Here is a 144,179-nt window from a genome sequence, read left to right as displayed (position 1 = left end):
AAGGGGGCACCGGACTATCCGGTGCGCCAACCGACGCCGAGGTGCAACGGTCGTCTGCGCCAGAAAAGGAAGGAGATCCGCACCGGACCGTTTACAGTGACTGTCCGGTGGCGCACCGGACTGTCCGGTGCTCCACTCGACAGAAGGCAAGATTAGCCTTCCAAGATTGTCTCCACGGCTCCTAGCTGCCTTGGGGCTATAAAAGGGTCCCCTAGGCGCATGGAGGAGTCACCCAAGCTCTCAAGAAAGATCCTAAGACTCCAAGACTCCACTCTCACGCATTTGATTCTTTGAGATAGTGACTTGAGCTCCATTTGAGTTGAGAACTCCTTGAGTTGTGTTTTGAGCTCGAGTTGTGACTTGTGTGCGTGATTGTGCTCCCGTTTTGAGTCTTGTGTGTGTTGCTCTCCCCTCCCTTACTTCCATGCTTCTTTGTGATCATCAATTGTAAGGGCGAGAGGCTCCAAGTTGTGGAGATTCCTCGCATACGGGAGAAAGTCTAATAAAGAAGAACACCGTGGTATTCAAGTTGATCATTGGATCACTTGAAAGGGGTTGAGTGCAACCCTCGTCCACTGGGACGCCACAACGTGGAAGTAGGCAAGTATTACTTGGCCGAACCACGGGATAAACTCGCGTGTCTCTTGTGATTGCTTTTCTATGATTACTTGTGTGTTCGCAAGAGCTCGCTCCATAGCCACTTAATTCTATTGCACTAACATTTTTATAACCAAGCTTGTGGCTATTAGTTGTTGAATTTTTACAGGATCACCTATTCACCCTCCCTCTAGGTGCTCTCACTTATGGTCAAAGACTCTAAACACATTGTCAACTTTGAGCAAGGTGCCGCCTCCACACCCAAGGTGTAACCCATTGCATTCAAGGCAACAGAAGAAAAGAAGGAAGAGCCTACACCAACCAAAAGGCTCCCAATTGATGCCTCCAAGCTTGACAACGAGGAGATGACTCTTATCATTAAGAGCTTTCGGCAAATCCTCAAGCAAAGGAAGGGGAAGGAATACAAACCCCGCTCCAAGTGGGTTTGCTACCGATGTGGTAAATCCGGTCACTATATTGCTAAATGTCCATATGCAAGTGACAGTGATAAGGACGACGACAAGAAAGGGAAAAAGAAGATGGAGAATAAGAAGTACTACAACAAGAAGAAGGGTGGCGAGGCGCACATAGGAAGCGAGTGGGACTTCGATGAGAGCTCCACCAACTCCTCCTCCGATGAGGACGCCGCCAACATTGCCATCAACAAAGGTCTTCTCTTCCTCAACGTCGACCACAAGTGTCTCATGGCCAAGGAGGGCAAAAATAAGAAGGTATACTCTAGAGACACCCCAAATATACTACTTCTGATGATGAGGGTAGCTCTAGTGAAAAGAATAATGATTTGTTTTCTCTTTTTGCAAACCTTACCATATTACAAATGGAGAAATTCATTGAATTAATAAAAACCATTAATGAGAAGTATGAAATCTTGGAATGCCAAGAAGATCTACTTGTTAAGGAAAACAAAAAAATGTTAAGCTAAAAGATGCTTTTGCTCTTGAAATTGAAAAATGCAAAAAACTTGACCAAAGAGCTAAATACAAGCAATGATTCAATTTCTTGTCTCAAAATTGAAAAATACTAGTTTAATTGCTAAGATTGAGGAATTGAATGGTTGCCATGTACCTACATCTACTGTTGAGCATGTTACTATTTGCACTAGATGTAGATATATTGATGTTAATACTGTGAATGATCACCTTGCTATGATTAAAGAACAAAATGATCACATAGCTAAGTTGAATGCCCAAATTGCCGAGCATGAGCTTGAAAATGAAAAATTTAAGTTTGCTCATAATATGCTCTACAATGGGAGACGCCCTGCATTAAGGATGGGATTGGCTTCCAACCTGGGAGCCAAAACAACATCAAACTTAATGCCCATAGAAACAAGATTTCCATCTATGTTAAGGGCAAGGCTCCCATGGTTCAAGATAGAGAAGGTTACATTTTATATCCTGAAAACTATCCTAAGCATAAGATTAGAAAAATTCATGCTAAGAAATCTCATCATGTTACTCATCATGCTTATATTTATAGAAATGAGGCTTCTAGTTCTAGGCATACAACTCATATTAAGATGCCTAAGAAAAAGATTGTTGATGCATCAAATGAACATAGCATTTCATTTAAGACATTTGATGTATCCTTTGTTCTTACTAACAAATCTGGCAAAGTAGTTGTCAAATATGTTGGGGGCATGCACAAGAGTCCAAAGACTTGTGTTTGGGTACCCAAGTGCTTGTTTCTAATGTGAAACCCAAGACCGTTTGGGTACCTAAGGACAAGGCCTAAGTTTGTATTGTAGGTTTATGCATCCGGTGAGACAAGTTGGATAATCGAAAGCGGGTGCACAAACCACGTGACAGGGGAGAAAAGAATGTTCTCTTCATATGAGAAAAATGATGATCCCCAAAGAGCAATCACATTCGAGGATGGAAATCAAGGTTTGGTCAAAGGATCGGGTAAAATTGCTATATCCCCTGACCTTTCCATTTCTAATGTATTTCTTGTAGAATCTCTAGGTTACAACTTGCTTTGTGTGTCTCAATTATGCAAAATAGGCTACAACTGTTTATTTACTGATGTTGATGTTACTGTCTTTAGAAGAAATGATGATTCGCTAACTTTTAAGGTTGTGTTAGATGGTCAGCTACATTTAGTTGATTTCACTGAGAACAATGCTGAACTAGACACTTGCCTAATTGTTAAGACTAATATGGGCTGGCTCTGGCATTGCCGACTTGCTCATGTTGGGATGAAGAATCTTCACAAGCTTCTAAAGGGGAACACATTTTAGGACTAACCAATGTTCATTTTGAGAAAGACAGGATTTGTAGTATATGTCAAGCAGGGAAGCAAGTTGGAGTTCATCATCCACACATGAACATCATGACCATCGAGAGGCCGCTTGAGCTACTCCACATGGATCTATTCGGTCCGATTGCTTACATAAACATCGGCGGGAGTAAGTATTGTCTTGTAACTGTGGATGACTATATATTCTCGCTTCACTTGGGTATTCTTTTTGAAGGAAAAATCATAAACCTAAGAAACCTTAAAGAAATTCTAGAGACGAGCTCAAAATGAGTTTGAATTGAGGATTAAAAAGGTTAGAAGCGACAATGGAGCGGAGTTCAAGAACTCTCAAATTAAAGGATTTCTTGAGGAGGAGGGCATCAAGCATGAGTTCTCTTCTCCCTACACACCTCAACAAAATGGTGTTGTGGAGAGAAAGAATAGAACTCTTATGGATATGGCGAGGACCATGCTTGAGGAATACAAGACATCAAATCAATTTTGGGCAGAGGCGATTAACACTGCTTGCTACTCCATCAACCGACTCTACCTTCACCGAATCCTCAAGAAAACATCATATGAACTCATCACCGGTAAAAAGCCCAATGTTTATTATTTTAGAGTTTTTGGGAGCAAGTGCTTTATTCTTGTTAAGAGAGGTAGAAATTCAAAATTTGCTCCTAAAGCAGTAGAAGGCTTTTTACTTGGTTATGACTCAAACACAAGGGCATATATAGTCTTCAACAAATCCACTGGATTAGTTGAAGTTTCTTGTGACATTGTGTTTGATGAGACTAATGGTTCTCAAGTAGAGCAAGTTGATCTTGATGAGTTAGATGATGAAGAGGCTCCATGCATCACACTAAAGAACATGTCCATTGGAGATATGTGTCCACAAGAACCCGAAGAGCCTTCACAAGCACAAGATCAACCATCATCCTCCATATAAGCATCTCCACCAACTCAAGAAGATGAGGAACTGGCTCAAGAAGAAGAAGATCAAGTTCAAGACAATGAGCCACCTCAAGAAGAAGGCATTGATCAAGGGGGAGATGAGGTTGATCAAGAAAAGGAGGATGAACAATAGATCCAAGATCAAAGACCACCTCACCCAAGAGTCCACCAAGAAATTCAACGAGATCACCCCGTCAACTCCATACTTGGTGACATTCAAAAGGGGGCAACCGCTCGCTCTTGAGTTGCTCATTTTTGTGAACATTACTCTTTTGTGTCTTCTATTGAGCCATACATGATAGAGGATGCACTTAGAGATCCAGACTGGGTGGTGGCAGTACAAGAGGAGCTCAACAACTTCACGAGAAATGAGGTCTGGCATTTAGTTCCACGTCCTAACCAAAATGTTGTAGGTACCAAGTGGGTATTCCGCAACAAACAAGATGACCATGGTGTGGTGACTATGAACAAACCCCGACTTGTTGCAAAGGGGTATTCACAAGTCGAAGGTTTGGATTTCGATGAGACCTATGCACCTGTAGCTAGGCTTGAGTCAATTCGAATATTACTTGCCTACGCTACTTACCATGGCTTTAAGTTATATCAAATGGATGTGAAAAGTGCCTTCCTCAATGGTCCTATCAAGGAAGAGGTGTATGTTGAGCAACCTCCCGGCTTTGAAGATAGTGAGTATCCTTCACATGTTTATAAACTCTCAAAAGCGCTTTATGGACTCAAACAAGCCCTAAGAGCATGGTATGAATGCCTAAGAGACTTTCTTATTACTAATAGTTTTAAAGTCGGAAAAGATGACCCTACTCTCTTCACTAAAACAATTGACAAAGACTTGTTTATATGCCAAATTTATGTTGATGATATTATCTTTGGGTCTACTAACAAGTCATCCTGTGAAGAGTTTAGTAGAATAATGATACAGAAATTTGAGATGTCCATGATGGGGAGTTGAAGTATTTCCTTGGATTCCAAATCAAGCAACTCCAAGAGGGCACCTTCATTAGCCAAACAAAGTACACTCAAGACATTCTCAAGAAGTTTGGAATGAAGAATGTCAAGCCCATCAAGACTCCTATGGGAACAAATGGGCATCTCGACCTCGACACAATAAGTAAATCTGTAGATCAAAAGGTATACCGGTTGATGACATGATTTTTACTCTATTTATGTGCTTCACGACCAGATATTATGCTTTCAGTATGCATGTGTGCACGATTCCAAGCCGACCCTAAGGAAATCCACCTAAGGGATGTGAAAAGAATCATGAGATATTTAGTTTACACTCCTAAGTTTGGGATGTAGTACCCAAAGGGATCTACCTTTGATCTAATCGGGTATTCTGATGTTGATTATGCCTGATGTAAGATTGATAGAAAGAATACATCAGGGACTTGTCAGTTTCTAGGAAGATCCCTGGTGTCTTGGGCTTCAAAGAAACAAAATTCAGTACATCTATCCACCGCCGAAGCTGAGTATATTGTTGTAGGACATTGTTGTGCACAATTACTCTGGATGAGGCAAACTCTTAGGGACTATGGCTACAAATTGAGCAAAGTTCATCTCCTATGTGACAATGAGAGTGCAATCCGCATGGCGGACAATCCTGTTGAACGCAGCCACACAAAGCACATAGACATCCGATATCACTTCCTGAGAGATCAACAAAGGGGAGGTATCACAATTGCTTATGTTAGCACCCACAACCGGTTAGCCGATATCTTCACCAAGCCTTTAGATGAAAATACTTTTAGCAAGCTTAGGAATGAATTAAATGTCTTAGATTCTTGGAACTTTGATTGAAATCTTGCACACATTGCTTATTTTATACCTTTGATCATGGCATGTCTCTTTCATTTGGTACAAATGCATATTTCTTATTCTTCTTGTGCCAAAGCTAAGACTAATGTGCCTTCAAGTATATTTCTATACTTAGTCTTAGATTGAAAGGGAAATGGAGTTGTAGGCAAAGGCAAGGCTTCCAATATATCTTCGTCAGTATCGTATACCCTTTGTCCTACTCATGTATTTACATTCATATCTTTCTTGTTATAGACCTCTAGATTTCTTCGGTTTTGGTGCTTAATGCCAAAGGGGGAGAAATTAATAGGTCAAAGCAAAAGGATCGCACCACCACCCTGTTTTCTGAAAACTCCTTTCTTTCAAATTGGAACTATTGCACTTTCAAAAGCCCTCTTGACAACTAAGGGGAGAACTTTTTCAGGGGGAGCTTTTATTTAGCCAAAGGAAAAGCAGTTGAAAAAGGGGGAGAATCCTTCATAACTTGAAAATGCCCCTAGAAATTATATTCTTATACCATTGGCAAATTGCAAAAGAATTTAAAAAGACATTTCCAAAAGATTTGCAAAAACAAACTAAGTGGTGCAAATGTGGTCCAAAATCTTAACTATATCAAAACATTCATATATACTTAGAAATGTTTTCACTTCAAAGTAACTTATGCACATCGGTCTAAATGCAAACTAGCTACATTTCTACACTTTATATTTGCTTTGATTTGTGTTGGCATCAATCACCAAAAAGGGAAAGATTGAAACGGAAATGGCTTTAACCATTTCCTATAATCAATTTTGGTGCTTGACGACCATCAAAAATCTTATGGACTAACTAGTTTGCCTAGTTGTTCATTTCTCATGTGCATAAGTTCATCTACATCAATTCTAAGTCGACTGTTCGGAATACCGTAGATTATTCTGGACAGGAGAAGCTTTTTGAAAATTCACCTGTGCGGACCGCCCGAGCTCCTCCGACGGACCATCCACGACACCAGGGTGAGCCTGAGACAGGAACACTACAAAAACAAGAGTTAACACTGCGGACTGTCCAAAGGAAAAGCGAACACTGTTCGGGATCTAGCTCGGACCGTGCGGCCTCAGGCGCGGACGTCCAGTCGTTGAAAAAACAGAAAAACCCGAAGGTGATGGGTTCGGTAAAATGCATTTTTAGCGTCCTCGCGGCTGTTCGGGGTGCACGACTAGACTGTTTGCGTCTGCTTTATCTGACATCTAACAAAGCATTAAATGCACTTGTAGCCGTTGATATAGCCGTTACTGCTGACCGTTGCGATTTCAGCCGTTGATGTGCAGGGGCGGACCGTCCGGACCAGGGGCGTGGACCGTCCGCGGTTGGCAGAACAAGGGCAATGGCTTGAAAGTGGTTCGTGGCTATAAATACAACCCCAACCACCTCCATTAAATACACCCAAACGTTCTACTCATACACATTCAATAAGAGAGCTAGCAATCCATTCCAAGACACATTCAAAGCTTCTAATCTCTTCAAGTGCCACAATTAAGACAAGTGATCATTAGTGATTAGTGACTTGAGAGAGTGTGATTCGTGTTTCATTTGTTGCTCTTGTTGCTTGGCTTTTAATCGTGCTTTCTTCATCTCCTTCTAAACTCTCTAGTGACTTGTAAAGCTAACAAGAGACATCAAAGTGTGTGGTGGTCCTTGCAGGGTCTTAGTGATCCTTGAGATTAAGAAGCACTCAACCGGTCTAAGTGATCGATTGAGAGAGGGAAAGGGTGGAAAAGACCCGACTTTCGTGGCCTCCTCAACGGGGAGTAGGTTCATTGGAACTGAACCTCAGGAAACAAATCATTGTGTTCATTTGTGTTGATCATCACCTTACGATTTGATTCTTCCTCTCCCCTCTCTCTAAGTTCTCTTGCTCACAATCTTTTGAGTTAGCTTCCAAAGTCATACGCATTGATTGAACAACTGATAGCAAGATGAACTATCTTCCGCACTCTGTATTCATTATTATTTGTTTCTAATCCTAACCCCAGGTGAATTTCGTGTTCAAAGTTTATAATTTACAGGTTTTGCCTATTCACCCCCCTCTAGGCGACTTTCACTATGTCTTTATTGTGGTGAGTCTAAACTAGGTGATTCACATGCTAATTTAGCATAATTAGCCAAGCCCACAAAGTGTGCCATTAGAATCGTGCTAGGAAGCCACTCCAACGAGCCGCTATTCCACTATAGTTGCCCTTTCATAGATCTCTCATGGGGGTGAACACAAGAGCCCCTCACAAGAACAATCAGAGCCACCAACAATCACCAATAGCCACTCAACAATCCCACAATCATCTATCTATCTAGGTGATGACAATCACCAAGAGTAACATATGTAGAACCAAACAACTCACTCCACTAGTACCACAAGATGCATGAACACTACCTAATGCACTAATAGCACTCCATTCTGACATAAGTTATGAACTATGTGTTCTAAGTGATTGGAGTGTGTTTCTCAATCCGCAATATGTGTATGTAAGTGTTAGATGTTGTGGGATACTAACCAAGGCCTACCAAGGGGTGTATCTATAACCCTTCAAATGAATTTAACCATTACACTTTAATACACTAAAATTAGGGGCACTAGACATGTCCATTCTCAACTAGGTGTTGTAGTGGATATGTTGGTGCCCTTCCCATGGCTATAAAATAAATGTTAACCCTATCATACATCCTGTGTGAGCACCAAATAAGTCATTGAACATGTCTAGTCAGTTATAAGCTGAATTGTGGTTTTACAAGCCTTGTGAGTTCCATGTTCGACATGGTATCCGATGCCACATCAGATACATCAAGTGAGTTATAGACCCAGTACGCACAATTGACATGGTCTTTGAGTTCCATTTTTGGTGGGGCAACTAGTGCCTCATTGTACATGTCTGATGTCACCCATGCAGTGCACACCAGACACCAGTTGCATAGTTAAAAATTGTGAACTAAAACTCAACCATCATAGACATTTGTGTTCTAAACTCATCCTAGCATATCATGCCTTTATTGTAGTGTTTTTGCCTAGAACTCAATTCTTTTGGCGCCTAAATTGGGATAATCACAATAGACATTCGAGTTCTAAACTCCTCATGGCAAATCATGCCTTTAATAGTGTTTTTGACCTGGAACTCAATTCTTCTGGCACCCACATTGGGATAATCATAAAAGATGACCAAGTTCCTAGATCCTCCTAGCATGTTATGCCTTTTATTAGAGTGTTTTGCCTAGAACTCAATCGCCTTCCCTGAAGGTACCTTACACCCACTTGTCAAACTATGTCAAGGGTTCCTTTCAGAAAATGCAACGTTTGATACTCCTTTGGATGATAGAATCTAGTATGTGGTTGTGTAAGGGATAACATTGAGCTTGCCTCTAATGCTAGAACTTTGTTGTTTTTACTTGACGATCACGGGGCTCGACTCTATCACCTAGCCTTGAGACATGACATAGTTGTGTCTTAGGCCTCAAGAAAACTCAAAGGTTATCCTAAGAGTCGATGTGGGACTTGAAAGGGAAATGGACTTTACCATTTTCTCTAAATTAGTTTTGATGATTGATGACCGTCAAAACCTAATGGACTAACTAGTTTGCCTAGTTGATTGTTTCACAGGTGCTTACGTCTATCCATCTCAATTCTAAATCGCCAGTTTGGAATAACAAAGATTATTCCACACAAGAGAGCGTTTTGGAAAATCACCTGTGTGCGGACCGTCCGGCCCATCTAGCGAACCGTCCGCGACACCTCGGCACACCTTGGATAGGAACCATGCAAATTTCAGATCTTCTACTACGGCATGTCCGAAGGAGAGAAGAGTACTGTCCGAGACAGCGTGCACTGTCCAGTCCTCAGGCGCGGACCGTCCGCCCGTTGAAAACCAGAAAACCTCGAAGGTGTCGGGTTCGGTAAAATTCATTCTTAGCATCCTCACAGACCGTCCGAGGTGCACGATTGGACTATTCACGACTGCTTTATCTGACATCTGAAGACTCATTTAATGCACATATAGCCATTTATATAGCCTTTATTGCTGACCTATGGGATTTCAGTTGTTGATGTGCATGGGCGGGCCGTCTGGCCCAGAGGCACAGACCGTCCGCGTGTGGCAGAACTTTGGCAACAACTATGTTGTGGTTGAGGGTTATAAATACAACCCCAACCACCTCCATTGAAGGCACCCAAGCTTCCACAACTCACATTCATTGCAAGGACCAAAGACTTCACTCCATCCACACTCAAAGCATCAAATCCATCTCCAAGTGCCATAATTGTGTTCAAGAATCATTAGTGATTAGTGATTTGGAGAGACTCAAGAGAATGTTACATTGTGATCTTTTGTTGCTCTTTGGCTTGGTGTTTTGATCGTGCTTTCATCCTCTCTTTCTAAATTCTCACTTGTAAAACTAGCAAGAGACACCTAATTGTGTGGTGATCCTTACGGGGTCTAAGTGACCCTCGAGATTAAGAAGAAGCACTCAACCAGTCTAAGTGATCGTTTGAGAGAGGGAAAGGGTTGAAAAAGACGCGGCCTACGTGGTCTCCTCAACGGGGAGTAGGTTCTTTGGAACCGAACCTCGGGAAACAAATCGTCGTGTCTTTATGCTAATGTTGTATTGCGATTTGATTCTTCCTCTTCCCTCTATCTAAGTTCTCTTGCTTGCAATCATTTTGAGTTAGCTCCCAAAGTTATCCGCATTGATTGAGAAACTCATAGCAATAAGAAATCTCTTTTGCACTCCAATTTCATCATTACTCATTCTAACACTAACCCTGGGTGAAGTTCATGTTCAAAATTTATAATTTTTAGGTTTCACCTATTTACTCCCCCTCTGGGCGACTTTAAGGGCTCAACTCTATCGCCTGGACTTGAGACTTATCATGTCGTACTCATGTCTCAAGAAGTCAGTGTGGGGCTTCACTCTATTACTTGGCCTTGATACTTATCATGTCGTACTCATGGCTTAGGAAATTTTCATGGGGCTTTACTCTAACACTTAAACTTAAGACTTATTATGTTGGACTTGAAAGCATCTAAGCCCCTGGTTGGTTTTAGTGATTAATGACAACATAAGATTATATGTGACTAACGTGTGTTTTGCAGAGCAAATGATAAGTTAGGCCGCATTATAGGAGGTTGTGTTGCAACGGTGAAAACAATCCCTCAGATGAGAACTTGAAGCAACGGCTGAAAAAGGCGAATCAAAAGATGAAGGTCTTCATATTCCGAGTGTCGAAGGAGTTGTGGACAGTTGGTATAGAATTAGGTCTTCTATTTTTATTTTAGTCGTACTATAAAGAGGGGTTGTGGATGAGTAGTTTGACCAAGAGAATTCTAGTGTAGTGTTGGTGCATGTTCACACTCACAACTAGTGCTAGGTGTCACTCTATAACACACTCACAAGTTAGAACGAAAACGTTTTAGAAAAACCTACGGAAAAGAAATTGGGTTTGCTGTCTTAGGGGCACTGGACTGTCCGGTGCGCCCTCTTACAGTGGGACCAGCCTGCCCCGGGGCAGACCCTCTACCCCCGAAAAACCCGAGAGCGACGAGTTCACGTAGCCGAATTTTAGCGCGCGTACCGGACTGTCCGGTCACCGAACAATCACCGTTCATTGTTCGGTGCGCCATCAGAGCAACGGTTGGCTGTCAAAACTAGTCGTTGGAATGCACCGTTGGCACACCGGTGGCGCACCGGACTGTCCGGTGTGCCCACGCGCAGAAAGTTCCAGCAACGGCTAGTTTGGTGGTTGTAACACCCCATCCACTCTCGGCCGGCTGTACTTACTCCTAGCAGCTCTCTAGCATCATATATTGTCCCCACATACCAACACGAGCCTTTTGTGCGCACTTTGTCCTTACTCGTGCACACCTGAGAAAACTTCCCGGTCGGCCACCCATCCCAAATTCCTCCAAGCTAAGCACGCTTAACTTGGAGGTTCTTACGAGATAGGCTTCCGAAAAAGAAGATGCACCTTGTTGGTATGGATACTCTATTAATTCTATTAAGCCTTAGGCTAGGATATCACCATCCCAGGGGCCAGAATATCACAATCCACCCCCTTAGAAGACCGACGTCCTCATCGGTCAACCCCAATCCAGGAACCTTCCCTCTTAGCCATGTCTGTGTGTCTAGTGTTGTCATATGCCATGCCATGTGACCACTCTGGGCCCACATGCGCCATGCGCCATATACCCGAACCCCTAACCCACACACTCCTGTGAAACCTCGAGGGTCGGCTCTGATACCACTTGTAACACCCCATCTAATTCCTAGACCAACGGTACTTACTCCTGGTAGCTCTCTAGGATGATATATTATCCTCACATACCAACACAAGCCTTTTGTGCGCACTTTGTCCTCACTCATGCACACCCGAGAAAACTTCCTGGTCGGCCACCCATCCCAAATTTCTCCAAGTCAAGCACGCTTAACTTGGAGGTTCTTACGAGATAGGCTTCCGAAAAAGAAGATGCACCTTGTTGGTATGGATACTCTATTAATTCTATTAAGCCTTAGGCTAGGATATCACCATCCTAGGGACCAGAATATCACAATCTACCCCCCTTAGAAGACCGATGTCCTCGTTAGTCAACCCCAATCCAGGAACCTTCCCTCTTAGCCATGTCTGTGAGTTTAGTGTCATCATATGCCATGCCATGTGACCACTCTGGGCCCACATGCGCCATGCGCCATATACCCGAACCCCTAACCCACACACGCCCGTGAAACCTCGAGGGTCGGCTCTGATACCACTTGTAACATCCCGTCTAATCCCTGGACCAATGGTACTTACTCCTGGCAGCTCTCTAGGATTAATTATTATCCCCACATACCAACACGAGCCTTTTGTGCGCACTTTGTCCTCACTCATGCACACCCGAGAAAACTTCCCGGTCGGTCATCCATTCCAAATTGCTCCAAGCCAAGCACGCTTAACTTGGAGGTTCTTACGAGATAGACTTCTGAAAAAGAAGATGCACCTTGTTGGTATGGATACTCTATTAATTCTATTAAGCCTTAGGCCAGGATATCACCATCCCAGGGGCCAAGATATCACAGTGGTTGGGCCTATTTATACCCCCTCCGCCAGCCTCATTTAGGGTCTTGCTGCCCACATTCAAGTGTATTCATTGCTAGAGCATTGCAAGCCCCACAAAAGCCTAGCGAGGTGATTAGAAAATCTTAATCCCGTGTTAGGACCTCATTAGTGCACGTGAGAGCCACCTAGAGCACACACCACATGCATTAGGCTTCTCTTGGTCAAGTGAAAGTCTATAGCTTGTTACTCTTGGTGATCGGCATCACCTAGACGGCTTGATGGCGATTGGAGTGCGGTGATCACCCTGGAGGATTTGTTGGTGACCCAGCTTAAAATTGTACGCGGTCGTGAGGGATCCACCGCGCCGGAGTGGCAAAGGATCATCTCATAGAGAGCACTTGATTCTTGCGAGTACCAAGGGGGAGCGATACCCTTGCGCGGGTGCTCCAACGAGGACTAGAGAAGAGTGCAGACTCTTCGATAGCTCTGCAAAAAATTGGAGGAGTTTCTTACCCTTGCTTTACATTCCGCATTTATTTTGAGCATTTCTCTTTGTGCAATTGCTTAGCTAGTATTTGTAGTAATGACTTAGGGTTGTTGTTCATCTAGTAGTATTCACTTATTGCTAGTAGTTGGGTAAAGTTGGGCTCATACTTAGGGTTTAACTTTTGTTGGAATTTTAGAAAAGTCCAATTCACCCCCCTCTTGGGCATCGTGATCCTTTCAGGACTCGTGTCTCATATCTTGAGATAATATGAAGGTGGAATAAGTTTGCTAAATATGAAAAATTTTCACCACCGATATTAACAACTAGTTTGTGTAAGATGTGTTGAGATCCTTTTTGTTATCACTAGTATGCTAGGTTGCTATGTCTCATGCTCTATCTTAGTCATACTCTGCTAAAATTTAAATCAAGATAAGTGAAAAATAGAAAGATCAAGTTGTGTTTGCATTTGTCACCACATTGTATTGAGACTGCTTCTGCTTGCACATTTAGAAGAACTTGAGAAATATGGTGGCATTTTTGAAGTTTGCAGGCCTACCAAAAGAACAAGTGTTGGGGCTAGCAAGTATATAGTTTGGAAGTATGAGCATGGCAAGCCTCTTTTAGCCAGAGTTGGTCAAAGTACTTTCAACTCTTTTTATTCGGTCATGGACCAAACACCACTCATTTTTATATGCAGAGTCTAAAGTAAAAATTTACACCCAGACCAAACTTTCTAGTATATGTGGAATTACACATATCACATGTTATTTGCCAATAACACTTCACAACTTTTCCCCTTTTAGTGTTACCACTAAAGACAAGGCAACAAATTCCGTGGGTTGAACTCATTCGCACATTTAACATCTTTAATGAGAATAATAGACGAAACAAGAGATGTCCTGGCTTAAGGCCCATGCGTGAACGAGAGCATCCAACGACCTGTCTGATATATAGCCGTCCATTGAATCCGATTGGTTGACGACGAGAGGAAGTGAGAGCCGACACCGACAGGCACACGCGATTGGGGGCCATGCGCTGCCGTCGTCTGACGCCAGCCTACGCCAATTGCCAGTCAGCCAGTGCCATGACGGATGGCAACTGCCAACTGGGAGGGCCGGCCTTCTCCTGCAGTAGTCTCTCGTCCAGCCGGGGTTTTTATTTGCATTGGATTCTTTCTTCTTCCAGACAGCGGTCATGCATGCATCATGCAGAGCACTCGATCGAGCTGGGCTTAACATTCTAGCTCATAATCACTAGGCCGAAAGCACACTTTAAACGTCCTCGCTGGGCCACCCACCGAGTCATTTCAAACCTGAATTCAAATCGGCCCATACATATATCAGCCCCTGCAAAATGTCTGATCCGTGCTTTCCTACAAAAAAATGTCTGCTCCATGCACGCGGAGAGCCCCCCTCCCCCCCAAGTAAAAAAAGAGGGGATATTCTAATTCTATGTTTCATGGCCAGATTAAAGAGTAGGATGTTTTTAGTTTCAGCACGGGCCTTAAAACTTTTGACCAAGATCGGCGCAAAAAAGGTTTCGATTCTACGGATAGGGACTCTATTTTTCTATTTTAGGTATTATCTGATTTGCAAATATCCATTTCTGAATCCATGGAATGTGAGGATTAGAGATAAATTCATATATTCTGTCTAATCTACTTTCGAATCGATTGAAAAAAAAATTAATGAGGTAAAACACTATATAGAAAATGAGAGCTATCCTTTTATGATAGAGGTAGATTTTTGTTGTATTATTTGTTTTCTTGTATTATAGTTGTGTGCTCGTGCGTTGCAATGGGAACATATAATACAATTGATAACTTATGTACGTTGGGATGAGCATCGACATATATCTGACCGGATCTTCTTCTTTCTTGGGGATCTGGAGAAAAGCCTGTTCGGAAGCCAAACATGTTAAGACCTGATCATGTGCTGCCATTGTGTCTCTGATCATCATCAGCACATTGTTCGACGCTTGTATGAGTCTTGTTAATTTGCATGCCTCGTGCATAATCTCTCAACCATCAATTCATTATGGTATACAGAATTCATGTGAGTTGTGACAAACATTATCAAATTCATATAAATTATTTTAAAGAACCAATATAGAGTTTTATATGATAGAGAAATACATGTGGATTAAAAAATGCTAAACAAAAGATCTAAAATATAACAGTTCGATCAAGTTGCATAAGATGTACAATTTTCCAATTGCTTCTGCATTTGGAAGTCCACCTTTCTATGTTATCTTTGCTATTTCTGACTTAATAAAATCTAAATCTCTACTACTTATTAAGGCTGCAATAGTAGTCGGCCATTCCGCGTTCTGCCCATTCCGATTCCCTCCTCCCCGTGCACAGCCCATTCCCATTTCCATTCCCCCGTACAGCCGCCGCCTAGCTAAAATTAAAAAAATACACATAGCCCCAAGGGGATTTGAACCCACAACCTCTCAAGCAAATTTAGTAGTAGCTACCACTACACCACATATATATTTATGTCTACATCTATAACAGAAACACATCTACTACATCTCTCCCCAAGCCCACCTGCTATCATTGCACAATGCGTAGTATTAGATAAGTATCACCGAGATTCTTGAACTATATTTTTGGATGGAGTGAGTAGTATTTAAAGAAGAGCCTTACATGCAATTTCTTTTGTTTGAATAATATTTTCAACTTAAATTCCTTTTTTGCATGTGTGACATTTATTCTTTGTAATATTTTTTTCCATGGATCTGACTTGTGAGTTATTTTTATAAACCAACGCCAAACATGAATCCATGTTTCTTACTTGGAAACCCCGAACAAACATCATTAGCAGGAGGCACTCGTGTTGGGGTCGCTCATCGACGACAAGAAGAAACTTGGTGACTGCCAGTTCGACCTCTAGAAACAGCCCTACGTGGCCGCATGTGCCGCTATGTACGACAAGCTCTGGCGCCGCCACCGCTTGGACGCGGTGCAAAGCGGCTACTCCGCGCTGTCCATCGTCAAGCAGGGGGACCTCATGGTCGTCGCCAACATCGGTGACTCTCGGGTAGTTCTGGGCACTGCATTCAACGACGACGTCATCACGTCGTCCAGCTCATCGTCCACCTGAAGCCCAACCTGCCACGTAAGTCGCTACTGACTGGTCATGAATTCTTGTGCGCTGAGACGATGGCCGTTGCTGACGTTGTATGAGTGTCCTTGAACACGATGTATGTAGAGGAGTAGCGCATCCGGTGGTGCAACGGTCAGGGGTACTACCTTGCTGATGAGCCCGGGGTGCACTTCGTTTTACAGCCCAGCCAAGAGTCATCAGTACTCGGTATGTCGCGCGCGTTCGATGACTACTATATCGAGGACTGTGGCGTCATCTTGGCGTCAGAGGTGACGCAGAGGAGGACCGACAACAATGACCAGTTTGTCATCCTCGCCACCGTTGGGTAGCTTTTGTGCCGACTTGCCTTTAATTCTCTTCACAAACACACACTTGCCTTTTTGTTTAAGCAAAAGCGTATGGTGGTATGTGTCTGATGACTAACGATGTACGATGTAATTTCTTCCGATATGTGTGGAACGTGCTCTATAATGATGAGACCATGCAAATCGTGACATATATCGAAGTCTGCATGATACTGAAGGTTGCAATGTAGTGGTGAAACATATAGATTATAAATAACAAAATTTATGTATGGTCAGAATCACAAATTGATTATGAAACATTTTCTCATAACGGTATAACACACATTTTGTATATAAGTTATCGTAGTATACTCGTATTATATATTTCCGTTGCAACGCACGGGCATTCAACTAGTAGTATTGAACACTAAGAAAACTACAAAATGAGATGGAGTTGTGTTGACTGAAAAACATATGTATGTAGCATTTGGAATAAAAAATACACTTTAAGTATTCAAGTACCAGATAATGCCAGACAAGGGATTAATTCCACAGAGCAAAGTACAAAATCCATGACAAGATATTTCATAATAGATTTAAAAAGGGAAGGCTTTTGCTTAAAATATGAGGCCTTAATCTCAAAATGTGTATATGCGATATTGAACGGGTCACCACCAATGCCTACACAAGTTGACTGCCCCAAACCTACAGCTGTTGTTTGAAACACTCGTCAATAGAAATCAGACATGCATTAACCAAACATAGTCAGGTGCTCGTGCGTTGCCACGACTCACAAATTATTAATCTTTATTTTTGCATAATTTTAGATTTTTACCGTTTAAATGTGGGAGAGGAGAGAGAGGTGAATGGAATAGTAGAGATAAGATTTATAAGAAATAGGGATCTGCACCAAGAACATAAATACAAATTAATTAGCATATTCTTGCCCCCTCAAGTTAAAATCATGCATCAATAGTACGACAACAATACAAATCCGGTGTGCATACTACAGAACAGGAATGTAGGCATTACCTTAATTTAAAAAGTAATGTGCTAGTATTAGTAGTACCTTCTAGGGTTGAGTCTTCCTCAACACCCTTGTATGCCCAGTGGCATGATGCAATGATGTTCTCAGACGCATATCTTGCGATATTTATTTATAACCAGTCAAAAACTCAGAGAGTAATCTTACTTTACGAAGGATTTGAAACATAAAGAAAATTATGAAAATTACTGTATTAATCAACGAAAAAACACTCGATGCAACAACATACAAAGATCAATTAAATGCCCAAGCACAAAAAAATCTGAATGTGAAGCAAAGCATATATACATATCTGGACATATAGTCTGGTTCTTGCCGCATGCTTCCCAGCTGGACACTTCTCCGACCATTCTCTGTGCTACCGAGCGAATAAAGGTCTGAATAATTAACATTTAGCTTCTCTCTTTCTCTCTATCTATAGAAAACTCTTATCCTAGTTCCATATCATTATGTTTTTCTTCAGTGTGTCGATGTAACCGGCTACGCTGTCTCCATAGAAGTCGTCTTTAGTCGGCTAGATGATGCTGGGTTCCAAACCGGGCAATTAGTGAACAAAACAGAGCATGCCCTAGCATCTAGGTTCCTATAGATTTCAAGATCATGACTGATGATGTCCAGTATTTGACATACGTACATAGTGTAAAACAGTCTTCCTTGCGTACCAGTGGAAGTCGACGGTGTTCCCTCCTTTGTCGGAGTGAAGTGGCTATGGAGTACAGGTAGTAGTTGTGTTAGCAGTCAGTAGCATGAGCGATCATCCACATTGTTGATCTGATCAAACACACCAAATAGAGCACATCAAACCTTGCTTGCGGTTTGTACTACCTAGTGTATGTCTCTGATGAAGTGCGAGAGGAACATGAGCGCTTGTGTTATATTATTTGCACTGTAGAAAAGCAACGTTCATGACTGTTAATGACAAATTGTCCAAAACTTTGTAGAATTGGAGCATGCACATACGAGTAGTAGAGTAGCGACATTACATTATGGGGGAGAAGATCTCCCATAGGTGGGGAGCTAGGAGGTACAATTGTTGATGGCACCCACGACACACAGGCCCTTGACACCATCCTTGTCCTTGTAGTCCCTTGACGAAACAGAAAAAACGACGCATGACGACCATGAGCACAAGATTGCGTGTCAGATTCATCTTGGAACGAGGGGCGTGGTCGCTTACCGTCGTAGTTGTAGGTGTAGAGGAAGTAAGAAGAATTCGTTAATTACTGTTATAGAGAATAAAATGAAGTAGATGGCTTAATCTAGGCTGTCGAATGTCATTATCATAAGGCATATCCACTATGCTGCAAGCCTGGAACCTTTTATTCACGTAAAGTAAGCATGTGATGTGAACTCCGTCATGCTAGCTTCATACAAGTTACACACACTCAAAGAAGTTGCCAGGAAACCAACATTTTTGTCTCTTGTATCTAGTCTTGCACTGGGGGCAGCATTGGTTCCCCTCGCGCTCATACTCATAGCATGGGCGGCAGACAGGGAAGGCACACTCATTGCAGGCAACAAAGACATCGCCAGTGGCTGAAACACCTATAGAGTCACCACAAATCTGGCAGACCTGCCCATTCGCACTCTTTGTGGGCTTAGCCTGCATTAGCGAGATAACGACAAAGTCAGCACACATGCAATCAGAAATTCAGCATTAGAGGACACCTCAGTGACTCATGCACTTTACTGGTGAGCAACAAACTGTAAAAATCAACCTGCGATCAAGTGTCTATTAGTCTTGAAGTCGAGGCTAAGATCAAAATGCCAGGAAGGTAATTTCGAATTTACATAAGATGAACTAATTCAATGGTGTAGTAGTCATAAACAAAGGCACGCTTGAGAGCACCTAGAGGGGGGGTGAATAGCTGATCCTGTAAAACTTCAAAACTTAAGCCACAAAAACTTGATTACTTGTTAGCACAGTAATTGCCAAGTGGCTAGAGAGAGTCAAAACACGATAACCACAAAAAGCAATCACAGAGTTGACACGGTGGTTATCCCGTGGTTCGGCCAAGTACAAAACTTGCCTACTCCACGTTGTGGCGTCCCAACGGACGAGAGTTGCACTCAACTCCTCTCAAGTGATCCAATGATCAACTTGAATACCACGGTGTTTTTCTTTCCTTTGATCTTTTCCCGTTTGCGAGGAATCTCCACAACTTGGAGTCTCTCGCCCTTACAATTGAGTTCACAAAGAAGCACGGAGTAAGGTGGGAATGAGCAACGCACACAAGACTCGAAAATCAGAGCAACAACACGCACACAAGTCGCAACAAGAGCTCGCAACGCAACACAAAGAGTTCACAACTCCACAAGAGCTCTATATGCTATCACAATGAAACGAATGCGTGAGATCGATGTCTTGGTGCTTAGAAGAGTTGTAGGAATGCTTGGTATTCTCCTCCATGCGCCTAGGGGTCCCTTTTATAGCCCCAAGGCAGCTAGGAGCCGTTGAGAATAAATCTGGAAGGCCATCCTTGCCTTCTGTCGTCGGGTGCACCGGACAGTCCGGTGCACACCGGACACTGTCCGGTGCCCGATTTGTTTCCATAATCAGCGCAGCCGACCGTTGCTGACTGTTGCGGATCTGGGAGCCGATGGCGCACCGGACAGTCCGGTGCACACCGGACAGTCCGGTGCCCCCCTTCCGACCGTTGGCTCAGCCACGTGTCTCGCGCGGATTGCGCGGCCGACCGTTGGCACAGCCGACCGTTGGCTCACCGGACAGTCCGGTGCACACCGGACAATCCGGTGAATTATAACCGTACGCCGTCGGCAAATTCCCGAGAGCGGGCAGTTCGCGCCGAGTGAGTCTGGCGCACCGGACACTGTCCGGTGCACACCGGACAGTCCGGTGCCCCAGACCGAGCTAGGTCTTGGCTGTACACAGCCAAGCTATTTGCACCGCTTCTCTTTTCTTCTTCTTTCTGTTTCCCACACTTAGACAAGTATATTAGTACACAAAACCAATGTACTAAGACTTAGAAACATACCTTTTATCTTGATTTGCACTTTGTTCCTCCAGAAGCATAAATACACATTTAAGCCCTTGTGTTGGCACACAATCACCAAAATACTTAGAAATGGCCCAAGGGCACATTTCCCTTTCAATCTCCCCCTTTTTGGTGATTTATGCCAACACAACATAAAGCAACAAGAACAAGTGCAATATCACTTCAAATAAAATGAGTTTTATTTTGAATCGAATTTGGCATATATGGATCATCCTTTGCCACCACTTGGTTTGTTTTTGCAAATCAAACTCAAATCTCTATCTCTAAGTCAAACACACATGTTGAGCATAAAGAGAGTTATTCCAAAAGAGATTGATCAAAGATTTCAAGAACTCCCCCTTTTTCCCATAATCACTACTTCTCCCCACAAGAAGCCAACTTTTGACAAAAAAGACAATAAGAGAGTTTTGACAAAACAAAAGCTCTATTTCACTATTTTCAAAATTTCTCAAGTGGTAGCTGATCCATTTATTGCTTTGGCCTTTATTTTCTCCCCCTTTGGCATCAAGCACCAAAACGGGATCAACTTTGGCCCCTTAACCCCATTGCCTCACCAAAATCTTCAATTAAGAGCAAATGGCAATAAGAGTTCATGAGATGGACTTGGAATAAGTTACCCTCTCATCGGAGTGCAGTGGAAGTCTTTCATGGTCCAAGTCCACCTTTTTCCCTTTCAATTCTCCTTCGAGACTAAATCAAGCAAACTCAACGACATAGTTAGTCTCAAAGGGTCAAGTTGTAACACAGCTCCCCCTAAACATGTGCATCACTTTGCAACGGACTTGTGAGGTCCAGGGAGTGTTTGTACAACTTGAGCACCACTATAAGGAACAAAATGCAGAATGAACATGATCAAAGGCATAAACACATGTATGCTACAATTCAATCCAAGTTCCGCGAATCTAAGACATTTAGCTCACTACGCAGCCTGCAAAAGGTCTTCTCATCTAGAGGTTTGGTAAAGATATCGGCTAGCTGGTTCTCGGTGCTAACATGAAACACTTCGATATCCCCCTTTTGCTGGTGGTCTCTCAAAAAGTGATGCCGGATGTCTATGTGCTTTGTGCGGCTGTGCTCAACAGGATTTTCCGCCATGCGGATAGCACTCTCATTATCACATAGGAGTGGGACTTTGCTCAGATTGTAGCCAAAGTCCCGGAGGGTTTGCCTCATCCAAAGTAGTTGTGCGCAGCACTGTCCTGCGGCAACATACTCGGCCTCAGCGGTGGATAGGGCAACGGAAGTTTGTTTCTTAGAGTTCCACGACACCAGGGACCTTCCTAAGAATTGGCACGTCCCCGATGTGCTCTTCCTATCGACCTTACATCCAGCATAGTCGGAGTCTGAGTATCCAACCAAGTCAAAGGTAGACCCCTTTGGATACCAGAGCCCGAAGCAAGGCGTAGCAACTAAATATCTAAGGATTCGCTTCACCGCCACTAAGTGACACTCCTTAGGATCGGATTGAAATCTAGCACACATGCATACGCTAAGCATAATATCCGGTCTACTAGCACATAAATAAAGTAATGACCCTATCATTGACCGGTATGCTTTTTGATCAACGGACTTACCTCCTTTGTTGAGGTCGGTGTGCCCGTCGGTTCCCATCGGAGTCTTTGCGGGCTTGGCATCCTTCATCCCAAACCGCTTTAGCAGATCTTGCGTGTACTTCGTTTGGGAGATGAAGGTGCCGTCCTTGAGTTGCTTCACTTGGAATCCAAGGAAGTAGTTCAACTCGCCCATCATCGACATCTCGAATTTCTGCGTCATCACCCTGCTAAACTCTTCACAAGACTTTTGGTTAGTAGAACCAAATATTATGTCATCGACATAAATTTGGCACACAAACAAATCACCATCACATGTCTTTGTAAAAAGAGTTGGATCGGCTTTCCCAACTTTGAAAGCATTAACAATTAGAAAGTCTCTAAGGCATTCATACCATGCTCTTGGGGCTTGCTTAAGTCCATAGAGCGCCTTAGAGAGCTTACACACATGGTCGGGGTACCGTTCATCCTCGAAGCCAGGGGGTTGCTCCACGTACACCTCCTCCTTGATTGGCCCGTTGAGGAAAGCGCTCTTCACATCCATTTGGTACAACCTGAAAGAGTGATGAGCGGCATATGCTAGCAAGATACGAATGGACTCTAGCCTAGCCACAGGAGCAAAAGTCTCCTCAAAGTCCAAACCTGCGACTTGGGCATAACCTTTTGCCACAAGTCGAGCCTTGTTCCTCGTCACCACTCCGTGCTCGTCTTGTTTGTTGCGGAACACCCACTTGGTTCCCACAACATTTTGCTTTGGACGAGGCACCAGCGTCCAAACTTCATTCCTTTTGAAGTTGTTGAGCTCCTCTTGCATGGCCAACACCCAGTCCGGATCTAGCAAGGCCTCTTCTACCCTGAAAGGCTCAATAGAAGAGACAAAGGAGTAATGCTCACAAAAATTAACTAATCGAGATCGAGTAGTTACTCCCTTGCTAATGTCACCCAGAATTTGGTCGACGGGATGATCCCTTTGAATCATTGCTCGAACTTGGGTTGGAGGTGCTGGTTCCGCTTCTTCCTCCATCACATGATCATCTTGTGCTCCCCCTTGATCACACGCCTCCTGTTGATGAACCTGTTCATCGTCTTGAGTTGGGGGGTGCACCATTGTTGAGGAAGAAGGTTGATCTTGTTCATCTTGTTCCTGTGGCCGAACTTCTCCAATCGCCATGGTTCGTATAGCAGCCGTTGGAACATCTTCTTCATCTACATCATCAAGATCAACAACTTGCTCTCTTGGAGAGCCATTAGTCTCATCAAATACAACGTCGCTAGAGACTTCAACCAAACCCGATGATTTGTTAAAGACTCTATACGCCTTTGTATTTGAGTCATAACCTAACAAAAACCCTTCTACAGCTTTGGGAGCAAACTTAGAATTTCTACCTTTCTTCACTAGAATGTAGCACTTGCTCCCAAATACACGAAAGTAAGATACATTGGGTTTGTTACCGGTTAGCAGCTCATACGACGTCTTCTTGAGGAGGCGATGAAGGTAGACCCTGTTGATGGCGTGGCAAGCCGTGTTCACGGCTTCCGTCCAAAAGCACTCGGGGGTCTTGAACTCTCCTAGCATCGTCCTCGCCATGTCGATGAGCGTCCTGTTCTTCCTCTCTACCACACCATTTTGCTGTGGTGTGTAGGGAGCGGAGAACTCGTGCTTGATCCCTTCCTCTTCAAGGAACTCCTCCACTTGAAGGTTCTTGAACTCAGACCCGTTGTCGCTCCTTATCTTCTTCACCTTGAGCTCAAACTCATTTTGAGCTCTCCTGAGGAAGTGCTTGAGGGTCCCTTGGGTTTCAGACTTATCCTGCAAAAAGAACACCCAAGTGAAGCGGGAAAAGTCATCAACAATAACTAGACCATACTTACTTCCTCCTATACTCAGATAGGCGACGGGTCCGAAGAGGTCCATATGTAGCAGCTCCAGGGGTCTTGAAGTGGTCATCACATTCTTGCTGTGATGTGCTCCTCCCACTTGTTTACCTGCTTGACAAGCTGCACAAGGTCTATCCTTTTCGAATTGCACGTTAGTCAAACCTATCACGTGTTCTCCCTTTAGAAGCTTGTGAAGGTTCTTCATCCCCACATGTGCTAAGCGGCGATGCCACAGCCAACCCATGCTAGTCTTAGCTATTAAGCATGCATCTAGACCGGCCTCTTCTTTTGCAAAATCAACTAAATAAAGTTTGCCGTCTAATACACCCTTAAAAGCTAGTGAACCATCACTTCTTCTAAAGACAGACACATCTACATTTGTAAATAGACAGTTATACCCCATGTTGCATAATTGACTAACCGATAGCAAATTATATCCAAGCGACTCAACTAAAAACACATTAGATATGGAGTGCTCATTAGAAATTGCAATTTTACCTAAACCTTTTACCTTGCCTTGATTCCCATCACCGAATATAATTGAATCTTGGGAATCTTTATTTTTGACGTAGGAGGTGAACATCTTCTTCTCCCCCGTCATATGGTTTGTGCATCCGCTGTCGATAATCCAGCTTGAACCCCCGGATGCATAAACCTGCAAGGCAAATTTAGGCTTGGGTCTTAGGTACCCAACTCATGTTGGGTCCTACAAGGTTAGCACATATATCCTTAGGGACCCAAATGCAAGTTTTATCTCCCTTGCATCTTGCCCCTAACTTCCTAGCAATTACTTTTCTATCCTTTCTACAAATTGCAAAGGAAGTATTTAAAGCACAATAAATTGTAGAAGGTTCATTTGCTACTTTCCTAGGAGCATGAATAACATTCCTTCTAGGCACATGATGAATAACATTTCTTTTAGGAACAACATTTCTCCCAGTAACATTTCTATCATACACATGAGAAGAACTAGGAGCAAAAATGGCATGAGAATCATAACCATATGAATCAAAAGCATCATGACTTACATTTCTAGTTTGTCTTCTATCATGATACAAAAATGCATGGTTCCTTTTAGCACTAGTAGCCATGGGGGCCTTCCCTTTCTCCTTGGCGGGAATGGGAGCCTTATGGCTTGTTAAGTTCTTGGCTTCCCTCTTGAAGCCAAGCCCATCCTTAATTGAGGGATGTCTTCCTATTGTGTAGGCATCCCTTGCAAATTTTAACTTATCAAATTCACTTTTGCTAGTCTTAAGTTGGGCATTAAGACTAGCCACTTCATTATTTAACTTTGTAATAGAGGCTATGTGTTCACTACAAGCATCAATATCAAATTCTTTACATCTATTGCAAATAACAACATTTTCTACACAAGTTGTTGATTTACTAGCTATTTCTATCTTAGCATTCAACTCATCGTTAATGTTCTTTAATTTAGAAATTGTCTCATGGCAAGATGATAATTCACAAGAAAGCATTTCATTTCTTTTAATTTCTAGAGCAAGAGAATTTTGTGCACTAACAAATTTATCATGTTCTTCATACAACAAATCCTCTTGCTTTTCTACAAGTATGTTCTTATCATTTAAGGCATCAATCAATTCATTGATTTTGTCTACCTTGGTTCTATCTAGACCTTTAAACAAGCATGAATAATCAACTTCATCTTCATCACTAGAAGAAGCATAAGTGGTATTTTGAGTACTTACCTTCTTCTCCCTTGCCATAAGGCAAGTATGACGCTCGTTGGGGAAGAGAGATGACTTGTTGAAGGCGGTGGCGGCGAGTCCTTCATTGTCGGAGTCGGAGGAGGAGCAGTCCGAATCCCACTCCTTTCCGATATGTGCTTCGCCCTTGGCCTTCTTGTAGTGCTTCTTCTTCTCTCTTTTGTTCCCCTTTTCCTGGTCACTTTCATTATCCGGACAGTTAGCAATAAAATGACCAAGCTTACCGCATTTGAAGCATGATCGCTTTCCCTTGGTCTTAGTCTTGCTCGGCTGTCCATTGCGACTCTTTAGCACCGTCTTGAATCTTTTGATAATGAGAGCCATCTCTTCATCATTAAGACCGGCCGCCTCAATTTGCGCCACCTTGCTGGGTAGCGCTTCCTTGCTCCTTGTTGCCTTGAGAGCAATGGGTTGAGGCTCATGGATTGGACCATTCAACGCGTCGTCCACGTACCTTGCCTCCTTGATCATCATTCGCCCACTCACAAATTTTCCAAGAATTTCTTCGGGCGACATCTTGATGTACCTAGGATTTTCACGAATATTGTTCACCAAGTGAGGATCAAGAACGGTAAATGACCTTAGCATTAGGCGGACGACGTCGTGATCCGTCCATCGCGTGCTTCCGTAGCTCCTTATTTTGTTGATAAGGATCTTGAGCCTGTTGTATGTTTGTGTCGGCTCCTCGCCCCTTATCATCGCAAATCGTCCGAGCTCGCCCTCCACCAACTCCATCTTGGTGAGTAAGGTGACATCATTCCCCTCATGAGAGATCTTGAGGGTGTCCCAAATCTGCTTGGCATTGTCCAAGCCGCTCACCTTGTGATACTCGTCCCTGCACAAAGAGGCTAGCAACACAGTAGTAGCTTGTGCATTTTTATGAATCTGTTCATTAATAAACAAAGGACTATCCGAGCTATCAAACTTCATTCCACTTTCCACAATCTCCCAAATGCTTGGATGGAGAGAAAATAGGTGAGTACGCATTTTGTGACTCCAAAATCCGTAGTCCTCTCCATCAAAGTGAGGAGGTTTGCCAAGTGGAATGGGGAGCAAATGAGCATTTGAACTATGCGGAATGCACGAATAATCAAAAGAAAAGTTTGAGTTAACCGTCTTTTGTTTGTCATAGTCGTTGTAGTCATTGTCCTTTTGGGAAGAGGAAGATTCGTCGCTGTCGTCGTAGTAGACGATCTCCTTGATGCGCCTTGTCTTCTTCTTCTTCCCTTCCTTCCGTCTATGACCTAAGCCAGAGTCGTTAGGCTTGTCATCTTTGGGCTCGTTGACGAAGGACTCCTTCTCCTTGTCGTTGATCACGATTCCCTTCCCCTTAGGATCCATCTCTTCGGGCGGTTAGTCCCTTTCTTGAAGAGAACGGCTCTGATACCAATTGAGAGCACCTAGAGGGGGGGGGGGTGAATAGGTGATCCTGTAAAACTTCAAAACTTAAGCCACAAAAACTTGATTACTTGTTAGCACAGTAATTGCCAAGTGGCTAGAGAGAGTCAAAACACGATAACCACAAAAAGCAATCACAGAGTTGACACGGTGGTTATCCCGTGGTTCGGCCAAGTACAAAACTTGCCTACTCCACGTTGTGGCGTCCCAACGGACGAGAGTTGCACTCAACTCCTCTCAAGTGATCCAATGATCAACTTGAATACCACGGTGTTTTTCTTTCCTTTGATCTTTTCCCGTTTGCGAGGAATCTCCACAACTTGGAGTCTCTCGCCCTTACAATTGAGTTCACAAAGAAGCACGGAGTAAGGTGGGAATGAGCAACGCACACAAGACTCGAAAATCAGAGCAACAACACGCACACAAGTCGCAACAAGAGCTCGCAACGCAACACAAAGAGTTCACAACTCCACAAGAGCTCTATATGCTATCACAATGAAACGAATGCGTGAGATCGATGTCTTGGTGCTTAGAAGAGTTGTAGGAATGCTTGGTATTCTCCTCCATGCGCCTAGGGGTCCCTTTTATAGCCCCAAGGCAGCTAGGAGCCGTTGAGAATAAATCTGGAAGGCCATCCTTGCCTTCTGTCGTCGGGTGCACCGGACAGTCCGGTGCACACCGGACACTGTCCGGTGCCCGATTTGTTTCCATAATCAGCGCAGCCGACCGTTGCTGACTGTTGCGGATCTGGGAGCCGATGGCGCACCGGACAGTCCGGTGCACACCGGACAATCCGGTGCACACCGGACAGTCCGGTGCCCCCCTTCTGACCGTTGGCTCAGCCACGTGTCTCGCGCGGATTGCGCGGCCGACCGTTGGCACAGCCGACCGTTGGCTCACCGGACAGTCCGGTGCACACCGGACAGTCCGGTGAATTATAACCGTACGCCGTCGGCAAATTCCCGAGAGCGGGCAGTTCGCGCCGAGTGAGTCTGGCGCACCGGACACTGTCCGGTGCACACCGGACAGTCCGGTGCACACCGGACAGTCCGGTGCCCCAGACCGAGCTAGGTCTTGGCTGTACACAGCCAAGCTATTTGCACCGCTTCTCTTTTCTTCTTCTTTCTGTTTCCCACACTTAGACAAGTATATTAGTACACAAAACCAATGTACTAAGACTTAGAAACATACCTTTTATCTTGATTTGCACTTTGTTCCTCCAGAAGCATAAATACACATTTAAGCCCTTGTGTTGGCACACAATCACCAAAATACTTAGAAATGGCCCAAGGGCACATTTCCCTTTCAACGCTGCAGCAGGGCAAAGAAGGATCTAATTCACCGTCGGTCCATGGTAATTATGACAAGGAATTGTTGAGGCATGGGTAAACACAGGGATCTAAACAATCTGAGGCTCCATTTCACTGGATCTCCAAGACAGCGAAACATGAACAGTATATCATTACCTATTGCCGATTTGGCAACTGTTCGAAGAATTGGACCGAGCACGAACAGTTCAGAAATTGCCAGGAGGACATGTCTGATCTGGTGACTTACACGGCGCAACGGAAGCATCGCTGAAATGGACAGGCAAAATCTACGAGCAGAGACACGCAGAAGCGACCGCATTTGAGGGGCGAACCCCAAGCGTTAGACTAAAGACTAACACCTCGGCCCAGATCCAGCGACAGACGCGCGCGCACAACATGAGCCGCTAGAAACTGAATCTGAAGCAGGCAGCGAGGGCGGCACTGGATTGGCTGGATGTACCGGGCCCGGCGCATCGCCGTCATGGCGGATCATGACGAACTCGTTGCGGTTGTGCGAGCCCTCCACCATCCCCATTTTGATCAGCAAACCACACCAGCAAGCGCCCGTGAGAAGACGGGTCGCGGCCGATCAGACCCACCGCTCCTGCGTCGGTTGGGAAATCAAAGTCGCGGTCGGATTTGGGCGAGCAGGGCGCGAATCCGGGCATGGCGGCGATAATGGCGAGGAGATCTGGGGAGAAGCGGGCGGGATCAAGGCGGTGGCGCTCGTGCCCCTCCGGTCTCGCTTTGGGCTGGTTCGGGGGCGGCAGCAGGGTTCCACAGGTCGCGCTAGGTGGGCGTGCGGCATGCGTCGGGGGGCGGGATTGCGGCGTGCGGGCGGTAGGGCGGTTCGCCATGGTCGCGGCGGGATTTGCGGGCTTGCGGTGTGCGGGCAGGAGGACGGTTCGCCTTGGTCGCGGCGGGGTTTGCAGGTTTGCGGCGTGCGGGTGGGCGGGCGTAGGGAGGCGGGGACAGTCTACAGTAAGTTCTTAATAGTTAGTAGAGATTACTGTTTCTATATGCCTATATCAATCATAGCTGAATGCCCATGCGTTGCAACGGGAATATATAATACCAGTATACTACGATAACTTATATACAAAATATGTGTTATACCGTTATGAGAAAATGTTTCATAATCAATTTGTGATTCTGACCATACATAAATTTTGTTATTTATAATCTATCTGTTTCATCACTATATTGCAACCATCAGTATCATGCAGACTTCGATATATGTCACGATTTGCATGGTCTCATTATTGGAGAGCACGTTTCACACATACCGGAAGAAATTCCCTCGTACATCGTTAGTCATCGGACACGTACCACCATACGCTTTTGCTTAAACAAAAAGGTAAGTGTGTGTTTGCAAGACTAATGGTCAAACATCGTATAACCATAAAGTTAGAATACTATATTAATATATTAAATAAATTAATCCAATAGACATAGATTAACCCAATTAACATAGGATAAATAAATATCTAATTATAAAAGTATGAAACATGGTATAATCAATGTTGTTACTACGTAGTAAATATTCATACGAGACTAACACAACTGGAACAGTTCAATTTGGAATTAAAATGGGGAAGTTACGAATTTCCAAAGTTTCTATGTATTTGATATAGGATTAATTAGGAAATCAATTTTATTGTTGTTTTCATGACAAAACAGAGGCATTATGTGATAAAAAAAATAATATTATAGAATTATAGAAATTGGAATGAACTCATTTGGATTTAATATGAAATTTCCATGAATTAAATGGGTTTCTACAATTATTTTTAAACTAAAAATCAATTTCTAAACTTTTTTTCCCTATTTTCTTTATTTCCTGGACTGCGCCCAAATTCCAGAAAGATCAGGGACCAAGCTATAAATGTTCTTCTAGACTCAGTGAGCATACAGAGTGGACGGAGGGTTAAACACAAAAGACGTCTTAGTTGAAGTTGTACACAATTCAACATGAGTCATGTTGGCTAGATGGTAGAAGGCTAGACATTTAGCTTAATAGATCCAAGGTTCGATCCCTGAGCAGCCACGGTTTGATTTTTTTTCTGCGCGCGGAACGGGGAGGGCAGAACGGCAGAACACGGAAAGGCAGAACGGCAGACTACTCTTACCTTCTTAATAAGTAGTATAGATTAGTAAAAAAGAAGCATCCTTCTTTTCTTTGGTTAAGCAAAAACGATCTCGATCTGTGATTCTTTAAATATCCAGAATGATCCATTTCGGTAAGGTTAAGGTAAGAACTGTTCGTTGGATAGAATAAATTCGAAAAAATCGTACTTTTCTTATTTCTTATTTTGAGTTTTTTTCTTTTAGGTAAAAGAAATAATGCTACAAGTAAAAACAAAGTCCTTAATTTTACTTTACAAAAAAAATCTTTGTTTTGTTATTTTCAGTCTTGTGTTTTTTGCTGCCCTGCACTGTGCATCATGCATGCACTTGACTGCAACCAACAAGAAATGACAAAAAGCAGAGTCTAAACCCTAAACCCTGAACCTGAAGCTCGATGGATGGCCTGGTCTTCCGTCTTCAGCAGAGTCAAAGAACGCGTTCAGACAATGCACCGAAAAGCTCAGCAACTCAAGCCGCTGTCCATGGAAGTGACTGAGCTAGCATGCGGTTGCGTCGGCGAAGTTAACGTCAAATCGACCGAAACGGATGGCGTCCCCGACGCTGAAAGGTACAAACTCGACCAGCTGAGCTGCTCCGGTTGTGCCTGTTGTTTTAGCTTAATTAGCCCGCCGGTGAAAAGCGCCTCGCGAAAAGCGCGCCGCAATGCAGATGGAAAACAACGCTCGCCTTGACCGGAGACCCAACTGACCGATCGGTGACTAGCTAGTTCCAAGTGTGAACCGCACTTTAGTTTGCCTTGGGCCATATCAGGGGCCCTCATATTACGCCTAAACTAGTAGTGACAAACAGTAACCATATATACTTGTTCAAAGATCACACACAAAAAGGTAAAGGAGAGGGGCAACGAAAAGGACAAGATCTCAGACACTTCCATGCGTAGCAAAAGTTAATTTCCAGTGTGTGCTAGCTAGCTAGCTCTTTCACCACTAGTGTATTATATTGGGATCCATTGACAAACTACTCAGGCATGTTCACACCCCTTCGGAAAATGTGTATCGCTGCACATCATGATTATAGAAACCAAAGTTACGAGAGTGAGGGGGGTAGAGTACGTCTAAGGTTGCAACAAGACGAGCTTTCTGCTTCGTCTTTAATCATTCCAGCAAGGCCAAAGATAAACTTTTTACGGTAATCGTCTAGCGGCTAAACTTACGTGATTGCTTTGCCAAAGAACAAACAAAGAAACCCCCCTATTAACTTTAGATGGAATAACAATTAATTATATACAGGTACACACCTATATATTCATCTGAGAATGCACGAACCACAACAGTAAAACGGTAAATATCCGACGGCCAGGAAATCTCCGACGGCTTCCTACACCCGTCGAACATAAGGTAGTACGTCCGACGGCTGAGTTGGAAACCGTCAGACATAAGGTAATGTCCGACGGCTGTCAGACAAGCCATCGGACATAACCTTATGTCCGCCGGTTCCCAACTCAATTGTGGGACTTAAGGGTTTTTAATCCCACGGTGCTGAAGCGCGCCGTTTCATTCCGAGACACATTGAGCACGACGACGACGCCACTGCCCCGCAGACACCGTACCACCCACCCCTCGCCCCGCCCATGGAGGACCTGCCCCTGCCCCACCCTCACCGCTCACTAAGTGAGTATTTTTGTAGTATTATTTGATATATGTTAATATTGTTTTGTAGTTGTCATTTTTGAGTATTAAATAATTAGTATGTTAAATATTGTTTAGGTTGTTATGTCCGACGACTGGAATTTGATTATGTAATTAATTTAGTTTGTTTTAGTTTACTTAGTGGTGCTTAGATAATTTAAACTTTAAATTTTCTAGGTTAATTATTATGCCCTCGAAAATAAGATCATTTTATTTGATTTGTCAGCCGTGACAATGTTATTTCGTATATAATATTGTATTAGTGGTTTATTAGTTGAACTCAATAATAATGTACAATGGTTCTAGTTTTTCGTAGTGTATTGTAGTGGGATCTATCCTTTCCTATAGATGTAGGGGCGTAATTTATTTAACTAATAAAGTTAACATCTCGTATCTAGCATGGAGGAGGATCGTCGATGGATGTATGAAGGTTGGAAGAAAAGAGGTGCTCTATCAAGTGAGTGGGTTGCCAAGGCTGACGCGTTTCTCGACCATGCTTTTGCTCAGTCAGAGACGAGAACCGATGTTAGGTGCCCTTGTAGCAAGTGTCGGAACATTTATTTTCTTGACAAGAGGACTATGTTGATAGATATTTGTAAGAACGGTTATATGCCAGGCTATGAGGTGTGGGTGCACCACGGTGAGGACCCACCTATTGGGTACATGTTAATCCATCTATTTGGTTGATTGAAAAACATTTCATATACATGTCTGTGCCTTGGATGGCCACTAGATCAGAGGGTTATCGAGCCTTGTGCATGTGGTGGGCTTCCCCTGAGCTTCGTGCCATTTCCGAAAAGAATAGAGGAAACCTTGGTACTGAGTCGTTCCACAACTACAGCGGCGATGGATATGTGCGCTTGGCTAAGCGAATGGTATGTCACAATATGTTGTTTCTTCACATTACATAGAAATGTGTCATTCTAACTTGTGTGTACAGGAAGTCAAATCCGACCGTACGCCCGCGGATGTGGAGGTGTATATGCAAGGACATAGGGGTTCTGATCTTTAGAATCCCGATGTTTTATACACTCAAATAGCCATCGAGCGTCTAGCGATTTTTTGGTACTCTATTATGTGTTTGTGCATCAACTTGGTGAAGCACTTATATTTGGTATGTTTGCCTCCAAGCTTTGTATGGACAGGAGATGATTCAGTGTCATGGGCAGGACTACGATTGTTGAAGCCAGCCAATCGACCCTCAGGCGGCATATGCAATCGCAGGAGTACAAACCCATGGACAGTGAGAGTATTTGATTTGGATTTCAAAATTATTCTCATGCTTGAGATTGAACTGAGTCCATGCTTTACACTACTAAGTCCATGGTTTAATATACTAAGTGCATGGTTCACTCTTGTAGGCTAGGTATTTTTGATTCTACGATTGATTCTAGGGAGTTGAGACACTGTGGACGACAGTCCATATCCTCGTCTTCGCATTCGTCCGTTCTCGATCATCCGCCCAAGAGATAGAGGTTGCAGTGTTGCGTCATCAGGCAGAGTATCATCAATGAGTTTTGAGGCAACAAATGGAGTACCAGAGGTAGCAATCTGAGTACCAGAAGAAGAAGGACGAGTATTATTCAAAACTCCAGGCCTATAATCAAGCTCTACTCTCGGTAAGTTGAAGTAAAATTTTGTTCGTAACAACTAAAAACACATGATGCGTACCTTATTTTCTCAACAATTGCTTGTATCTAATTTGTAGCAACTAGCACAACAAGCGGACGTCCCGATGCCAACATATGGGATGTCGCCTTCGGACTTTGCACTGCCGCCGCCAATGTTGTCGCCTCCACCACCGCCACGATTCCCTGTGGTATGTACACATATGCGTGTGTGACATGTTTATAGATGCCTTATGTGTTAAAATAAAAAATTTAGTGGTTAATATTTCATGTGCGTGTGTTATAGGGCTTTGAGACACTTCCCACTTCAGATGCCGCACCTGGAGATGTGTCTGGTCAAGACGACACATCAACTTCTTGGGTGAACAACCTTTTCAACACCCAGAGTCCAGCCGGAGGAAGTGGCTATAACTCGGACCAACTAGGTGACGAATATGAGTGGCAGGTCATCAAATGTGTTTGATTTGGAACTATGTCAGTGTTCATGTCAAAGACTATGTGTCGAACTATGTCAGTGTTTAATTTGGAACTATATGTTGATGTAAAATACTTGTTGCAACTATTTGGAACTATATGTTTGTGAATGTGAGGTGATCTTTGTGAATGTGAATACTTATGTGATTTGATGTTTGTGAATGTAATTGTGAATGTGAATATGTGGTTGTATATGAAATCTGTGTTTTTCTGTAAATGTCAGAAATTTACAAAAATTGGATTTTTTGCAACTGCTGAAATTCTTTATGTCCGACGGTTTAACACGGGCCATCGGACATAAGACTCCCTTATGTCCGACAGCTTAACATAGGTCATCGAACATAATACTCCCTTATGTCCGACGGCTTGGTGGGGCCGTCAGATATAATAGACGTGGTCCCCACCGACGACCGTTAAAACTGTTACCGAGGATAAACCCCGACGACCGAAAGTGGGTGTTGGATATAGCCTATGTCCGACAGCCATCGTCGGAAATAAGGGTATTTCTGACCCTTTACGGCCGAGGGACAGGTACCGTCAAACATAAGCCTTCAACCGTCGAAAATAGCTTATGTTCGACAACTTAGGGCTTATGTCCGACGACTTTGGCCGTCGAAAATGCCATGTTTTACTATAGTGAACAATATGTGTGTGTGTGAGGTTAAAGATATAAGGTTATATATGTTAAAGATAGAATGTTATATATAGTAGCAAATGTCCATACACCTTAATTTTGGCAGTGCTATTACTTTCCATGTAAAAGCTTGGGGTTGAGTCTCTTAATCTCGACAATGCTATAGTTTTCCATGTAAATCATCCTCATGTATATCTATATATACATAGGTATATCCTATAAGGGCCTTTTCTTGTACCATTTTAACATGGTATCAAAGCTAAGGATATTTTTCTAATTCTCCACTACACATCATTGTCCCTCCTTTTCCTCCTCCCACATTGTCTGCTTCTACCACTATAACTAACACTATAACGCTGATCCTCATACACCAAGCAATCATAATTCAACTAACTAAATCAAATTTCCTTTGATGACATGCTCAACTCCTTCCATATCTACAAAGCTCAAAGCTTGTATAGTACCTTGATATATCCAATGTCGTCGCTAAGAAGAAGTTCGTCGCATCAATGGTCATGGGTGTCGTTGAAGTCCCACATCCAGCATATGCTAGGTGGTATGATCAATATCAACAACCGTTGAGTGGACTTCTCTTATAGATGATCGAGAAAGTCCTTCAAGACGCCATAAGTGCCATGCCTTCTAAATCCAAAGAGGTCTAGGACTCCCTCTAGAAGATCGCCTCATCCACAAAGGCGCGCACGGTTCAAATACATGTGGACCTTGCTACATCAATGAAACATTATTTGTTTGCTGTCGATTTCTTTCGCAAGATCGCGGGTTTGTCACCAAGCTCGCGTCCACTAATGACTCTCTACGTGATGAGGATGTCCTCCCCTATCTGCTGGTGGGGCTCCCAACCAAGTATGATCTATTTGTCACCTCAATGGCGAACAAGACCAAGCCACTCTCCCTCGACGATGTGTTCGCACGACTGGTTTCATTTAAGGCTTGCCAACTCCAACACATGACTGAATGGAAACTACAACATAGTGCCTCTACCAATTATGTTGGTCGCAACAGTCCCTCTCATGACCGTGGCTATGGTTAGGGGTGAAAACGGTCAGAAACGATAGGTAAACACTAAAACCATTTCCGTTTTCATATTTTCCTCGAAAACGAGATCGAAAACGATAACTCCGGAAACGAAAACGGCATTGGTAATTCAGAAACATCGGAAACGAAAGTTCGGTACGAAAATTACACCGGTTACGATCGAAATCTAAAATTCAATCGGTAAAAACTGTAACATGTACTCTCAATTGACTTCAAAAATTCACGCAAGTCATACATTCATATAAAATTAGTAATAATATATATGGTAGGAGGTCACATTAAATACAAGTTAGATGGATCCGTTGATTGCTATAAGGCTCATTTGCTTGCCAAAGTCTTCTAGCAACAATATGGGATTGATTATGATGCCACCTTGGGTCTAGTTGTGAAGACACCCACCATCCATCTTTTATTATTGTTGCCAATTTCCCAATTATTGTCACTTCAATAGATTGACATTTAAAATGCTTTTCTTCATGTATTTTCTGAAGAATACGTTTATACGAAACAACCATTGGGTTTTAAAGACTCCACTTATACCAATTATATATACAAGCTTCATAAATCTTTATATGAACTTAAATAGGAACCACATGCTTGGTTTTGTCATTTGAGTGGTACCTTGCTTCGATTGGGGTTTCATGCATCAAAGTTGGATGTATCTCTATTTATTTTTAATCAAGCCAACACTCACACATATATTCTCATCTACGTGGATGAAGTTATTATTGGGGCAAAGGCGCAACACCCCCTCGCTCGAGAAGCTACAATGTCAAAGAGGATTCAAGAGAAGACTAAAGAGCGCAAAGGTTGAAGAGTGAACTACACTACAGAGGAAGTGCATGGAGAGAGCGCAGGCGAAGACTCAGGCGCTCCCTCTGCCTGGACGGGCCAGAACAAAGACCATCGAGAATTCCGAAGACTAAGCATCTGAAATGCAAAGACCATGTGTTGTAACCTACTACTAATTGTAATAAGGGGTCTGTGTATAGTCGGCCCATGCAACAGGATTCCACCTGTAGGCCGCTATGCGGGCAGAGTTGTTTGTGGGTCAGCCCATGTTTGTAATTAATTACAATATAATGACCCACCATAACCCCCCAAGGGAGAATATTCTGGGGATAACGTAGGTAACCAAGGGTTTAATCGTCTTTGACGGGACATGGCCGACCCTCATTACCTATAAATACCCCCGTACAACACCATTGCGAGGGACGAAAAAATATTGTTGCCCTAATAATCTGTGTTACTCGGCATCAAACCTCTTTCTGTCTTTCCACTGTTTGAGCTTGACTGACCGCGAGTTAGCGAGTTCCAATGTTTGACACCCACCGTTCATGCTATGACAAACCATTCTCGCGATGGCCCCCAAGAGAGCGAATTCGAAGGCCGCCACTTCCATCGATGATGCAGCGATGCCGGCCCTTCTGGCTGAAAAGAAAGGCAAGGCTCCCATCGCAGACGACATCCCTCAAGAGGCCTTCGATGATGAAGCAGTGAACAACAAAAGGCAACGCCAAGACAATCTGCCTACGCTAGAGGGCACCGCGCTCACCCTCGCCAGGATTCATCCACCTAGTGGCAAAAGACACCATCGAAGACGGTGAAATCATAGGTATTTCAGCCGAAGACCAACTCAAGTTGAGAGTCCTGCACATCAAGAACAATCATTTACAGAAACAGAAAGAAATACTCGCAGCCAAATGCCATCGCATCAACATGCAAGCCAAGGTCAGGCAGATGATACTAGATGAGGAGCAAAAGGACAGAGAGCAGGAACAACAAATTGCATATATGCAAGGCGAAGGCTCACACCACATGCAGCGGAGCCCTCTCATCACTCCAACCACCTTCCAGGGGATTAATTACCTTGACGAGTGTTGGGGGTATGCTTCATAGCCGAAGATCCTAAAGAAATAAGACACCTTCGACAGATCCTCTCAAAAGCAGCACCGAAGCTATCGCCTATAAAGCTTTGGCACAGTGACATGTCTCAAGACGAAGGGGTGAACCGACTTAAAGATGAAATGACCTAAAGACCCAAGATATTCTGTGTCATTATTGTATTTGATTGTAAAGGGCATAAATTTAATTATACACAGGCTGCGCCCTATGCCTATAAATAGGTGAACAGTACCCCTGTACTGTTCACGCAATCTTGTAATTATTGGCACATTACGCTGGAATTATTGCTTTCTGCTAAGGCGAAGGTATAAATGTACCTAAATATTATGTTTTAATATTTAGGTTTGTATAATAAAATATGCGAATAATCTTATGTGTTTTTGATATATCATTCTCTTATGTTTCATATTTTTTATATTTTATCCTACATCGTTTTATAACTTTAATCACGAAGGTATGACCCTCGTGATATCTTGCTCATGACCTTCGTCCGAAGTTCATTAAATCTTTGGGGAGATAATGCTTCAGTGGACGAAGGGCATTAATATTTAACATTTTATGTTGCCTTGTTCTTAATTCATAGCATTTGAGAACAAGTCCCCAACATTGGCGCCCACCTCCGGTGAACTCACTTCCACTTTTGAGTTGATGGCTTCGTTCAATAACCAAGCTGGAGCTGCTTCGGCTACGAAGCAGGTACTCCCGATAACAGGCGGTTCATGCTCAGAGCCGGCCAACAAGAAGCAGAAGAAGGAGGCACAGAGAAGGGTACAACATGCTGGGGTGTAGGGACCCTTCATCAAGTCGAGATGTTCCCACATCCCAATTACCTTCTCCCAAGAGGACCTTCAGCTCAAGGATTATCCTCAGAATGATGATATGGTTATTTCTTGCGTTATCAAAGGATTTCTGGTCCATAATGTTCTGGTTGATATAGGCAGTGCAACGGATATTATATTTGCTAAGGCCTTCAGACAGATGCAAGAGCCCGAGGATAAGATTCATGATGCTACACACCCTCTTTGTGGCTTCGGAGGAAGGCAGATTGTAGCGCTCGGCAAGATCACGATGCCAGTGACCTTCGGATTTGTCAACAATACAAGGACTGAGCAAGTTGTGTTTGATATTGTCGACATGGAGTACCCCTACAATGCAATCATTGGTCGTGGGACACTCAATGCTTTTGAAGAAATTCTTCATCCAGCATATCTATGCATGAAGATACCTTCGTGTTGGGGACTTATTCTCAAAAGCTAATAATTAAGAACAAGACAACATAAAAAGTGTTAAACATTAAATTCCTTCGTCCTTCAAAGCATTATCTCCCTTCGGATATAATGAATTTCGGACGAAGGTTATGAAAGACATACCTTCATAAGCACAATAAATGATGAAGAAAGATTTATATACATAATATGTAAAAAATGGCATAATCACTTTAAATATTATTATCAATTTATTTTTATTTACGATATTTGTACAAATAATAACAAATTACAAATGTACCTTCGGTTGAAAGGAAGGCAAGGGTACAAGTGTGACGCGAGGGCAAAGTGCAAAGTCAGCATGAACAGTACGGGAGTATTGTTCATCTATTTATAGGCAAGGGACGCAGGCCATGTAGAATTACATTCATGCCCTTTACATTTATCAATAACTCTATAGTAATTCTTCGAGGTCTAATTTGCCTTTTCATCTTTAAGTCGGTTCCCCTTCTCTACTGTTATGCCGAAGCTTTTCTACGCACAGCTTCGTGATCACCTTATCCTTCGTCATAATCGCCTTACGTCTCGCTCAGGCTTCGTCTTGACCATGCTCTTGTATACTCATGACCCAATTCCGAAGATGCCTGTTCACATATTTCACTTGGAAAACATTGTCAAATTATGTTTTTGAGGACCTTCGGAAGCCGAAGGCCCCCAACAGTAGCCCCTCGCAATATTAATTTACTAGAATGATAAATTTATATTGCGACATGGACGAAGGCCTTAAGCCGAAGGTCCGAAAAAACACCTTCCCTTTGCTAGAATAGCAACAGTCATTGACAAGCGGGACCCTCCAGTTTTTAACGCACTAGATGTACAAATAAGAGCCCACCACGAGTTTATTTGGCACGCTTTCTTGCCATCTGCTCTTGCTCACTCGACTTTTAGCCTGTGCGCAACAACACTTGCTTGGCTTTCTTAAAATTTTTAAGCTTCGGGTTCGAGAGCACTTTTCTCAGCATTTGCGAAGATGTCTGAAGATAAGAAAGTTGTTGCTGAATCGAAGCTGAGCCTTTCTAAGGAGATGCATCTCGGCTTTCTTCAATCAATAGCAAAGACCAATACAGATAAGATTACTAGGGAGATTTTGGAGGGTTTATCTGAAGACACTGGTGACAGTGACAATTATGATGTGGATAGTGGTGGTGAAGACTCTGAAGATCGACCTTGGCGACCAAGCCATGCAGTTTTTGGTAAATCAAGTATTAAACAAAGCCATCTTGTCAATATGAGGGGTAGATATTTTCGGGACTTGTCTATTGTGAGGGCTGACGAAGGTGAGAAGACTTGTCCGACTCCCGAGGAAAATGAAGTCGTGATATTCCGAAGCTTCTTAAAGGCTGGACTGCGGTTTCCCTTGAGCAATTTTGTCGTGGAAATACTGAAGATATTTGAAATCTACCTTCATCAACTTACTCCCGAAGCAATCATAAGGATGGTCATCTTTGTCTGGGCTGTGAGGAGCCAAGGTTTAGAACCAAATGAAAAAGTTTCTGCAACATACATGAGCTATTGTACGAGACGAAACCCTAGGGTAAAGAGCAGTATCACAACAATTTTGGCTGCTACAGCTTCGGCGCCCGATCTGGGTCAAGCTGTCCCGTGCCAACCTTTCGGAAGAGATTGCCCGACGACTGGATGACGGAATGGTTTTATGTGAAGAATGACTTGAAAATACGGGAAGATATTAAAGATGTCATTATGCGCCCCATCTGGCAACGCTTCGACCTCTGGAGGCCGAAGGTGGAAATGGATGAAGCAGCCGAAGAATGCCAGAGAGCCTTCAGCGTGGTTTGCTCTTTTATTGGGACAAGGGATTTGGTCCAAGAACACATTGCCTTCAGAGTATGGCCACTTGTAGAAAAGTGGGAAATGCCGAAGGAGACCGTTAGGGAAACTGACGAAGGTGGATTAGTTAGGCTAAAATACACATTCCGATATGGAGATAAATTCGTCGAGCCAGATGACGACTGGCTAAAACGTATTGAGGCCATAAGTGATGAATTGCTTGGATTATACTCGAAGGCCGAAGACACTGCACTATCAGCGGCCTTCGGAGGCCGAAAGAAGAAGAGACTCAACCGAGTGTTTGATGCAATTGGGTTTGTCTACCCCGACTACCGTTATCCAATGCGGGGTCAAAAAAGAAAAAATACATCTTCTGCGAAAGAAGTTGCTTCCGCTGCTACTAGCGAGCCAGCGTCGAAGAGGAAAAGGATAAAGGTTCTCACACACCGGCCACGTTATATTGAACCGGCCACAATGCCTGAGTTTGTCGGTGAGACCTGTTTGGTCACCGAAGCTAAAGGACCAACCCCCCTGCCGAATATTGAAGGGCTGGTCGAAGTGCCGGCGACGGAAAAAATAGAAGAACCGAGGGCTGAAGAAACAAAGACATTGGAAATTCTAAGTCCTTCAGCAAAAATTGAGGTGCCAGTGCCAATGCCAATGATGACCCCAAAGAGAAAAAGAATGGTTAATGTACTGGATGTATTGGAGACAATAAAGTCTTCAAGCACTACTCCGAAGAAATTTGGCGAGACTTCCGAAGTGCAAATCGCAACATTTGATGCCGAAGCTTCAAAGCATAAATCTGGAACTGAAGCTGGACCTTCAGAGCCCACCAAGGTGAAATCCTTGGAAACCGAAGGAACAAAAATAGTAGAACAAATTTCGGCTGAAAAAACTGGCACTGCCGCCCCCGAAGCATCTTCCGAAACCTTCGATTACATTTTACGTCATGCTTCGGGGAAAAAATTGACTGAAAAAGAAAAGCAAGAGGCCCAGTTTTACGCCCAAAAACCGAAATATCCAAAGGGGGCGTTAATATTCAACGACAGTGGAGAAGAAGACTTTTTGTATTGTCTCCCTGACAACAAGGAGATTTCTGTCTGTCGGGAGATGAGCAAGAGCTTCGGATTCCCAACACTAGAAAACGGGCTCTCGGTGCTATCAAAAGACGAACTAGCCGACAGCTTGGCGTATAATAGCTTAAAGGTGCGAAAATGAGGTTTTTGTATTATTTCCTAAAATCAAAATTTTCCATTTGTTTAAGCTTATTGAAACCAAACTTTTTGCAGGGTCTTATACTCAGCAATGCCCTTAGGGCTCAAAAAGATGCTGAAGATGAAGGGTGCGTTATGGCCCTGAGTAACCTTCGTTCTGAAGTAATTGAACTAAGGAACGAAGGTCTCGAAAAGGATAAAATATTATATTCATTGATAGATAGAATAAAAGATGACGAAGCTACTTTTAAAGCTCAAGCTGAGGCTCAGAAGCGTGAAATTGAAGAACTTCGAAAACAACTAGCCAGAGCTAAAGAGGAGCGCACCCTTGAAGAAACAAAACGAGAAATCAGTGAACAATGGGCAAATCATTTGGAGAAAAATGTTGAAGAGCTTCGTGCATCTAAGAAAAGATGCTATGAAAAATCTATGGAATGTGTTAAGACAGTAAAAACCAGCTTCGCCAGCGTTGGCGCATTCTCAAGTGAGGAGAACTTCATAAGGGGTGACCCCGAAGGCCCAATTGGATGGATCAGCCACGAAGCTGAAGCTTTTGAAGAAATTTTAAGTAGTCGAGGAGACATATGCGCCTTTTTGGGTGCCAGGGGGATTGCTACCATTTTGGAGAGGAAAGGCTGTGACCACGTGAAATCCTTGGCACAATCCGAAGCCGCCTTGTCCTCCGAAGATATAAAAGACCCCTCGGCCGAAGCGAGCCTGGTCGGTGGAAAATTTTTCACCGACATCTGGGACAATAGTGGCCGGGAAATGGCCCAAGAAATTATACGGAAAAGCGAAAAAGGCATTCATGACGCTAGAAAAGTAGCAGAGGCCGCTGAGAAAAGTGCAGAGCCCGAAGGGCAAATAGGTATTGACTAGTGGTTTTTGATTCTTTGTTGTAATTTTTTGATTTCGAACTTGTTCACGGTTTGTAATATTCATGGTTTGTAATAGTAATATAGCCGTATCTTCTCCTCCCTCAGAACCTGCCGAGCCATCTGCGGACCCCCACGCGAAGGGGGACGACGAAATTAGGAAAATGGCTGAAGCCATCATGGATAAAGTTGTTGATCAACTACTAAACGAAGCTGCAGAGATAGTTCTAAGGGAAGATTAGCTGTTATTGTAAAAACATTTAGAATGTAACATTTGTTGTGTGTGATATTTTGTAACTTTGAATGTAATATATTAGCTGTTTATAGTTCTATTCTTTACGATGCATGAAACATCATATACATACCGTTTTTGAGCCTTCGGCGAAAAAACACCTTCCCTTCTTTTCATGCTTCGTAAATAATATCCGTGTTCTCATAAAATCAGTAACCAATCCTCATAAAATCGATAATCAATAGATCTTTCCATTTCAGAGTTTGACGAAGGTATAACTCTTCAATAGCTATTTTTGTGTCTTGTCACTATTTCTTCAAAACAATCTTCGAATATCAATACCGAGACCCCCTTCTTGCGTTGTTGATGCAATATGATGTATGATGTTATGCTATGCAAATGATGTGATGTTATGCAAAATGATATTTGCCGAAGGTTGACATTTTTTCACTGCAAGCCTCCCTTAGGAGCTTCTTCGCCTTTTACTTCAGCGAAATCAGCGTTTATTTTCCGTTGTAAGCCTCACTTAGGAGCTTCTTCGCCTTTTACTTCAGCGGAATCAGCGTTTATTTTTCGCTGTAAGCCTCCCTTAGGAGCTTCTTCGCCTTTTACTTTCAGCGGAATCAGCGTTTATTTTTCGCTGTAAGCTCTGCATTCCCTTCGGAACGACTTTTGAGCAGAAAACTTACACTGCGCTCCTTTAGGAACGACTTTTTGCTGCTTTGAAGAATTTACACTGCGTTCCTTTAGAATAAATTTTTGATAATTCGAAGGTCCTCCTTGCCACCATAAATTCTTATGCTTCAGCAACTTAAGCCTATGGAGAAGATATATTCTTTCATTATGGTAAAAAGCGAAACTGTTACAAGAAATTGAAAACGACAAAAAGGACTTAAACCTCCCATAATTGTTCCTTATTAAGAAGAAAATAATACTGAATGCGAAAAGCTGCTGTTAGGGTAGGATATTTGTCAGTAAATATGCTTCGACTCTGGCACAGTGCTATTGACTGTGCGAGCTTCGGACTCTTCTCTGAAGTCCCGCTGAAGGTGAGTGTGCTGACTCCCTTCTGGCTGCTGGCCTCGTTGCGTTGGTGGTGGAGGTGGAGGCTGTTGCCAAGATGCTTGGGGTTGTCTTGCCGAAGCAACGGAAGCTGCAGGGTGATTGCCTACATATTCTGGAATGTAAGGCGAATGGTACGAAGCAGTATGCATGACTTGCTTCGGCTGACTCTGTTGTGCTGCAGCTTCTGCTATCTCCTTTTGCTTCTGGATGGTAACGTGGCACATCCTAGTGGTATGGCCCTTGTCCTCACCACAGAATAGACAATAAATTTTCCTTGGCTGATCCCCAAATCTTCCTCTGAAGCCCCTGGCGCCTCTGCCCCTTGGAGCTGGCGGCCGGAAAGAGCTTTGTTGCTGCCCCGAAGCTTGTGAGGAGTACTGTGGCCTTTGCTGTTGACTCCCTCTATCATCACTCTGAGTAGAGTTGTGAATTGACCTGACGTGCCTCGGATGGAATCTTCCTCCGAAGCCCCTGGTCATTTCAGAGAACCTATATGCTTCCTCCCTTCTTTGGCGGAAGTCATTGTCAGCTCGAATATACTCGTCCATCTTCTGGAGCAGCTTCTCCAAAGTCTGAGGAGGCTTCCTGGCAAAGTATTGGGCTGAAGGTCCCGGCCGAAGCCCCTTAATCATGGCCTCAATGACAATTTCATTGGGCACTGTTGGTGCCTGAGCCCTCAGAAGCAGAAACCTTCGGACATACGCCTGAAGGTATTCTTCGTGGTCCTGGGTGCACTGAAATAAAGCTTGAGCAGTGACCGGCTTCGTTTGAAACCCTTGGAAGCTGGTTATCAGCATGTCCTTCAGCTTTTGCCATGAGGTGATTGTTCCTGGCCGAAGAGAGGAATACCAGGTTTGTGCAACACTCTTGACAGCCATGACGAAAGACTTTGCCATGACTGCAGTATTGCCACCATACGAAGATATGGTTGCTTCATAACTCATCAGGAATTGCTTCGGGTCTGAATGACCGTCGTACATGGGGAGCTGGGGTGGCTTGTAAGACTGGGGCCAAGGTGTAGCCTGCAGTTCTGTTGACAGAGGAGAAGTATCATCAAAAGCAAAATTTCCATGATGGAAATCTTCATACCAGTCGTCCTCGTTGTAGAAGCCCTCCTGATGAAGCTCTCTGTGCGGAGGCCTTCGGTTCTGGTCATCTTGAGCAAGATGACGAACTTCTTCAGAGGCTTCGTCTATCTGCCTTTGCAGGTCAGCTAGACGAGCCATCTTTTCCTTCTTCCGTTGGACCTGTTGATGGAGCATCTCCAAGTTTTGGATTTCTTGATCCAAGTCGTCCTCCGGAGGCGTTGGACTGGTGGCCTTCCTCTTCTGGCTTCGGGCCTCCCTAAGAGAAAGGACATCCTGATTGGGGTCCAGCGGCTGCAGAGTGGCAGCCCCTGTTGCTGAAGCTTTCTTCGGTGGCATGACGAAGGTGATGCTTGCCGAAGGTGTTCAAAACTCAAAAAATGGAAGTGAGTTCACCGGAGGTGGGCGCCAATGTTGGGGACTTGTTCTCAAAAGCTAATAATTAAGAACAAGACAACATAAAAAGTGTTAAACATTAAATTCCTTCGTCCTTCAAAGCATTATCTCCCTTCGGATATAATGAATTTCGGACGAAGGTTATGAAAGACATACCTTCATAAGCACGATAAATGATGAAGAAAGATTTATATACAGAATATGTAAAAAATGGCATAATCACTTTAAATATTATTATCAATTTATTTTTATTTACGATATTTGTACAAATAATAACAAATTACAAATGTACCTTTGGTTTAAAGAAAGGCAAGGGTACAAGTGTGACGCGATGGCAAAGTGCAAAGTCAGCGTGAACAGTACGGGAGTACTGTTCATCTATTTATAGGCAAGGGATGCAGCCCATGTAGAATTACATTCATGCCCTTTACATTTATCAATAACTCTATAGTAATTCTTCGAGGTCTAATTTGCCTTTTCATCTTTAAGTCGGTTCCCCTTCTCTGCTGTTATGCCGAAGCTTTTCTACGCACAGCTTCGTGATCACCTTATCCTTTGTCATAATCGCCTTACATCTCGCTCAGGCTTCGTCCTGACCATGCTCTTGTATACTCATGACCCGATTCCGAAGATGCCTGTTCACATATTTCACTTGGAAAACATTGTCAAATTATGTTTTTGAGGACCTTCGGAAGCCGAAGGCCCCCAACACTTCGGATCAAGGGCCTATTGCTATTCATGGAAGTCAGGAAGCTACCAGAAAGGCTGAAGGAAACTGGACAGATTCAAAAGCAATCCATAATATAGATGGAGCCGAAGCTTGTGAGCAGTACAAATATAGAAGGGAGAAGGCTGCTTCGGCTGATCAGCCGAAGCCCATGCTCTTATGTGAAGATATAGCAGAGCAGAAGGTATTGCTGGGATCTCAGTTGTCTGAGGAACAGGAGAAAACTCTAACAAGGTTTCTGTTCAATAACAAAGATGTCTTTGCATGGTCAGCCAACGATCTCTGTGGTGTCAACAGGGATGTCATTGAACACTCGCTCAATGTCGATCCATCCTTCAGACCCAGAAAGCAGAGGCTTCAGAAAATGTCTGATGACAAAGCCGAAGGTGCTCGGAATGAAGTAAAAAGACTTCTTAGTGCTGGAGTCTTCAGAGAAGTAAAATACCCAGAATGGTTAGCCAATACTGTTATGGTGAAGAAGGCCAATTGTAAATGGAGAATGTGCATTGATTTTACTGATCTCAACAAGGCTTGTCCGAAGGATGAGTTCCCATTACCAAGAATAGATTCTCTAGTAGATGCAACAGCTTCATCAGAACTCATGAGTTTACTAGATTGTTATTCAGGCTACCATCAAATCTGGATGAAGAAGGAAGATGAGCCAAAAACAAGCTTCATAACCCCTAGTGGTACATATTGCTATCTTCGGATGCCTGAGGGGCTCAAGAATGCTGGAGGAAGCTTCAGTAGAATGACAGCGAAAGTCCTTCATTCTCAGATAGGCAGAAATGTGCTAACATATGTTGATGATATCATAGTAAAAAGCACGAAGCAAGAAAATCACATTGCTGATTTGCAGGAAACATTTGCTAACTTTAGGCAAGCTGGCCTGAAGTTGAATCTAGAAAAATGTGTCTTCGGAGTAAAGAAGGGGAAATTCCTTGGTTGTTTAGTTTCAACAAATGGGATCGAAGCTAATCCAAACAAAATCGAAGCTATTCTTCGGATGGAGCCGCCAAGCACAAAGAAGGGGCTCAACGGCTGATAGGAAGATTGGCAACTTTGAATCGATTCATATCTAGATCAACAGAGAGAAATTTACCATTCTTCGAAGTGCTGAAGTCGGCCGAAGTCTTTCAATGGGGATTAGCTCAACAGAAAGCCTTCGAAGAGCTGAAGCAGTACCTGATAGACCTAACGACGCTAACTCCACCCACGCCAGGGGCTCCTCTGCTATTGTATGTGGCAGCTTCGCACTCTGCAGTGAGTGCGGCACTTGTACAGGAGAAGCTTGAAGGACAAAATAAAAAGCAAGTCCCAGTATATTTTGTCTCCGAAGTGTTAAGCTTATCAAAGAAAAACTACACAGAATTGGAGGAAGTGTTGTATGCTGTATTAATGGCCTCCAGGAAGCTTCGACATTATTTCCAAGCTTATCATATAATTGTTCCCTCGTCACAGCCTTTGAAGGATATTATGAGGAACAGAGAAGCTACTAGAAGGGTTGGAAAGTGGGCCGCAGAGCTCAATGATTGAAGGTTGGAAGCTTCCTTCGAAGGGTTTTCCGTCAAAAATATTCCAAGAGGTGAAAATGAGCATGCGGATTTGCTAGCCAAATCAGCGGCTTCCCTTACCCTCCGAAGTATTTTTTGAAACAATAAAAGCACCTTCGGTTGAGCTCATGGAAAGAGAAGTGCTCACTATTTCTCCAGTTCACAATGAAGACTGGAGAACTGAAATAATATCTTTTCTTCAAGGAAATTGTCTTTCAAGTGACGAAGCTTATAACAAAAGAATGGAGGCAAGAACAAGACCATATGTCATGATAGAAGGGGAATTGTATAAACATGGAGTTTGTTCACCACTCCTCAAATGTTTATCAAGAACCGAAGGTATCGAATTGATGAAGGAGATACACGCAGGTCTGTGTGGATCTCACATCGAATCTAGGCCCTTGCTGGGAAAAGTTTTTCGTCAAGGATTTTATTGGCCGAAGGGAGCTTCGGATGCAGCAGAATTAGTCCAAAAATGTGAAGGCTATCAAAAATGTGCAAGAGATCAGAAACAACCTTCATCTCTGACTTAGTTAATACAGCCCACTTGACCGTTGCAAAGGTGGGGCCTTGATTTGCTAGGCCCACTTCCACCGTAGAATATTTTTCCAAGTGGATTGAGGCGAAGCCCTTAGCCACAATAACTTCGGTCACTCTCCAGAAATTTTTCTGACAAAATATTGTTTGTCGCTTCGGAGTGCCGAAGGCTATTACTATGGACAACGAAACACAGTTCGATGCCGAAGCTTTCAAAGAGTTCTGTGAACAAATTGGCACGAAGATCCATTTTGCATCAATTAGACATCCGGAGTCAAATGGACTTGTCGAAAGAGCTAACGACATTATAATGACAGGAATAATAAAGTTAATCTTCAATCAGCCCAGAGGAAAGTGGCTAGATGAATTGATTAAAGTGGTGTGGAGCCACAACACAACAATATCAAGGTCAACAGGTTTTACACCATTCAAATTATTGTTTGGTGACGAAGCAATAACCCCAGAAGAAGCTAAAGCAGGATCAATAAGAACAGTGGCTTCGGCAGAGGACGAAGCTGATTATTCTGTGGCAAAAGATGCTATAGAAGGGATTAGGCTTCAAGCTGTGGAGAACATCAATAAATATCAAACCGAAACAATAAAATGGCGTGACAGAAAAGTTCGGTTAAAAAACATCAAGCCAGGGCACTTGGTACTACGGAGAGTTGCCAACCCAGATACAGTAGGCAAGCTACAGTTGAAGTGGGAAGGACCTTTTCTGGTAGTATCTTCGTCAAGACCCGGTTCTTGCAGATTGAAGGATATGGATGGCAACGACATTCCTAGATCTTGGAATGCGGATGAGCTTCGGCGATATTATGTATAGCTTGATGTAATCTTTTTATTTTTTTCCTATGGCACCCTTTTCCTTTCTAAAGGGGGAGAAAGGTTTTTAATGGGGCCATAGCATGTAATTTCTCTTTTTCTTATTTCAGCTCTATGAGAGCAATATCCCCCAAAAATGTAAATGTAAAAGCTAAGCATGCACCATTGAGTGCAAAGAGAAAAGAAAAAACAGGGAGAAGTTCGAAAGACGTCCATAAGGGGATGGAGAGCACGACGAAGCTACAAAAAGCCGTTCCTAAGGGAGCACAGTGTAAGTTTTCTGCTCAAAAGTCGTTCCTAAGGGAATGAAGATCTTACAGCGAAAAGTCAACGCTGATTCCGCTGAAATATAAGGCGAAGCGCGAAAAGTCAACGCGATACCACCGAAATAGAAGGCAAAGAAGTTCAAAAGACGTTCCTAAGGGAATGCAGAACCTACAGCGAAAAGTCAGCGCTGATACACCGAAAAATAAGTGGTGAAGCCGAAAAATAAACGGCAAAGAGACTCTGGTTATTCCTAAGGGAATGAAGGCTATGGTTGTGGCTTCGTATGCGTATGTTTGGACATTCATTTGCACGGTACATTACATCATACATTTGCATTCATAAACATTCATTTAGACATACATAGGATCATCATCATGACACAAGCAGTTGCTTCGGCTTTAAAGACAAGGCTTCGGCAAAAAGAAAAAGAAGCAGTTTTATGCTTCTATGTACGAAAAGAAGGGAAGGTGTTTTTCGCCTTCGGCTCAAAAATGCTAAGTTTGTTCACACCGAAGCACTTTATACATTGACGGAAAGGTAAGAATATATTACAAGGTATGGACAAAGTTCACATAGTAAAATTTAATTACATTATTCTTTACAAAGGTTATTACAAGAGTTTTTAGAGTTTTTTCTACAGTTATCTATTCAAGCTTCATTAGTATCCATTGAGCTTCGGCTTCGTCTTCTTACTCTTCAGCTTTGGCTTCGGCTTCGTCATCCTGTACGTATTAAAGTATTGTAAGCAAAATTCAAGTTTGAAGGAAGAGGTAAGTACAAGGTATGATTTTGTTACCAGTTTAAGATGACTCCGAGCTTCATCACCAGCTATGCTTCGTCCACCCTTTGTCCATACCAGTTTTATAAATCTATTTGCTATGCTTCGGGCAAGGTTGGGAATATTATCCAGATCTGCTGGTGATAAACCGAAATTGGGTCTATTGACAACCTTTCCATGTTCGCAACCAGATTTTAGGAAGGTGACAGTTGTGCCCCGAGAAGCTACCAGGGCACAGAAGTCACCATGTCCAACTATAATTTCGTCAAGGTCATCAATTTCACCCTCGATATGTTCTAAGGCCCCCGGCAGGTATTCAGTCGAAGGATTAAATTTTTCGCAGCTGGCTCCAACCAAATTGAAGACCTGCTTCAGCCATTGTACACATCGATTACTAAAATCCAGGCATTTGTCTTGAAGACCTGTCAATGATTTTTTCAAATATGAACTTTTCTGGACCTCGTCCTCAAATTTTGCATTAAGCTTCTGCTTTTCTTGTTCGAAGCTTTCTGACTAGGATAGAAGCTTCGTATTTAATTCTGCTATTTTAGCTTCAGCTTCTGCCAATAAGCCTTCGGTTGTCTGAAGCTCGAAGTCCTTCTTTTCAAGAGCAGCTGATTGGTCTTTTATCTTGCTTTCTAAACTCTCAATTATAACTTCATGTTTTTTATCTTCCAAATCTTGTTGCATTTTCAGAGCTTTACTCAACAACATACTCTGCGCACAAACAACCTTCGTTAGAAAACATCTTCGTTATTAAAAACAATAAAAGTTAAAGAAAAGTTATTCACCTTGAAATTGGAAAAAATAAACTACCGACGATGTGCTGTCGTCGGTAGCGGCTAATGTCTGTCTCGAGCTTCGGGAAACCAATACTCTTTGATAGAGTACCGATAACCTTCGCTCCAGTATGATCCCGGACACTGCCCAACTTTTCGTCATCGACGCCACCAAAGAGAAGTGCCCCCGGCTGATATCCACAAGATATGGCATATTCTTTTAGCTCTTCTTTTTCAGCCTTCATCAATTCTTGGCCAACTAAGTTTTGAAAGTTAAAAATTTCATCTTCTGAAGTGTCTTCGGCTATTTTCTTCTCCTTTTTGGGCACTGGGGCCATAGTTTTTTCGGTGGCTGCAGCAGCTTCTTCTGCGGCCATGTCTAGCAGTATCTTGTCAATATTAGCAGTTGTGCTTTCTAAGTGAATATTTTCGGCTGTGGCAGCTTCGACAGCTGTAGCTTCCGAAGGTGCAGCTTCGGTAGCTGTTGTGCTCTCAACAGCTGGGGCCTTCGGAGCTGAAGCTTATGGTGGTGTCCCTTCAATGACTTCTGTCATTGTAATGATTCTTTGTTTTTCGGCCTAGCTGCCTTCTTCGTTTTTGCGGGCTCCTTTTCCTTCTGAAAAAGCTTCGTCAGATGTGGCCCCAGTGGACTTAGCTTGACAGACAAAGATTCAGTCATTACCTTTAAGATTTCCTCTACGTCGGTGGCAGAGGGTGTTTGTAACACCCACTTTGTAAGAAAATCGAAAAGGAGAAAATTATATCCCTTTGTATACATGAGTGTGTCATTTGTATCTATCATTTCATGTGAACACATTACTTACACAAATAAACCATTAACAAGAGACACCCAAATAAATTGTGCATCATGCTGGAGTTTATGTGATTGTGCATTTGTGGATAATAAAAATAAAAGTGTCAATAACAATATATAAATGGGTCCATAGAATTTAAACCCTAATTTGAAAACAAAACCTTGAAAATTGGAGAAGAAGAAAGAAAGGTACAAAAATTATACAAAATAAATATTATAAATAAAAGTAATACGGGTATGTTCAAATTATGTGTTAGTTTAGAATAATAAAACCACAACAGTTGGTGAATTCAAAATTTAAAGTTCAAATCAAAAAGGCAAAAGAAAAAGGAAGAAGAAAAATAAAAGAAAAAGGAAAAACACTACCTGGGCCGGCTGCTACCAATTCGGCCCATTTCCTTCTAACCCCGCACAGCCCAACTCCTCACCACGGCCCAGGAAACAGCCGCTCTCCACCTTCACCGACCTGTGGGCCCGCTCCATGGCTCCTACTCCACGTCGATGGCCACGTTTGTGGCACTGGCGAATGGACCCCACCGGACAGAAGCTCCTCTTCCCTTTCCCCACGTCTACGCCGCCAGAGACTTCGTCTTCCTCGTAACAGCTAACAAACTCGCCTACACTGCTATGTCATCCGCTGAAATCGGATCACCCGAACGGCCCTCGGAATCAGGCTTTGCCTGCGGAAGCGTATAAGGGAATCTGGAACCTGTTGCCGCCTCCTCACCTCGTAATTATCCCGCCCTCTAGCCATAGCTGAGTACCCGGAAGCCAAGGTCGATCCCCCTCATCTCTCTCCCAAGTTCGACGCTGTCCGCGGGTGCTTGCGTCTCCCTGTCCCCTTGCGCGTGCGTCCTGGTACGCGATTACCTTCTCCCTTGCGCACGCCGGTTGCCTCCACCGCTGGTCCGGGCAGCGCGGTCGCGGTCGCGGGCGGAGCACCTGACCGAGTATCGTCGTCAGCAGAAACACGAGATCCACTCTCCGATAAAGGCGATGGTGGTCGCGGTGATGGAGAACCGCAGCTTCGACCACATCCTCGGTCGGCTGCGTCAACTCCGACCCCGGCCACGGTTTCATGGATGCCGTGAGCAGATATTCGGCTCCAGGGGCAGGCGTTCTTCCGCCGCGGTGTCATTCCCAGTGGCAGCGGCGTACACCGGCTCGGCCATTGCCGCGCGTCGTCCGAGCTTCCTCGCCGACGAGCAGCCGTAGGGGCTGACGACCTGCACGCCCAGCCTGAGACTTCGGCGCGGGCGGGGTTGGCCGACAATGGCACTGCCGCCCTGGGCGCTGCTGTTACTCTTCTTGCCCAGGTGAGAGTTCTACTGGTTTCATAATACCCCTAGCAACGTGTATAAGTTTTCAGATCGAATATTGGGGCAGTGGGGTGGAAAATGGTTGTTGCGTCGGTGTGCTCGTCGCCATGGGAGCACGGCGCCGCCGCCCGGTTAGAGTCAGGGGGAAGAAGAAAGGTTGGCCGTAGATCTCTAATTGGACGCTCTGGATTAGATCTGGGGAGGAAGCACCGTGAGCCATTGATGGCGCGATCTGCGGTGTGGATTAAAGGGCGTGTACTGGGTTAGGTTAGAGTAGTGTGGAGCGTTCGATTCCGATCGGACGGACGGGGAATGAATCGGGATTCATTAAATCCGGACACTCGGTTACGGATCGGACGGCTAGCGTGGCGTGATAACGTTTCGCTGTGGCGGATTTATAAAAGAGACCTTAAGCTTATTAATAAACAACCCGCCGTCCTGCGCAGTGCGCTATGGGTCTTAGGAATAATTGTGCTAGGGCCCCTGTCTTCTCAGGTTTTTATGCGCCTGGTCCAGGAAATAGAAAATCCAGTAAAAAGAAATTAGAAGATGATTTTTAATGTAACAACAAATGCTAGAACTTGTTTAATTTGTAGAAAATGCATATGAACTCCAAATTAGTCCATTCCAGTTCCTAAATTTTTGTAATATTATTATCTAACCATTAGTGCCTCTGTTTTGGCATGAAAGACTCATTTAAATTTATCTAATACTTAATCATGTATTTAATATATAAAACCTTGGAAAATTTGTAAATTAAAATCTATAACTTCAAATTTAATGATTCCAGTTCCTATGATATCATTTTAATGTGTAGATGTTTATTGTATATTTTATTTATATGTTTGGTGCAATGTTAATTTTTGCTATACTATGTATGTATTGTGTTAATGCGAGTAGACGAGCAAGCCACTGTGGATTCTGAAGTACAACAAGTATAAGTAGCTGAGCAGGAGCTCATTGAAGGCAAGTTGTGCCCTTGATCACTTACTTTTCCCAGCCATGTTCTTATTAATTTTAATGTTCTGCATAGGTTAATTTTGATGGGATCCTTTAGGTTACCCCAGTTTTGGTTATCTTTATACTTTGTTCACCCCTGAAATATTTTTGGGTAGTACCTGCTATTGCTTTATGTGGATTTGGGTATGAAGATACACTATTCATGATTATTCTGTTATTATCTTGTTATTATTACTGTTCATGTTAAGATCATTAAATTAATGGGAACATGGAGCGACCACCCGGGAAAACAGTGCTACCACAAGGGTTTAATGGGACGCCCTTGGCTGATTAACTAGGAAAGCTAGTGGAGGTCTTCCTTACCCGAAAGGGGCAAGGGCAGTAGGGGAGTGGTCAGTGTAGGGAGGTCCTTGGTTGATTTTGCTGCGATGGCGGTCAGGCAAGAACCCTGCACTAGAGCTTCCTATAAACTGTAGCGGGATTTCTGAAGCTAGTGGAACTTTATAAAGGCCTCGTAGTGTTACCCTGCCTCGCCTCCTCGGTAGAGGTGTATGGGATTGGCCGTCTCTTGACAGATGGGTAACATGACTTGTGGGTAAAGATGCGCAACCTCTGCAGAGTGTAAAACTGGTATACTAGCCGTGCTCACGGTCATGAGCGGCTCGGACCCTCACATGATTAATTATGGAACTTAAATTTAATTGGACATTTGCATCGCATTTAGGATTATTTTACTATTACTTTTCTTTATCATTATTAAGGTTTGGTATTTACTTACACTTAGTAATTGCTAATAAAATTTTGACCAACTTATAAAAGCAATGCTCAGCTTCAGCCTTTATTCCATTGATCAGCCTTACACTTCATGAACTCCCACCTTTGGTGAGTTCATGCCACATTATTCCCCACGACTTGTTGAGCTATGAACGTATGTGAGCTCACTCTTGCTGTCTCACACCCCCCCACAGGAGAAGAACAGGTGGTCGAAGAGGAGTCGCCTAACACTGAGGCATTCGACTTGATCTAGGTGGCGTTTCTCAGTCGACATTGGCGCCGACGATCCTTAGTTCGTTTTATATTTATCTTTATTTTGTAATAAGACTTCCGCTATGTAATAAATACTCTGATGTATTATGACATTTATCTCTATACACTCTGTTATTATATATGTTGTCTTCTTGGCGCATGTATGAGATGCACCCGGCTTTGTCCTTTAAAACCGGGTGTGACAGAAGTGGTATCAGAGGAAATGTTGACTGTAGGACGAAACCTAGATAGAAATGGTCAAACCCTTACCTACTTATCTTATTCTGATTCATTCTACACTTACCTTACTCTGATTCTTTCTATACTTATCTTGATCCAGTCTCATCTTCTACTGTTTTACTCTGATCATTCTTACCTTTTCTACTCTTAGTCAAGATGGATTTCACACCTTGGAAACCCTACCCCTATGACATTTTTAAGAGATAGGAAGCCTAAGACAAAATTAAAACTATTTTCTCTATTAAAAATGTTGGTTGATTGTTCTGATGATAAATGTCTGATTTGCTTCTTTGATTGATTGAAATAGTATAGACGGGCATCTTAGCATGTTCCACCATAAGGTAATGTATTAGCTCTAGTGGATAACACACTAATCTACTTAGCTAATAAATCCCCCACAGTAACATTCCCCGTAATTACTCGTCTTGTCTACAATTCTTCCTTCCATACCCTGTGTTTCTAACCCAGATGGACTACCCCTATAGTGTTAGAAGAGAGCACTATAGACGTGATCCTTGGTATGTCGTGGTTAAGAAAGGCAAAGACAGTTTATACACTGTGCTAAGGGAACCATAGAACTCACCAGTTCCAAAGGACAAAGATTTGAAGTTGAAGTTGCAGTAACTACCACCATCAGATTAGCAGCATTCTTAGTCGATGGGAAGTTTGTTGGTGACAACATCCGTGTGGTTAAGGATTTTCTAGATGTCTTTCCAGAGGAGTTACCAGGGATGCCACCAGATACGGAAGTTGAGTTGGTCATTGATCTCTTACCTGGGACTGCCCCTACTTTCAAGCGGCCATACAGGATGTCTGTAGAAGAGTTGAAGGGACTGAAGAGGCGGTTAACGGAATTACAAGAGGCTAGTTACTTACGTCCGAGTTCCTCACCTTGGGGAGCACCGGTGTTATTCGTACAGAAGAAGAATGGATCGCAATGAATGTGCGTGGACTATAGATCACTTAATGACGTCACTGTGAAGAACAAGTATCCATTACCCTGTATTGAGGATTTATTTGATCAGATGAGAGGTGCTAGAGTATTCTCGAAGATTGATCTCCGATCGGGTTACCATCAGATGAGGATTAGACCATCGGATATTCCTAAGACGGCTTTCTCAACCCGATATGGATTATATGAGTTTACTGTTATGTCATTTGGATTAACCAATGCACCGGCTTATTTCATGAATTTGATGAATAAGGTGTTTATGGAGTATTTGGACATATTCGTCGTGGTGTTTATCGACGATATTCTGATCTATTCTAGGAATGAAAGTGATCATGAACAACATCTAAGGTTGGTGCTACAAAAGCTGCGAGATAATCAACTCTATGCTAAGTTCAGCAAGTGCGAGTTTTGGATTGACAAGGTGCCATTCCTTGGACATATTATTTCTAATGGAGGAATAGCAGTGGATCCTGCTAAAGTGAAAGAGATAATGGAGTGGAGAGTACCCACTACAGTTACTGAGATTCGGAGTTTCTTGGGTCTCGTAGGATATTATCGGAGATTTATTGAAGGATTCTCTAAGATTGCCAAGCCTATGACCTCGCTTTTGGAGAAAGGGAAAGAATTCAAGTGGGATGAGAAATGCCAAGAGAGTTTTGATCAATTGAAGGAGAGATTGATGTCTCCACCAGTATTGATTATGCCAGATCTACAGAAGGGATTTGACATTTATTGTGATGCATGTGGCCAAGGACTTGGATGTGTGCTCATGCAAGAAGGACATGTGATTGCCTATGCATCTCGTCAGTTGCGGAAACATGAATTGAACTACCCCACTCATGACTTGGAGCTGACTGCCGTTGTGCATGCACTTAAGATTTGGAGACACTACATTATGGGAACTAAGTGCCAAGTATACACGGATCATAAGAGCTTGAAGTACATATTCACTCAGAAGGATCTCAACCTTAGGCAACGTCGTTGGTTGGAGCTCATTAAGGATTATGATTTGGAAATTCACTATCACCCAGGCAAGGCAAATTTGGTTGCAGATGCCTTGAGTCGGAAGGAGCATGTTCACTCCGCTTTCGTTGTCCAGCTACCCGATGAGATTGTTGAGAATTTCAGGAGACTTAACCTGGGGATTGTTGCTACACTAAAGGAGTTACTATTGATGTGGAATCTACCTTGGAACAAGAAATCCACAAAGGACAAATTGGTGATGCTAAAATACAAGAGATTAAGGATCTGATTACTGAAGGACGAGGTCCGGAATTCACGGAAGATGAGCAAGGCATCATATGGTTCAAGGACAGGATATGTGTTCCTGATATTGAAAGCCTTCGTGAGACTGTTTTAAAGGAGCCCCATGACTTGGATTATTCTATTCATCCTGGTAGTACCAAGATGTATCAGGATTTGAAGCGGAAGTATTGGTGGTATGGATTGAAGAGAGTTGTGGCTGCACATGTGGCTATGTGCGATGTGTGTCAAAGAGTTAAGGCAGAACTCCAAAGACAAGCCGGACTACTGCATCCACTGAAGATACCTGAGTGGAAATGGGAAGAGATTGGCATGAACTTCATTGTTGGATTACCCCGCACGTCTGCTGGGTATGATTCTATATGGGTAATTGTGGACAGGCTAACCAAAGTAGCCCACTTTATTCCAGTGAAGACCACATATTCAGGAGCTAAGTTGGCAGAGTTGTACATGGCACAGATTGTCTGCCTGCATGGTGTGCCAAAGAAAATCGTGTCTGATCGAGGATCATAGTTTACCTCTAGGTATTGGAAGAAGTTGCACGAATCCTTGGATACCAGATTAAATTTTAGTTCGGCTTACCATCCCCAGACTGATGGGCAGACAGAGAGGACCAACCAAGTGCTTGAGGATATGTTAAGAGCTTGTGCTCTTAAACATGGTGGTAGTTGGGATAAGATTCTCCCATATGCGGAGTTCTCTTATAATAATAGCTATCAGGCCAGTTTGAAGATGTCACCGTTTGAGGCTTTGTATGGCAGAAAGTGCAGGACTCCACTGTATTGGGATCAAACTGGTGAAAGGCAGTTGTTTGGGCCTGAGATTATACAAGAAGCAGAGGAACAAGTTCAGCAAATAAGGGAAAATTTGAGAACTGCACAATCCAGGCAGAAAAGCTATGCTGACACCCGGAGAAGACTGCTTGAGTTTAAGGAGGGAGATTATGTCTATTTGAAGGTGTCACCACTCCGGGGTATGAGAAGATTCAAAGTCAAAGGAAAGTTGTCCCCTCGCTTTATTGGACCCTTCTTAATTTTAAAGCGAGTGGGAGAGGTTGCATATCAATTGGAGTTACCGGATCATCTTGCGGATGTTCATGATGTCTTTCATGTATCTCAGCTGAAGAAATGTCTTAGGGTACCTGAAGAGTAGGTACCAATGGAGGACCTTAGTGTTCAGGGTGATTTGACTTACATGGAGTATCCTATCAAGATTCTTGACACCTTGACTCGAGTTACAAGAAATAAGGTTATAAAGATGTGCAAAGTAAAATGGAGCCATCATGGAGAAGATGAAGCTACTTGAGAGAGAGAAAAAGAGCTTCGCATAGATTTTCCTCATCTTTTCCCTAGATCTTCTTAAATCTCGAGGACGAGATTCTTTTTAAGGGGGTAGGATTTGTAACACCCACTTTGTAAGAAAATCGAAAAGGAGAAAATTATATCCCTTTGTATACATGAGTGTGTCATTTGTATCTATCATTTCATGTGAACACATTACTTACACAAATAAACCATTAACAAGAGACACCCAAATAAATTGTGCATCATGTTGGAGTTTATGTGATTGTGCATTTGTGGATAATAAAAATAAAAGTGTCAATAACAATATATAAATGGGTCCATAGAATTTAAACCCTAATTTGAAAACAAAACCTTGAAAATTGGAGAAGAAGAAAGAAAGGTACAAAAATTATACAAAATAAATATTATAAATAAAAGTAATACGGGTATGTTCAAATTATGTGTTAGTTTAGAATAATAAAACCACAACAGTTGGTGAATTCAAAATTTAAAGTTCAAATCAAAAAGGCAAAAGAAAAAGGAAGAAGAAAAATAAAAGAAAAAGGGAAAACACTACCTGGGCTGGCTGCTACCAATTCGGCCCATTTCCTTCTAACCCCGCATAGCCCAACTCCTCACCACGGCCCAGGAAACAGCCGCTCTCCACCTTCACCGACCTGTGGGCCCGCTCCATGGCTCCGACTCCACGTCGATGGCCACGTTTGTGGCACTGGCGAATGGACCCCACCGGACAGAAGCTCCTCTTCCCTTTCCCCACGTCTACGCCGCCAGAGACTTCGTCTTCCTCGTAACAGCTAACAAACTCGCCTACACTGCTATGTCATCCGCTGAAATCGGATCACCCGAACGGCCCTCGGAATCAGGCTTTGCCTGCGGAAGCGTATAAGGGAATCTGGAACCTGTTGCCGCCTCCTCACCTCGTAATTATCCCGCCCTCTAGCCATAGCTGAGTACCCGGAAGCCAAGGTCGATCCCCCTCATCTCTCTCCCAACTTCGACGCTGTCCGCGGGTGGCTTGCGTCTCCCTGTCCCCTTGCGCGTGCGTCCTGGTACGCGATTACCTTCTCCCTTGCGCGCGTCGGTTGCCTCCACCGCTGGTCCGGGCAGCGCGGTCGCGGTCGCGGGCGGAGCACCTGACCGAGTATCGTCGTCAGCAGAAACACAAGATCCACTCTTCGATAAAGGCGATGGTGGTCGCGGTGATGGAGAACCGCAGCTTCGACCACATCCTCGGTCGGCTGCTTCAACTCCGACCCCGGCCACGGTTTCATGGATGCCGTGAGCAGATATTCGGCTCCAGGGGCAGGCGTTCTTCCGCTGCGGTGTCATTCCCAGTGGCAGCGGCGTACACCGGCTCGGCCATTGCCGCGCGTCGTCCGAGCTTCCTCGCCGACGAGCAGCCGTAGGGGCTGACGACCTGCACGCCCAGCCTGAGACTTCGGCGCGGGCGGGGTTGGCCGACAATGGCACTGCCGCCCTGGGTGCTGCTGTTACTCTTCTTGCCCAGGTGAGAGTTCTACTGGTTTCATAATACCCCTAGCAACGTGTATAAGTTTTCAGATCGAATATTGGGGCAGTGGGGTGGAAAATGGTTGTTGCGTCGGTGTGCTCGTCGCCATGGGAGCACGGCGCCGCCGCCCGGTTAGAGTCAGGGGGAAGAAGAAAGGTTGGCCGTAGATCTCTAATTGGACGCTCTGGATTAGATCTGGGGAGGAAGCACCGTGAGCCATTGATGGCGCGATCTGCGGTGTGGATTAAAGGGCGTGTACTGGGTTAGGTTAGAGTAGTGTGGAGCGTTCGATTCCGATCGGACGGACGGGGAATGAATCGGGATTCATTAAATCCGGACACTCGGTTACGGATCAGACGGCTAGCGTGGCGTGATAACGTTTCGCTGTGGCGGATTTATAAAAGAGACCTTAAGCTTATTAATAAACAACCCGCCGTCCTGCGCAGTGCGCTATGGGTCTTAGGAATAATTGTGCTAGGGCCCCTGTCTTCTCAGGTTTTTATGCGCCTGGTCCAGGAAATAGAAAATCCAGTAAAAAGAAATTAGAAGATGATTTTTAATGTAACAACAAATGCTAGAACTTGTTTAATTTGTAGAAAATGCATATGAACTCCAAATTAGTCCATTCCAGTTCCTAAATTTTTGTAATATTATTATCTAACCATTAGTGCCTCTGTTTTGGCATGAAAGACTCATTTAAATTTATCTAATACTTAATCATGTATTTAATATATAAAACCTTGGAAAATTTGTAAATTAAAATCTATAACTTCAAATTTAATGATTCCAGTTCCTATGATATCATTTTAATGTGTAGATGTTTATTGTATATTTTATTTATATGTTTGGTGCAATGTTAATTTTTGCTATACTATGTATGTATTGTGTTAATGCGAGTAGACGAGCAAGCCACTGTGGATTCTGAAGTACAACAAGTATAAGTAGCTGAGCAGGAGCTCATTGAAGGCAAGTTGTGCCCTTGATCACTTACTTTTCCCAGCCATGTTCTTATTAATTTTAATGATCTGCATAGGTTAATTTTGATGGGATCCTTTAGGTTACCCCAGTTTTGGTTATCTTTATACCTTGTTCACCCCTGAAATATTTTTGGGTAGTACCTGCTATTGCTTTATGTGGATTTGGGTATGAAGATACACTATTCATGATTATTCTGTTATTATCTTGTTATTATTACTGTTCATGTTAAGATCATTAAATTAATGGGAACATGGAGCGACCACCCGGGAAAACAGTGCTACCACAAGGGTTTAATGGGATGCCCTTGGCTGATTAACTAGGAAAGCTAGTGGAGGTCTTCCTTACCCGAAAGGGGCAAGGGCAGTAGGGGAGTGGTCAGTGTAGGGAGGTCCTTGGTTGATTTTGCTGCGATGGCGGTCAGGCAAGAACCCTGCACTGGAGCTTCCTATAAACTGTAGCGGGATTTCTGAAGCTAGTGGAACTTTGTAAAGGCCTCGTAGTGTTACCCTGCCTCGCCTCCTCGGTAGAGGTGTATGGGATTGGCCGTCTCTTGGCAGATGGGTAACATGACTTGTGGGTAAAGATGCGCAACCTCTGCAGAGTGTAAAACTGGTATACTAGCCGTGCTCACAGTCATGAGCGGCTCGGACCCTCACATGATTAATTATGGAACTTAAATTTAATTGGACATTTGCATCGCATTTTGGATTATTTTACTATTACTTTTCTTTATCATTATTAAGGTTTGGTATTTACTTACACTTAGTAATTGCTAATAAAATTTTGACCAACTTATAAAAGCAATGCTCAGCTTCAGCCTTTATTCCATTGATCAGCCTTACACTTCATGAACTCCCACCTTTGGTGAGTTCATGCCACATTATTCCCCACGACTTGTTGAGCTATGAACGTATGTGAGCTCACTCTTGCTGTCTCACACCCCCCCACAGGAGAAGAACAGGTGGTCGAAGAGGAGTCGCCTAACACTGAGGCATTCAACTTGATCTAGGTGGCGTTTCTCAGTCGACATTGGCGCCGACGATCCTTAGTTCGTTTTATATTTATCTTTATTTTGTAATAAGACTTCCGCTATGTAATAAATACTCTGATTTATTATGACATTTATCTCTATACACTCTGTTATTATATATGTTGTCTTCTTGGCGCATGTATGAGATGCACCCGGCTTTGTCCTTTAAAACCGGGTGTGACAGTGTTGCAGCAGTTTCTTCTTCTTCTTCATCAATTGCTTTCTGCTTCGGAGTTGTAGCTTTACTTTTCTTCGAAGCATCTGTCTTCGGCTCAGGCTTCAGCTTTTTCTTTATCAATTGTTCTTCGTCGTCTTTCATCAATTTAGTAGCTTCTTTATTCAAAGCACCAGCCACTCTCTTTCTCTTCTGCCCTTCGGCATCCTTGTCTAGCCGCTCGTAGTCGGGGTACTCAAAGTCTAGAGCATCCATTACTCGGTTTAACCTTTGCTTCGGACAGGTGCCGAAGGCTGCAGTCATTAATTGATCTTCTTTTTTAGAGTAATTGCCGAGAATTTCGTTGCACATTACTTCAATCGTGTCTAACCATTCTTGGCAGGGCACTTTGAAATGTTTCTTGAATTTATAATGATAAGGCAACCGAATAAGTCCCCCCTTCTTTTTTCCTTCAGCTTCGGCATGTCCCACTCCTTCAAAGTTGGGAACACTCTGAAAGCCAAAAATTGTTCCACTAAGTCCCTAGTGCCGATATGCTCTGCAATAACTCGAAATTCAGCTAGAGCAATTTGGCTTGGACTCCCTGGTGTCATGTTGCACTGGGGTCTGGTCTCTTTGAAGATCAGTTCTAGCGGACTCTGGACCAGCTTCTCCTTTTCTTCGTCAACTTTGACGTAAAACCACTCAGACTTCTAGCCAGCTGGCCACTTGCTTCGGTAGCTAATCACTGGAAATTTTGTATTCTTGCGATAGGCAAAATTGTAGCAGCCAAAGTTTTCATGAAGACCATCTCCTCTAGCTTTCGTCTGATAATGAAGCTCGTGCACTCAGCAGAAGCCTTCGGCAAATGGCTCCACCCCTTGGATTTGGAGAGCCCAGATATAAACGCTAAGCCTAACGATAGCGTTAGGAGTTAGCTGATGAAGATAGATCCCAAACTTCTTCAATACATCGGCAATCATCTTGTTTAAAGGAAATCTTAAACCAGCTTTAAAGAAACTTTTGAAGACCACTACTTCATCCTTTCCTGGCTTCGGAGTAATCTCCTCCCCACCAAAACGAACCAACTCTTTCTTCGCTTCACTAAAATAGCCCAAATTCATCAGCTTAGGCAAATCACCTTCGGAAATGGTGGATTTCCCGAACTCCAGGTGGCTGGGTTTAGTTGGCACTACGCTGTAATCATCTTCAGACTCAAGTTCCTCGGCATCAACCTGCTCAACTTCAGCGGTAGGTGCATCCTCCGATACTACCAGCCCTGAATGCTTCATCACTTCAGGGATAGGGGCAGTTTCAGCACCTTCGGCTTCCTCTCCGTCACGAGTAACCCTAGCTGTGGAACGTACTCTGGCCATCTGATGATTGAATTTCTTGTTTTTCGAATAAAGTTGAAATTTTTTCTTAACTTTGCCAAAGCTCTTTTCTTGTTACGAAGCTTGAGCAAAATAAATAGCTTCGGTTGAGGATGCAGCAAGCAAGCTTCGACTTTGGTCAATATTTTGGCAGCAAAACAGTGCAATAACAATGAATGCTGTGGTAACTTCACACCTACCCGTCTGTTTATATAGTGCCGCAGGTGGGAAGGTGAATCGTCAAGGTCTTCCGCACCGGACAAACAACCACCCGCACTCACTGAATGGTGGGCCATAGGGTCCGAGAAGGTGAATTGCCAGGGCACGCGTAACTGCTGCAAGATGGGGCCACCCCGCGTGTGGATTATTTTAATCGTTTCTCGCCAACGAGCTCAGAGAAGGTGTTTTTCGGATCTTCGGCATCCCGAAGCCTAGAAAACTTTTTCACGGATCAAGCTCGTTACGAAAAATGATCTAGCACCGCGAAGGGGCTACTGTTGGGGTATGCTTCATAGCCGAAGATCCTAAAGAAATAAGACACCTTTGGCAGATCCTCTCAAAAGCAGCGCTGAAGCTATCGCCTATAAAGCTTCGGCACAGTGACATGTCTCAAGACGAAGGGGTGAACCGACTCAAAGATGAAATGACCTAAAGACCCATGATATTCTGTGTCATTATTGTATTTGATTGTAAAGGGCATAAATGTAATTATACACAGGCTGCGCCCTGTGCCTATAAATAGGTGAACAGTACCCCTGTACTGTTCATGCAATCTTGTAATTATTGGCACATTATGCTGGAATTATTGCCTTCTGCCAAGGCGAAGGTATAAATATACCTAATTATTACGTTTTAATATTTAGGTTTGTATAATAAAAATATGCGAATAATCTTATGTGTTTTTGATATATCATTCTCTTATGTTTCATATTTTTTATATTTTATCCTACATCGTTTTATAACTTTAATCACGAAGGTATGACCTTTGTGATATCTTGCTCATGGCCTTCGTCCGAAGTTCATTAAATCCTTGGGGAGATAATGCTTCAGTGGATGAAGGGCATTAATATTTAACATTTTATGTTGCCTTGTTCTTAATTCATAGCATTTGAGAACAAGTCCCCAACAACAAGCGAAGCCCACTTGCACCACAACTCCAGGCTTCACCCTGGCCCAGCAACTTTAGAGCAGGTGCTTACACCAAGTACAATGGTAGCACAGACCCAGCACAATATATCATGAGCTACCAGGTTGCGATTGCATCGTCCGGAGGGAACGGCGCCACCATGGCCAAATCATTCATCATAGCACTCGAGGGCCCAGCACTGACATGGTACAACAGACTACCGCCACTATCCATCGAGTCATGGAAAGCACTCCACGACAAGTTCTTGTTGAATTTCCAAGGATACATGCCGGACACAGATACCTTGTCTGAATTATCACTTCGCAGACAACAGGAGAAAGAAATCTCCGGGAGTACTACAAAGAGTTCCTCCTCTTGAAATCTCAGCTGCCATCTGTCGATGACCACATAGCCATCCACTATGCAATCAGCGGTCTCCACGCCGGTGTTTTGTACACCCATTGCATAAGAGACCCACCCAAAAACTTGCAAGAGCTATATTAGTTATTCGAAAAGTATGCCAGGCCCGAAGAGCTACACTAGCGCAATATAGAATCGTAACGGAAACCCGAGGACACCCCACAGTCTAGCAGGACATGGGTCAAGCCGGCATAGTCCAAATCCGGCAGGCCAAACCGCAAACAGCAGCAAGTGAACACCATCGCCAACCAGCACCCCACTGGAGACACAACTCGTCGCCAAGAGTACCCCACACAACAAGACCGCGACACCAACCCCAGAGGTAGAGGCAGAGGCTGAGCCCCACAACCGTGAAGGTTCTACTGCCTTTTTCATGGTGAAGACTCCGCACATCCCACCAGGGACTGCCCCGAAACCCACCAAAGACAGAATGACCAGAAATCAGCTAGTCGACAACCAACGAGTTGCTGCACACACCTACCATCCCCAGCAATACCACCAGCGACAATTTCACAACGACGCAATCCATCCCAACTAGCCCAACCATATGTACCAGCAGCACCAAGAGATCCAAGTCCTCCCTCCACCTCCACATCACCAAAATCCTCCACCACCCCCACCAGCACCCAAACAAGAGGAGTTCACCGAACAACCTTTCCGTGGCGTCATCCACATGATTACTGGAGGATCAAGTACAGACATCGACACCAAGAGGCAGAAAAAAGATCACTACCGCAGAGTCAATCATGTAGCCCTGACTGGGCCGGTGGTTCAGACAAAATGGTTTCACGTACCAATCACCTTCGACGCAAGAGACGTCAATCTACGTAGCGCGCCACACGCAGATGCCATGGTGATCAACTGTCGTGTGGCAGGTTGGGATCTACATAAAGTACTGGTCGCCAATGGTAGCCAGACCGATATCATCTTCTTGCATGCCTTCGACCGCATGGGCATCAGCCACAGCGTCCTCAAGCCTGCAGATAATCCTCTATATGGTTTTAGAGGCAAAGACACCTTTCCCATCGGTAAAATAGAACTGCCACTGTCCTTCGGCGCGGCGCCCAACACGCGAAGTGAACAAGTCACCTTCGACATTGTCGACATGGTCTACCCTTACAACACCCTAATGGGGCGCGGATCCAACAATAAGTTTGAGGTAGCAATACACGGACTCTATCTATGCATGAAAATACCAAGCCTTCAAGGTGTAATTACAGTATATGGAGACCAACAAGCAGCCAGAAACATAGAAAGAGACTTCATCCCAAGACAGCGCAACGTGCATTGCCTAACAACAGAACGCGAAGACAACAACAGTCCTCGCCCAACTAAACACAAAAAAGTCAACGCATAATTGCAGAGTAACGAGGGAACCAAGACAGTCCCTCTTAACCCCGCAACTCAAAAGCAAACCGTCTTAATCAGCAAAGACCTCTCACCAAATGAAGAAGCAAGACTTCTCTCCTACCTCAACCACAACAAGGACGTCTTTGCATGGTCTGCCTTAGACCTAGCTGGGGTCAGCCGCACCATCATTGAACACAGTCTTGGCATCGACCACTCTCTGCGCCCAAGGAAGCAACAGTTACGGAAAATGTCCAACGAAAAAACAGAAGCAGCAAAAGCCGAAGTGCACCGATTCTTAGAAGCGAAGTTTATCGAGCCAATAGCCTACCCTACCTGGCTCGCCAACATCGTCATGGCACATAAGAAAAATGGGAAATGGTGAATGTGCATTGATTTCACCAATCTCAACAAAGCCTACCCAAGGATAATTTTCCTCTACCACAAATGGACAAGATAGTTGATTCCACAGCTAGCTACGAAGTCATGTCTCTCCTAGATTGCTTCTTAGGCTATCATCAGATCTACATGAAAGAAGAGGACAAGGCTAGCACAAGTTTCATCACACCCTTCGACACGTACTGTTTCGTGTGGATGCCCGAAGGGCTCAAGAACACGGGCTCAACCTTCTCCCGCCTCACCAAAAAATATATTGAGGACTAGATGGGCTGCAACATCTTCACATATGTTGATGACATAGTCATTGCGAGTAAAAACAAAGACGACCACCTTTCAGACCTCGCAGAAACATTCGCCAACATGCGCGAAGCCCGACTTCGGTTGAATCCAGAAAAATGCATCTTTGGTTTACGCCAAGGCAAAATACTTGGCTATCTCGTATAACACAAAGGAATTTAAGCCAACCCAAGCAAAATTTAGGCTATCATGAACATGGCACCGCCAGAATCAACAAAATATATCCAAAGGCTGACACACAGATTGGCTGCCTTGAACAGATTTATCTCGCGATCCGTCGAGCGAAGCCTTCCCTTCCTCAAAATGTTACGCGGTGCAAAGGACTTCACTTGGGGCATAGAACAAGCTGGCACCTTCGAGTCTCTGAAGCAATATCTTTTTGACCTAGCAACATTAACAAGCCAACACCCAGGGTTACCCCTGCTACTCTACATCGCAGCTTCACCCAGCGCGGTCAGCGCAGCCTTGGTCCAAGAAAAGACTAGGGAGGGCAAGACTCACCAATGCCCGGTATATTTTGTCTCCGAAGTACTTACAAGCTGCATGTGCAACAGGACAGAGCTAGAAAAGATAGTCTACGCCGTAATCATGGCTTCCTGCAAGCTGAGACATTATTTCAAAGCACACAAAGTATGAGTCACTTCAGATCGAGGTCTCGGAGAGTTGCTCAGGAATCCGGAGGTGTCCGCCAGAATAGCCAAATGGGCTGCGGAACTCGCCGATTACAATATCACCTTCGAGCCTAGAAGAACAATCAAATCCCAGGTTTTGGTTGATTTCATAGTAGACTGGATAGGACCTTCGGAGCCACCGTAGTGTCATACAGAAACTGTCTGGACCATCTACTGTGATGGGTGGGGTATGATGTCACGTAGGCGCCGGCGCTGCAACAATCATCACATAACCCACATGACTCAAGTACAGATACATCGCGCGTCTTCGTTTTACACTGGAATCAGATAAGTGCACAAACAATATCGCTGAATATGAAGCAGTCATCTTAGGACTTCGCAAGCTGCGAGCCCTCAGAGTGACCACCTGCATCATCAAAACTGATTCCAAGGTCGTCGCTGGCCAGATAAAAAAAGACTACTCCGCCAAAGAGCCAGTACTAATGCAGTATCTTGCTGCTATTCGAAGCCTCGAAAAACAATTCAAAGGCTTCACATTACAACATATTGAGCAGAACAAGAACGAAGAAGCTGACACACTAGCCAAGGCAGCAGCGAAGGGCGAACCCTTGCCATCCAATGTATTTTTTCATATAGTCGGCACACCAGCCGTAAGAAACCTCGATGGTCTGCAAATAACACAAGACGCTGACAGGCACCGAATAGTAAATCTCATAATGGCCAAAGACTAGAGGGCACCAATCACCCTTTATCTCCAAGGCCACTACCATCCCTCCGACCAAAGCGAAGCCAAAAGATTAAAACACAGAAGTAGAGTGTCACGGAACCTCCCAAGATATTAGGCTCACCTACAGATGTCCTTGTCCTAAGGACCTTAGATAGTTATGCAGGAGTGCTCAATGGCTCGACAGGTGCGATTACATGTATCTCCATCATATCGCCTAAGAGTGCTTATCCCATAACGCAGACATTACACGCCATCAGAGTAAGCGAAAAGGATTACAATAACATAATTTATATTCGTAAGTGTAATATAGAAAGAGTTGATTATTACATAACCGGGTAGTGAGTTCTTAAACTTATTACATCATAGGAAGGCAAAACACCTTCCCCAGGCAGTTCTTAGTTCTCCTCCTCCTGTTTCGGGACAACCTTGGAGCAAAAACAACAAAACTCAGTAGTTTCATCACCTACAACAACATGGGTTTGAAAACCCTGAGTACGAAGTATACTTTGGCATGTCTTACCCATCTAAGGAAAAAGACTCTCAAGGATATGCTGGCCTTTGGGAACCAAGGTAAAGCTTATCAAGATTTGAAGACTCTTTTTGCAGAAAAGCTTACTATGAGTGGATACTTAAAAATTCATTTTACTTATCAAGTTAAGTAGTTACCTGCATCTAAATTTCTTTCTATTCTAGATCAAACACTTGGCCTATACTAGCCACCTTTTTATCACCCCTTCAGTTCACTTGTTGCTACGTGTAGGTCAGTGACCAAGTCTTTATGTCCGAGAAGTAACGGCGATCCGAATCGATTAAAACCCAGCTAAGGATCTCCAACCACACGACATATGCAGCACTTAACCCTTGCATATGTCAACTCGCACCTAGGTTTCTCAAGACCAGAATGGGTTCACGCCAACTGAGAGCACAGATACTCCACCGTCCAGCCTCTTGCCACGGAGGGTACACAGTACTCTTGCCATGACGAAGCATGTGGCCAGTTAAAAGGTCCTCGATCATCAAGCCTACATCGGCTCATTCCTTAACCGACTCAGACGGAGACACTACACCGAGACTTCCTTCTCGTGCAAGTCACCCACCTGGTCTCGTGGTACCTGATAGAGGTACTCTTTTGAGATGTTGAACCCATCACGACCATGATGGATCCTGTTGGGGGTCTTGTTCTCCGCCGAAGGTCCTCTAACAAAAACACCTTCGGCAAGATAGTACAAAAGCAGGTGCGACATGAAGATATAAGCCGAAGCTACGATTGAAAGAGCTTCGACTTAATGTCATGTTAAAGACGAAGGACAATACCGACTTAAAGAGGAAAAGAATATATAGTGCTTGATAGTCTGTATTATGATCATAGTTAGTTATAAGGGACACATATGTAATTTTGTTCGGGATGTGTCCCGTGCCTATAAATAGATGAACAATACCCCTGTATTGTTCACACGACATTGTAATCGCTCTCGTGTCACTCTCGCTTTTCCATCTTCTATCAAGCCAAAGGTATAAATGTAATATAAATATCATTGATGTTTATCCGTGTTTATAAAATGAGGATATAAATAATCTAATGATTTGTAATAATTGTTTATATTCCTTTATGTTTCATATATCTATTTACATTTTGTTCACTAAAATGATGAAGGTATGCCCTTCATGACATTCGTCTGAAGATCATTATATCCCAGGGGAGATAATGTTTCGAAGGACGAAGGTCTCTAATCATTAACAATTGTGTTGCTTTGTTCTTGATGTATAGCATCCGAGAACAAGGACCAACATTGGCGCCCACCTCCGGTGAACTTACTTCCACAGTTGTGACGATAGCTTCGCACAACAACCAAGCTGTAGTACCATCGGCCACGAAGCTGGTGCTCCCAATCACAGGTGGTTCAAGCTCTGAACCAGCCAACAAGAAGCAGAAGAAGGAAGCACAGGAAGGGTACAACATGTTGGGGTGCAAGGACCCTTCATCAAATCCAAGTGGTCTCACATTCCAATTACCTTCTCAGAAAGATCTTTTGCTCAAAGATTATCCTCACAATGATGCAATGGTTATATCTTGTGTCATCAAGGGATTTCTGGTCCACAATGTCCTGGTTGACATAAGCAGCGCATCATACATCATCTTTGCAAAGGCTTTCAGGCAAATGCATGAGCCAGAAGATAAGATACATGATGCAACACACCCTCTTTGTGGCTTTGGAGGAAGACAAATTGTGGCACTTGGCAAGATAACAATGTCAGTTACCTTCGGCTATGTCCATAACACAAGAACTGAACAGGTTGTCTTTGACATTGTTGATATGGAGTATCCATACAATGCAATTGTTGGTCGAGGAAAGCTCAATGCCTTCGAAGCAATACTTCATCCGGCATATCTGTGCATGAAGTTACCTTCAGAACAAGGGCCCATCTCTGTACACAGAAGCCAAGAAGCTGCCAGGAGGGCTGAAGGGAGTTGGACGGATTCAAAGGCTATTCACAATATAGATGAAGTCGAGGCTTATCAGCAGTATAAGCATAAAAGAGAAAAGGCTGCTTCAGCAGATCAACCGAAGCCTATGCTTCTCTGTGAAGACATAGCTGACCAAAAAGTATTGCTGGGATCCCAGCTATCTGATGAATAGGAAAAAACTTTGTTAAGATTCCTGTTTAATAACAAAGATGTTTTTGCCTGGACAACCAATGACCTTTGTGGCATCAATAGAGATGTTATTGAGCATTCACTCAATGTTGACCCATCCTTTAGACCAAGAAAGCAGAGGCTTCGGAAAACGTCTAACGATAAAGCCGAAGGTGCACGAAATGAAGTAAAGAGACTTCTTAGTGCTGGTGTTATCAGAGAAGTAACATATCCAGAATGGCTGACTAACACCGTTATGGTGAAAAAAGCTAATGGAAAATGGAGAATGTGCATTGATTTCACAGATCTCAACAAGGCATGTCCGAAGGATGAGTTCCCTTTACCAAGAATAGATTCACTTGTAGATGCAGCAGCTTCTTTAAACTTATGAGCCTATTGGACTGCTACTCGGGTTATCACCAAATTTGGATGAAGAAAGAGGATGAGCCAAAGACAAGCTTCATAACTCCTAGTGGTACATATTGTTACCTTCGGATGCCTGAGAGGCTCAAAAATGCGGGAGGAAGCTTCAGCAGAATGACTGCCAAGGTTCTTCACTCTCAAATAGGCAGGAATGTGCTGACTTATGTCGATGACATCATAGTGAAAAGAACAAAACAAGAAAATCATGTTGCCGATTTGCAAGAGACGTTTGCCAATTTCAGAGAAGCTGGTCTCAAGTTGAACCCAGAAAATTGTGTTTTTGGAGTGAAGAAGGGTAAGTTTCTTGGTTGTCTGGTATCAACAAAGGGCATCGAAGCTAATCCAAGTAAGATCAAAGCTATCCTTCGGATGGAGCCACCAAATTCAAAGAAGGGGCTCAACAGTTGGCAGGAAGGCTGGCATCGTTGAATAGATTTACATCAAGATCAGCAGAGGGGAATTTACCATTCTTTTTAATACTGAAGTCAGCCGAAGTCTTTCAGTGGGGTCCGGCTCAATAGAAAGCCTTCGAAGAGTTAAAACAATATATGATAGATTTGACAACTCTAACTCCACCTTCATCAGGAACTCTGCTACTTCTGTATGTGGCTGCTTCCCATGCTGCGGTTAGTGCGACACTCGTACAGGAGAAGCAAGATGGCCAAGTAAAAAGACAAGTACCGGTATATTTTGTCTCCGAAGTACTCAGCCTATCAAAGAAAAATTACATAGAATTGGAGAAGGTATTGTATGTTGTATTGATGGCCTCCAGGAAGCTTCGGCACTACTTTCAAGCATATCATATAATAGTGCCCTCATCACAACCCCTGAAAGACATAATGAGGAATAGAGAAGCTACAAGAAGAATCGGAAAATGGGCCGCGGAACTTAATGATTTCACCATTGATTAAGTACACAAATCCTCAATTCAATCTCAGGCGTTAGCAGACTTCATTGCTTATTGGATGCCAGGGGCTCAGGGTGAAGAAGCAACAAAAGATGCCTAAGCTTGGACGGTATTCTTCGATGGATCTTGGGGAACCTTTGGTGCAGGAGCAGCTGCTGTTCTAGTGGCACCCTCTAAAGTCAGAACATGTTATGCAATAAAGTTAGACTTCAGTTGTATAAATAACATTGCCGAGTACGAAGCTCTTCTTTTAGGGCTTTGGAAACTAAAGGCAATGAGCATAAGAAGGGCAATCGTCAAAACTGATTCGCAAGTTATTTCTAGCCAAATGGATAAGAGTAGCAAGGCAAGAGACCCGAAGCTTGAAAAGTATCTAGATGCAGTCCGAAGATTGGAAGCTTCTTTTGAGGGTTTTTCTGTAAAAAATATCCCAAGGGGAGAAAATGAGCATGCAGATTTGCTAGCTAAGTCAGCGGCACAGGGGCCCCCTTTGCCTTCGGAAGTATTTTTTGAAACAATAAAAGCACCTTCAGTCGAGCTCATGGAGAGAGCAGTGCTCACAATCTCGCATGTACATAGTGAAGACTGGAGGACCGAAATAATATCCTTCCTCCAAGGCAACCACCTCTTAGATGACAAAGCTTACAATAAGAGAATGGAGGCAAGAACAAGACTGTATGTAATAATTGAGGGGGAGTTATACAATCATGGAGTTTGTTCCCCATTGCTTAAATGCCTTTCTAGGAATGAAGGACATGAACTAATGAAGGAAATACATGTAGGACTACATGGAGCCCATATCGGATCCAGGCCTCTACTGGGAAAGGCTTTTAGACAAGGCTTTTATTGGCCGAAGGCAGCTTCGGATGCAGCGGACTTGGTCCAGAAATGTGAAAACTGTCAGAAGTGTGTCAGAGACCAGAAACAACCTTCGTCTTTAACACAATTTGTAACACCCCTGGTGTTACTATAACTAAAACTTGAGCATGGCATCATGAGCATTGGCATTGCATATGTGTGACACACCTAGAGTGCATTCACTAGGCAAAAATTTCAAACAAGTTGTATTGTTTTACTGTTTTTGCAAATGGAACCCTGGTTAATGGACTTAACCCTAAATAGTAGTTAAAGGGGTAAAACTTAACCCAAGTTAAGAAAACCTAAGTACTTTAGGGTAAAAGTCATAAAATGACCCTAAGAATAAGCTTGAATCACTTTTATACCCCTGAGATACCAGAAACCCTAATTGGAACCCTGGAAAACCCTAACACTAAACCCTAGGGGCTTATGTGCAAAAATGATGAACCTTTGGACTAAAGTGTAAAAACTACTATGTTTTGACATATAAAGTCATTTGGTTCACAAATATGTGAATTTACAAGCCAAACCCTGAGATTTGGACTTAAGTGCAAAATGGACCTCATTTGAGTTTTACTCTAAGTCTGAAAAATCAGTGTAGGGGCTCAACTTTGGGGCTTTGTAACTTGCAAAGTATAGGGTTTTTACCCTAGGTCACCACATCAAAGTTGAAGACCCATTATAGGAGAACAACTTTGCTAAAGGGTGCAAGCATAGTTGTTATGAGTAATTTGGAGAAAAAACCCAATCCAAAACTGGCTGTCAGGCTGTTTGATCTGAAATTCAGTGTAGCACATGACTGACATCAACTTCTAGCCCAAATCCAAGCATGATCCAGTGCTCAAATGAGTTTGATCTCTATAGTTGGATTGTAGCTGGTTTGTAACTCTACAACTTTGGTACAGAGTATTGACAAAGTTGCAGTGTAAAATTTGGAGAAATACTGCTCTGAACTTGCTCTGTCAGGCTAACTGATGGGGTCTTCCCATGGTACAGTAACCGGTAACTGAAAAAGATCTTCCCCGTGCTCGTCGCCGATAGCCGTCGCCGTCGATCGTCGTTCGCCGTGATTCGTGCTCGGCGGTCACCGGATAAGGCTGTCGCGGTAAAGGTTCTCGTCACCGGTGAGCTGGAAGTCACCCCGCTCGGCCACGGTACATCTCCTCTAGCTCACCGCCCGCGGTAAAGCGCTCGCCGTCGACCGCCGCCTCTCGGCCGGGTGCCGCGTGGCTCAACTCTTCCTCCATGCCGTCGTGACCCCTCACGGCTGTCTCATCAAGGCCGGTGAGCCCGCCACGGCGGTAGACACGTAGTCGCGAAGCCGATAACCTTCGTCACCTCCGACCGCCGCGCATCTCCTCGAAATTCACCGGCCACCGTCCTTGGAGCCTATAAATTGAGGGCAGGGCTAGTTACGCCATGAAATTGTGAAGCTCTAGCACCCGTCCCCACACTCGATCGCCCACCAGCTCGCCTGAATTTCGCGTTGCCCCCAAATCGGTTTTCCGCCGCCGTGAATCGAGCTCACCGTGGGCAGCCCTCCACAGGTCAGCCCCAGTCCTCTGCTATTTCGTTTGAGCACCCTTCCATCTCCGTAATGCTTGCCGAACCATTGAATCGAACTAGACCGACGCCCATCGTCGGGAACACGATCACATTGCCGTTGTGCTTACGGCCACCGTGGCCGGAGCTCCCTAGTCCACCAATAGTGCAATTAAGTTGGGGAAAACGTTCATGGGGACTCGGATTTGGTCTCAGCCGAAGATTAGCGCCGGTCACTGCCCCAATTGGCCGGACTGCTTGCTCGCCGGAGCGTGGCCGCGCCTAAGCACCGTCGAGGACTCCAAGTTGTGAATTTACAGAACCCCGAGGGCCTTTTCGTGAACTGTCAGCGACTTAACACAATAGTAAATGGACATAATTCTGTTTAGCCGTTAAGCCGAGGGCCTTCGTGCAAAGTCGCCAGCGCGGAGCGCGCGGGCGCGCTTTCCTCCCTGGTCTTGGGCCGCTGGGCTGAATCCGGCCCAGTTCCCCTTAACCTTTTTCTTTTCCTTTTTCCAGCAGAGCTTTAAAAATGTGTAGAAAAATGTAGAAAAATGATAAAATTGTAAAACTAATTTTCCTAGGTTTGTTATTTTCCATAGTATTTAATAAAAATAAGTTGGTGATTTTTAGTGAAAGTAAGAAATTTTAGGGTATTTAAAGTAGTTAAAAGTCTTGGTTATAGATTTTTAGAAAATAATTGGTAAGTCCTAAAATGCCCAAAATTTTTATATGGATATTATACAATATTTAGAAGCCTAGGGTAGAGTTTAAATTGATTTGGACCTTGTTTGATCACCAAACCCCAAAACACCCCCCCTGCTCCATGAACTCCTTTACCGACTCCGGAAACCCTAAGTTCCCGGAACTCCGTGAAGGCAAGTTGTATTCAAGACATAAATAATAAGTTTATGTTGTCTTTGCATCCTCATGAGCATCCCATGGCATCCATTCTTATACATACGTATGATTATGATTAGAACGAGAAGAAGAGGTAGAAGTAACTGAAGAGCAAGTGCAACCACCTTTGGACACTCAGGCCGGGAATAGTTTCTACTTCGACATTTGTGGATCCGAGCCTGAATCACCTGTAAACGAAGGCAAGCCCCGGTGCATGCAACCCCTTTCCTTGAATTTTTAAATACTTTTCGCACACTTAAGTCTAGTGAAATGTGCATTAAGTTCATAGGAGTTACTTGAAACCCTTTGATGCATTGCTTTCCTTGACATCCATACCTTTATAGATACTTCTGTGAAGTATCAAAATTATGATTTACAAAAATGCTTAGCCTTGCTTAGATCTTGTGGATAGAAGTTGTCCTCAATTTAACCATGGAGAGGATAACTTCTACCTGCAAGAATATTTTCATTTGGAGCAATAGTGGGATCTTACTACAAAGCTCCCCGTGATGCTCTTTCATCCTAAGGAACAGACACATTCCTAAGGGTGGAAATACTTAAATGGAAACTTGGGGTAGGAACAGGTGATGTTCTACCCAGGTTGGTTAAGGATTAACGCGTATGTAGGCGTGCTGACCGAGGACCCTTTAACTGGTCACATGCCTCGTCATGGGTAAGCCTTGCCTCGGGCAGACTAAGGCCGGAATAAGACAACACGAGATGGGCGTGGAGCGGTGGCGAGAGTAGCGTGTACCCTCCGTGGCAAGAGGCTGGACGGTGGTGTATCTGTGCTCTCGGTCTGCGTGAACCTGATCCGGTCTTAAGAACCCCGGTGGCGGGTTGACATATGCAAGGGTTAAGTGCTACATATGTCGTGTGATTGGAGATCCTCAGCTGAGTATAATCGATTCGGATCGCCGTACCTTCGCGGTTATGAAGACTTGGTCACTTTTCTACAACCTAGAGTCAAGAGGCGAACACGATGGATAAAAATGATGTTGTGTTGATGTGAAGTGAAATTAGACTAGATGCAAATGGAGTCTATTAATACTTAACATGGCGTTAAAAGATTGAAAGTAAGGACTCACCTTAGTAAGCTACTTCTGCAAAAGTATGAGTTGATTTTTGCTAAAGCCTCCCCTTGACTCCTATTTATCCAGCATCCCCTTGAGAGTCTTTTCCTTAGTCGGGTAAGACTTGCTGAGTATTCCAAACTCAGGGTTTATCCCTTCGTTGTTTTTAGGTGAGGAAGTAGCAGACTTTTGCTGCTTCTGTGCTAAGGTGGTTCCCAACAAGGAAAACCAAGACTGAAGTGCGGGAGGACTCGGTCCTCCATCTAGGATCTTTTGTTTATTGTCTTTCGGGAGAAGTTGGTGTCTCCCTGGTTTGTATAATTATTACTTTTAGGCACTCACTTTTAGTCTGGTCTGTAATAAAAATAACTCAAGCTTGCTTTCAAAATAAAATGTAAGTTTATGTAATTCGCTTCCGCATTTCTTCATCTCCGATGCACTGTAATGTCTACAAGATGGGTGAGACGTTCCTGGTGAGGTAAGGAAAGATACCGAACTTGTCAAGTAGTTCAGGGGCACCTACAGGGTTGTCTGATGTCCGATGGACAAGGACAACTGTAGGTGGGCCTAATTACTTGGGAGGTTCCGTCACAGCTGGTATCGGAGCGTAGCCCTTCTTGGCAGATATTATGAAGCATTTTCAAAAGAATTTTCAAAAGTCTTACCTAAAGATTCTTTTCTCTTCTTACCTAAGTACTCTGAAGAGTTTATTTTAAAGGCCAGATAGGAAGAGTGCAACGTATAGAAGGTTGAATCAACCAAGGTTGATTCTGTATTTATTCATGCATCATGCTAAGAATCTTACTAATAACATTTTCCCCCTTAGAAAAGATGCCGCCACGTACCAGGCTAACGGCACGCAAGTCCACGGGACCAATTGGGGTGCCTCGGCATCAATTGGCTCCCCGACATGAAAGTAGCAGCAGTGGAAGCAACGACCCGATCGGAGACCTTGAAGCTCGTGTGAGTCGACTTCAAGCAGCACTTCAACATAGGACTGATGCTTGGGTCGCTGACGGTGATAGAATCAACGAACTACGAAGGGACATCCGACATCTGCAGGATCAACTCGCTGATCGAGACTTAGCTCTTGACTGGGCCGTGCAGTCTCGTTTGCTAATGTGTGCTAAGGAAGCAAGGGCTCAGGCCCGAGTTAAAGAACTTAGCTCGACTGTTGATAACCTGCAGGTTTACTACAACACTCTGCACGAGGAAGTCCATATATTATACTCACAACTACACCCAAGTGAGCCTGCACCACCTGCTGAGGCAGAAGCTGGACCATCTCACGTTGCGGGACGTGCGCTGGGTGGGGAGTTAGACCTTTTTGAGCCTCCTCCTTCCTTGAGGTTGGTAGATGTCTGGACTCCCACACCTGACGATGAAGCCGCCAAGACTGATGGCAAGCAGGAATAAGGGTGTAATAGAAGTAGAGTAGTGTATTGTAGGGTATTGTAGGGTGTATTGTTATATAATGGGTATTGTATCCTGTTAATAGGTTCAACTTTTGTAAAATGGGTAATGTATCCTGCTGTGTAATATTGAGTCTGTATCATTACTCTTCATAGTAATGTAAAACGGAAGGTTTCCTTGGGCATATTATGTTTATTCAAATGTTTTTGCCTCAGATGCCGACCAGGACTCGTGCACAGGATGCAGCCGGAACATCCGGGGGTCAGATTCTTTTGACTCTCCCCGCAACCAATCCATCCAAAGCTTCTGGTAGAGTCTATGAAGCTATGGTACCGGAGATCAAGAACATTCCGGTAGTACGTGAGTTTCCAGATGTATTTCCGGAAGATTTGCCTGGACTGCCCCCTGAAAGAGATGTAGAATTCGTAATTGAGCTAAAGCCCGGTACGGCTCCCATCTCCCGAAGATCGTACCGTATGCCTCCAAATGAATTGGCGGAACTGAAGACTCAATTGCAAGATCTACTGAATAAAGGATTCATCCGGCCAAGCTCGTCCCCTTGGGGTTGTCCCGCCATTTTTGTTAAGAAGAAGGATCAAACCTTGAGAATGTGCGTGGATTATCGACCCCTAAATGAGGTCACTATCAAGAATAAGTACCCTCTTCCAAGGATCGACATCTTATTTGATCAACTAACTGGGGCGAGGGTATTTTCTAAAATTGATCTCAGGTCGGGCTATCATCAGATCCGTATTCGGCCCGAGGATATACCGAAGACCGCGTTTACTACGCGATATGGATTGTTTGAATACTTGGTAATGTCTTTCGGGCTCACAAATGCTCCTGCCCATTTCACTTATCTAATGAACTCGGTATTCATGCCTGAATTGGACAAGTTCGTGGTAGTCTTCATTGATGATATCTTGATATATTCCAAGAATGAAGAAGACCATGCTCAGCATTTACGGATTGTATTGACGCGCCTAAGGGAACACCAGCTATATGCCAAGTTCAGCAAGTGTGCGTTCTGGCTGGAAGAAATTCAATTTTTGGGGCACGTATTATCAGCTAAAGGAATTGCGGTAGATCCTAGCAAGGTCAAAGATATTCTGGAATGGAAACCCCCAACAACTGTTCACCAAGTCCGGAGTTTTCTTGGACTAGCTGGGTATTACCGCAGATTCATACCAGATTTTTCTAAGCTTGTGAAGCCAATCACAAGTCTGTTGAAGAATGACATTAAGTTCAATTGGTCTTCTAAGTGCAATGAAGCCTTTGAACAACTGAAGACACTATTGACCACTGCTCCGGTATTAGCTCAACCGGACATCACTAAACCTTTTGACGTATATTGTGATGCATCGGGCAGTGGGCTCGGCTGTGTACTGATGCAAGAGGGCCGAGTGATTGCGTATGCTTCAAGGCAGTTACGCCGACATGAGGAGCACTATCCAACTCATGATCTGGAGTTAGCTGCTGTGGTTCATGCCCTAAAGATTTGGCGTCACTATCTGCTGGGAAATATCTGTCATATATATACAGATCATAAAAGTTTGAAGTACATTTTCACCCAGTCAGAGTTAAATATGAGGCAAAGACGATGGCTTGAGCTCATCAAAGACTATGAACTGGAGATCCATTATCACCCAGGCAAGGCCAATGTGGTGGCAGATGCGTTGAGCCGTAAGGTTGCCTGCCACTGTCTTATGGCGAAGACTTCCGAGAACACTTTGTGTCAGGAAATGGAAAAGCTAAACCTGGGAATCATTCAACAAGGGACTCTAAATCAGTTAAGGCTTGAGTCAATCATTTTGCAAAGAATAATTGATGCTCAAAAGGATAATCTGGGTATGAAGCACATATGGGAAAAGATAAGGGCTGGAACAGCCAAGTGTTTCAAAGAAGACGATCAAGGTGTGTTATGGTTTAAAAACCGCATAGTTGTGCCAAAGAACGGAGAGCTCCGCCAGCAAATTCTGGATGAGGCACATCTTAGTCGTTATTCTATTCATCCCGGAAGCACTAAGATGTATCAAGACTTAAAGCAACATTACTGGTGGACAAAAATGAAGATTGAAATTGCACGCTATGTGGCTAAATGCGACACCTGCAGACGTGTCAAGGCCATACACATGAAAACTGCCGGTCCATTACAATCTTTGCCAATCCCAACATGGAAATGGGAAGACATCAGTATGGACTTTATTGTGGGATTACCCAGGACGGCCAAAGGGTATGATTCTATTTGGGTTATAGTTGATCGACTCACGAAGATTGCCCACTTCTTACCTGTTAAAGTCACATATACAATAGCCACTTATGCAGCATTATACATTGCCCGTATTCTCAGTTTGCATGGGGTTCCAAAGACCATTGTGTCGGATCGTGGACCTCAATTTGTAGCCAAGTTTTGGGAAGCACTTCACAACTCCTTGGGTACTAAATTACTCCACAGTTCGGCTTATCATCCTCAAACCAGTGGGCAGACTGAGAGGGTGAACCAAATACTTGAAGATATGCTGCGGGCATGTGTCCTGGATTTCTCACTGAAATGGGATGAATGTCTGCCTTTAGCGGAGTTTTCATATAATAATAGCTACCAAGAAAGTATCAAGATGGCACCCTTTGAAGCTTTATATGGACGACGGTGTCGGACTCCGCTAAATTGGTCTGAACCTGGAGAAAGATACTTCTTTAGACCTGATCTGGTGAAAGAGGTGGAAGAAAAGGTTCAGAGAATTATCCATAATATGAAGAAAGCTCAAGCACGGCAAAAGAGTTATGCAGACCGACGACGACAACCCTTATGCTTTCTGGTAGACGATTATGTCTACTTAAAGGTTTCACCAATGAAGGGTGTATCGCGTTTCGGGGTAAAAGGGAAACTTGCACCCAGGTACATTGGTCCATTCCTGGTACTTGAGCAATGTGGACCAGTGGCGTACCGACTTCAGCTCCCCGAAACATTGTCTGTTGTGCATAATGTGTTCCACGTGTCACAACTGAAGAAGTGTCTTCGGGTTCCTGATCGAACCGTTGAAGTGACTGATGTTGTCCTGGAACCAGATTTAACATACTCGGAACATCCTATTCGAGTTCTGGATCAAAAGGACAGGGTCACCCGAAGAAAGACTCTTAAGTTCTACAAGATACAGTGGAACCAACATTCGGAAGATGAGGCTACATGGGAAACCCAAGACTTCTTAGATAAGAATTTTCCAGGCTTTTTAGCCTCATGTAAATTGTAAAGCCTGTATAGCTGTTGTAATGCAGAAGTAACCCCCACATCACCCCTGTCTTGTACCAAAAATAAGGAAATAAAAATGTGATGCGTTTCCTTTACCATTGCTTACCCTAGGATTTTTAATCTCGGGACGAGATTCTTTTATGGGGGGAAGGATGTAACACCCCTGGTGTTACTATAACTAAAACTTGAGCATGGCATCATGAGCATTGGCATTGCATATGTGTGACACACCTAGAGTGCATTCACTAGGCAAAAATTTCAAACAAGTTGTATTGTTTTACTGTTTTTGCAAATGGAACCCTGGTTAATGGACTTAACCCTAAATAGTAGTTAAAGGGGTAAAACTTAACCCAAGTTAAGAAAACCTAAGTACTTTAGGGTAAAAGTCATAAAATGACCCTAAGAATAAGCTTGAATCACTTTTATACCCCTGAGATACCAGAAACCCTAATTGGAACCCTGGAAAACCCTAACACTAAACCCTAGGGGCTTATGTGCAAAAATGATGAACCTTTGGACTAAAGTGTAAAAACTACTATGTTTTGACATATAAAGTCATTTGGTTCACAAATATGTGAATTTACAAGCCAAACCCTGAGATTTGGACTTAAGTGCAAAATGGACCTCATTTGAGTTTTACTCTAAGTCTGAAAAATCAGTGTAGGGGCTCAACTTTGGGGCTTTGTAACTTGCAAAGTATAGGGTTTTTACCCTAGGTCACCACATCAAAGTTGAAGACCCATTATAGGAGAACAACTTTGCTAAAGGGTGCAAGCATAGTTGTTATGAGTAATTTGGAGAAAAAACCCAATCCAAAACTGGCTGTCAGGCTGTTTGATCTGAAATTCAGTGTAGCACATGACTGACATCAACTTCTAGCCCAAATCCAAGCATGATCCAGTGCTCAAATGAGTTTGATCTCTATAGTTGGATTGTAGCTGGTTTGTAACTCTACAACTTTGGTACAGAGTATTGACAAAGTTGCAGTGTAAAATTTGGAGAAATACTGCTCTGAACTTGCTCTGTCAGGCTAACTGATGGGGTCTTCCCATGGTACAGTAACCGGTAACTGAAAAAGATCTTCCCCGTGCTCGTCGCCGATAGCCGTCGCCGTCGATCGTCGTTCGCCGTGATTCGTGCTCGGCGGTCACCGGATAAGGCTGTCGCGGTAAAGGTTCTCGTCACCGGTGAGCTGGAAGTCACCCCGCTCGGCCACGGTACATCTCCTCTAGCTCACCGCCCGCGGTAAAGCGCTCGCCGTCGACCGCCGCCTCTCGGCCGGGTGCCGCGTGGCTCAACTCTTCCTCCGTGCCGTCGTGACCCCTCACGGCTGTCTCATCAAGGCCGGTGAGCCCGCCACGGCGGTAGACACGTAGTCGCGAAGCCGATAACCTTCGTCACCTCCGACCGCCGCGCATCTCCTCGAAATTCACCGGCCACCGTCCTTGGAGCCTATAAATTGAGGGCAGGGCTAGTTACGCCATGAAATTGTGAAGCTCTAGCACCCGTCCCCACACTCGATCGCCCACCAGCTCGCCTGAATTTCGCGTTGCCCCCAAATCGGTTTTCCGCCGCCGTGAATCGAGCTCACCGTGGGCAGCCCTCCACAGGTCAGCCCCAGTCCTCTGCTATTTCGTTTGAGCACCCTTCCATCTCCGCAATGCTTGCCGAACCATTGAATCGAACTAGACCGACGCCCATCATCGGGAACACGATCACATTGCCGTTGTGCTTACGGCCACCGTGGCCGGAGCTCCCTAGTCCACCAATAGTGCAATTAAGTTGGGGAAAACGTTCATGGGGACTCGGATTTGGTCTCAGCCGAAGATTAGCGCCGGTCACTGCCCCAATTGGCCGGACTGCTTGCTCGCCGGAGCGTGGCCGCGCCTAAGCACCGTCGAGGACTCCAAGTTGTGAATTTACAGAACCCCGAGGGCCTTTTCGTGAACTGTCAGCGACTTAACACAATAGTAAATGGACATAATTCTGTTTAGCCGTTAAGCCGAGGGCCTTCGTGCAAAGTCGCCAGCGCGGAGCGCGCGGGCGCGCTTTCCTCCCTGGTCTTGGGCCGCTGGGCTGAATCCGGCCCAGTTCCCCTTAACCTTTTTCTTTTTCTTTTTCCAGCAGAGCTTTAAAAATGTGTACAAAAATGTAGAAAAATGATAAAATTGTAAAACTAATTTTCCTAGGTTTGTTATTTTCCATAGTATTTAATAAAAATAAGTTGGTGATTTTTAGTGAAAGTAAGAAATTTTAGGGTATTTAAAGTAGTTAAAAGTCTTGGTTATAGATTTTTAGAAAATAATTGGTAAGTCCTAAAATGCCCAAAATTTTTATATGGATATTATACAATATTTAGAAGCCTAGGGTAGAGTTTAAATTGATTTGGACCTTGTTTGATCACCAAACCCCAAAACACCCCCCTGCTCCATGAACTCCTTTACCGACTCCGGAAACCCCAAGTTCCCGGAACTCCGTGAAGGCAAGTTGTATTCAAGACATAAATAATAAGTTTATGTTGTCTTTGCATCCTCATGAGCATCCCATGGCATCCATTCTTATACATACGTATGATTATGATTAGAACGAGAAGAAGAGGTAGAAGTAACTGAAGAGCAAGTGCAACCACCTTTGGACACTCAGGCCGGGAATAGTTTCTACTTCGACATTTGTGGATCCGAGCCTGAATCACCTGTAAACGAAGGCAAGCCCCGGTGCATGCAACCCCTTTCCTTGAATTTTTAAATACTTTTCGCACACTTAAGTCTAGTGAAATGTGCATTAAGTTCATAGGAGTTACTTGAAACCCTTTGATGCATTGCTTTCCTTGACATCCATACCTTTATAGATACTTCTGTGAAGTATCAAAATTATGATTTACAAAAATGCTTAGCCTTGCTTAGATCTTGTGGATAGAAGTTGTCCTCAATTTAACCATGGAGAGGATAACTTCTACCTGCAAGAATATTTTCATTTGGAGCAATAGTGGGATCTTACTGCAAAGCTCCCCGTGATGCTCTTTCATCCTAAGGAACAGACACATTCCTAAGGGTGGAAATACTTAAATGGAAACTTGGGGTAGGAACAGGTGATGTTCTACCCAGGTTGGTTAAGGATTAACGCGTATGTAGGCGTGCTGACCGAGGACCCTTTAACTGGTCACATGCCTCGTCATGGGTAAGCCTTGCCTCGGGCAGACTAAGGCCGGAATAAGACAACACGAGATGGGCGTGGAGCGGTGGCGAGAGTAGCGTGTACCCTCCGTGGCAAGAGGCTGGACGGTGGTGTATCTGTGCTCTCGGTCTGCGTGAACCTGATCCGGTCTTAAGAACCCCGGTGGCGGGTTGACATATGCAAGGGTTAAGTGCTACATATGTCGTGTGATTGGAGATCCTCAGCTGAGTATAATCGATTCGGATCGCCGTACCTTCGCGGTTATGAAGACTTGGTCACTTTTCTACAACCTAGAGTCAAGAGGCGAACACGATGGATAAAAATGATGTTGTGTTGATGTGAAGTGAAATTAGACTAGATGCAAATGGAGTCTATTAATACTTAACATGGCGTTAAAAGATTGAAAGTAAGGACTCACCTTAGTAAGCTACTTCTGCAAAAGTATGAGTTGATTTTTGCTAAAGCCTCCCCTTGACTCCTATTTATCCAGCATCCCCTTGAGAGTCTTTTCCTTAGTCGGGTAAGACTTGCTGAGTATTCCAAACTCAGGGTTTATCCCTTCGTTGTTTTTAGGTGAGGAAGTAGCAGACTTTTGCTGCTTCTGTGCTAAGGTGGTTCCCAACAAGGAAAACCAAGACTGAAGTGCGGGAGGACTCGGTCCTCCATCTAGGATCTTTTGTTTATTGTCTTTCGGGAGAAGTTGGTGTCTCCCTGGTTTGTATAATTATTACTTTTAGGCACTCACTTTTAGTCTGGTCTGTAATAAAAATAACTCAAGCTTGCTTTCAAAATAAAATGTAAGTTTATGTAATTCGCTTCCGCATTTCTTCATCTCCGATGCACTGTAATGTCTACAAGATGGGTGAGACGTTCCTGGTGAGGTAAGGAAAGATACCGAACTTGTCAAGTAGTTCAGGGGCACCTACAGGGTTGTCTGATGTCCGATGGACAAGGACAACTGTAGGTGGGCCTAATTACTTGGGAGGTTCCGTCACACAATTGATCCAACCTACTTAGCCATTGCAAAGATGGGGCCTAGATTTGTTAGGACCGCTCCCACCAGCACAAGGAAATTTAAAATATGTTGTGGTAGCGGTGGAATATTTCTCAAAATGGATTGAAGCTAAACCTCTAGCTACCATAACTTTGGCCACAGTTCAGAAGTTCTTCTGGCAAAATATTGTTTGTCGCTTCGGTGTGCCGAAGGCTATTACAGTCGACAATGGAACTCAATTCGATGCTAAAACGTTCAAGGTTTTTTGTGACCAGATCGGTACAAAAATACATTTTGCATCAGTAAGGCATCCAGAGTCAAATGGGTTAGTAGAGAGAGCAAATGGAATTATAATGACAGGAATAATGAAGTTAATCTTCAATCAGCCTAGAGGAAAGTGGCCAGATGAGTTGATGAAAGTGGTGTAGAGCCACAACACTTCTGTCTCAAGGTCAACAGGTTTTACTCCCTTCAAGCTCCTGTTTGGTGATGAAGCAATAACACCAGAAGAAGCAAGAACATGATCAATAAGAACCATAGCTTCAGCGGAGGATGAAACTGATTCTCAAATAACAAAAGACACCATAGAAGGGACTAGACTTCAGGCCATAGAGCACATCAATAAGTATCAGGCCGAAACAATAAAATGGCGTGATAGGAACGTTCGATTGAAAATATCAAGCCAGGCCATTGGGTGTTTCGAAGGATAGCCATCCCAGATACAGTGGGGAAGCTACAGCTGAAATGGGAAGGTCATTTTCTGGTAGTATCTTCATCAAGACCCTGTTCTTACAGATTGAAGGATATGGACGGCAACGACATAACCAGATCTTGGAATGCGGATGAGCTTCGGCGATATTATGTGTAATTGATGTAACCTTTTTATTTTTCCTATGGCACCCTTTTCCTTTCAGGAGGGGAGAAAAGTTTTTAATGGGGCCATAGTTTGTAATTTTCATTTTTGTTTAGCCCTATGCAATACATGAGCCAAGATCCCCCAAAAATGTAACATGTAATATCAGAGTCCACACCACCGAGTGCAAAGAGAACAGGGAAAAGCTCAAAAGACGTCCCTAAGGGGATGCAGAGCTGTAATCACTTCGAGGGTGACGAAACTACAAAAGTCGTTCCTAAGGGAGCACAGAGTAAGTTCTGAAGCTACAAAAGTTGTTCCTAAGGGAGCGCAAAGTAAGCCCCGAAGCTCAAAAGTCGGTCCTAAGGGAATGTAGAGCCAAATACCACAGAAATAGAAGGTGAAGAAGCTCCAAAGTCATTCGTAAGGGAATGCAGAGCTTAAATGTCACCGAAATAGAAGGTGAAGAAGCTCCAAATTCATTTCTAAGGGAATGCAGAGCTTAAATGCCACCAAAATAGAAGGTGAAGAGACTCCAAAGTCGTTCCTAAGGGGATGCAGAGTCTAGGTATGGCTTCGTGTGTGTTTGGGTCATACATTTGCATATTACATTGCATCATTCTTTGCATTCATACAAACATTCATTAGACATTCGTAAGATCATCATTATCATGACATGAAGCACGAATGATAATATGAACAGAAATTGTCTGGCTTCAGCGACAAAGTGCTTCGTTGAATACAAAGAAGCTTCGTTTCAAACATGTACACAGGCATTTTATGCAAGGAAATGCTTCGATGTGTACGAAAAGAAGGGAAGGTGTTTTTCGCCTTCGGCTCAAAAGTCACACATGGGTTTCGTCCACAGCAAAGCAATTCACACATGGATGGAAAGGTAAAATTATATTACAAGGCACGAACCAATATATACAGTATTGAGTTCAACTCTCGATTACAATTTTTTGCAAAAATAATGCAAATATATCCTAAGCTCCATACAGGAAGTCATAAAAGGAAGCTTCAGCCCAGCAACCTTCAGAATGCGCTTCAGATTACTAACCTTCGGCGCCGCCATCCTGCAGATAAACAACGGTATAAGGTAAAAGCGATGGTAATAAAGAAAAATCAAGGCAAACAGCAGGTACAAGTTTTGTACCGATTTAAGCAAATTCCGAGCTTCGTCTCCAGCCAACTCTCGTCCACCTTTAGCCCAAATTTGAGTAATAAATCTATTTCCGATACTTCGGGCCTCACCAGGAATATTAAGCAACTCTGATGGCGAGAGGCTGAAGTTTGGCTTGTTCACTATTTTAGCATGCGTGCATCCGGCCTTCAAAAATGCAGCAGCTGTGTCACGAGAAGCTAACAGAGCACATAAATCACCATGCCCAGTTATTACTTCGTCGAGTGCATCAACTTCATTCTCAATGTGCTTGAAGGTTTCTGATATATCTTCAGCCGAAGGGGCAATTTCTTCAGAGCTGGCCCCAACCGAGCTGAAGGTTCCTTTTAACCATTGCACACAGCAAGTAGCAAACTCCGAGCATTTGTTCCGAAGGTCCCTCAGCGATTCCTGCAGCTTCGTGTTCTTATCAGCTTCGGCTTTATATTTTGCTTGCAGTTCTTTTTTCTTTTGTTCGAAGCACTCTGATTTTTCCTTTAAGGTTGTTTGAGCTTTGAGAAGCTCCTCGTTTAATCTAGCATTTTCAGCTTGAAATTCCACAAGGGAACCTTCGGTTGCTTGAATCAAGAAGTCTTTCTTTTCAAGAGAAGCTTCGCAATCTTTGATCTTGCTTTCCAAGCCTTCAATTATTATCTCATTTTTCTTATCTTCGAGGTCTTGTTGCATGCTTAATGCTTTGCTTAGCAGCATGCTCTGTGAAAGTAAGTTGACTTTAGAATATTTTAATCCATCACAAAGATAACAAGAATCTAGGCAAAAGATTTTACCTTGAAATTGGAGTAGAATAGGCTACCAATGATGTGTTGCCGTCGGTAACCACTAATATCAGACTCTAGCTTCGGGAAACCGACACTCTTTGACAGAGTGGTGATTATTTTTGCCCCAGCACGGTCGCGGATACATCCTAGGATTTCCTCATCAACTCCGCCGAAGAGCATGGATCCCGGCTGGTAGCCACAAGATTTTCCATATTCTTCTAGCTCCTCTTTCTCTGCCTAAGACAATTCTTGACCTCCCAAGTGCCGAAGGTCAAATTCTTTTTCTTTTGATGAAGTATCAGTAACTTATTTCCCCTTGCTAGGCACCGCGGCCACGTTTTCCTCTGCGGTCGCAACTGTCTCCCCTGCGACCATATATGATATCAGCTTGTCAATTCCTGATAGTGTGGTCACAAGTTTATGAGCTTCGGTAGCAGTTTCAGCTTTGGCAGCGGCTTCAGCCTCGGCACTTGCAACACGCACCATTCTGGGCACCGAGGCTAGAGGTGGTGTCCGCTCAATAGCTTGCATAACATTGACAATTCTTCGTCTCTTCTGACCTTCAGTCTTCTCCTTTATGGCCGAAGGTTGATCCTTCTTCTGTAAAAGTTTCGTCAGTTTTGGTCCCAGAGGACTTAGCAGCTTGATGGGCAAGGATTCAGTCACTACCTTTAGAATTTCTGCTATTTCAGCAGCAGGGGGCGTTGAAGGAGCTTCTTCTCTTGCGTTAGCTACCTTCGGCTTAGCTACATCAGGCTTCCTCTTTTTGGAGACTGCCGCCTTCAGCTCAGGAGCAGATTTTGCCTTCTTCGAAATCTTCTCATCCTCCTTTACTAGTCTAGCAGCCTGTCGGTTTAAAATACTAACAATCCTTTTCCTTTTCAAACCTTCGGCACCCTTGTCAAATCTTTCATAGTCCGGATATTCAAAATTTAGCGCGTCCATCACACGATTCAGCCTTCATTTTGGCCAGGTGCCGAAGGCAGCAGTCATTAGCTGGTCCTCATTCTTGGTGTAGTTGCCAAGGATTTCATTACACATAGTTTCAATCATTTCTAGCCACTCTTGGTATGGATTTTTGAACTCTTTCTCAAACTTGAAACGGTAGAGGAGCCGAACAAGTTTTTGCTTTTTGCTCCCATCCTTCTTCTTGGGCATCCCCTAGCAACTAGAGGTCAGGAATACTCTATTTGCCAAAAATTCATGCACCAGATCCCTAGTGCTGACTTCAGCCGCTACCACTCTAAACTCCACTTGGGCTACTTAGCATGGGGAGCCAAGCTGCATATGGCACAAGGGCATTGTCATTCCGAAGCTCAAAGTTAGTGGACTCATAACTATAGTCATTAGCTTCTCCCTCCTTTTCTCGTCTGCTTTCATATAAAACCATTCACTCTTCCAACCAGTTGGCCACTTGGTACGGTAGCTAAGAACTGGTGCCTTCGTATCCTTTCGATACGCAAAATTGTAGCAACCAAATTCTCATGAAGGCCATCTGCCCTGGCCTTCGTCTGGTAATACAGCTCGTGGACCCTATAGAAAGCTTCGGCATTAGGACTCATCCCTTGGCTTTGGAGGGCCCAGATGTAGACACTAAGTCTAACAATTGCATTGGGTGTCAATTGATGAAGGTATATTTCAAAGTTCTTCAATACCTCTCCTATTATATCATAAAGAGGGAACCGAAGCCTTGCTCTAAAGAAGGTCTTGAACACAAGAACTTCATCGTCATTCGGCTCTAGAACCACTTCCTCGCCAGCAAAACGAATAAGTTTACTGTCAGATTCACCAAAGTAGCCCAGTTTTTTCATCAAAACCATATCATTTGCAGTCACAGTGGATCTACCAAAGTCAAGGTGGCTAGGTTTTGCTGGGCTCAGGATGGAGTAATCCTCTTCATCTTCGTTATCACTTCCCTCTCCAACTGTGATTTGCTCAGCTTCAACAGTAAAAGTACCTTCGGCAACAGGCTCTTCTGGCACAATAAGACCTGACTGCCTCATCACCTCTGATATTGGTGCCGTCTCAGTTACTTCGGCCTCATCTCCTTCACGAGACACTCTAGCAGTCGATCGCACTCTGGCAATTTCAATGTTTTCACTTTTTGACGAAGCTAATATCAAGTGATGAAGCGTTCGCTCAAAAACGCAATGCAGAAAGCTTCGGCTATGGTTAAATTTTTTAACAGCACGATAGTGCAATGGCAATGAACGTTGTGGTAACTCCTCACCAACTCGTCTGTTTATATAATGTTGCAGGGGGGAAGGCGAAAAGCCAGGCCGGTCACACTCGCTGAACAGTGGACCGTCCGGAGCCTGGAATATTATAATGGTTTCTCGGCAACGAGCTCAGGGAAGGTGTTTTTCGAACTTTCGGCATTCCGAAGCCTTCGTGCTTTCGCGGATCGAGCTCGTTACGAAAAACGATCTAGCACCGCAAGAGGGCTATTGTTGGGGGTCTTCTTCTCTGCCGAAGGTCCTCTAAGCAAAAACACCTTCGGCAAGACAGTACAAAATTAGGTGCGACATGAAGATATAAGCCGAAGCTACTATTGAAACAACTTCAACTTGATGTCATGTTAAAGACGTAGGATGATACCGACTTAAAGGGGAAAAGATTGTATAGTCCTTGATAGTCTGTATTATGATCATAGTTAGTTATCAGGGACACAGATGTAATTTTGTCCGGGCTGCGTCCCGTGCCTATAAATAGATGAACAGTACCATGTACTGTTCACGCGACATTGTAATTGCTCTCGCGTCACTGTCGCTTTTCCATCTTGTGTCAAGCCGAAGGTATAAATGTAATATAAATATCATTGATGTTTATCCATGTTTATAAAATGAGGATATAAATTATCTAATGATTTGTAATGACTTTTTATATTTCTTTATGTTTCATATGTCTCTATTTACATTTTGTTCACTAAAATGATGAAGGTATGCCCTTCATGACATTCGTCTGAAGATCATTATATCCTAGGGGAGATGATGTTTCGAAGGACGAAGGTCTCTAATCATTAACAATTGTGTTGCTTTGTTCTTGATGTATAACATCCGAGAACAAGGACCAACAGATCCACCATCATTAGTCTTTTCTTTGTAAAAATCCCCATTCTTTGTGAAGCATCACCTTTTTCAAAACAAAACCTTTTGTTTTCTATAGCAAGACTAAGCATTAGAAAAATTGTTTAAATAAAACAGGTAAACAAGGAATGGTAATCAATGTTCCAAGGAAGGAAATGCATCAACTATTTAACACCCAATTCCTATCACCTAATGCATCATATAAGGTGATAAAGATTTTAAAACAACAAGGAACAGGGATAATGCATCGGGGCTTGCCTTGTGTTACAGGAGTCTCTGTTTCTACACCACAGATGTTGAAATAAAAATTGTTCTCCACTGGAGGATTCTCAGTCTGTCGAACAACTTTTTCCTCTACTATGGATTCTTCCTCGTGTTCTATACATGCAAATACATGTGCATGAATGCTTATGCTATGTCATGAATATGCAATCATACAATAGAAATATAGTAAGTTGTGTCTTGAATACAACTTTCCTTCACAGTATGAATCAATCACTAAGATTTCCTAGTTAGGTGTTCCTTTGGGATTAGTATTAGATAATTAATCCTATGAATCTAGTTATTGGGTTTTCTGGTCAAACAGTGTCCAAACCACTTCAAATTTTACTCAGGGTGTCTGACCATCATATTAAGTCTACCCAAAAAGTTTTATGGTTTTTAGAATTACCAAACTATTTCTAAAATTATAAAAGACTTTATTCAGGTACCTTTAAATGCTACATAATTCCAGGTTTGAACTAAAAATATTGGAATTATTTTTATTAAATACTATTTGATTTTAGAAATCTAACAAAATTGGTCCCAAAATTTTACCATTTTCTACTATTTTCTACAGATTTCTCAAGATGACCATAAAAAGAAAAGAATAAAACATGAATAGTAACATGCTCAATTCAGCCCAGTAAAGAGCTCTAGAGTACTATTCACGTGTTTCACTGACAATTGCACATAGGCCTCCGTACTTCTATTTCTTCACGACTCAAGGTCCTTGACCACATACCGAGCGAATACCTGGCCGAAGGCACGAATACACACCGGCGGTGACCTATTCCAGTGGTGTCGAGTACACGGGCGCCATCACGTATGCTACCCGAGCATACCCATAGGCTTAATTCGACCAGTTTGCCACTAAATCGTATCTGTCCGCGACAACGACGGAGCAAGAGCGCCGGCGTGCCCGTTCTGGGTTACATGAGTCGGTTGCATTCAATCCAAGGACTCGAAACGAATCAGCGACCTACTAGGACTACGGTGCTTGTGCAAACTTAGACGGAAACAACCTGGAATGGCCGGTCGACATGAGCAATGTTCACAACAGCGTTCCCCGGCGCTGTAGCGTTCAATTGGCCGAGACTAGGAGCTTCACTGGCAGTAAGGAATGCTAAAACATGAGTCCAGGAGGCATGAACTGACCTGAGAACGGCTGGCCACGGCGTGATGCCTCATAGCGGCGACCAGAGTTGGGGGAAATTCCGAATTCTCGGGCTACGGTGGATGGTTTGAGGCGAGGAGTGGTGCTCTAGGTGCGTAACAAGAGGGTGGAACAGGGAGGGCACTCAATTTATAGACGCCGGCTACGGTTGCTCCGAATTTTGGACGAAGATGAACTCACGGTGGTGAAGGGGTGAGTCATCGGAGCTTGTCTACCGTGGCACTCAATGGGGTAAGGACTTAAGGCAGTAAATGGCCATCCACCATGACCTACTGCGACATGGTACGATGGCGTATGGCGTGGCACGATCGTGATAAACGGCGGTATGATGGCGGTGGTCGCGTGGCCACGTCTCCGGGCAAGTGGGTACGGTGAGACCGGCCTGATCCAATCCTTTGATCTTTTCATCCTCGCGGTAATATCCCACTCGAACCTAGCACGAATCTCGGCGATCGACTCGAATTATCACGCGGAGATCGCCGGCGGCGAGGTGCACTGCATCTCAGATCTTTTTCAGTCTACTGTACCATGGTGATCCCGTTTAGCTCGTCTGACAGAGCAACTTCAGTGGCTTTTTTCTTCGATTTCCATGTGATGAGTCACTAATACGATTACATCAAAGTTATTCTCCTATAAACCAGCTTCAACATTGTCATAAGGATCTTGAGCAGTTACCCACTAGATCAAGCATAATCGGGTTCCAAAGTCGATCAGAAACCACTGTTAGTCTGCTTTTAGTATAAGACTCGACTAACAGCCCAACTTCTAGGGCATTTCACTTAATCAAACTTAAACTACTATAGTAGCTCTACAACTTTGTTGTGGTGACTCATGACAAACTCCTCACAGATCAAGAGATACAGAGGCTTGAAGTTGACATATTGACACTGTTTTCAGAGTTTAAGCACAAGGGTGCTCTTGGATCTTTTGAAATTTAACCCAATTTTCACCACAAAACTTGAAAATCCTCAAACATAAAAATTTCTTAACTTTTGTTATTCTATCACTTTGATGTATATATTTTTGAGTAAAAGTGCATATAAATTGGAATCACCCTATAGGGCACTATTTAGGGTTTTAGGGTTCCAAATTAGGGTTTTGAGTGTTCTAGTGTACATATGGCACTTAAGCTCTCTAAGCTTAACCTTTCTTGAACATTTCTATCACCTTATTGAGATCATACCTTAGTGCTCATCTCTCAAGGCAATAGGTCTCTAATCCTTAAGGATTGATACTCTAATCTAGGGTCAAGAATCCCCTTTACCAAGTTAGAGCATCATATCACATGTTTCTGTTGAAATTTTAGCCTAGCGGATGCATCCTAGGTGTATCATACATAATGAAATGCCAATGCATATGATGTCATGCCAAAGTTTTAGTTCTCATAACACCAGGGGTCTTACATTCTTCCCCCATAAAAGAATCTCATCCTGAGATTTAAGGTTCCAGGGTGAGTAGCGGAAAAGGAAACTCGTCACAACTTTATTTCCTATTTTCTCTTACAAAGCAGGGGTGGCTGTGGGGTTTTGTTCTAGCTTTACAACAAAGTACATAAACCCTAAAGGTTACAAGTGGCTAAGAACTTAGGAAAATGCTTTTTAAGAAATCTTCAAGCTCCCATGTAGCTTCTTCTTCTATGTGTTGATTCCACTATATCTTGTAAAACTTGAGAGTCCTTTTTTGAGTAACTCGGTCTTTCTGATCCAAAACTCGGATGGGATATTCTGAATAGGTTAAGTCTAGATCCAAAATAACATCCGACACATTCATAATTTGATCAGGGATCCAAAGACACTTCTTCAATTGGGATACATGGAACACATCATGTACAACAGATAGTGATTCTGGTAGCCGAAGTCTGTACGCAACCTGCCCACATCGTTCAAGAATAGGGAACGGGCCAATGTATCGGGGTGCTAACTTTCCTTTAACCCCAAATAGACTAACACCCTTCATCGGTGATACTTTCAAGTACACATGATCCCCGACTTGAAAAATCAATGGTCGGCATCATTTATTCGCATAATTCTTCTATCGTGCTTGAGCTTCTCTCAAGTTATGTCTTATGCGTTGGACTTTTTCTTCTGTTTCTTTGACTAAATCGGGCCTGAAGAACCACCGTTCTCCTGGTTCTGACCAATTCAAGGGTGTTCTACATCACCGTCCGTATAGAGCTTCAAACAGTGCTATTTTGATACTCTCCTGATAGCTATTATTATAAGAAAATTCTACTAACGGCAGGCAATCATCCCACTTTTGTGGAAACTCCAAGACGCAGGCTCGTAGCATATCTTCCAGTATTTCATATACTCTTTCTGTTTGTCCGCTTGTTTGAGGATGATAGGCCGAACTATGGAGCAATTTAGTGCCCAAAGATTTATGTAACTCTTCCCAAAATTTGGATACAAATTGCGGTCCTCGGTCCGACTCTATCATCTTTGGAACTCCATGCAAGCTGAGAATACGAGCAATATATAGCTGAGCATAGGTAATAACTGGATAATATGTTTTGACTAGAAGAAAATGAGTTGTCTTTGTAAGCCGATCCACTAAAACCCAAATAGAGTCATATCCTTTAGATGTCTTGGGTAATCCCACAACAAAATCCATACTTATGTCCTCCCACTTCCACGTTGGAATATGCAATGATTGCAGGGGTCTAGCAGTTTTCAGAAGCACCGCCTTGATTCGTCTACAAGTGTCACATTTTGCCACATAGCGAGCGATTTCTGTCTTCATCTTAGTCCACCAACAATGTTGTTTCAAATCTTGGTACATCTTAGTACTTACAGGATGAATAGAATACCAACTAAGATTGGTTTTGTTGGGGGCCTTCGTCTTTCGAAGGTCCTCAAAAACATGATTTAACAATGTTTCTGGAGTATAATACATGAACAGGTACCTTCAAACTCGGATCAAAACCACAATGTGAAGAAGCACAAAGAATACGAAGGTTGGCGCAGAGCCGAAGCTATGCGCAGGGGAGCTTCGGCAAGATAGCAGAAAAAGAAACCGACTTAAAGGGGAAAAGGCTATTTGGACCTCGATGAATTACTATAGAGTCATTAGCAAATGTAAAAGGCATGGATGTAATTTTACATGGGCTGCGTCCCATGCCTTTAAATAGATGAACAGTGTTCCCGTACTGTTCACGCTGACTTGGCATTTGCTTTTGCGTCACGCTTGTATTCTTACCTTCTTTCAAGCCGAAGGTACATTTGTAATTTGATATCATTTCTATTTTTCCATAATAATAAAATAGAAATGAGTTGATAATAATACATAGTTGTTCATTGAAAGGGAATTAGGCTTACACCTATTTCCTAATTGATTTTGGTGGTTGAATTGCCCAACACAAATAATTGGACTAACTAGTTTGCTCTAGTCTATAAGTTATACAGGTGTCAAAGGTTCACACTAAGCCAATAAAAGACCAAGAAAAGGGTTCAACAAAGAGAGCAAGGGATAACCAAAGGCTGCCCTGGTCTGGCGCACCGGACAGTGTCCGGTGCACCAGGGAACTCGACGCTCAACTCTTCACCTTCAGGAATTTTCAGAGGGCTCCGCTATATATCACCGGACTGTCCGGTGCACCACCGGACAGTGTTCGGTGCCCCAGGGAAGAGCAACTCTGAACTCGCTAGCTTCGGGAATCCGCTCCGCTATAATTCACCGGACATGTCCGGTGCACACCGGACTGTCCGGTGAGCCAGCGGAGCAACGACTACTTCGCGCGCAACGGTCGACTGCAACGCATTAAATGCGCGCCAGCGCGCGCAGAGGAGCAGAGCACGCGCGGGTGGCTGTCACACCCGGTTTTAGAAGGCAAACCGAATGCGAACCATGTACGTGCCAGGATCAGTTATTCACGTACACAGCAGTTACATAATATGGACATCATCACACAGTGCTCAAAATAGTATTAATAAGGGAAATAGTCGATTACATCATACGTCTGAGACGTCCATATAGTTCTTACAATAAATCAAAGTGCGGAAAAGAAACGTAGATAACGCGGCCTTCACAGGCAGCCGACTGGGGGTTGCCGCTAACCCACACCTAGAACTCGTCGTAGTCTTGGAACTCCTGGAAGTCTCCTTCCACAGCTTCATCTTCGCCTGAGCAGTGGTTGCCATGCTGACAACCTGGGGGGGGGTTTGGTGTGTAGAGCAAGGGTGAGTACACATCAACATACTCAGCAAGTATCCTGTTTGGCTGTAGTGGACTAGCTTTATGTGGGGATAAGTCAAGCAGTTGCTTTTAGTTGGTCAGATTATTATTTACTAGTAGAAAGCCAAGTTTTAGCATTAACCCAAGTTATTAACCCGATGTACCCTTTCCAAACGGAAAGAATACCACTTACCAGCACCATAGTCATAACCAAAACCATCAATCTCATTGCCACCTGTAAACCAAAAGGTCTCTTATCAAGTACCACTAATCACTGGAGCTCCCTTGGCCGCTCATAACCGCGAGCACGGCTGATATATCAGTTTCATAACACTCTGCAGAGGTTGTGCACTTTACCCACAAGCCGTGATTCCCTCTTGCCTCGGGCCGATCAAACCCTTAAACACTACCAAGGTGAATAGGCAGGGTTTCACTACGTAGCCTTTACAAAGATTCCCCGGGGCTGTAGCCACCCGTTAGGTTTCCTAAATGCACCGCACTCCTCCCCAAGGGGCGAACCCAAACTTGGCAGAGCGAGCCGCATACACCGAGCCCCATTGACGGCACGACGGCTAAGTGAACTACACCCCTGATCCTCTAATTATTCAGCTAAGGGCACCCCATTCTACCCTCATGGTTGCACTGTTTTCCCGGGCGGTCATCCATAGAACAGGTCCTTACGGAGAGGCACTCGAGAAACCGCTCGAGCCCCCTTGAATACCACAAGTACAACATCATAATAAGAGAAGGGAAAACAGCGTATCATAGATAATCTCATCATGTTCATTGATTAGAGTTGAGCAATAGCATAAAGCTAAACAGTAATAATCCAACCCAAATAGGTAAACAAGGACATGGATAACAAAAGCTAGTCAATCCTTAGGTATAAAGGTGTAATGCGGGAGGTGAATTAAATAATGAATAGGACATAGATAGGTCAAAGGACACTTGCCTCCACCACCCGACTGCTGCTCAGGGGCTTCTCCTGCGAATCCCTCGGGCTCTTCGACCGGATCGTTCTCTATGCGATTGCAAACATACATACATCCATCCACATTTAATACAAAAGAACAGTACACCATACAAGGGAACAAATAAAGTGAGTATGCATCAAGTATGACATTCGATATCGCATTTGTTATGGTTAGAAAGAAACGGGAAAGGGTCTCGCAGGGGGTTAAATCTTATGCACTAACGATCAATTACAATTGGTTCTTTAACAAAAGACTTCTGTTATATGCACTAATGGAAACCTATTCATTTTAAGTTGATCAACATTGCACGAGGTAAACAATTAACTACATGAGTCAACTAGCATAACGGAATTTTAAATTAAACTTCCTATTTCAATGGCATGAACAATGATTAGCTTACCTAAAATAAAATAGCTATGATCACAGAAAGTAAATAAAATAAAATAAAAAAAATAAAAAAAACAGAGGGGGGGGGCGGTTGAACCGGCCCTAGGGGCGGTTGAACCGGCCCTGCGCAGGGGGCGCGGCCAGGGCGGGCGGCCGAGGGCGGGCTGGGGGCGGCCGGGACCGGCCAGGGCGCGGCAGCGGCCGGCTGGGCGCGGCCAGGGCGCGGCAGCGGCCGGCCAGGGCGCGCGGCCAGGGGGCGGCAGCGGCCGGCCAGGGCGCGCGGCCAGGGGGCCGGGCGGCTGGGCTGCCAAGGGGAGGGAGGAGGGGAGAGGGGAGAGGGAGGGAGGAGGGAGAGAGGGAGGAGGGGGGGGGCTCACAGGCGGGGGCGGCCGACGGCGGGGAGCAGCCGGCAGCGAGGGCGACGGCGCTAGGGCAGGGGGCGGGTAGGGGCGGCGGCGGCTTAGGGTGGGGGAGAGAAAATGAGAGAAAATGAGAGGGAGAGGGAGAGGGTTTGGGGAAAAAAGGGGGGATGAGGGGGGGCGGCTGGGCCTTTTTGGGCCCAAGAGGGGGCGCCAGGGGTGGCTGGGCCGGCCGGGGTCGGCCCACGGCGCGGGAGAGAGAGAAAAAGAGGAGAGAGAAAGAGAGAGAGAAAAAAGAAAGAAAAGATCTTCTCCTCATTTTCGAAATCCGATCTTTCTACATGAATGCAATTGCGCTTTCAAAGCAATCAAAAGAAATGCAAGGTTCGGCATGGTGCATCAAACAACATAAAGTATTTAGGGTTTTTCTTACACGGGAATTCCAAACCGAATCCCGCTAGAACTTTGGAAAAGGTCAAGGTTTAGCGAAGGGAAAAAGAAAAAGAAAAGGTAACGCCCGAATTTTGGCGAGTAAAGAAAAGAAAAAATTCAACTGCAAAATTCGGGGCGTTACAAACCTATCCCCCTTAAAAGAATCTCGCCCTCGAGATTCAGGGCTGGCTAGCAAAGAGCTCTGGGTACTTGGCCATCAGATCATCTTCACGCTCCCAGGTTGCTTCTTCCTCAGAGTGGTGATTCCATCTGACTTTGCACATTCTGATGGTCTTCCTTCGGGTGACTCTGTCTGCAATCTCAAGGATCTGCACTGGCTTCTCAACGTAGGTCAAGTCCTCCTGGACCTCAAGACCTTCCACTGGCAACTGCTCTTCCGGCACACGCAAGCACTTCTTCAACTGAGACACATGAAAGACATCACTGTGAACTCATACAACCCATACTTGGAAATGAATGCCGTCTTCGGAATGTCCGAAGGTCGGATCCTGAGCTGATGATAACCTGACCTCAGATCAATCTTGGAGAACACACTGGCTCCTCTCAACTGGTCGAACAGATCTTCTATTCTGGGCAAGGGATACTTGTTCTTGATCGTGACCTCATTCAAAGCTCGATAATCAATGCACATCCTCTTGGTGCCATCTTTCTTTTCCACAAACAAGACAGGGGCGGCCCAAGGCGAGGTGCTTGGCCGAATGTAACCTTTCTCTGACAGCTCATCAATTTGCTTCTTAAGTTCAACCAACTCTGGTCCGGATATTCTGTAAGCTCTCTTAAAGATGGGGGCGGTTCCGGGAAGAAGCTCTATAGCAAACTCAACTTTCCGCTCTGGTGGCATACCTGGTAAGTCCTTTGGAAACACATCTGGGAACTCGGACACAACCTTGATACTCTCGATTGGGTCTGCTTTACTGCTATCAACAGCTATCTGATAACAACTTCCTTTCTTTGGCTCAGGCGGGACTAACTCGGTCACCACTTCCTTTCCTACTGGGGACACCAACTTGATTGTCCTTTTATCACAACTGATAACTGCCTGATACTTATCTAACCAATTCATCCCCAGGATGACATCTATTCCCTGAGTACCCATTACTATAAGGTTGGCGGGAAATGCTATCCCCCTTATTTTCACACTTATATTCAAACAAATGCTATCGGCTCGAATTCTACCACCGGCTGAGTCAATTTGAATGGGGGTTGACATGGTAGTAATTGGAAGATTATGTGCTTCTACCCATGATGCAGTAATGAAAGAATGCGTTGCTCCAGTATCAAATAACACTTCTGCAATATGGGAGTCGACTGGGAACATACCTACTATCATGCCGGGGGTCTCCTGAACTGCTTCAGCCTCCAAGTGGTTCAGCCTTCCATGATTATAGCGCGGCTGAGGGCGATTGCCTGCTCCAGGCTGAGACACATTCTGCTTTGCTGGGGCATTGGGGCCTGACTGCTGCTGGGCTGCCTTCTTCGGACATTGCATCACCCAGTGGCCTTGCTCTCCACAGTGGAAACATGCTCTGTTTCCAACCTGAGCTGGTGCTGCCTGACTGTTCTGCTGATTTGCTGGGGCAGGAAGATGAGGGGCCTGCTGATTCTGCCCTTGAAACTGACCTCCTGACTGATTGCTCTGACGGTTCTGATACTGATTCTGAGGATACTGCCTTTGAAACTGCTGATGCTGCTGAGGTGGACGCTGGTTCTGCCTGAACTGCTGAGGTTGATTGCCTGAGAAACGAGGACGACTGCTGCTTCCAGACTGCGGTCCACTGACCTTGCGCTTACGATCTTCCATCTCCTTGCGCTTTCTCTCCGTCATGATTGCTCTATCAATCAGGTGCTGGAATGTCGGGAAGGTGTGGTTCATCAGCTGATACTGCAGAGGGTCAACCAAGCCTCTCAGGAAACGGTACTGCCGCTTGGCATCGGTGTTGACATCTTCAGGAGCATAGCGAGACAATTGCAGAAACTTGTCCCGGTACTCACTGACAGACAATGGCCCTTGCTTGAGGGCCAGGAACTCCTCCTTCTTCACTGTCATCAGACCTGCAGGAACATGGTACTGACGAAAGCTACCTCTGAATTCTTCCCAGGTGATGGTGTCGGGGTTGGCATGGGTGGCGAGGTAAGACTCCCACCATGACTGGGCTGCTCCTCTCAACAGACGGGGACCATACAGAACTTTCTCCCTGTCATCGCACTGAGCGGTATGCAACTCCCGCTCCACAGTGCGCAGCCAATCTTCAGCATCCATAGGGTCAGAAGAGTGAGCGAACGTTGGTGGATGACCTCTCATGAATTCAGCACGCTTGTCTCTGGGCATCTGAGGCATCTGAGGCTGAGGTGGTGCTTGCTGCTGTTGCTGCTGCTGCTGCTGAATGGCGGCCAAAGTCTGACCGATGGCTTGAACTGCCTGAGTCCGCATCAGAAACATCTGCTCGATGGACATCGGGGGCGGGGGTGGCAGCTGCTGCTGCTGGGGCGCCTCCTCCTGTTGAGCGGCTCGCTCCTGCTGAGCACGCCTTCCTCCTCTGCGCCTATTCTCTGACATCTGCAGAATGCAACCACACATCAGAACTGATCTGGCAAATCTTGCAGCATAAGAGAAGAGTATAGAATTCTTCAACAGCACTGAACAGATGAGCATCTTCACTGATCTCCAACACAGACCACACAGCTTCTCAGATAGAAAGGAAAGTGGAATAAAAGGTTTCCCAACTATATAACTAACTTTATTAACATAATAGGTAAACCAAAATGCAGGGGATACCCACACTCTGGTGCCAATCATTACAAAGATCCAAACCAATCATAGTTCATCATGACAAACATAAATGCACAGGATATAGCAAACTACCCTGTCTAACTAAGACTAACTAAGACTGAGACTAACGCTAAGACTGAAGCTTCTACGTATATTTTTCGTATTAATTACAAGATCCAACTCTAACGATCTATGGTTCTAGAGTTATCTTGGTCTTGCAGTCGGGATTGCCATAAGACTGGTGTCCACGCTGAGGTGAGCGGTACGGGTGCTGAGTCCCAACGGGAGCGGGGGAACCACCATCCAAGTGACGACGTTCCGCGCGCTCAGCCCGCAGCAGGGCGATCTCAGCACGAGCCCTACTCAGCTCGTCTAATGCATGGTCCAGCTCCGTGTTTAGCACGGCGGCTAGGTTGACTGTGCTGCTCAACCTAGGATTGCCATCACCGACAGGTGAGACAATCACGCCTCCTGTGCTGCCAGATGGACGACGGGGGTAATACTTCAGGTCAAGACCGTCAGCTGCCCCACCGAAAACCGAGCAGTAGTGCGAAAGCGCACGCCGTGCAGCATCTTGCATGGCTGCCTCAGCTGAGTCCCACTCAGAAATAGAATAGTGCTCTGAACAGGCCTCTGCACCCTGGAGACTGTTCTCCGGGCAGCGCACCAAGCAAGTCGCCTCCCAGCGGTCCGGGTAGACCCCGCGACTATGCTGGTAGACCACACAGCGATACTCGACGGACCAAGTATGCCGGTCAAATGCCCGACGTAGCAGGGTGTCGAGCGCATCGTGGAAGTGACACCCGCGAGCAGCGTCGCGAGTGATGGGTCGAGCAACCCATCCTTCCGGCTCAAGGTTAGCAGAGAAGTCGGTGTCGTGGCTCGAGCTGTCATCGCCATCTCCGTCGTCTGGGTCTCCTCCAGCAGCTACTCCAGAAGCTGGGGCGCCCAGTGGTGATGCAGGGGGCGGCTCCAGAGGAAGCACAGGGGAGCAGCTCCTCACAGACTCTATCTCCTGGTGGAGCGAGAAGGAAGAGCTCTGCTGCTCCTGTCGTCGACGCTCCTGCTCCTCACGCAGGCGGTGGTGTAGTCTCTCCAAGTGGCTGGACTGTCCGGCCACGGGACGGCGAAGCGGACGCTCAGCAAGGCGGGAGGGTAAGAAGGGGATGACTGACTTTCGTGCAGTGTGTCTAAGTCGAGCCATCTACAAAAGACATCGCAAGCAAAAGGGTGAGAACAGAATTAATATGACCAGCAAGTAATGAATCATAAATAGATGAAGGATTAGAATAAAACATGATTTTCAGCAAGGTATAATATATAGTAGAACATAGGTTTGGTCGGTATGACCAACTTTTGAAGGGATATCAAAGTCAAGGCAGAGACAGAGGTCTATAGTCCTTAGAACGGCCATTCTACTCTAGGTTAGCGGTCCTACAGTCAGCACGGCTTTGATACCACTTATGTCACACCCGGTTTTAGAAGGCAAACCGAATGCGAACCATGTACGTGCCAGGATCAGTTATTCACGTACACAGCAGTTACATAATATGGACATCATCACACAGTGCTCAAAATAGTATTAATAAGGGAAATAGTCGATTACATCATACGTCTGAGACGTCCATATAGTTCTTACAATAAATCAAAGTGCGGAAAAGAAACGTAGATAACGCGGCCTTCACAGGCAGCCGACTGGGGGTTGCCGCTAACCCACACCTAGAACTCGTCGTAGTCTTGGAACTCCTGGAAGTCTCCTTCCACAGCTTCATCTTCGCCTGAGCAGTGGTTGCAATGCTGACAACCTGGGGGGGGGGGGGGTTTGGTGTGTAGAGCAAGGGTGAGTACACATCAACATACTCAGCAAGTATCCTGTTTGGCTGTAGTGGACTAGCTTTATGTGGGGATAAGTCAAGCAGTTGCTTTTAGTTGGTCAGATTATTATTTACTAGTAGAAAGCCAAGTTTTAGCATTAACCCAAGTTATTAACCCGATGTACCCTTTCCAAACGGAAAGAATACCACTTACCAGCACCATAGTCATAACCAAAACCATCAATCTCATTGCCACCTGTAAACCAAAAGGTCTCTTATCAAGTACCACTAATCACTGGAGCTCCCTTGGCCGCTCATAACCGCGAGCACGGCTGATATATCAGTTTCATAACACTCTGCAGAGGTTGTGCACTTTACCCACAAGCCGTGATTCCCTCTTGCCTCGGGCCGATCAAACCCTTAAACACTACCAAGGTGAATAGGCAGGGTTTCACTACGTAGCCTTTACAAAGATTCCCCGGGGCTGTAGCCACCTATTAGGTTTCCTAAATGCACCGCACTCCTCCCCAAGGGGCGAACCCAAACTTGGCAGAGCGAGCCGCATACACCGAGCCCCATTGACGGCACGACGGCTAAGTGAACTACACCCCGGATCCTCTAATTATTCAGCTAAGGGCACCCCATTCTACCCTCATGGTTGCACTGTTTTCCCGGGCGGTCATCCATAGAACAGGTCCTTACGGAGAGGCACTCGAGAAACCGCTCGAGCCCCCTTGAATACCACAAGTACAACATCATAATAAGAGAAGGGAAAACAGCGTATCATAGATAATCTCATCATGTTCATTGATTAGAGTTGAGCAATAGCATAAAGCTAAACAGTAATAATCCAACCCAAATAGGTAAACAAGGACATGGATAACAAAAGCTAGTCAATCCTTAGGTATAAAGGTGTAATGCGGGAGGTGAATTAAATAATGAATAGGACAGAGATAGGTCAAAGGACACTTGCCTCCACCACCCGACTGCTGCTCAGGGGCTTCTCCTGCGAATCCCTCGGGCTCTTCGACCGGATCGTTCTCTATGCGATTGCAAACATACATACATCCATCCACATTTAATACAAAAGAACAGTACACCATACAAGGGAACAAATAAAGTGAGTATGCATCAAGTATGACATTCGATATCGCATTTGTTATGGTTAGAAAGAAACGGGAAAGGGTCTCGCAGGGGGTTAAATCTTATGCACTAACGATCAATTACAATTGGTTCTTTAACAAAAGACTTCTGTTATATGCACTAATGGAAACCTATTCATTTTAAGTTGATCAACATTGCACGAGGTAAACAATTAACTACATGAGTCAACTAGCATAACGGAATTTTAAATTAAACTTCCTATTTCAATGGCATGAACAATGATTAGCTTACCTAAAATAAAATAGCTATGATCACAGAAAGTAAATAAAATAAAATAAAAAAAATAAAAAAAACAGAGGGGGGGGGCGGTTGAACCGGCCCTAGGGGCGGTTGAACCGGCCCTGCGCAGGGGGCGCGGCCAGGGCGGGCGGCCGAGGGCGGGCTGGGGGCGGGCTGGACCGGCCAGGGCGCGCGGCCAGGGGGCGGCAGCGGCCGGCCAGGGCGCGCGGCCAGGGGGCCGGGCGGCTGGGCTGCCAAGGGGAGGGAGGAGGGGAGAGGGGAGAGGGAGGGAGGAGGGAGAGAGGGAGGAGGGGGGGGGGGCTCACCGGCGGGGGAGGTCGACGGCGGGGAGCGGCCGGCAGCGAGGGCGACGGCGCTAGGGCAGGGGGCGGGTAGGGGCGGCGGCGGCTTAGGGTGGGGGAGAGAAAATGAGAGAAAATGAGAGGGAGAGGGAGAGGGTTTGGGGAAAAAAGGGGGGATGAGGGGGGGCGGCTGGGCCTTTTTGGGCCCAAGAGGGGGCGCCAGGGGCGGCTGGGCCGGCCGGGGTCGGCCCACGGCGCGGGAGAGAGAGAAAAAGAGGAGAGAGAAAGAGAGAGAGAAAAAAGAAAGAAAAGATCTTCTCCTCATTTTCGAAATCCGATCTTTCTACATGAATGCAATTGCGCTTTCAAAGCAATCAAAAGAAATGCAAGGTTCGGCATGGTGCATCAAACAACATAAAGTATTTAGGGTTTTTCTTACACGGGAATTCCAAACCGAATCCCGCTAGAACTTTGGAAAAGGTCAAGGTTTAGCGAAGGGAAAAAGAAAAAGAAAAGGTAACGCCCGAATTTTGGCGAGTAAAGAAAAGAAAAAATTCAACTGCAAAATTCGGGGCGTTACAGTGGCACACCAGACAGTCTACAGGACTTGTCCGGTGCACCACCGGACAGCCAGGCGGGCCCACAAGTCAGAGCTCCAACGGTCGGAACCCAACAGCCTGGTGACGTGGCTGGCGCACCGGACAGTGTCCGGTGGCGCACCGGACTGTCCGGTGCGCCATGCGACATCAGCCTCCATCAAACGGCTAGTTTGGTGGTTGGGGCTATAAATACCCCAACCACCCCCACATTCAAGTCATCCAAGTTTTCCACCTTCCAACTACTTACAAGAGCTCTAGCATTCAATTCTAGACACACCCAAGTGATCAAATCCTCTCCCAATTCCACAAAAGTTTTAGTGTTAAGTGAGAGAGATTTGTTGTATTCTTTTGAGCTCTTGCGCTTGGATTGCTTCTTTTTCTCATTCGTTCTTGCGATCATCTCAATTGTAAACAAGGCAAGAGACACCAATTGTGTGGTGGTCCTTGCGGGAAGTTTGGTTCCCAATTGATTTGAGAAGAGAAGCTCACTCAGTCCGAGGGACCGTTTGAGAGAGGGAAAGGGTTGAAAGAGACCCGGTCTTTGTGACCACCTCAATGGGGAGTAGGTTTGAGAGAACCGAACCTCGGTAAAACAAATCCTTGTGTCACACTCCTTATTCACTTGCGATTTGTTTTGCGCCCTCTCTCGGACTCATTTTATATTTCTAACGCTAACCTGGCTTGTAGTTGTGATTAAGTTTGTAAATTTCAGATTCGCCCTATTCACCCCCCTCTAGGCGACTTTCAATTGGTATTAGAGCCCGATGCTTCATTAGAGCTTAACCGCTCGAAGTGATGTCGGGAGATCATGCCAAGAAGGAGATGGAGACCGGCGACAAGCCCACTACAAGCCACGGGAAAGCTTCATCGGAAGAGTCCCGCAACAAGGGGAAGGGGAAGGAGAAGAAAGCCTCTTCCCACAAGTCGCATCGGAGTGGCGACAAGAAAAAGAAAATGAGGAAGGTGGTCTACTACGAGACCGATACTTCATCACCTTCCACCTCCGGCTCCGACGCGCCATCCATTACTTCTAAGCGCCATGAGCGCAAGAAGTTTAGTAAGATCCCCCTACGCTATCCTCGCATTCCTAAACATACGCCTTTACTTTCCGTCCCATTAGGCAAACCACCAACGTTTGATGGTGAAGATTATGCTAGGTGGAGTGATTTGATGCGATTTCATCTAACCTCACTCCACAAAAGTATATGGGATGTTGTTGAGTTTGGTGTACAGGTACCATCCGTAGGGGATGAAGATTTTGATGAGGATGAAGTGGCCCAAATCCAACACTTCAACTCCCAAGCCTCAACTATACTCCTCGCCTCTCTAAGTCGAGAGGAGTATAATAAGGTGCAAGGGTTGAAAAACGCTAAGGAGATTTGGGACACAGTAAAGACCGCGCACGAAGGAGACGAGGTGACCAAAATCACCAAGCGGGAAACGATCGAGGGGGAGCTCGGTCGCTTCCGACTTCGCCAAGGGGAGGAGCCACAAGACATGTACAACCGGCTCAAAACCTTGGTGAACCAAGTGCGCAACCTCGGGAGCAAAAAATGGGATGATCACGAAATGGTTAAGGTTATTTTAAGATCACTTGTTTTCCTTAACCCTACTCAAGTTCAATTAATTCGTGGCAATCCTAGATATACACTAATGACTCCCGAGGAAGTAATTGGGAATTTTGTGAGCTTTGAATTGATGATCAAAGGCTTAAAGAAGATCAACGAGCTTGACGGCCCCTCCACGTCCGAAGCACAACCGGTCGCATTCAAAGCGACGGAGGAGAAGAAGGAGGAGTCTACATCAAGTAGACAACCAATCGATGGCTCAAAGCTCGACAATGAGGAAATGGCGCTTGTCATCAAGAGCTTCCGCCAAATCCTCAAGCAAAGGAGGGGGAAGGATTACAAGCCCCGCTCCAAGAAAGTGTGCTACAAGTGTGGTAAGCCCGGTCACTTTATAGCAAAATGTCCTATTTCTAGTGACAGTGACAGGGGCGATGACAAGAAGGGGAGAAGAAAGGAGAAGAAGAGATACTACAAGAAGAAGGGCGGCGATGCCCATGTTTGCCGGGAGTGGGACTCCGACGAGAGCTCCACCGACTCTTCCTCCGACGAGGACGCCGCAAACATCGCCGTCACCAAGGGACTTCTCTTCCCCAACGTCGGCCACAAGTGCCTCATGGCAAAGGACGGCAAAAAGAAGAAGGTAAAATCAAGATCCTCCACTAAATATGAAACCTCTAGTGATGAGGATAATGCTAGCAATGAGGATAGCTTGCGCATTCTTTTTGGCAACCTAAACATGCAACAAAAAGAAAAATTAAATGAATTAATTAGTGCCATCCATGAAAAGGATGACCTCTTGGATACCCAAGAGGACTTTCTAATCAAGGAAAACAAAAAGCATGTTAAGGTTAAAAATGCTTATGCTCTAGAAGTTGAAAAATGTGAAAAATTATCTAGTGAGCTAAGCACTTGCCATGAGACCATTGACAACCTTAGAAATGAGAATGCTAATTTGTTAGCTAAGGTTGATTCAAATGCTTGTAATGTTTCAATTCCCAATCTTAGAGATAATAATGTTGAGTTACTTGCTAAGATTGAAGAATTAAATGTTACTCTTGCTAGCCTTAGGGATGAAAATGAAAAATTGCTTGCTAAGGCTAAAGAATTAGATGTTTGCAATGCTTCCATTTCCGACCTTAGAAGTAAAAATGATATATTGCATGCTAAGGTTGTAGAATTAAAATCTTGCAAACCCTCTACATCTACCGTTGAACATACTTCTATTTGCACTAGATGTAGAGATATTGATATTGATGCTATTCATGATCATATGATATTAATTAAACAACAAAATGATCATATAGCAAAATTAGATGCTAAAATTGCCGAGCATGAACTTGAAAATGAAAAATTAAATTTGCTCGTAGTATGCTTTTTAGTGGGAGACGCCCTGGCATCAAGGATAACAAGGGTTACATTTTGTTAAGGGCAAGGCTCCCATGCCTCAGGATAACAAGGGTTACATTTTGTACCCTGCCGGTTATCCCGAGAGCAAAATTAGGAGAATTCATTCTAGGAAGTCTCACTCTGGCCCTAATCATGCTTTTATGTATAAGGGTGAGACATCTAGTTCTAGGCAACCAACCCGTGCCAAGTTGCCTAAGAAGAAAACTCCTAGTGCATCAAATGATCATGACATTTACTTTAAAACTTTTTTTGCATCCTATGTTTTAACTAACAAATCCGGCAAGATAGTTGCCAAGTATGTTGGGGGCAAGCACAAGGGGTCAAAAACTTGTGTTTGGGTACCCAAAGTTCTTGTGTCTAATGCCAAAGGACCCAAAACCATTTGGGTACCTAAAGTCAAGAACTAAACTTGTTTTGTAGGTTTATGCATCCGGGGGCTCAAGTTGGATCATCGACAACGGGTGCACAAACCACATGACAGGGGAGAAGAAGATGTTCTCCTCCTACGAGAAAAACCAAGATCCCCAAAGAGCGATCACATTCGGGGATGGAAACCAAGGTTTGGTCAAAGGATTGGGTAAAATTGCTATATCACCTGACCATTCCATTTCCAATGTTTTTCTTGTAGATGCTTTAGATTACAATTTGCTTTCCGTTTCTCAATTATGTCAAATGGGCTACAACTGTCTATTTACTGATGTAGGTGTCACTGTCTTTAGAAGAAGTGATGATTCAGTAGCATTTAAGGGAGTGTTAGAGGGTCGGCTATACTTAGTAGATTTTGATAGAGCTGAACTCGACACTTGCTTAATTGCTAAGACTAACATGGGCTGGCTCTGGCATCGCCGACTAGCACATGTTGGGATGAAGAATCCTCATAAGCTTCTAAAGGGAGAGCACATTTTAGGATTAACAAATGTTCATTTTGAGAAAGACAGGATTTGTAGCGCATGCCAAGCAGGAAAGCAAGTTGGTGCTCATCATCCACACAAGAACATCATGACGACTGACAGGCCACTGGAGCTCCTACACATGGATCTATTCGGCCCGATAGCTTACATAAGCATCGGCGGGAGTAAGTACTGTCTAGTTATTGTGGATGATTATTCTCGCTTCACTTGAGTGTTCTTTTTGCAGGAAAAATCTCATACCCAAGATACTTTAAAGGGATTCTTGAGACGAGCTCAAAATGAGTTCGGCTTAAGGATCAAGAAAATTAGAAGCGATAACGGGACGGAGTTCAAGAACTCTCAAATTGAAGGCTTCCTTGAGGAGGAGGGCATCAAGCATGAGTTTTCTTCTCCCTACATGCCACAACAAAATGGTGTAGTGTAGAGGAAGAATCGAACTCTATTGGACATGGCAAGAACCATGCTTGATGAGTACAAGACTTCGGATCGGTTTTGGGCCGAGGCGGTCAACACCGCCTGCTACGCCATCAACCGGTTGTATCTACACCGAATCCTCAAGAAGACATCATACGAACTCCTAACCGGTAAAAAGCCCAATATTTCATATTTTAGAGTCTTTGGTAGCAAATGCTTTATTCTTGTTAAAAGAGGTAGGAAATCTGAATTTGCTCCTAAGACTGTAGAAGGCTTTTTACTAGGATATGATTCAAACACAAGGGCATATAGAGTCTTTAACAAGTCCTCTGGACAAGTTGAAGTTTCTTGTGACATTGTGTTTGATGAGACTAATGGCTCTCAAGTAGAGCAAGTTGATCTTGATGAGATAGGTGATGAAGAGGCTCCGTGCATCGCACTAAGGAACATGTCCATTGGGGATGTGTGTCCTAAGGAATCCGAAGAGCCTCCAAATGCACAAGATCAACCATCCTCCTCCACGCAAGCATCTCCACCAACTCAAAATGAGGATGAGGCTCAAGTTGATGAAGGAGAAGATCAAGAAAATGAGCCACCTCAAGATGATGGCAATGATCAAGAGGGAGATGCAAATGATCAAGACAAGGAGGATGAAGAACCAAGGCCGCCACACCCAAGAGTCCACCAAGCAATCCAACGAGATCACCCCGTCGACACCATCCTCGGCGACATTCATAAGGGGGTAACCACTAGATCTCGTGTTGCACATTTTTGTGAGCATTACTCTTTTGTTTTTTCTATTGAGCCACACAGGGTAGAGGAAGCACTTCAAGATTCGAATTGGGTGGTGGCGATGCAAGAGGAGCTCAACAACTTCACTAGGAACGAGGTATGGCATTTGGTTCCACGTCCTAATCAAAATGTTGTAGGAACCAAGTGGGTGTTCCGCAACAAGCAAGACGAGCATGGTGTGGTGACAAGGAACAAAGCCCGACTTGTGGCCAAGGGATACTCTCAAGTCGAAGGTTTGGATTTTGGTGAAACCTATGCACCCATAGCTAGGCTTGAGTCAATTCATATATTATTGGCCTATGCTACTTACCATGGCTTCAAACTTTATCAAATGGACGTGAAGAGTGCTTTCCTCAATGGACCAATCAAGGAAGAGGTCTATGTTGAGCAACCTCCCGGCTTTGAAGATAGTGAGTACCCTAACCATGTTTATAAACTCTCTAAGGCGCTTTATGGGCTCAAGCAAGCCCCAAGAGCATGGTATGAATGCCTTAGAGATTTCCTTATCACTAATGGATTCAAAGTCGGAAAGGCCGATCCTCTACTCTTTACCAAAACACTTGAAAATGATTTGTTTGTATGCCAAATTTATGTTGATGATATTATATTTGGGTCTACTAACGAATCTACATGTGAAGAGTTTAGTAGGATCATGACACAAAAATTCGAGATGTCTATGATGGGGGAGTTGAAGTACTTCTTAGGATTTCAAGTGAAGCAACTCCAAGAGGGCACCTTCATTAGCCAAACGAAGTATACTCAAGATATTCTAAGCAAGTTTGGGATGAAGGATGCCAAACCCATCAAGACACCCATGGGAACCAATGGGCATCTCGACCTCGACATGGAAGGTAAATCCGTCGATCAAAAGGTATACCGGTCGATGATAGGCTCTTTACTTTACTTATGTGCATCTCGACCGGATATTATGCTTTCCGTATGCATGTGTGCAAGATTCCAAGCCGACCCTAAGGAAGCTCACCTTACAGCCGTAAAACGAATCTTGAGATATTTAGTTTATACTCCTAAGTTTGGGCTTTGGTATCCTAGGGGATCCACTTTTGATTTAATTGGTTATTCGGATGCCGATTGGGCGGGGTGTAAAATTAATAGAAAGAGCACATCGGGGACTTGCCAGTTGTTGGGAAGATCCTTGGTGTCTTGGGCTTCAAAGAAGCAAAATTCCGTAGCTCTTTCTATCGCCGAAGCCGAGTACATTGCCGTAGGCCATTGTTGCGCGCAACTACTTTGGATGAGGCAAACCCTTAGGGACTATGGTTACAAATTAACCAAAGTTCCTCTTCTATGTGATAATGAGAGTGCAATCCGCATGGCGGATAATCCCGTTGAGCATAGCCGCACTAAACACATAGCCATTCAGTATCATTTTCTAAGGGATCACCAACAAAAGGGAGATATCGAGATTGCATATATTAACACTAAAGATCAATTAGCCGATATCTTTACCAAGCCACTAGATGAACAAACTTTTAACAAACTTAGGCATGAGCTAAATATTCTTGATTCTAGGAATTTCTTTTGATGTCTTGCACATATAGCTCATAAGTATACCTTGGATCATGTCTCTTTTATATATGCTATGACTAATGTGTTTTCAAGTGAATTTCAAACCAAGTCATAGGTGTATTGAAAGGGAATTGGAATCTTCGGCGAAGACAAAGGCTTCCACTCCACTCCATAACTCATCCTTCGCCGTCACTCTGAGCATCTCTCCAGCTTTGGTATAATCTTCACTCATATGTTTTATTTGCCAAAGGGGAGAACGCAGTTATGAAAGGGCTTATATCTCACTCAAAGTATCCGTTTTTGGCGATTCATGCCAAAGAGGGAGAAAGTATTAGCCCAAAGCAAAAGGACCGCACCACCACCTAATTTTAAAAAAACTCATGATTTTCAATTGGTAAATTTCAAATTGGTATCTTATTGTGTTCAAAAGGGGAGAAAGTAGTATTTTCAAAATTGATACCTTAAAACCCTCTTGAACACTAAGAGGAGGATTTCATCAAGGGGGAGTTTGGTTAGTCAAAGGAAAAAGCATTTGAAACAGGGGAAGAAAATTTCAAATCCTGAAAATGCTTCGCAAAATCTTATTCATTCACCTTTGACTATTTGCAAAAGAACTTTGAAAAGAATTTACAAAAGAATTTGCAAAACAAAACATGTGGTGCAAGCGTGGTCCAAAATGTTAAAATTAAAGAAACAATCCATGCATATCTTATAAGTATTTATATTGGCTCAATTCCAAGTAACCTTTGCACTTACATTATGCAAACTAGTTAAATTATACACTTTTATACTTGCTTTGGTTTGTGTTGGCATCAATCACCAAAAAGGGGGAGATTGAAAGGGAATTAGGCTTACACCTATTTCCTAATTGATTTTGGTGGTTGAATTGCCCAACACAAATAATTGGACTAACTAGTTTGCTCTAGTCTATAAGTTATACAGGTGTCAAAGGTTCACACTAAACCAATAAAAAGACCAAGAAAAGGGTTCAACAAAGAGAGCAAGGGATAACCGAAGGCTGCCCTAGTCTGGCGCACCGGACTGTCCGGTGTGCCACCGGACAGTGTCCGGTGCACCAGGGAACTCGACGCCCAACTCTTCACCTTTGGGATTTTTCAGAGGGCTCCGCTATAATTCACCGGACTGTCCGGTGCACCACCGGACAGTGTCCGGTGCCCCAGGGAAGAGCAACTCTAAACTCGCCAGCTTCGGGAATCCGCTCCGCTATAATTCACCGGACATGTCCGGTGCACACCGGACTGTCCGGTGAGCCAGCGGAGCAACGGCTACTTCGCGCGCAACGGTCGACTGCAACGCATTAAATGCGCGCCAGCGCGCGCAGAGGAGCAGAGCACGTGCAGGTGGCACACCGGACAGTCTACAGGACTTGTCCGGTGCACCACGGGACAGCCAGGCGGGCCCACAAGTCAGAGCTCCAACGGTCGGAACCCAATGGCCTGGTGACGTGGCTAGCGCACCGGACTGTCCGGTGCGCCATGCGACAGCAGCCTCCACCAAACGGCTAGTTTGGTGGTTGGGGCTATAAATACCCCAACCACCCCCACATTCAAGTCATCCAAGTTTTCCACCTTCCAACTACTTACAAGAGCTCTAGAATTCAATTCTAGACACACCCAAGTGATCAAATCCTCTCCCAATTCCACAAAAGCTTTAGTGTTAAGTGAGAGAGATTTGTTGTATTCTTTTGAGCTCTTGCGCTTGGATTGCTTCTTTTTCTCATTCGTTCTTGCGATCATCTCAATTGTAAACAAGGCAAGAGACACCAATGGTGTGGTGGTCCTTGCGGGAAGTTTGGTTCCCAATTGATTTGAGAAGAGAAGCTCACTCGGTCCGAGGGACCGTTTGAGAGAGGGAAAGGGTTGAAAGAGACCCGGTCTTTGTGACCACCTCAACGGGGAGTAGGTTTGAGAGAACCGAACCTCGGTAAAACAAATCCTTGTGTCACACTCCTTATTCGCTTGTGATTTGTTTTGCGCCCTCTCTCGGACTCGTTTTTATATTTCTAACGCTAACCCGGCTTGTAGTTGTGATTAAGTTTGTAAATTTCAGATTCGCCCTATTCACCCCCCCTCTAGGCGACTTTCATTCATGTTATCTTTTATATTGCATATGATTTTTTCTTCATTATTATATGTTGCGTTTATGAAGGGATGTCCTTCATAACCTTCGTCCGAAAGTCATTATATCCCAAGGGAAATAATGCTTCGAAGGACGAAGGACTTTAACGTTTAATATGTTTTGTGTTGCCTTGTTCTTAACTCATAGCATTTGAGAACAAGTCCCCAACAGGTTTCATCCAAGATTTGTTGACGGAGTTCAACATCCTTAGGCACCATTATGCTGTCTTTAAACCATAACACTCCTTGGTCATCTTTCCTAAAACAAGTAGCTTTGTCGGCTTCCATTTTCTCGCGGATATGCTTCATACCCTTATCAACCCTCTAAGCATCAATAATCCTTTGTTGAATAACCGATTCAAACTTCAAGTGCATCAAGGCTCCTTGTTGCACTATTCCTAGATTTAGTATTTTCATTTCCTGACATAAGGTAGTGTCAGACAATCCCACTGTGAGGCAATGACAAAATGCTTTACGGCTTAAAGCATCAACCACCACATTAGCTTTTCCTGGTTGATAATGAATCTCTAGGCCATAGTCCTTGATTAACTCGAGCCATCTGCTGTGTCTCATATTTAACTCTGACTGGGTGAAAATGTACTTTAAACTCTTATGATCAGTATACATATGACATACATTTCCCAGCAGATAATGACGCCAGATTTTAGGGGCATGAACTACTGTGGCTAATTCCAAATCATGTGTCGGATAATGTTCCTCATGCTGACGCAGCTGTCTTGAGGCATAAGCTATTACTCGTCCTTCTTGCATCAGAACACATCCAAGTCCAATGCCTGATGCATCACAATATACATCAAACGATTTCTCAATATCCGGTTGAGCCAAAACTGGTGCAATGGGTTGTAATGTTTTCACCTGCTCAAAGGCCTCATTACACTTGGGATACCAATTAAAGTTAATATCATTCTTTAATAGCTCCGTGATAGGTTTAACAATCTTGGAGAAATCTGGGATAAACCTGCGTGTTGGGGGTCTTCTTCTCCGTCGAAGGTCCTCAAGACATAAACACCTTCGGCAAAATTCCACAAGAGGTCCACCCCACTTCCACAGAAGGTTCTCAAGACGAAGACCTCGGAAAGAAGCAGCAACGCAGAACACCGAAGCTCAGTAGCTTCGGCTCAAATCAAGCAAAGAAGGAAAAGACCAGATAGACCTTGCTAGTCTAAGTTGTTTATAGACAAATGTTCAAGGGCATGGATGTAATTTTACCCAGGCTGCGTCCCGTGCCTATAAATAGATGAACAGTAACACCGTACTTTTCACGCTGGATTGTAATCACTCTCTCAACATCACGCCTTCAAGCAAGCCGAAGGTATAAATGTAATATTAATACTGTTAAAAATTCATATATGTTTTATGGAATGCAAATATAAATGAATTGATGAGATGCAAATACCATCTTTATCCTTTCGTATTCCTATTTACATATTAAAGAATGAAGGTATGTCCTTCTTGACCTTCGTCTGATGAGCATTATACCCATGTGGAGATAATGCTTCGAAAGACGAAGGTCCTTAATCTTTAACAATTGTGTTGCCTTGTTCTTGATTCACAACATTTGAGAACAAGTGACCAACATTGGCGCCCACCTCCGGTGAATTCACTTCCACGATTGCAACAATGGCTTCGCAAGACAACCAAGTTGTGGTACCTTCGGCTACGAAGCTGGTGCTCCCAATCATAGGCGGCTCAAGTTCTGAACCAGCCAATAAGAAGTAGAAGAAGGAAGCACAGAGAAGGGTACAACATGTTGGAGTGCAAGGACCCTTCATAAAGTCCAAGTGGTCTCATGTACCAATCACCTTCTCCCTGGAAGATCGTCAGCTCATCCTCACAATGATGCAATGGTTATATCTTGTGTCATCAAGGGGTTCCTGGTCCACAATGTCCTAGTAGACATAGGCAGTGCGACAGACATCATCTTTGCGAAGGCTTTCAGGAAAATGCATGAGTAGGATGACAAGATACATGATGCAACACACCCCTTTTGTGGCTTCAGAGGAAGGCATATAGTGACACTTGGCAAGATAACTATGCCAATTACCTTCAGCTATGTCCTCAATACAAGAACAGAGTAATTTGTCTTCGACATCGTTGATATGGATTATCCTTACAATGCAATCATTGGTCGAGGGACGTTGAACACCTTCGAAGCAATACTTCACCTAGCATATCTATGCATGAAGATACCTTCTGACCAAGGGCCTATCACTGTGCATGGGAGCCAAGAGGCTGTCAGGAGAGACGAAGGGAATTGGACAGATTCGAAGGCCATCCATAACATAGATGAAGCCAAAGTTCATCAACAATATAAGCATAAAAGGGACAAGGCTGCTTCAGTAGATCAACCAAAGCCCATGCTTTTGTGCGAAGACATTGCCGGGCAGAAGGTGCTATTGGGATCCCAATTGTCTGATGAACAGGAGAAAACTTTGTTGAGATTCCTGTTCAACAACAAGGATGTTTTTGCTTGGTCAGCCAATGATCTTTGTGGTGTCAATAGAGATGTCATTGAGCACTCACTCAATGTAGACCCGGCCATTAGGCCAAGAAAGCAGAAGCTTTGGAAAATGTCCGATGATAAAGCCGAAGGTGCATGAAACAAAGTCAAAAGGCTTTTGACTGCCGGCATTATCAGAGAAGTAACATACCCAGAATGGCTGGCCAATACTGTGATGGTGAAGAAAGCTAATGGAAAATGTAGAATGTGCATTGACTTCACAGATCTCAATGAGGCATGCCTGAAGGATGAATTCCCATTGCCAAGAATAGATTCTCTTGTGGATGCAGCGGCTACTTCAGAGCTCATGAGCTTATTGGATTGCTACTCAGGTTGTCATCAAATCTGGATGAAGAAGGAGGACGAGCCTAAGACAAGCTTCATAACCCCTATTGGGACTTACTGCTACCTTCGGATGCCTGAGGGGCTAAAGAATGCTGGAGGAAGCTTCGACATAATGACTGCCAAAGTTATCAGCTCTCAGATTGGCATGAATGTTTTGACGTATGTCGATGACATCATAGTGAAAAGCACGAAGCAAGAAAATCATGTTACCGATTTACAAGAAACATTTGCTAATTTCATAAGAGTTGGTCTCAAGCTGAATCCAGAAAAATGTGTCTTCAGAGTGAAGAAGGGAAAATTTCTTGGTTGTTTGGTATCAACAAAGGGGATCGAAGCCAATCCAAGTAAGATAGAAGCTATACTTTGAATGGAGCCCCCGAAGTCATGAAAAGGTGCTCAGAGGTTGACAGGAAGGCTGGCATCATTGAATAGATTTATTTCAAGATCAGCAGAGAGAAACTTGCCATTCTTCGAAGTGCTGAAGTCAGCTAAAGTCTTCCAATAGGGACCAACTCAGCAAAAAGCCTTCGAAGAACTGAAACAATATTTGATAGAATTAACAACCTTAACCCTACCTTTGTCAAGAACTCCACTGCTGCTATGTGTAGCTGCTTCCCACGCTGCGGTTAGTGCAGCGCTGGTGCAAGAAAAGCAGGATGGCTAGGCAAAGAAACAAGTGCAACTGTACTTCGTCTCTGAGGTACTTAGCGCATCAAAGAAAAATTACACAGAGTTGGAGAAGGTACTATATGCTGTACTAATGGCTTCCAAGAAGCTTCGGCATTACTTCCAAACATACCATATCATAGTACCTTCTTCACAACCCCTCAAGGATATAATGAGAAACAGAGAAGCCACAGGAAGAGTTGGAAAGTGGGCTACAGAATTGAATGAATTCACTATTGATTATGTTCATAGATATTCGATCCAATCCCAAGCATTAGCAGACTTCATTGCTGATTGGACGCCAGGGGCTCAGGACGAAGAGAAAACAAATGATGCCGAAACCTGGATAGTATTTTGTGATGGGTCATGGGGAATCTTCGGTGCAGGAGCAACTGCCGTGTTAATTTCACCATCTAAAATCAAAACCTGCTATGCAGTAAGGTTAGACTTTAACTACACAAATAACATTGCAGAGTACGAGGCCCTTCTCTTGGGGCTTCGAAAGCTTAAGGCAATGAGAATAAGAAGGGCAATACTCAAATCTGACTCACAAGTCATTTCCGGTCACATTGACAAGAGTAGTAAAGCAAGGGACCCGAAGCTTGAGAAATATCTGGACACAGTCCGAAGGATGGAAGCCTCTTTCAAAGGCTTCTCTGTAAAAAACATCCCGAGGGGAGGAAACGAGCACGCAGTTTTTTAGCTAAATCATCGGCACAGGGGCTTCCGTTACCTTCGGAGGTATTCTTTGAAACAATAAAAGCACCCTCAGTCGAGCTCATGGAGAGAGCAGTGCTCACAATCTCGCCAGTGCACAACGAAGATTGGAGGACTAAGAGTGTATCTTTCCTCCAAGGTAATTGCCTTTCGGATGACGAAGTTTACAATAAAAGAATGGAAGCAAGAGCAAGACCCTATATAATCATAGAGGGGGAGTTGTACAAACAAGGAGTCTACTCTCCATTACTAAAATGTTTGTCCAGAATCGAAGGTCAAGAACTGATGAAGGAGATACATGCAGGAATGTGTGGAGCTCATATTGGGTCAAGGCCTTTGCTGGGGAAGGTTTTCAGACAAGGATTTTATTGGCCGAAGGTAGCTTCGGATGCAGCAGACTTGGTTCGGAAATGTGAAAACTGCCAGAGGTGTGCCAGAGACCAAAAGTAGCCTTCGTCTTTAACCCAACTAATACAGCCCACCTGGCCACTACAAAGGTGGGGCCTAGATTTGCTAGGTCCAGTTCCACCAGCACAAGGCAACTTGAAATTTGTTGTGGTAGCAGTGGTGTACTTCTCGAATTGGATCGAAGCAAAGCCTTAGCTACAATAACTTCAGCCATAGTTTAGAAGTTCTTTTGGCAGAATATTGTTTGTCGCTTCAGTGTGCCGAAGGATATCACAGTTGATAACGAAACTCAATTTGATGTCGAAACATTCAAAACCTTTTGTGACCAGATTGGCACAAAAATACACTTCGCATAAGTGAGACATCTGGAGTCAAATGGACTGGTAGAAAGAGCAAATGGAATTATAATAACAGGAATAATGTAGTCAATCTTCAACCAGCCCAGAGTAAAGTGGCCAGACGAATTAATAATGGTGGTGTGGAACCACAACACTGCTATTTCAAGGTCAACAGTTTTAGCCCATTCAAGCTTCTGTTTGGTGACGAAGCAATAACTCCAGAAGAAGCAAGAAGGGGCTCAATAAAGACCTTGATTTCGGTAGAAGATGAAGAGAATTGCAAAATAACAAAAGACACCATATAAGATACCAGGCTCCAAGCAGTAGACCACATCGATAAGTACGAGGCTGAAACAATCAAATGGCGTGACCAGAAAGTAAAACTGAAGAACATCAGGCCAGGGTACCTAGTGCTTCGGAGGGTAGCCAATCCAGACACAGTGGGGAAGCTTCAGCTTAAGTGGGAAGGTCCCTTCTTGGTAATATCTTCGTCAAGGCCTGGATCGTACAGGTTGAAGGACTTGGATGGTAATGACATTCCAAGGTCTTGGAATGCGGATGAGCTTCGGAGATATTATGTGTTAACTATGTAATTTTCTTATTTTTTCCTATGGCACCCTTTTCCTTTCAAGAGGGGTGAAAGGTTTTTAATGGGGCCATAGGTTGTAATTTTCATTTTTTCTTGCGCAGCCTTGTGCAATACAAGAGCCAAATACCCCCACATGTAAAATGTAAAATCTGGGATTACACCATTGAGTGTAAAAAAGTATGAAAAAGCTCCAAAGTTGTCCCTAAGGGGATGCAGAGCTAAGATGCCACCTAAGTAAAAGGTGAAGAAGCTCCAAAGTTGTTCCTAAGGGGATGCAGAGTTTAAATGCCACCTAAGTCAAAGGTGAAGATGCTCCAAAGTCGTTCCTAAGGGGATGCAGAGCTTAGCTCCAAAATTGTTACCAAGGGAATGCAGAGCTGAAATACCACCTAAGTAAAAGGTGAAGAGACTCCAAAGTCGTTCATAAGGGGATGCAGAGTCTGGGTGTGTATTTGTGTGAGTTTTCAATCTTCGACATACATCTGCACACATCATCACAACATCTTTTGCATTCATACAACCATACATTAGGCATTCGTAGGTCCATCATCATCACATAAAGCATGAAGCATTAACAGGAAAAGCGAGGATTCCTACCTTCAATGAGAGAATGCTTCGTTTTATACGAAGGTGCTTCATTCCAGAGAAAACTTCTTTGTATACAAAAGGTGCTTCGATGTGAATGAAAAGAAGGGAAGGTGTTTTTCGCCTTCGGCTGAAAAAGCTACAAGTGTCGGTTTCGTCCACACCAAAGCAGGTGACATATAAACAAAAGCTAAATAGTATTACAAAACATTTACAATAATTTGTTCGCTTTCAATAACAACTCTCTTGTCAAATAATACATTTTCTTGTACAAAGAGTTTCCAAGTGTTTCTACAGATATCAGCAAAAGGAATTCCTAAGGCCCTCAATGCTTCAAAACCAGCTTCGGCTCATCGACCTTCGGCATCATCATCCTAGAAAGGGACAACAATAAGGGTAATAAGGAACATGGTAAGGGAAAATATAAAATAAAGGCCTAATGGTAGAAAGATTTTCTACACCTTGCTAAGCAGATTCCGAATTTCGTCTCCAGCCAGCTCGCGACCGCCTTTCACCCAGATTTGTGTGATGAATATATTACCTATACTCCGAGTCGGCCGGAATATCAACCAGATCAGACGATGACTAGCCAAAGTTTGGCCTATTTGCGGCCCTCACGTGATTGCATCCCGCCTTCATGAATGTTGCAGCTGTGCCACGAGAAGCCACCAGAGCACAGAAATATCCGTGTCTAGTTATAACTTCGTTGAGGGCCTCAACTTCATTCTCAATATGCTCGAGGGCTCCAGGGATATCTTCGATAGAAGGGGTTATTTCTTCAGATATGGCTCCGACTGAGTTAAATATCCCCTTCAATCGGCCAATACATTGGGTGGCAAAGCCGAAGCATTTATCCTGAAGATTTGTGATAGGTTCGCTTAATTTTGCATTCTTTTTAGCTTCTGCTTCAACTTTTGCATTTAATTCCCTGGACTCGCAGTCGAAGCGTTCTGATCTCTTATCCAAAGTTTCTTGAGCTTCATCTAGCTCTCTGCTTAGTTTATCATTTTGAGACCGTGCTTCACCGAGTGAGCCTTCGGCTGAATACATTAGGCTATCTTTTTCCTTTAAAGAATCTTCAAGTTTTTTAATTTTATCTTCTAAGTCTTCATTAATGACTTCATTTTTTCTATCTTCGACATCCTGCTACATTTTCAAGGCTTTGCTCAATAGCATACTCTGCAAAGCAAATCAAAGTTAGAATACCCAAATCACCACGAAGGTAATAATAGAGAGCTATAGATAAACCTTACCTTGAAATTAGAGTAGAACAAGCTGACGATAATGAGTTGCCGCCTGTAGCAGCTAATGTCAGTTTCTAGCTTTGGAAATCCAACACTCTTGGATAAGGTGCTTATAATTTTTGCCCCGGCGCGGTCGCGAATGCATCCCAAAATCTCTTCGTCGACCCTGCCGAAGAGTATGGACCCAGGATGGTAACCGAAGGATATAGCAAACTCTTTCAACTCTGATTTATCCTCTTTGGAAAGTTCTTGGCCACACATGTGCCGAAGTTCAAAATCTTTATCTTTCGAAGAGGCATCTTCAATTCTTTTTCCCTTATCATGCGCTACGACCATGTTTTCCTCGGCAACCACATTTGATATGAGTTTGTCGATATCCGACATTGTGGTTGCAAGTTCTTCAGCTTCGGCTCCGGTGGCATCTTCGGTATCAACAGGCATCGCTGCTTTTGCCACCGAAGCTGAGGGCAGCGTCTTCTCAATTGCTTGCATCACATTCACAATCCGTCGTTTCTTCTGCCCCTCAACCTTCTTGTAAGTGCAATCAACCCTAATTGAGGGTTTTGGTGATTAAATGACAAAACAAACAAAGATTCTAACAAGTTTGCTCCTAGCATGTACACAGTTATTCTACAGACAGGAGAAGCACAGATCTTATGAGTATGCAAATGTAAAGCACAGCGGATTTAAATTCTACATCATATGGCGTGCTCCAAGTGCTTGGAAACAACGACAGTATTCATTTTATAATTATTGAGTTATAGAAATCGTCGTTCAATTAAGAGGGATCCGCAATAAGTTAAGTAAGTTATGCAATGAGCTCAATTCAAATTCCTTCAAAATCATCTAAAAGAACACTTTTCTAGATCATGAATGCCCTTTGAAAAACCACTCTTACTCCCCACAAAAGTTCCACCTTGGTTCACTTCAGATCTGTCAAAACTTGCTCTTTAGTTTCAAAAACCAGTTCAACCGATTTCTGGACTGTTTCTCTGCCACCTCTGTTCTGACCAGTCTGGCAGTCAAAAGCTGTCAGAAAAGTCATGTGCAGATATTTTTTGAAAACCGGTTCAACCAGATTTGAGCCCGGCTCACCGATTTTGAGCCCGGTCAAGTCTCCAGCTGAGTAGATCAGTGAACCGAGAACCCCCTGGTGGAAACCGGTTCAACCGGTTTTAGAACCGGTTTTTGGTCCTTTTCTCCCAACGGCTGCCAGCTTTTGGGGGATCCTTTAAATACCCCCACACTCTCTCTCTTCATTCACTTCTGCCCTTCCACGAATTCTTGGCTGACCAACCTCCAAACAAAGGCATTCATTTCACCTCTCACACCCGAAATCGCATCCCCTTCAATTGTTTGAAGGATCCTTGGTGTGAGGTGAAGTTGATCTAACACACTGTTGATTTCATCATGATTCTCCTATTCTCTTCTTTCTCGAGCTCATTGCAAACTTAACCTTGTGCGGATTTGTTACTCTTGGAACCTTGTGTTCCTTGACGGTTAGAGGTTGCTTGGGAGTCTCCAAATTTGTGGACGACCCCAAGAAGTTTGTATCACCCGCTCTTTGAGCAAATTTGAGAAGAGATTGCCTTGACCTTGGTGGTCGGCTTGTGGAGGATTAGGGGTGGAAAAGACCCGACCCTTTGTGGGCTCCTCAACGAGTAGTAGGACACCTTTGTGGTGGTTGCCGAACCTCGGGTTAAATCGTGTGTTCTTGTGTGTTCTTGCGTGTTTTTGATAAGCACTTTAATTGGTTGGTTAGTTCATATTCAGTTATATTGTGTGCAAATCGTGTGAAAACAATTCATACCGATTTGTCATCTATTTGAGTGGATTTTCTCTAGGGCAAGACTTTAGCATAATTTCTAACTACTTCGTCACATTTGTTTAACTGTTTATCTAATCTAAGTTGAGCAAGTTCAAACTTGTTCAGTTGTAAACAAAATCAACTGAACCGGTTTGCACCAGTGCAACTTGAATTTGACACTATTTCGAAGTTTTAGTGGAAAATTTCAGGTGTAGCCTATTCACCCCCCTCTAGGCTACTTTCAATTGGTATCAGAGCTTCGTACCTCGTTTTACACTTAACCGCGTGAGGAAACGATCATGTCTACTCAAAGGGACCATGTGGATCCTCTCCTCGAGGAAATCCCCATCACATCTTCCAGCGAGGAAATAGACCCCAAGGTCCTCGACCTCGCCATGAAGATTGCCGAGAAGATGTTCCTCAAAATGAAAGAGGAAGATGCTAAGAAAAGGGAAGAAGAAGAAGAATCAAGGAGAAAGGCTGAAGAAGATAAAGGAAAGGGAAAAATTGAATACAATGACGACCTAGTGGAACTTTTGGTGTCAAGGGTGATGAGCAAGGTAAGTCTCAACACCGAAGGATCATCTACCAAAAGTAAAGGTAACGAATTCAATAAAGTTCAATTTGATTACTCTAGAAATTTTATCCCCAACTTCTCTTCCGCCCCACTTGGAAAGTTACCAACTCTTAGTGAGTTGAACTATGATGAGTGGGCCGATAAGATGAAGTCACATTTAATCGGTGTACATCCTAGTCTTTGGGAGATTGTCAATATAGGTATGTATAAGCCCGCCCAAGGAGAAGAGATGACTCCAGAAATGATGCAAGAAGTTCACCACAATGCTCAAGCGGTGAGCATAATAAAAGGAAGTCTTTGTCCGGAAGAATACCGGAAAGTCCAAGGAAGAGAAGATGCTCGTGACATTTGGAACATTCTTAAAATGTCACATGAAGGAGACCCCAAAGCTAAGAGACATAGAATTGAAGCTTTGGAGAGTGAGCTTGCTAGATATGATTGGACTAAGGGTGAGTCACTTCAATCACTCTTTGATCGGTTAATGGTGTTGGTAAACAAAATAAGAGTGCTTGGAAGTGAAGATTGGAGTGACTCCAAGGTTACTAGACTATTCATGAGAGCATACAAAGAAAAGGACAAGAGTCTAGCAAGGATGATAAGAGACCGTGACGACTATAAGGAAATGACGCCTCACCAACTATTTGCAAAGATTCAACAACATGAATCTGAAGAAGCCCCAATCAAGACAAGAGACTCTCATGCCTTGATCTCAAATGAACAAGACACCCCCAAGAAGAACAAAGACCACAAGGCAAAGAAAGTGGTCGAGACATCAAGTGATGAAGATAGCTCAAGTGATGAAGACACAACTATGTTCATCAAAACATTCAAGAAGTTTGTAAGGAAAAATGATAAGTTTCAAAGGAAAGGAAAGAAGAGGGCATGCTATGAATGTGGCCAAACTGGTCATTTCATAGCGGATTGTCCTAACAAAAAGGAACAAGAAGCAAAGAAGGAATACAAAAAGGACAAGTTCAAAAAGGGAGGCAAGAACAAGGGATATTTCAAGAAGAAGAAATATGGTCAAGCCCACATTGGTGAAGAATGGAACTCCGATGAAGAGAGTTCTAGCTCCAAAGAAGAGGAAGTGGTGGCAAACGTTGCCATCCAATCTACTTCAAGCTCGCAACTCTTCACCAACCTCCAAGACGACTCCTACACTCCAACTTGCCTCATGGCAAAAGGAGATAAGGTAACTTTATTTAGTGATGATTTCTCAAATGATGAGGATGAACAAATTGCCATGAAAAACAAAATGATTAAAGAATTTGGCTTGAATGGATATAATGTTATCACTAAATTAATGGAGAAGTTAGATAAAAGAAAAGCAACTCTTGATGCTCAAGAAGACTTGCTCATCCTTGAAAAGGAGAGAAACCTAGAGCTTCAAGAATTGCTACTCAATAAAGATAAAATGCTAGAAGCCTTGACTAAGGAAGTATCTTTAGTCAAGATAACTATAGAGGATAAAGAAAAAGAAGTGACAAATATAAAAAACTTTATAGCTAATCTTGCAAATGAAAAGGATGCACTTGAATCAAGCATGTTAAGCTTGACTGTCCAAAATCAAGAACTTCAAGTGCAACTTGAAAATTGCAAGAACATCAATGCCTCATCTTTATTGATTGAATCTAAGTCTAGCTCCTCAAATAATACCTTTTGCAAACATTGTGCCAAATACCATGCTTCTTGTTGTTTGACTAACCATGCAAGGAAGAAAAGCCCACAGGTGAAGGTCAAAGAAATATTGAAGAGATGCTCTAGCAATGATGGGTTAAAGAAAGTTGAACCCAAGTACAAGTCCTTGAAGCCCAACAATGGAAAAAGGGGGCTTGGGTTCAACTCATTTAAGGAAAACCCTAGCATAGTGCATAAGGGGTGGAGATCCCCCAATTTCATAGAGGGAACCACCCTATATGATGCCTTGGGGAGGATTCACTCCTCAAAAGACAAGTCAACTCAAGTAAAGGTAAACTTGAGTTCCACAAAGAGTAAGATGAAGGAAGTGGGATCCACAAGTGGAGAAAAATTTAATGCTCCCATTCTCACTCTTATCTTTGTGATTATATATTGACTTGGGATTCAGGGAAATTGGTTGTTAAATATGTGGGTGCCTACACTAAAAGAAAAGTCATGAAAAGAAGTGTGTGGGTACCCAAGGCTATAACTAACATTGTAGGACCCAATTCAATTTGGGTAGCTAAAAGCATAGCCTAAATTTGTTTTGTAGGTCTACTCCTCTGGTGGGTCAAGTTGGGTGCTTGACAGTGGATGTACAAATCACATGACCGGGGAGAAAGACATGTTTCATTCCTTGCAACTAACTCAAGAAGCACAAGAAATTGTGTTTGGAGATAGTGGCAAGAGTAAGGTGATTGGTATTGGTAAAATTCCTATCTCTGACCAACAATCACTGTCAAATGTTTTACTAGTAGATTCTTTAAGCTACAATTTGATGTCTGTTTCACAACTTTGTGGAATGGGTTATAATTGTCTATTTTCTGATGTGGATGTGAAGATCCTTAGAAGGCAAGATTCCTCAGTTGCCTTTACGGGTCGCTTGAATGGCAAACTTTATCTTGTTGATTTCACAACAAGTAAGGTGATGCCTGAGACCTGTTTAGTGGCAAAGTCCGACAAGGGTTGGCTATGGCATCGCCGACTAGCTCATGTCGGTATGAGGAATTTGGCCAAATTTCAAAAGGATAGTCACATCATTGGACTAACAAATGTTGTGTTTGAGAAAGATAGGGTTTGTGGCGCATGCCAAGCAGGAAAGCAATATGGAGTCCCACATCAATCAAAGAATGTGGTCACAACAAAGAGGCCATTGGAGCTTCTTCACATGGACCTCTTCGGACCTGTGGCTTACATCAGTATTGGTGGTAGTAAGTATGGCTTAGTTATTGTTGATAATTTTTCTCGCTTCACCTGGGTTTTATTTTTGAGTGACAAAGGTGAAACCCAAGAGACCTTGAAGAAATTCATGAGAAGAGCTCAAAATGCGTTTGAGCTTAAAATCAAGAAAGTGAGAAGTGACAATGGGACAGAATTCAAGAACACAGGCGTCGAAGAATTCTTAGGCGAAGAAGGAATCAAACATGAGTTCTCGGTTCCCTACACTCCACAACAAAATGGTGTTGTGGAAAGGAAGAACCAAACACTAATTGAAGCTGCTAGAACCATGTTAGATGAATACAACACCCCAGACAATTTTTGGGCAGAGGCGGTCAACACCGCCTGTCATGCAATCAACCGCCTTTATCTTCACAAGATCTACAAGAAGACTGCCTACGAGCTTCTCACTGGTAACAAACCTAAAGTTGATTACTTTAGAGTATTTGGTTGTAAATGCTTTATTCTTAACAAGAAAGTCAAGAGCTCAAAGTTTGCTCGTAGAGTGGACGAGGGCTTCTTGCTTGGTTATGCATCAAATGAGCATGGATATCGTGTTTTCAACAATACCACCGGTCTTGTTGAAATAGCGATAGACGTGACATTTGATGAGTCTAATGGCTCGCAAGGGCATGTTTCTGATGACATTGCAGGAAATGAAGAACCACCTTGTGAGGCCATAAAGAAGCTTGCAATAGGTGAAGTGAGACCTCAAGAAAAGGATGATGAGGAAGGAACCTTGTGGATGACCAATGAGGTTTTTGATGTGGGCGCAAAGGTGGTGGGTGATAAATCCTCCACCCAAGCAAACCCATCAACCTCAAGTCATCCAAGTCTTGATGAAGGTCATCAACCCCAAAGGATGCCAACCGTGGTAGAAGATGAACATGAAAGTGTTGATGGTGAAGTGCCTCTTGATCAAGTGGATGATGAGGAGGAGCAAATTCAAAGACAACCATCAGTGCTCCATCCTCGAGTCCACCAGACCATTCAAAGAGATCATCCGGTGGACAACATCCTGGGTAGCATCAGGAGAGGGGTAACAACTCGATCCCGTTTAGCAAATTTTTGTGAATTTTACTAGTTTGTCTCCTCTCTTGAGCCACTTAAGGTTGAAGAAGCGCTAGGTGATCCGGATTGGATAATTGCCATGCAAGAGGAGTTGAACAACTTCACCCTGAATGAAGTCTGGTCCTTGGTTCAAAGACCCAAGCAAAATGTGATTGGGACAAAATGGGTCTTTAGGAACAAACAAGATGAACATGGCGTTGTTACAAGAAACAAAGCACGGTTGGTTGCCCAAGGCTACACTCAAGTGGAGGGACTTGATTTTGGTGAAACATATGCGCCGGTAGCAAGGTTAGAGTCAATTATAATATTAATTGCCTATGCTACTAACCATGATTTCAAGTTATACCAAATGGATGTCAAGAGCGCATTTTTAAATGGACCACTACAAGAGAGGGTCTATGTGGAGCAACCACCGGGCTTTGAAGATCCAAGGAAGCCAAACCATGTCTATCTACTTCACAAAGCGCTCTACGGGCTTAAACAAGCCCCTAGAGCTTGGTATGATTGTCTTAAAGATTTTTTAATTAATAATGGATTTACAATAGGAAAAGCTGACTCTACATTATTCACTCGCAAAGTTGATAATGAGTTATTTGTGTGCCAAATATATGTCAATGACATTATATTTGGTAGTACTAATGAAAAAAATTGTGAAGAATTTAGCAAAGTAATGACGAACAGGTTTGAGATGTCTATGATGGGCGAGCTCAAATACTTCCTGGGATTTCAAGTCAAACAACTCAAGGAAGGTACCTTTCTATGCCAAACCAAATATACACAAGACATGCTCAAGAAATTTGGCATGGAAAAGGCAAAGCACGCCAAGACTCCAATGTCATCAAATGGACATCTTGACCTAAATGAAGAAGGTAAATCGGTAGATCAAAAATTATATAGATCAATGATAGGGTCACTGCTTTACTTATGTGCATCTAGCCTGACATCATGTTAAGTGTTTGCATTATGCACGTTTTCAAGCTAATCCTAAAGATTGCCATCTTGTTGCCGTTAAGAGAATCCTAAGATACTTAGTCCACACCCAAAACCTAGGATTATGGTATCCTAAAGGCTCCCTTTTCGATTAACTTGGCTACTCTGACTCAGACTATGCCGGTTGCAAAGTAGATCGAAAAAGCACTACTGGGACTTGCCAATTCCTTGGGCGGTCCTTAGTGTCATGGAGTTCCAAGAAACAAAATTGTGTTGCACTTTCCACTGCAGAAGCTGAGAACATAGCAGCTGGTGCATGTTGTGCACAGTTGTTATGGATGAAGCAAACTCTTAGAGACTTTGGTTGTGAGTTTAATAAGATTCCACTACTGTGTGACAATGAGAGTGCCATAAAACTTGCAAACAATCATGTGCAACACTCTAGAACCAAACACATTGATATTAGACATCATTTCTTGAGAGACCATGAAGCCAAAGGAGATATCGAACTATTTCATGTGAGCACTGAAAATCAACTAGCCGATATCTTCACAAAACCCCTTGATGAGACTAGGTTTTGTTTTCTAAGGAGTGAACTAAACATCTTGGATTCTCGAAACGTGTCTTAAAACTAAAATTTGAATCATGATTGTTTGATATAAAATTGCTTTATGCACAAAATGACATGTGAAATCCTATTTTTATTGCCAAAGTTACCCATGTCATAAATATTGATTGTATTTTAGGCCTTACCGGGCTATATATAAAATATGGTTGAGTAAACCGGATGAGTAGGCCACTCAACCGGTTTTCCTCTGGTAAAAAACCGGTTGAACCGGTTTTTGTCGCCTATGCGTCCGCGCTGTCTGTCAGCCCCGCAGTCTGCGCCGTCAGTTTCGCAGACTGCGCTGTCAGTGTGGCAGGTTTTCCGCGCAGTCAATGTCGTTTTCTGCGCGCTTTTACTGTTCACGCTGCAGCAAAACCGGTTGAATCGGTTTTAGAACCGGTTGAACCGGTTTTGGTCTGCTGACCAGCCGCCACCTCCTCCTTTTTCTCCTCCCCTTCCTTCTTTCACTCTTTACCCGTTCATTTTTTACTGTCGTCGTCGCCTTCACTTTTCCTCTCTCTCTCTCTCACTCACACCACACTCCAAATCCCTTTTGAGCCATCAAATCCTTGAGGAGTTTGTTGGAGATTTGTTCCTCTCGGCCTCCTCCATCAACTCCTTCCTCTTCGTTGGGATTTCTGTGGTTGAATTGTCAGATCGAGGTATTGCCTTATTTTCTCATGTTTTTACTCGATCTAACGCTGTTCTTGATTATCTTGTGTATCTTTCAAGGATACTATGTAGTTTAGGTGCTTGCCACACTTAAACTTTCTTCTTTTGTCTCGAACATTGTTTGAGTTTAGTAGTTTGGTATTGTTCGTTGTAGTTGAACCGCTCACATGAACGGTTGAAGTGCATGCTCAATATCATACGTGTCTTTACTCAAACGTGTTTGTTAAAATCCTTGAACATCTATTTCCTCGCTCACCATATGTTCTCCTTTTTATCTTAAGGATGGTGCGTCGTAGGAACCCGTCAGTAGTTGAATCTGACTCCGATGATGATCAAGAAATTCGTGAAGAAACTCCTCCGCATTTCAGATCCAAGCGCGGGCGAGGATCCGGAAATGTGATGCAAGGTGGTGAGGCCTCAGGGTCTCATGGTGCTCGCGGTCGAACGGCCCGGAATCCCTCCGGTCGATCTCGACCCACAGCCAATCCACAATCATGGGAGCCAACTAGCGATGATGATGGAGGCAAGGATGATGAAGTTGATCTCCCCTCTGCCAACACACCCATTATCCGGGGGTTGGTTCTTCACTGGGCGGAGGCTTGTCGATCTGCAAATGAGCCTGTCACTGATTTCACTGCCAGCGGAGGGTCTGCCCTTCTCTAGGACATCCGCTTCCAAAATCCTAAATTACGTATTTGTGATGCTAGGATCGATGGTAGTCGGTTCTGGACCCTTCAACATGTTGATTTTTATAACTCTGTGATTCTTCCCAAGAAGCATCAACCTATCCTACATCAAAGATATATTAACTGGGAAGGATGTGAAGCAATTGGTGATCCAGAGATGACACAGGCTTTGAGGGCCTATGAGAGGAAGAGGATGAAGAACATTATGACATTCCAATATGATTGGAATGATGAAGTTATTGCTCAGTTCTATTCTACCCTTTGGATCAAGCTGACTGATGAGGAAAGTCCATATAACTTTCCTTATCTCAATTTCTATATCGAAGGCAGCTGGTATAAGGTGAGCTACCGAAGGTTTGGTCACATCCTTGGATTTTCTGATAGTGATATTTCTGGTGACAAGATTAAGATTCATGACTTTCATCCTCCCACCAAGGATGAAGCCAGGGATCTTCATATCTCTGAGACTGATAAATAATGGGAGTCAACCAATCTGCATAAGTTCTACAGATACAATAACTCTCTCTATAGAATGACTCTCATTCCAAAAGGAGGTAACCAAATGAATATCCTGGGAGAGAGCAAGGTCTTGCTCTCATTTATGAAGCCAAATAGTTCAGAAAGCATCAATGTTTTTTATATGATTTGGCAAGAAATCATTAATGCTCCCTTCATCATGAAGATGATTGAAGTGGTGACTTCACGCCCCCTTCATCATGAAGATGATTGAAGTGGTGACTCAGTTTCGCTTTGAAAAAGGAACAAGACATCTCTCGTACACCCCCTTCTGGATTGATCCAAACAATCCAGCAGGGCGTCTGAGGAAAGCTCCCTCCAGCTCTCGTGAACCTGCTGCTGCCGACCCCTCGCGTCCATCTCCTGGTCGCGGATCTCCCACACCACGTGATTTGTGGCTGGTGGTTCTCTCCTTTTTTTGGTGCTAGTTGCCAAAAAGGGGGAGAAGGATTCTCATCTTGGCAGCGCTTTTAATTTTTGTAATGAACACCTGGTCTGTAATAATTTTATTCGCCTGACTATTGTGATGCATGTGGTGATGGCCTAGAGCCACAAACATTTTAATGATGTGATGACCTTATTGTAATAGCCAGTACCATTTCATATCTTATGCTATACAATGATGGACTTGTCTGTGTAATGCTATTTTTCTTATCCCATCTTATATAACTCTGATTGCATCCCTCAGTTTTTGTGCATTGTGTTAGTTGTTCACTCTCCCCAAATATGTTGCAAATTGACATATAAAGTCAATATGAATATCACAAAACTCATGCACATATTTAGGGGGAGCTGCACATACACAAGTACTTATATCTCGCTAGTGTTCTTACTTTTTAATTTTTATCTCTACTCTAGTTTGTTTTGGCATCAATCACCAAAAAGGGGGAGATTGTAAGTGCAATCAACCCTATTTGAGGGTTTTGGTGATTAAATGACAAAACAAACAGAGATTCTAACAAGTTTGCTCCTAGCATGTACACAGTTATTCTACAGACAGGAGAAGCATAGATCTTATGAGTATGCAAATGTAAAGCACAACGGATTTAAATTCTACATCATATGGCGTGCTCCAAGTGCTTGGAAACAACGGCAGTATTCATTTTATAATTCTTGAGTTATAGAAATCACCGTTCAATTAAGAGGGATTCGCAATAAGTTAAGTAAGTTATGCAATGAGCTCAATTCAAATTCCTTCAAGATCATCTAAAAGAACACTTTTCTAGATCATGAATGCCCTTTGAAAAACCACTCTTACTCCCCACAAAAGTTCCACCTTGGTTCACTTCAGATCTGTCAAAACTTGCTCTTCAGTTTCAAAAACCGGTTCAACCGGACCTGAAACCGGTTCAACTGTTTTCTGGACTGTTTCTCTGCCACCTCTGTTCTGACCAGTCTGACAGTCAAAAGCTGTCAGAAAAGTCGTGTGCAGATATTTTTTGAAAACCGGTTCAACTAGATTTGAGCCCGGCTCAACCGATTTTGAGCCCGATCGAGTCTTCGGCTGAGTAGATTAGTGAACCGAGAACCCCCTGGTGGAAACCGGTTCAACCGGTTTTAGAACCGGTTCAACCGGTTTTTGGTCCTTTTCTCCCAACGGCTACCAGCTTTTGGGGGATCCTTTAAATACCCCCACACTCTCTCTCTTCATTCACTTCTGCCCTTCCACGAATTATTGGCTGACCAACCTCCAAACAAAGGCATTCATTTCACCTCTCACACCCGAAATCGCATCCCCTTCAATCGTTTGAAGGATCCTTGGTGTGAGGTGAAGTTGATCTAACACACTGTTGATTTCATCTTGATTCTCCTATTCTCTTCTTTCTCGAGCTCATTGCAAACTTAACCTTGTGCGGATTTATTACTCTTGGAACCTTGTGTTCCTTGACGGTTAGAGGTTGCTTGGGAGTCTCCAAATTTGTGGACGACCCCTAGAAGTTTGTATCACCCGCTCTTTTAGCAAATTTGAGAAGAGATTGCCTTGACCTTGGTGGTCGGCTTGTGGAGGATTAGGGTTGGAAAAGACCCAGCCCTTTGTGGGCTCCTCAACAAGGAGTAGGACACCTTTGTGGTGGTTGCTGAACCTCGGGTTAAATCGTGTGTTCTTGCGTGTTTTTGATAAGCACTTTAATTGGTTGGTTAGTTCGTATTCGGTTATATTGTGTGCAAATCGTGTGAAAACAATTCACACCGATTTGTCATCTATTTGAGTGGATTTTCTCTAGGGCAAGACTTTAGCATAATTTCTAACTACTTCATCACATTTGTTTAACTGTTTATCTAATCTAAGTTGAGCAGGTTCAAACTTGTTCAGTTGTAAACAAAATCAACTGAACCGGTTTGCACCAGTGCAACTTGAATTTGACACTATTTCGAAGTTTTAGTGGAAAATTTCAGGTGTAGCCTATTCACCCCCTCTAGGCTACTTTCACTTATCCGGCGCAGCTGAAGCGGTTTCCTTTGATTGTAAAAGGCTAGTCAGGTCTAACCTTAGTGGACTTAGCAGCGCAAATGGTATAGATTTAGTCATTACCTTTAGAATCTCTGACACTTCAGCAGTAGAGGGTGAAGGAGGACTCATAATCTTCTCTGGCACATCATGTACCTTTGTATCAGCAGATGATATCTTGTCGAGTTTTCCCTTCTCGGGAGCTGAATCCTTCGGCTCCGGAAGTCTTCTGCTTTTTTGAAGCTTTATGGTCCTCCTTGACAGATTGGACAGCTTGCCTACCCAGAATACTTACAATCATTTTCCTTTTACCCCCTCCGGCACCTTTGTCAAACCTGTTGTAATCTAGGTATTCAAAATTCAGGGCATCCATCACCTGATTCAACCTTTGTTTCGGCCGGGTGCCGAAGGCAGCAGTCATTAGCTGATCTTCTTTCTTTGTGTAATTTCCAAGGATTTCATTGCACATGGTTTCTATTATTTCTAACCATTCAGTGCATGGTTTTTTGAATTGCTTTTCAAATTTGAAATGGTAGGGGAGTCGAACAAGTTCATATTTTTCCCCTACTTCCTTCTTCTTCGGCATCCCCCAACCGCTAGAGGTTGGAAAAGTTCTGTTTGCCAAATATTCCTGCACTAAGTCCCTAGTGCTAATTTGAACAGCTACCACCCTGAATTCTACCTTGGCCAGCTGGCATGGAGAGCCGAGATGCATGTTGTACAGTGGCCTTGTCATGCCGAAGCTTAATCCTAGAGGGCTCATTACCATAGTCATAAGTTTTCTCTCTTCTTCTCATCGGCCTTCACATAGAACCATTCGCTAGTCCACCCGGTCGGCCATTTAGTGTTGTAGCCGATCACCGGGGCCTTGGTGTCCTTCCGGTATGCAAAGTTATAACACCCAAAATTTTTGTGTAGACCATCGGCTCTAGCCTTCGCCTGGTAGTGCAGCTCATGCACTCGGCAGAACCCTTCGACATTTGCACTTTTACCCTGGCTTCGGAGAGCCCATATATAGACACTGAGCCTGACAATGGCATTCTGTGTCAGCTGATGGATATATATTTCAAATCTTTTCAAAACTTCTCCTATCATATCATACAGGGGAAACCGCAGCCCTGTCCTGAAGAAGCTTCTAAACAAAACAACTTCATGTTCTTTCGGCTCCGGAATCACTTCTTCGCCAGCAAAGAGAATAACTTTACCTTCATCTTCCCCAAAATAGCCCAACTTTTTCATCACAACTAAGTCCTTTTTCTGTTATAGTTGATTTTTCGAATTCAATATGACTAGGTTTTGATGGGCTTAGAATGATGTTGTCCTCTTCACTCTCATCATCACTTCCGCTTTCTGCCACAGTCTGCTCAGCTTCGGCAGTAGCGTCTTCGGCAGTAGCATCTTCTGACACAACTAGACCTAAATGTCTCAATACTTCTGATATCGGTGCCGTTTTAGTCGCTTCGGCCTCATCTCCCTCACGAGACACCCTAGCAGTCGATCTTACTCGGGCAATTTCGGTGTTTAGACTCCTTAACGAAGCTAATTTCAAGTGACGAAGATCTTGTTCGGAAGCGCAATCGAGAAAGCTTTGGCTTTGGTTAAAATTTTCAATAGCACAACGGTGTAATGGCAATGAATGTTGTGGTAACTTCTCTCACCAACTTGTCTGCTTATATAGTGCTGCAGGAGAAGAAGGCGAACCGCCAGACCGTCCACACTAGCTGAACGGTGGACCACCTAGCGACCGGAATGTTTTAATCGTTTTTCGATAACAAGCTCAGGGAAGGTGTTTTTCGGACCTTCGGCATTTTGAAGCCTTCGTATTTTTTGTGGGTCGAGCTCGTTACGAAAAAACGATCTAGCACCGCGAAGGGGCTACTGTTGGGGGTCTTCTTCTCCGCCGAAGGTCCTCAAGACATAAACACCTTCAATAAAATACCACAAGAGGTCCACCCCACTTCCACCGAAGGTTCTCAAGACGAAGACCTCGGAAAGAAGCAGCAACGCAGAACACCGAAGCTCAGTAGCTTCGGCTCAAATCAAGCAAAGAAGGAAAAGACTAGATAGACCTTGATAGTTTAAGTTGTTTATAGACAAATGTTCAAGGGCATGGATGTAATTTTACCCAGACTGCGTCCCGTGCCTATAAATAGATGAACAATAACACCGTACTGTTCATGCTGGATTGTAATCACTCTCTCGCATTCACGCCTTTGAGCAAGCCGAAGGTATCAATGTAATATTAATACTGTTAAATATTCATATATGTTTTATGGAATGCAAATATAAATGAATTAATGAGATGCAGTTACCATCTTTATCCTTTCGCATTCCTATTTACATATCAAATAATGATGGTATGTCCTTCTTGACATTTGTCTGATGAGCATTATACCCATGTGGAGATAATGCTTTGAAAGACGAAGGTCCTTAATCTTTAACAATTGTGTTGCCTTGTTCTTGATTCACAGCATTTGAGAACAAGTGACCAACATTGCGGTAATAACTAGCTAGTCCAAGGAAGCTTCTAACCTAATGCACTGTGGTAGGAGATTTCCATTCCAGAATATCCTTAACCTTACTGGGATCAACCGTAATCCCTTTAGCTGATAAAACATGCACTAAAAATTGAATTTCCTCCAACCAAAACGGACACTTGCTGAATTTAGCATAAAGTTGATGTTCTCTTAAGCGCGTTAAAACAATCTGCAAATGTTCTGCATGCACCTCCTTATTCTTGTATTAGATCAGAATATCATCGATAAAGACCACCACAAATTTGTCTAATTCGGGCATGAACACCGAATTCATTAAGTATGTGAAATGGGCTTGAGCATTTGTTAATCCAAAGAACATAACCACATACTCGAATATTCCATATCGAGTTGTGAAAGTCATCTTGGGTATATCCTTGGGTCGAATTCTTATCTGATGATAGCCCGATCTGAGGTCAATTTTAGAAAATACACGGGCTCCAGTAAGTTGATCAAATAAAAGATCGATCTGGGGAAGGGGGTACTTGTTCTTAATGGTAATTTCATTAAGGGGTCGGTAGTCCACACACATTCGTAGGGTTTGATCCTTCTTCTTGATGAAGATAGCTGGACATCCCCATGGCGATGAACTCGGTCTGATAAATCCCTTCCACAGAAGTCTTGTAATTGTGTCTTTAGTTCTGCCAATTCATTAGGAGGCATACGGTACGATCTTCTAGAAATAGGAGCTATACCAGGTTTCAACTCAATCACAAACTCTACGTCTCTCTCAGGAGGTAATCCAGGTAAATCTTCAGGGAATACATCTGGAAACTCACACACAACTAGAATGTCTCGTATTTCTTGCACTACGGCTTCAAAAACCTATCCAGATGCTTTGTCTAGGACAGATACATGGATAGATAACCTGACTTCTTCTTGTCCATGACTTAGCTGAAGAGTCCTTTGATCGGCATTGATAATAGCCTTATTTTGGGCTAACCAATTCATGCCCAGAATCACATCTACGTCTTGCCCCTTTATAACTATCATATTGGTGGGGAAATTATATCTGGCTAATTTCACGGGGGGGGGGGGGGGGGGAAGACTATTTCCTTATTAAAAAGTTGACCCCTAGGTGATTGAATAAGAAGACCCTTCTTTGATTCAACACAAGGTATGCAATTCTTCTCAACAAAAGCTTTGCTGATGAAAGTATGTGATGCACCAGAATAAAAAAGAATGACGATATGATGATTGGCAACAGAAAACGTACCCATCATCAAAGGCTCTCCTTCCGGGGTGGTAGCCACTTGAGTATAGTAGACTCTTCCAGTTTTCCTTTCACCTTTGCCTGCCTAAGTGCTTGCCACATTTCCCTTGCCTTGAGATGTGCTTCCAGAAGCCTTTTGGAAGTTTGATTTATTTTGCTTCAAATAGGGACAATCCATGATGAAATGTCTAGACTTCCCACAGTTGAAGCAGCTGTTAGATGAACTAGGTAGGGCTGAGAAATGAGTACTAGAGGTACTCAGCTAAGTATTTTGAGCAGGGGCAGTAGTGGGACGGATGAAAACTAGTTGCTTGAAGGGATAGGCGGGTGGACGAGGAAAAAAGCGATTTGGGTTAAAGGGACGGATCACCAACCTCGACCGCATCTCGGATCCTTAAGAGGATCCTTCACCCCCTTCACGCCCAAATCTTTTTGTCTTTCCCTGCCCCAAATTCTTGGCCTCCACCAAAAGTGTTGTGCTCACGACCCTGCTATAAGTGAGATATAGACAAGTGGCCATCTTCCGCTGTAGTCGATCATTCAGACCTCTCATGAAACAATTCTTCTTTTTTAGGTCCGTGTCAACTTGCTCTATAACATACTGGGACAGATGATTAAATTTGGCAAGGTATTGCATCACCGAGTCTCCTCCTTGCTTTAAATGAACAAGCTCTTCCAGTTTCATCTGCAGAACACCATCGGGAATGTAATGTTCCCTGAACGATTGCTTGAACTCTGCCCACGTGACAAGATGTCCTTCAGGTTGAACATCTACAAAGTTTGCCCACCAGGTACTGGCGGGACCTCTCAGTTGTTGGGCAGCAAACAGGGGCTTCTAGGTCTCTGTGCACTGAATCAATCCAAATTTCTGCTCCATAACCCGAATCCATTCGTCTGCCTCCAAAGGTTGTTCCACCTTAACGAAAATAGGTCGACGAGTTTCTGAAAATTCCATGTACGTAGTGTCTCTAGGGGCTTGGTGTTGACCTCTGCCTCTCTGCTGATGAATTTGATTCGCAGCCATTTCTCGAAGAAAACCAGTGTTATCAGCAGTGACATTAATTAAGGCAGCGATAGCCTCTGCCAGAGTGGGAGGTACAGGCGACGGTATCAGAGTTTTCTCCCCACCACGAAAAGTTCCAGCCCCATCATGAGCACGAGTTCTGGACGGCATCTAAAGAAGAAAACATACTTGATTATTACATGCCACATTTACACAGCCTTTGTTACATTATTCCAAACTTGTTCTAATTATACATGCTCTACTTATATAACTCACTTTTCCATATTTAGATTACATAAGGAAACAACCTACTACTATACTAATCTAGTCATCTGCGTCCTTGGCTGCTCTCGCCCCACTGCTAGCTTCGGGAGAACGATCATCCGCGATGTTCATGGAAGGAGGGGCTCCAAAGAGATCCAACTCCCCATAAGGTCCTCCGCCAGCTGCTCCTGATGCACCAGCTCCCATCACCGCAACCTCCGATGGCACGTTCGGATGTAGCTGGTCATACTACACGTGCACTTCCTCGTGTAGAGTATTATTATACGCTTGCAAATTTTCTATGGATACGCTCAGCTCTTCCACCTAGGCTCGGGCAGTCGCCTCACAATCCCAGGCTATAGATTGTGAATTTACAGCCTAGTCAATAGCCCTATCCCGCTCCACAATCTCCCGCTGCAAATGGTCAACCTCTACTGACAACCCAGGCTACTGACAATCTCCCGCTGCAAATGGACAACCTGCTTCCATGGCGTAGTTCCATCGTTATATGTTCAACTCTAACCTCCAGATCCACTATGGAATCATTACTCCCGCTATTGGTCCCCTCATGTCGAGGAGCCAACTGGTGCTGAGGTACACGCTGAGGCCCGGTCGCCTTCCACTAGGTAGTCTTTGTGCGTGCCATGTCTCTATAAGAGGGGAAGATTACTTAGTATTGTTTAAATATGATGCATGCATGACCTACGATTATGGAATCAACCTCTTGTTGATCCTATACCTCCTATGTATAACCTATTATTTAGCACTCTATTACCCGAATTCAAAAGATAAGTTACTACAAGAAAGGATCAAGGTAAGAATGAAAGAATATTCCAAGGTAGGTATTTTAAAATCTTTTGAAGCACTAAGTATTGTTTGAAGAAATGGGCTTCGCTCTGATACCAACTGTCACAGAACCTGCCAAGATATTAGGCCCACCTACAGATGTCCTTGTCCTAAGGACCTCAGACAGTCATGCAGGAACGTTCAATGGCTCGACAGGTCCGATTACCTGTATCTCCATCATATTGCCTAAGAGCGCTTATGCCATAACGCAGACATTACACACCATCGGAGTAAGCGGAAAGGATTACAATAATATAATTTACATTCATAAGTGTAATATAGAAAGAGTTGATTATTACATAACCAGGTACTGAGTGCTTAAACTCATTACATCATAGGAAGGCAAAACACCTTCCCCAGGTAGTTCTTAGTTCTCCTCCTCCTGTTTCAGGACAACCTTGGAGCAGAAACAACAAAACTCAGCAGTTTCATCACCTACAACATGGGTTTGAAAACCCTGAGTACAAAGTGTACTTTTGCATGTATTATCCGTCTAAGGAAAAAGACTCTCAAGGATATGATGGCCTTTGGGAATCAAGGTAAAGCTTATCAAGATTCAAAGACTCTTTTTGCAAAAAAGCTTACTATGAATGGATCCTTAAAAATTCCTTTTACTTATCAGGTTAAGTAGTTACCTGCATCTAGATTTCTTTCTATTCTAGATCAAACACTTGGCCCATACTAGCCACCTTTTATCACCCCTTCAGTTCACTTGTTGCTACGTGCAGGTCAGTGACCAAGTCTTCATGTCCGAGAAGTAACGGCAATTCGAATCGATTAAAACTCAGCTGGGGATCTCCAACCACACGACATATGTAGCACTTAACCCTTGCATATGTCAACTCGCACCCGGGTTTCTCAAGACCATAATGGGTTCACGCCAACCGAGAGCACATATACTCCACCGTCCAGCCTCTTGCCACAGAGGGTACACACTACTCTCTCCATATCTCCACTCCCATTGTGTGGTAGCCTTTCTGGTATTGGTCCGACCGAGGCAAAGCTTACCCAAGATGAGGCATGTGGCCAGTTAAAAGGTCCTCGATCATCAAGCCTACATCGGCTCGGTCCTTAACCGACTTAGCCGGAGACACTACACCGAGACTTCCTTCTCGTGCAAGTCACCCGCCCGATCTCGTCTTTATTAATTAAAACCCCAAAATTTGGTACCTGATAGAGGTACTCTTTTCAGATCTTGAACCCATCACGACCGTGATGGATCCACCATCATTAGTCTTTTCTTTGTAAAAATCCCCATCCCGTGTGAAGCATCACCTTTTTCAAAACAAAACCTTTTATTTTCTATAGCAAGACTAAGCATTAGAAAACTTGTCTACATAAAACAAGTAAACAAGGAATGGTAATCAATGTTTCGAGGAAGGAAATGCATCAACTGTTTAACACCCAATTCCTATCATCTAATGCATCATATAAGGTGATAAAGATTTTAAAACAACAAGGAATAGGGATAATGCATTGGGGCTTGCCTTGTGTTGCAGGAGTCTATGTTTCTACACCGTAGATGTCGAAATAAAAGTTGTTCTCCACTAGAGGATTCTCAGTCCGCGGAACAACTTCTTCCTCAACTACGGATTCTTCCTCGTGTTCTATACTTGAAAATACATGTACACGAATGCTCATGCTATGTCATGAATATGCAATCATAAAATAGAAATATAGTAAGTTGTGTCTTGAATACAACTTTCCTTCACGGTACGAATCAATCACTAAGATTTCCTAGTTAGGTATTTCTATGGGATTAGTATTAGATAATTAATCCTATGAAGCTAGTTATTGTGTTTTCTAGTCAAACATTGTCCAAACCACTTCAAATTTTACTCTGGGTCGCTGACCATCATATTAAGTCTACCCAAAAAGTTTTATGTCTTTTGGAATTACTAAACTATTTCTAAAATTTTAAAAGACTTTATTCGAGTACCTTTAAATGCTACATAATTCCAGGTTCGAACTAAAAATCTTGTAATTATTTTTATTAAATACTATTTGATTTTAGAAATCTAACAAAATTGGTCTTATAGTTTTACCATTTGTCTACTATTTTCTATAGATTTCCCAAGCTGATCGTAAAAAGAAAAGAATAAAACATGAATAGTAACAGGCTCAATTCAGCCCGATCAGCCCACGGACAGGCGGAACGCACCCGTGTCCGCCCCCCGCGCTGGCGGATTTGCACCGAGGCCCCTAGGCATTTGAATAACCTATAAATAGCCCAGAGTACTATTCACGTGTTTCACTGACAATTGCACATAGGCCCCCCGTACTTCTACTTCTTCATGACTCAAGATCCTCGACCATGTAGCGATCGAATACCTGGCCGAATGCGCGAATACACAACGGCAGTGACCTGTTCCGGTGGTGTCGAGTACACGGGCGCCATCACGGATGCTACTCGGGCATACCCATAGGCTTAATTCGACCAGTTTTCCACTAAATCGTATCTATTCGCGACAACGGTGGAGCAAGAGCGCCGGCGTGCCCGTTCTGGGTTACATGAGTCGGTCGTATTCAATCCAAGGACTCGGAACAAATCAGTGACCTACTGGACTATGGTGCTTGCGCAAACTTGGACGAAGACAACCAGGAATGGTCAGTCGACATGAGGAATGTCCACGACGACGTTCCCGGGCGAGAACACACATTCCCTAAGCTACGACATGATAGTGTTCAATTGGCCGAGACCAGGAGCATCACTGGCAGTAAGGAATGCTAAAACATGAGCCCGAGAGGCATAAACTGACCTGAGAATGGCTGGCCATGGCGTGATGCCTCACGGCAGCGACGATGGCTAGAGTTGGGGGAATTCCAAATTCTCAGGCTACGGTGGATGGTTTAGGCGAGGAGTGGTGCTCTGGGTGTGTAACAAGAGGGCGGAACAGGGAGGGCACTCAATTTATAGAGACCAGCTATGGTTGCTCCGAATTTTGGACGGAGATGAACTCACAATGGTGAAGGGGTGAGTCACCGGAGCTCGTCTACCGTGGCGCTCAATGGGATAAGGACTCAGGGCAGTA

Source organism: Zea mays, chromosome 5 (genome assembly GCF_902167145.1).
Source record: "Zea mays cultivar B73 chromosome 5, Zm-B73-REFERENCE-NAM-5.0, whole genome shotgun sequence".
Classification (NCBI taxonomy): domain Eukaryota; kingdom Viridiplantae; phylum Streptophyta; class Magnoliopsida; order Poales; family Poaceae; genus Zea; species Zea mays.
The sequence above is the reverse complement of the archived record's forward strand: the minus strand, read 5'-3'. Positions refer to the sequence as shown.